Genomic DNA, 114,175 nt, shown 5'->3' with positions numbered 1-114,175 from the left:
CTCAAGAAAGAATCACAGTTTGCATAGTATGTGTAAATCTGAAAGCACGTCCTCATACTCTGAAGCAATGTTGGAGGCGCCTTCTGTTTCACTGAAGATGTTCTGATGAAAAGGGAGGATTAAATTGTTGTTCACTTTGATAAAACAATTCCAAAGACCGTGCAACATGGTAGTCAACATGGTGGCCAACAGGCTCCCTCATGGCTGAGACAGTGTCACTCTCATTAGCAACTGCAGAGCATCTGTTTTAGCATTTAAACATACACATGTAGTGAAAACCTGCTATATGTAGCCAGCTAAACACAGGACTTCATATCACATCTCTTGTAATGACCTCTTTAAGTAGCCAGTGTGTCGGGTCTTTAAAGAATGCAAAATTAATGCTGCTCTGGATAAGCTGCATCTCATTCATCACTACGATGCTCAAGATTACTTATAATTTCAAAGTTTCCACGAGGAAAAGTGCAAAACTTTTAGCTTATGTGTAAGATTCTTTCTTTTTCCCCAGAAAAACTGACATTTTACTTCCAAAACTTCAGTGATTCATGCTGACTTTGTGGGCTTTGAGTCAAGTACTTTAGCTGGAAGTGTATCAAAAGCCTGTTTTGAGCTTTTAGGTTTAAATACATGAGACATGAAGAAATGCAGTCTGATGCTGGCATTCTACACATCACCATATTTATAATTGAAGGATTTAAGTTTCAACTATTTTAAGTGTAATTTTTGGTGTTCAGTCCTATTCTTTGTTTCATATTAGGTCCCTTCCAACCCGCACGAGACTGTGATACTGTGATATACTTGGACCTGATCTTCATAGTCAAATATCAATTCACATTTCTGCAATCAACTTTCACCAGTGATGGTCTCAAATAAATAAACAAATAAATAAGGGAGTGAACAAATAATTCCTTCTAGAGTTGCTTTTCATGAAAGTAAATATAAAGTTTATGAAGAAGCTGAAATTCAACTAAAATCCATCTGGTGGAGTTGTGCTATAAGTTATAAACCTTCTGTGTTTCTTAAGGCTCTTCCTGTTGCTATTAACTACCTTCAGTCCCACACTGATCTTCTAAACAGGAGAAATCAGATTATTTAACTTTGTAGATTTAGTCTATTCAGTCCATATCATAGTATTACAGAGCAGTGTTTTTGAAAGTCTGTATTTGAAGCTACAGTTAGAAAGAGCACCTGAGCACAGACACAAAATAACTTTACCAGGACTGCCTTATGGGTCACATTCCTATTTTGATTTGTAGTCCCTTAAATTTATTTCAAGTGACGATTTCAAAATAATAATAACACTAATTATTATTCTTCTGGAATAACTGGGCACAGCTTTTTTTGGATCAAGTCAGAGAAAATCTAAAACTCAGTCATTTCTAAATGGATTCATCTTGCAACTTCAGGTAAGGTACATAGGACTTAGTTCCTCTTTGCAGAGGCAGAAGAAGCTGGCAGATGCATGGGGAAGTTAGGAGGTCTGTTCACATGAGTTCTGAGCACCTTATGGATTGATGCCTGCCCATTATTTGGGCCTCCCTAGTCAGCTCCCTGCATCATGTTTTTATCAGAGGGTGGTGAGGCACTGGCACAGGCTGCCAAGAGAGGTCATGGATGCCCCATCTCTGGAGGCATTCAATGCCATGTTGGATGGGGCCCTGAGCAGCCTGGTCTATGGCTGGCAAACCTGCTCATGATAGGGGGATTGCAACTAGATGATCTTTAAAGGTCCCCTCCAACATAAGCTATTCTATGACCATGTTCTCTGGCCACATTTTCAAGCCACTAATAAGGCTCAGCCCCTGAGACAGATGAACATTAAGTGCTTTGTGGGCCTCAGACTGGATTTGGCCAATTTTACTTCCAGCCAGCTTCCTGCATTCCCAAAGGAGATGAGTCACTGTGTGCAGCTGTTTGCCAGGACAGAGATGGGCTGCAGAGGAAAGCTGCCAAGGAGGGAAGGAGACCCTGCTTGAGGAGAGCCACCCTGCCCATCCTGCCTGGGTCTGTGGTGGATGTAGCACTGTGTGCCTATAGAACAGACTGATAAAACAACAGGGAGACACTGCCTTCTGTGAAGACGAGGTACAAAGCCAAACAGTTCAAGCTTTGCAGGGCTGGGAAGCAATGAGTTAATAGGTTGATGATAACGACACTGGAGTAAGGATCGTTTTGTTTTCTCTCACTTTGTTCATTTTCCACAAATGTTCATGTCATTCAAATCCCATTTTCATGAACAAAAAGCTAGTTTTAAAATCTCATATACCTATATTTGCAGGAAATGAACTTTAAATTTGTTCTGGAACAGCTTGGTCTCATGCTCAGGCAGGAAATGGAAATAATCCTTTTATTTACCTGACTGTGTACTACTAATACACTTTCAATAAAAGCAATGTTCAGGAGGATATCAGGTTAGTTATTAGTGAATTATTTGCTCTACTTCATCATACAGCAAGAACTTTGTTCTTCCTTCAGTGTTTTTGACTGCAGATTAATAGGCAGAGTGAAAGACGCCAATCAACCAGCTGTGAAGCAGGGTAGGTTACATCAGATCCTTTTTAAGATGGCCTGGAGTATTAGAGCTATTTAAATGCAAGCTAACTCCTAAACAGCATAATCCCCTTTGCTTGATGCACAAGGACTGGTTAAGTCTGCTCATTAGACCAACACAGGTGTTGTGCATCTTCAAGGAAGGCAGTGAGGAAAGACAGAAGTTATCCAGGGGGTACATGACTCCTGTGGTCTGTGTGCCAAAGCTGTTGTTCTGTGTCATAAAATGCTCATTTTGGCATTTCAACCTGTCATTCTGTAAAAATCTTGAGATCAAAGGCTCTATGACATATTAGATTTGCTGTCAAAATGCCCTTCAGGCTTCTCAGAACTCCAGGGTTACATTGTCATGTTAGATAACATTTTAGCATCCTTCATAAATTGGGATTACCTTGCTTAGCCGGAAGCCCTTGACTAAAAGCCTTGGGCTCAGCTGGGCACATGTGGAACTGAACTGAGAACTGCAGAGAGGGGTGCACACCAAAGTATCAGGATTTACCTGACAAAATGACAGATCGTTCACCTAAAAGAATGGTGCAAGGACAAGGTGATTAATTTGTGGTTACAGATGCCTTGAAGGAGAAATACTGGTGCTGTTATTGTCCCTGTTCACCCCAAATTCAATCAGAAATGTTTTTAAAAAGTCAGATTTTGGACTTGATGAGAGACCAGGTGAGTTTCAGATTTAATAAGAAAGTTTCAGTTCTCTAATCAACAGCCTACACATCTGAAAGTTGTGCAGGCTGATGCCAAAAAAGAAAAACATTTTGCAGTAATAAATGGAAGGAATTATCTTCAGTGCTTCCTGTGAATACAGCTGCTGGATAGTGTTTTATTTGTTCACTTTGTACGGATAAAGAAACAAAACAGAACTTGTCTTAAGCCATCCAGGTTTAAGATAGGCTTTATCTCCCTGGTTGGAGGAAAAGATTAGCACACTTACTAGAGTCTAATCTTAATCATATCCATTTATAAATAGGGCTTCAAATTGCTGGAAATATTTAAACATGATGAAATGGAAAGACTTAAGACAGCTGAGGTCTTAAGAGAAAAAAATCCACAAACCTGAAGATTTATCTACGAAGATTAAAGTGGCTTTCATGACAAGGCCCTAAGAAAATAAAGGAAAATAAAAGATCAGAAGAGAGAAAGCCGCAATCAGTTTCCTTACTAAACAAATTAAGTTATATATGTACTACAATGGGCTACAAAATTATTAAGGCTTAACCATTTAGTTGCTGTTTCATAGCCAAAGGCAACAAAATTGTTTTCTTTTGACTACTCAATTGTTTGTCTGGGTGTTTTGGCAGTCTTCCCTTTTCATGTAAGAGTATTAAAGTATTCAGACATATTCAATATTAAAAATAGAAGCATTTCTTCTTGTTTGCGTGCTGATATTACTGCATAAGAATCAAGAGTTATTCACTGTGCTCATAGTGAGGCCAATTCCGGCCCCATAGATCTTCCCCCTCTGCCCAGGATCACAGTCCTCCCATGATCACACACCATCAGGAGACAGCACAGCCAAGGTTTTTGTTAACAAAAGCATACACAAACTTCCTAGAAGGATTCTAACTAAGAAAACCTCAACTGAGCTTTATACGTTGACTTTCACTTGATAAAGTTACTGAATGTACCTCAGTTTCGCAATTTATTTCTCTAATAGCTTTTTAGAGCTTCTTCTAAGTCATGACAAGTTATTTATATGTCATCATCAATATTTTATTTGAAAATTGGGTATGAGAAACAGTAATTGAGCTGTTTATACATGAATAATGACCAGTTTTAACAGCAATACCACATTATTTCCCTTAGCCCTAGAAGAAAAATTGTTCAAATCTTTCATACATATAAAAAATGAAAGAATAAGAGACAAAGAGGAATGCAGATCACAATGAAGTTTACAGCCAGAATGCCAACTTGTCATTTTTATATAACTTTCACTGTCATTGGTTACAATTTAAAGGAAATATTGCTTATATCGCATGTCTGTAGAGAAAATGAGAGATACTTCTCTAGAAAAAAAAAAGGGTTTTTAATGTAATTGTTAAGATAATGCAATCTAGCAAATACTTGAAGTCTTGAAAATGTTCATAGGCCTTGAAAGACTGAAGTCTTGCAAACTTTTCTGAATTTTTACTGTTCACTTGCTCCAGCTCTGATGTACATGGTACAGTGTGTGCAAAATGCTGATAAGGAGAGTTTGGTCTGCCTGTATTAAAGTTCTTTCATTCCAGAGTCACTGCAATGGCACATTGAAATGGGCAAAAAAAAAGCTCAGGTCCTCAGGGCTCGAAGGGATACAAGTTCTTTGGAACAAATGTGTCTTAGGTCACATTACTATCTTTTCTAACTTTTAACAAGCTGTACAGAAAGCGTTATTATCAGTAGTAACATTTGACCAGAGCCATTGACGTTGTTTCTGGTGTTGGGAGGGTGAGAACAAGTGATGGAACAAAAACTCTGCATTGAGAAACTGATTTGTGCATTGTCAAAGTGTCATGTTAATGGAAGAACTGGCCTGGTTTCTATGTTTATGGTGCTGGGAAACTTTCTATCACACACAAAAAGAAAATCTTTGCTACTTTTCTGTGATCAACTCTCATATTCTTTTCAGACAGCCTTAAAGATCAGAAAACCCAGATAAATTACTTTCATTGGTTCTATACAAGTTTTCAAGATATAAACTCTGGAATGTTTTCTCTCCTCTAACCATTTTATAACAGACATGCTTAGATCCCTTTAGGCACCTGGCTCCCAAAGGGGTATCTGAATCTCTGGATAAGCTATCTAAACTCTGTGCACAATGCATGGGAGAGGGAAACATCTCAGGAATCTAAAGCAATGATTTTCTGAATTGTTTCATTCTAATCTATTCTCATTTTAAAAGCTGCAAGTGTAAATATATCCACTTCTAAAAACACTCTACCTCACATACCTCCAGACAAAAAAAAAGGGATATTTTTTCCCCCTTGATTGTTTCATTCAAACTGCTCTCAGATGAACATTTTTCACCTCCCAGGAGTGTTTAACGATTAACAATTTAGATAAAAGCATCCTGCGTTCTTCTATTGGTGAGTGGGATTTCCCACCTCCTTAAGGCTGTTTCTTGCTTCATTCTGAACTGTGATTGGTGACCTGTTTGTAAGCAACTGGCTTTATTTATTTATTTATTTTTGTAATTGAGCCCACTTTAACAAAGAAAAAGGGATTAAATCAAGAAGCTTCCAAAAGAGATCATTTTTTGATCCCAACTATATTAGACCATTAATGAACACAAGCTAATCAGACTGAGACACATCTGAGCAGGGGATGAACTCTGGTAGTTAGGAAACTTCATGTGAAATCAAAGTTAATCACTCATTTTCAGGGCCTGAAATTATTATTTTTAACCAAGGTATTTCAGATCTGCCTAAATACTGCTATAAATGCCAAATGCCTTTACCTGATAGATCTCTTAGATTCACTGCTCTTCTCAGAAAGCTATTTACTGATTACCATAAATGAACAAAATCATTGTAAACACTGCTGCTCTACAAATGGGTCCTCTCTCAAAGAAAAATCCCAGTAGAGCCCACAAAAAAATAAACAAACAAACAAACAAATAAATAAATAATGTATTTATAGCTACATACACTCAGCACAAGGTGTGGCTTCCATCCCCATCTATGTTAAAGTTACATTGGTCATGGCACTGCCAGAATAAACCATTTTAGATATTCAGCAACAAGCACTGATGTCTTTATAGTGCAGTTTTTGTAGTCTAACCATTGGATCACTGCAGAGAAAAGACAAGACAGAATATCTATCAGGAAATTGCTGACAGTGCCACAAATAAAAAAGAAAAAGATTCAAGTCGTGTCCAGAAAAAAAGAAAAGAGAAATAAAAAAAAAAATCAACAAGTAAAGAAGAAAGCCCAGAACAGCTGTTGTATTACAGACAAAAGAAAGAAAAAAAAAAGATGTAGAAAAGCTTTACTGCAGTCATCTTTTTTTTCCTCCCCAAAAGCAAAAGCAATAGGAATTAATCACTTCTGCTGGCACACCAGAGTTACAGACTAAAACATCAGAGCTGCAAGTACGTACAAGTGAAGATCTCATTGTTAGAAAATTCATACAAAACCATTACAGCAGAATAAGATCAGACTTTTTTTGCCAATTTCAGTAAGCTGTTGAAAGAAATAATTAGGTATCAAATCACAGTGTATATGAATTAATCAATACAGCATTGTCTTGGTAGTTGCATTAAGATGAACAAGAAGGCAGTTATTGTATGGACAGAGAATAAGCTGCTAGAGAAACAGCTTTTTTATTCTGAAACTCCAAATTTCTCTTCATTTTAACATGGTGAATGAAAACAGTACTTAAGTTGTAATTATCAGATTGTAATTTCAGAAAATTAAATATATTTAACTTCATGTGATTATTCCGTGTCTCTGCCACTCTGTGCTCTAAGAGGCTTTTCCAGCGCTCCCTGCAAAATAAGAAACCTAAATATTCCAAGGAAAGGAACTCTTACTTAAAGGTACACAGATCCACCAATGGACCATCTGCCTCTTATTTTCCACCCATAGCCATGGTGTGTCATCATCTTACGTCTGTCAGAACATTTCACTGCTTCTTTGGGATGGATGCAGAAATTCAGTGTTTTGGAGAAAGGTATAGCAGGAAGGAAATGACCAACATTGGTCCAGAACAACCACATTCTGTTAGAGACATCCACTTATGTGAATCTATCTGTAATGAGACGCATTAGGCTATGTAGTTCCCTAAATACCTGTCATCACGACAGATTCTCCATAATTCACTTCTGAGGACACGCCGACAAAAATACCGATAGCGCAATTATTAAAAATAACAGTAATTTCTCTGTTTTTTATGGCAGAGAAATGAACGATCTGTCCTTGATTCAAGCCCATCATTTAAGAAGCATCTCAGTTTTGACACTTTAAATCCAACACAGATCATAAAACTGCATAAATTTTCATTACAGCCATATTGTTAAAAATCGCAGAGTGTAAGGGTGTGGGGAATTTCCTGTTTCCCCCTCAACACCCATTTACTGATTGTCATCATATGGTGCTGTAATGAAGTGCCAGAATTGCTGCCTTCAAGCAGAGAAATAAAGAAATGAAGCACAATTACTGCTCCCCAGCTGAGTGGTGGCAAACACATTAAGATACTACAGCACTGGAGTTCTTCAGCTGTCTCTGGGTTAGAAACAAGAAAAGCTGGGATAAAGAATTAGGATTCTTTTTCTGACAAATATTCCGATATAAGTACTTGCTTGTTTTAATGATTAATTTTATTCAGTCCCAGTGAAAAATCTCAGCAACAGGGCAATTACAAAGGAGAACATCCACCTCAGTCTTTAAATGGATGCTGTGTAACACGCATTACGACCTAGCACAAATAGTCATTGATAGTAACTTGCTCGAAATTGCAAATGATGTTAACTTCTTCCTCTCAAGACACGGCATTTCATTTTAAAATGTGTCCACGGGGCATATTGTAACTATATTCTGTTTTAACTACAGTTATTACTTTCCCTGTAGGCATTTGGCAAATGGAAGGCTTAAAAAGGGCCATTTAAGTGATGAAGGATATGTTCAAGAACAGCGGTTTACAACTGAAAATGTGCTGGTTAAGAATTAAAATTTGATATTGGCAAACTCCATCGTTAAAATAAAGCCGTGTTATCCTCAGTTCCCTATTACCATCCTTCCTAGATGCAGTAAATCACTTTCTCTGCATTAAAACAAGTTCATGAGCAGCCCGAGGACCAGAAAAGTAGAGCAGAAATTAATTTAAAGGCAAAATGAACATTCCCAAGGTGCAATACAAAAGCACTGGCAGCCAACAGGGCTCAGCATCTTTGAGTTTACTGGTGCTGTGCCGTGCAGGAGTGTTCACTTCTTTGCAATGGCCAAAAGTAAGCAGAGTAACCTGGAATAGGTGTTCTTGTCCAACACTTCTTCTTTTGTGGCTGTTCCAAAACAAAACAGCTCTCACAGGTGTCAGAAAAGTAACTGGGCAAGAAACTGTCTGGCCACAGTCAGAGGATTAGGGCAATAGCTAATATCTGTAATGAGAAGGATTAAGCTTAAAAGAGCAGTTCTCATTTTCAGAGGTAAGTTCCTCATCAATGTCTCAGCTATGAGGAATTCTTTCCTAATGAATCTGTTCACAACCAGCTCCTGCTCCAATGCTTTCACTTTGGCAAAGTGCATTCACCAAAACAAGCCAAACCACACCAAATTCTTCACTGAGACTGAACAAAAAGTTCCAAAAGAAAGAAAATTTACTGTCATCTCCTATGGAAAGATCATAGCACTGTCAGTTTGTCAGTGTCATTATCTTTCAGGTAGAATTAAGAAAAGCCCACAGGTGTTACACAGAGTCTGAACAGAAGTCTGTCAACCCTGACAGAACAAGATCTTTCTTTACTTGTACAAGTGAGCAGAAGTGTTGATGTGTGTGAAAACTTATTTGTGCCTATGGCAAGAAGCTGTGATGCTCGGCAGCATGTACCCTTTTAGAGAAGATTATTATCCTTATGCTAGCGCTGCACTATCCTTTAGAGTTAAAACTCCTTGACCATGAAGAAAATTTGCCTGCTGAGAGTCCAGTTCTGGTATTGCAAACACAGGTTACAGTGCAAGGACTTTTCAGATGGTGAGAAGTAACTGTCCCAAGGATCACAACTCCGTAAGCTTTAGGATATAATGTTGTATAAAACAGTATTAAGAACACTTCTGATGGCTGAGAGTCAAAAGATCATCGCTGCTATTTTCAGAGCAAGCTGGTAGCATTCCTGTTCTTTCCAGATGAGCCATTCATAGGGCCACGCTGAGAAGGCCAAGGTGGGAAAAGAGGTGCTGACTTCCAATTCCACTGAGCAAAGGCTTGTATCTGTCACGGATCACAAATTCATTGTAAAACAAACATTCTGGACATATGAGGAAGTGGGGAATAACTGGCAAAATACGATTCTGCAAAAGCTGTGGAGAATTTACCATCTGTTTTGTTTTCTACCCAGGTACTTCTGGGCTCTGAGCAAGCCTTTGTGTCTTGGAAATTCACCAGATTTAGAGCAGTCTGAAGAGTCCTCGTTGCTATGGCAATACTGCCCTTCCACAATGAATCCGTCTTGAAAGAAAAGGACGTTGGCAAGATAAATTTTTAATATTTAAATATTTTATTTTTGCAGCACGACAGACAGAATTGGCTGGAGGGAGAGAACTTCTCACCCCCAAAACATAACAGTCAGCAGCAGCATCTTTGCTGGAACAACACAAAACAGCTGTGTAGCAGTATCAGCTGTGCACAAAAATCACCCCCTTAACATGCTGAGAATCACAGTTTGGCACAACAGGCACTGCTCTGTGAATGAGCAACAGCAGCCTGAGCATTGCCTTTCATAGCCCCTGCCTGTAGCAAGGGGTTGGAACTAGATGATCTTAAAGGTCCTTTCCAATCCAAATCATTCTATGATTCTATAGGGACTTTAAAGGTCACCTAGCACTTAGCGTCAGTAGGGCTGGTTTAATGAGGCAGACTTCACAGAACCATACAATCATTATGATTAGAAAAGACCTTTAAGATCCTCAAGTCCAACTCCAACCCAGCCCACCACACCTACTGACCATGTCACTCAGTGCCACATCTCCATAGTTCTGGAGCACCTCTGGGGACAATGAGTCCACAACTCCCTGTCCAGCCTGTACCAATGCATCACTGCTTTTTCCAAGAATAAACTTACCTAATATCCAACTTGAATCTCCCCTTGCACAAATGAAAACTGTCATCTCTCTTTCTATCACTGTTGCATGGGAGCACAGGCCAACCTCCACCTTTTGCTTCAACTTTCTTTCAGGGCATTGTAGAGAAAGCTATATGGCCTATTCCGAACCTCCTCTTCTCCAGACCAAACAAGAGTGATCAGTAATGATCTGCCCTTCAAGCAGGCCATTCTCATTGAGGTGCTAGTTAAGGAAATTAGGAGTCTGTGCAACCTGGCAACATCCTTGTCCAGCTCACACAGATAAGGGCACCTTGTCATGTCTGGCAAACCCCAGCAGGTGGAGGCTGCCTGCAGCTATAGGCAGAGTAGTGAAGGCTGAGAAGTGTGAGAAAACTGAGAACACAAATGCTCTTCTTGCTTGCACAGTTATGTTTTCTTCTGTGTTTCTTTTGTTTGTTTGTTTGTTTTGCATGCTTCTCTACCTGCACACCAACACTCCAGCATCTGAAAGCACCTCAGAGCTGACCCTCACAACGAGCAGCTGTGGTCTCAGCTTTGTGTTTCAGGCAGGGTGTGGGCAGGATACAATCTGATGGCTGCTGAAAGCATCATTGTCTCTGCTTGTGGAGAGTGGAAAGTGAGACAAAGCCACTCCTTCAGCATTAAGACCTGACCTATCCTTCTGCAACACTGATGTGTCAAGTGATTTAAGGCCAAATTCATTCCTGCCCAAAAACACACTTCACATCTCAAATAGGTGCAGGAGCTCTGAGAAAACTAAAACATGGCTCAGTACAGACGTGGCACAGTCTGTCATTAACCTGAGGAGTTTCTTCAAAGTATCATATTGAATTTCATTCACTTCAAAAGCAAAGTATGAAAGAAGGTAATTTAAAGGTAATGTATGAATAAGATCCTAATAAACTGATGCCACGAGCTGAAAATACTGAGTGTTTGACTGCCTCTGATTGCATTGCAGTGTGGGCAGCTTGTGAGAGACGCCGGTGATTTTTGCAGTCATTTATATGCTGTGGCTGTCATTACTGAAAACACTTGTGTTTTGGAATCTTCACCTTATTGATTACATATGTGATTCTAATTTCTCTTTTATAAGCCTGAATCAACTGCACTTCCAAAGCACCTCTACTGATTTCACTAGTATTACAGCTAAACTGCATGCTAGTGAATCGGTAGTTTAGTTTATTACAGTATTTTTCCCTCTCATCTTATTCTACTCTTCTTCTGCTGTCATTTTACCAACACAGAGAATACAGCATTCACTTATCACAGCTCGCCTTCAGTTCTTGTGCCACACTGCATGGAGGGAGCATGCAAGGAGAGCTGCCTGCCAGTGACAGACCGTGTGGCACTTGGCACCTGCAGCAGCTCTGTTCAAATATTCCTGATAGGAACGACTTATAATCATCTGCCTGAATGGGCAGACTTGCATGTTTACAAATGCCTGATAGAAGCCAGGTTATCCTTTGGCACATTTCTATGCATCTAGAAGGGACTATAGTAGGAAACAGTTTCAAAGCACCACTAAACATACTCAGAATTTTTATTCCAAGCGGCTGCACTTGTTAAGATTGTGTTCAAATGATAAAAAGTAATGAAAAGAGTCCCGCTGCCTTTATAAGTTTCAAGATTAAAATAGTCTGGCTTTCAAACACATGAACTCACCTTTTCCCATACAGATTGCACGCATTTAAAGTGTTAGCCAAAAAACTGTAGCTTGTAAAGACAAAACCGTGCCCTGTGAAGTCTTTCTTTCATCTTTCAGCACCTGTCTCTCCTTTCTGAAACAATACCACTGCAAATGCAAACTAAGGCAGGTAGACAGAAGAGAATGGAGCAAACGCCAATGATACGAATGGTAAATATACAAAATGTTCTATCTCTCTGACATGTGAAAACACCAAGCCTGTACATTATTTTAATTATTGTGAAATACTGTCTTGCAGCCAGAGTGGTTCTCCTGTTAAACACAAACCCGGGTTTTCAATAGTGTGATGCTTCCATCCAGGATTTTAAAGTCGAGGTATTAGTATAAATTTGACCTTAAGTGACACTTTGAGAATAGAGATTTTCTTTCACTGAGACTGGGAAGCCCAAGTTAAACTTATCTTTAGAAATGCTGCTACCAGAGATTGACTTAGAAGTGCACTTCAGAGGGATCACCTGCCCACCCTTTCCTCCTTTCAAAGAACTGCCACAGCGTATTTACTTTCTTTTATGGGAATCTTATTTTTCACTGGACAAGCACTATACAAAGAAATAGTGTCTCTCTCACGAGTTAACCTAGAGCATAAACTTCAATCATGTCAGGGAGCTGAAGTCAGGAGTTAGAAAATCATCTCACTTCTGCTTTTCCTTGCGCCAAGCCCATAATTCTGCTTATCACCTGCTTGGTCCTAAAGGCATCATCTGAAAAAGAGTGAAACCAATGGGACTTTTCCCATTTGTTTCAATGGTCTTTGGATCAGTGCCCAAACATGTTGGGTTTCAGAGTGAAATATTTATTTAATTCAGTTAAGTTTTCCAAAGCAGCTTCTGCTGAAATCAATAGGAAAGTTACTGGTCTTTGGGGAGAGCAGAGATTAAGGCTCTGCTAACCACTCTGCTGCTGAAAGCTTAAGCAAAAGGAACTTGGATTCGGGCAGCGGTTGTATTAAGCACCATGTAAAATATTGAGCTTTTCTTTGTTAATAGCAGTCGCTAACCACACTTGCTAACGCTTCAGTTGTTTCATGTGAATAAACATCATTAACCACTCCTGAAAGCCATTTAAAGGATTAATGCTTACATCTACCTGGAAAATTGTATCACACTTCCCTGACACACAGTGAGAAGTTAGGTATGAAAACAGATTTGAAAAAGAAAGACTCAAACAAGGACATAGCAATGCATGCCATGAAAGCCAATGGGATCAATGCACCAAGGCCACTTCCATCCCTTCCCATAGCAAAAGAAATCAGAAGCAAATTCAGTAACCACCCCTGCCCGCTCCCCCCGCCCCCCTTCAGTCAGTGCAGCAGCTGCAATTCTACTCAGGGCTTTTTTGAGCAGATGAGGTTATTTTTTTCCTACAGATGCGGAAACATTTCTTAATCTGCCACTAGCTGAACAGGCGTGAATGCACAAATGGCATTAGCCTATGAGCAATCTAATCTACAACAGATATTGAGGTGTTAAAAGCACTGGAAATATCTAATAGAACATCTCAAAAACTTTTGTTCTGCATGAGTTTGGGATAAGGCTGTTGTGACTTGTGCATATCATCACAAACACAATTCAACTCCACACTGTCACCCAGCCTATATGCTGTGTCTACACCCACAGTATTCTCTGCAGACACAGTGAAGCATACACTGTCACTCTGCCTTCATTAAATCCAAGATTGCTGAAGCTTTAAAGAAGGAAAAGGCCATAAATAATTTGTCAGATATTTCTGAAATCAACCAATAGGGCTTTTCTGTAAAGGTGATGCTGGCTTAAAGCCCAACCTGTTGTGATCTCCTAGGATGAGAAGCAAGCATTGTAGAAAGATACGCTCCTTGTTCAAGAGTATGAAAGTTTCATTTCAAGCCAGAAAGATAGAAATAATCAAACCTAAGCCATCAGAGCAGTAGAACCAAAGCCCATTTGTACTTCTGCTTGACTCTGCTCAGGGCAGACCTGCTGCAATCTCTTCCCAGTTCTGGCAGCAACAAAGGGCATTGCTACAGCACATCAGTTTTTAAAAATTGCCCTCTGCTTGAAATTCCTCAGGTTTGAAATTAAGTTTAAGCAATATAAAAAGACTCCATGTGCACACTGGGCAGTCAAAAGGGAAAGCATCTCTGCTCCCGCAGTGCTTACTGATGCATCTCTCTGCTGCCTGTCACCATAATCCTACTTGCACCTCTTCACACCCTTAATCCATGCAGAAGTCAGCCAAGGCCAGGCTGCTCCTACCCTGCATTTAGCATGCTGTTGATCTTTGCCATACGTTTACTAACCTGGCTAAGATGTATACAAACTGCTTGCTTCATTTCACTCTTCCATTTGATTACTCCATTTATCCACTTTAGAACTAGATTTCCCCATAGCAAGGATAATTTTTCACAGCTCTGAAAGCATCAAGTATCCAGGTATGTGTGTAATTGAGGTTCTAAAGCCATTAAGGCAATACTACAGGAGAGTGCTAATAAATAAATAAATAAATAAGAAATCCATAGGCTTGAGATGCAACACAGTCCTGGTAAAAACAAATCAACAATAATTTGTAATTCTTCAAGGAATTGGTTGAATTATTTAACTCCTCAGCATCATTTGCTTTGTGGAGTTGTCCACAGATTTCTATACCTATCATACCAGGTTATGCTTCAGTTAACAAGCACACATTGACCCTATTTCATGTTACAGGGAAACTGTGTTCTTGTAGGAGATTTTACTTGCTCTGAAGTTTACATGGCCCTAATGGCTGCTAATTGCTATCTGCAAATGCCTTTGTAGGTACAAAGGAAAGTCAGTTGAAATAGGAGGTAGAATTTGGGGTCTGTACATAACTTGGAATCACAGAATATCCTGAGTTGAAGTGGACCCATATGGGTCAAGTCCAATTCCTGGCAATTACTTAAACTCAGTTAATGATAATCAAACCTTGAAGACAGCAAATGCTTAGCAAGAATACCTTTGTAAATAACATTCATCTGCAGCATCACACATGCATTTCTGTTTTTAGGGTCAGAACAGGAACCTCTTACAGAAAACCTGCAGCTAAACAATGGGAAATAACTCACAAATAACAGCACCGATCTCAAACTAAATCAAATTTGGATTTGGTTGCTCTCAGTTTAAAAACACTCCAAGGACATCCAAATGCCTTCAGCTGTGCTTCAGTAAGAAAAATGATCCCAAACAGTCAAAAAAAAAAAAAAAAAGAAAAGAAAAAGAAAAAAAAAGAAAAAAGAAAAAAAAAAGAAAAGAAAAGAAAAGAAAGAAAGAAAAAAAAGAAAGAAAATAATAAACTCATTGATCTCAGTTACTTCAGTGGAGCAACCAGAATCCAAAGCTGGGCACCCAGCCCCAGGAGTTGCATGAGGATGAAGTTCCACCTAAAAGCTGAAAATGCTGCCCCTAAGGAAAAGGGTTTATGCTGTAAAAAGTAATAACAGAATGTAGAGAAGACAATTTCATTCTGGATATGGCATTTTTTATACACACCTCTCTTTGTAAGTAAAGGTTTATTTTTCTTCCAGCCCTACTTGCCTCTTATCTCTTTTTATCTTGCCATCAGCTGCACATGGCTCACGGAGTTGCATTGCCTTTTGTTCACAATCACGAATTTCTTCTGGGAACAGGCTCTTCTCATCAAATACAGATTTCGAGGCAACAAAACAAGCCTGAATCCCACATCAAAATCAGTTGTACATTTGGTGAGGTGCGCTGCAAAATCACACTGTGGGGAGAAAAAGGAATGAAAGCAGCAGACCTGAAGCACTAAAATTCACAGAACAGCACTGAATTTTCCTCTCCTAGTGCTGCTGGCAAGTTTAGCTTTCTGGTAGTTCTCTCCCAGTAAGGAAATAAGGCTTGGTCATATCTGGGGTCTGCACTGTGTTCATCCAGCATTGAGTTCAGGTCAAGTCTAATCCATAGACTCACAGAACCATAGAATGGCTTGGGTTGGAAAGAACCTCAGAGATTACCCACTTCCAACCCCTCTCCCATGGGCTGGTTGCTGACCAGTAGATCAAGCACTAATTAATCTTAAGAAAGATCTCAGGGAGAATTTAAGTTATATTTCTGGATCCGGTTAATTAAATTGTATGTTAAATACAAAGAAAAACTGTAAATGCATCTATGGATAAAAACTAGTTAATACATTACTGAACCAGGAGGATTTAATACTGAAGTGCTATATCTCAGATACAAGGAAGCAATTTAAACACACACTTAAATGCCAACTCTTCTGACCAGGAACTGTTGTTCAAGTTGACTACAAAAAGACTCTGATGTAAGTGCATTGATCCCCAACCCACAAGGCAGCAAGAGCTGCTCTTGGCTTAAATGGGAGATGGCTCAATGCCTCAAAACAGCAAATTAGTTTAGAGCCCCTATTTCTGCAGCACAGCCATCACAGGAAAAATCTCTCAATAAATAGTGAGCTGGAGGGTATTTTTTTATGAAAGCACAAGTACAGCTTGTTAGGCTCTAGTGGAGTCTGTGGTGTGGCTATGGCCACAGAACATTATGATTATACCATGACACAAGCTGGGTCAATAGGACAGAGATCTGCATCAAAAGTCCAGGTCTATATGCTAGCTGTGTCCCCTATGCAGTTGTCACTGAGAATCCACGTTGGCTTCAAATGAAGTGGAGATTGACTGGTATACGTGCTTTTTAAATTTGGTAATGCTGGTGATACTCACACATAGTAATTAGCAATTCATGCAAGTGTTGCTATTAAAGTTACACTGGCCACACTATCTCTCACCCTCTCATTTTGAGCACTTCACAGTCACGTAGAAGTGTACAACTTATTCTTTTTTTGCTTGTTAAAGATGAGCTTGGAATCCTTAGAGCTAAGATGATGGGGAAGTCACGAAATAAAATAAGCACAAGGCGTTACACCTTGCCTTTCACAGACAGGGCAAGGAGAGGTGGGGAAAGAGAGAGACTCCAAGCAAGGAGAGTGCTAATTAAACCTTTTCTGCGAAATAACCTCCCTTGCTCAGGTGAAAACCGGTAGCTGATTGAAAAATGAAAGCTCATTTGACAATTAATTGAGCTGCAAAGTTTTTAAAGATTGTACCTTTGGCCTTGCTGATTCAGCTGCAAAATGTCTAACACAATCAGGTTCTTTCACCTCATTTCTTTCCATGAACTTAGCTACTGACCTTTGATTTCCATCTCATGGAAAGCTGATGGTGCCTCACAGAAGAGCACCAAGTACTGCCCTTCAAATAGCTGAAATTTCTATCTATAAGTCATTATCCACTGAGCGTTCTAACACACACAGTTGTAAGTGTTGTATATTCTTTACTTGTCTTGATAGGATACTTTGTAAAGAGTATGGAAAGGCTGCAAAACAACTCACAAAGCCATCAGGAACGTCTCATTAAGGATACAAAACCACCAAACAAATGCACAAGCTTTACTGAATCAAAGTAAGCAGTTCTACAGACCTTGCTAAGAACCACTTTGACTTGAGCAGAAGAAAGGTTTCTTTGAACGAAGACAACATCTATACAACAAATATCTATTTTAAGATGGATATTGCTGACATTTCATCAGGACTTTGATTGTTTAACAGGAATAGATAAAGCAAGCTGTTATAACATTGTTGTTGGAAGGCACTTGGTAAAGACCAAGCACAGAAATAATTGGCTTCCTGCATCTCTTTTAGTACCATATTTACTTTCTAAATATTTCTACCTTTACTCATCAACATTTTCTCTTTAATGAGCCAATTGAGTCATCAGCAGACACTAACGCTTGCAGCACTGATGAGAGGAAAGAGAAATTTTGTGATGCCGTCTGGTTTGGACTATAAAGGCACTGCAGCAAGAATTATTTCTCAAGTTTACCAAGACAGCCTCTTGCCCACCTATCATTCTCCTATCTTCAGTCATTGACAGCTGAAGGAAGTTTATGTTTCCAAATAGATTGAGGGAAGAAATACATCATGTTACTACTAGACTTAGCTCTGCAGAAATTGCCTGGTACAATAAACTAATATCACTCTCCTCTCACACTCTTGGGTGCATTCATTTAAAATGTTTACAAATTAAAATCATTTTCTTCTTCTGTCATGTGTTTTGAAGTCAGGATTTCAGATTTATTTTGTTCTGTTAACCTATAAAGCCCAATCCAGTGTCTAGTGAGAGAAATTCTGATCTTTCAATCAAATTCAGTGGGTCACAGAACATGCCTGTACAAAGTTAGATGTTGTTGAGACAGGGTTATATCTCTTAAGACTTACTTGAAGCCTCAGATCAGCAGCTAAGCAATACATCTTGGAGTTCTCTATTACCTTCATCTCATTTTAGTGCAGATGGTAAAAGCTAGTGACCTTTCTTTCTTTCCTTTCTTTCTGTGCTGAGAGCTGGAGTAATGAGAATATAATGAAGGTCTACTTATTTTCCAACAGGCTGGGAAGATTCAGGTTTTCAGAGCACCTCTCTGTCTTATCCTTAAAGTGTTTCTTAGGGAGAAACAGAATCAGACTTGTTGTGCCATTAATCTCCTCACAGGCTCCAAAATTCAAAGACCTATACACACCTAAAAACTCCATGTTTACAGAAAAAAATAAATGCAATTGTTCTACGATAAGTTAGACTTTCTCAACTAATCTTCATAATACTGCTGGACTGGGCTGACAACGTAGTTAATGGTAAAAAGCAGATGTCTAGAATAAAACTGATTATTTTTTAGTCCCTGAGAAATAATCAATTCTTTAATATCTTTCTAGGGAAGGAAAAAATGCCTTTCTTTCCTAAAAATGGTTTTCACTTCAGTTAAAAAGCCAGAATTCTACCTACTTTAGATTAGACCCTTCCTAAACAAGATGAACCCAGGTACCACAGAACAAGTGGGAAATTGGGCAGCCTCCTGCAGATAGCTAATACTGTTAATTTACTACCAAGTCCTATGAAAACAAACCTGCATGGAGAAGCTTCAGGTGCTTGTTTCATTTGTTGACAAATTGAATTAAATATTTAGCTGCAGTTAGAAACAACAATTGTAAGAGATAGGTAGGGATCACTCTGAGCCCATACTGAAAGCCAAATTGCCTGAGGCACAAGTGCAGTAAGTTTGCACAGTGACAGACCACATCGCTCACGGAATCCCCAGTCAAGGCAAACACAACCATCTCCCCTAACGTCAGCCTCACTGGAAGAATCCAGAAGTATTGATGTGAGAAGCAACCATGCACCATCTCCTGTCAATCCCTCCATTTGGGTCTTGTTCACATCATCACATTCAATCTTCTCCTTAGCTAGAGGATAAGGGAGATGAATCTGTAAAACAAAAAAGTCTTTACAGGGGGAAATATTTTTATACATGTACGTACAACACGAAGCAGACCTTTGGAGAAGATTTCCAGGAAAATTAAAGACTCTTTGGCTAAAACATAAATACAAATCCAAAGAGTTGTTTGTGCTCTACCCTTCTCCCAAGTTGGCCACCTCTTTCAGAAATAGCTGCTGCCATATGATGCAGTGATATGACACACATATGTCTGCAAGTATCTGCAGTGTCTCTTTCAATGAGCGTAAGCAACAGACGGAGATGAAGCATTTTATGATCAGATTAAAAGCTCTTTAAATCCAGGAGAAAGGCTCATGGCAACTTTGGAGGGCTTCAGTTCAGGCCAACAGCCATTTGCAAATCATGTGTGAAACGACCACTCGTTGTGCAAATACGAGCTGGATGCTTAGCAAGTGAGCCAGAAATTCAACTTATATAAGGCTCCAAATCATCTTTTTTTAATGAACTGTTAATTATGTAAAAGTTAGAAAACCAGTCTAGAGGTTTACACGTTACCACAAGTGCCTCCAAAAGGAAAAGCATACCCTAAGAAATGCCTCCATCACTGCAGAAAGGAAACTAGGACATGTTGATGTGATCCCAAAGCAATTTTTACTGAAAGCACTATTTCTGAGGAGTCTGGCTCCAACAAAAGAAAGAATCCCTCACAAAGCCACTTTCTAGTAAAATATTTACAAGTACACCCAAAAGCCAACTTCTTTTTCACATTTTACTAAAAATGTACCAGAAGTGGAACAAGTCAGTCTACTTATCTTTAGGCACTTCTAAAACTTGCATCAAAAATCTCTGCCTCTCCCTCCCAGTGAGGTTTTCCAAGGCCCCTATGCTTTGCTGTGAGGCGGAAGGGGCCAACACTGCTCCATGTTAGAGACAACACTTGGGAATAGGCAACACTGCTTTGAAAACAGCAGTTCCTGAGAGCAGTGCAGATTCTGCCACCTGATGAGCACAAAGGTTTTGCTGGATGATACTGGCTGTGGCTGAGACCACATCTGCTCTTCTCCCAGAATGGCGATCATTTTGCGATTTATGATTTTTCTATTAGGATTTTGAAAGCTACGTGAATAACTGCCTTGTGGGCTGAAATCTAGAGTAATGCTCTGAAATTAGAGCCCAGGTTGAAAGTATGTTAAAAGCATTTCTTACAAGTTCATACAGCATATTGTCAGTGAGTTTAAACATTATCTTTCATAATAGCTTCTAACAAACCAAACTTCACTTTTGAGAGTCCATATATATACACTAACCAAGCAACATACTCCCTATTAGCCAGCTTCATCATCCCCTTCCTATTTGGAGGAGACACTGTCTAGTACACAGACAAGGAGCACTCTGCACCCAATGTGGAGGCAAAGCCAGGATCTTCCATTTGCTCTTGGAATTTGACATCAAGCCATGCTGCTAACTGGAGGATGGGGGAAGTTAAGGAGAAAAAAGTTTGAAAAAGAAAAGGAATTTACCCACAGTATAAGTTTTGGTAGGCTACCATTTAAATATTTTAAATGTTTTCCAATTTGAACACAAAAACAAGCACAAAATATCGAAGTCTTCCAACATCCTTCAGAAAACTGAGTCTGCAAGTCCAAATGTACCACTGCAATATCCCACACTTTGTGAGTTACAAGAAAAATCCTCCACACCAAGATTAGAAGATCCCTCTTCAAGAAAAGAACTATCTTTGCTCTGTATCTTCCCCCTCTTCTGCCATTGTACTTGTTCATTTTTCTGACAACACCCTTCCCTCAGAAGGCAGGAATATTTTCCATTTGCTGATTTTCCACTAAAAGCATTGTGCACGGAGTTGCTTGAAGCTTGAATAATTTCTTATAGTCCTCATACAAAATAGGCTGACTCTTCTATGTATGAAGATAAATACATCAGTTGTCACCATCTTCCTGAAAGCAAGTAAGCACATATCTCTCCTGAGACATCCACAGAGCTATGGTATTTATTTCTACCTCAGCAGCTCCTTAAAGTGTTGTTTTTAAAAGTCAAAATAACTACCACACCTCAGCTGCTTTATTGTTTTTTTCCTTTTACATTTCACATTTCTGCCCAAATACTGTCTGAAGACAGAAGTTATTCCTTATGTACTCCAGTAACATATTCCAGCCTTCCCAGCTAATAGAGTTAAACAGAGACTGTGAGCTATTCTACAACAATACAGAAAGGGATGTGAGGAAGGAGTAATAAGCATGTCCATTATTAGGAAATGGGAAGTAGCCAGGTATCTGGTGAAGGGCAGATTTGGGGACACAGACAAGCACTTTCTCACTGGGCAGCAGCCCTGGCAAGGAAAACCAGCCAGGTACTGAGGAGCCTGAAAGCTTCCAAAATGTCACTGCTTGGTTCCACAAGAAGCAAAGTTTGCTTCCCCTAAAACACAACATGGCCAAATGCTCATCTCTGCAGGGCACAACTCATTGTTCTTGTCAGTTTTTAAATCTTGATTGGCACAAATTGCAAATCAATCCTATCCACGTCAGTACATGTTGCGGGTTAGTTGCTAGAAGCATTCATTTCCCAAAGCAATGCAAAGTGAAGAACAGTTATACAACTAAAAATGTTCTATCAGGAATTTAACCTTTATTTTCTGTTCTTGAATATTGTGCTCTGAAGTAAATCTATGTGAACAGTTTTCCTTACAGGAGTGAAAACTACTGGTGAAACCGAATATACTTTAGAGATGCAGAAATAAAATCAATACACCTTTGAAGAGATTTCTTCAAGCATAATAAATAAATCCAAAGCTTTTCAATTCCGTCTGTAGACAAATAGTGCGGATCCAAAGGATACCCATTCAAACCAAACGAGAATGCATTTTGCATTCTCCACTCAGAAAACAGCTGAAGATCAACACACACAAAAAAACCCAACAAGATGCGTCATCATCCATCTCCTACACAACCTCATTGACTTCAGAGCATTTCATGGGCTGTAAATCAGTATTTATTATGATTCCATGTTTGCAGCCAGACTTTGTTTAGGCTGGTTATATTCCCTGTCAGTATCAGTTATGGTCAAATCATTTCTTGCAAAAGCAAAATGCATCTGTAACAAGAGTTAATGCTTTGTTGTTTGAAAAAATATTCCAACAAGCAATTACCAACACTAGGAATTCTAATTGAACCATTCTTTTTGAGAAGAGGAAATTAAAGAGTGCTGCACACTTAATAAGATTAGAACCATTAATAATCATCTTTTCCCCAAAATTCATCTCACTCTTTCCAGGCAAATTGAGCCAAGCCAGCATCCAGAAAATACCTGTCAATGAAATATTCCTTCTACTGTCCAGAAAGACAAGGCTCGTGATAACCTGTTGAGGTTGCTGTAAATCATTAAAGTCACCTCCAGGCATCGCACACCTTCCAGCATGAAATCTCTAAGCAGAACTACACTACTGGTTTAGAAATCATGTTTCTACCAGAGGCATTCCCTGTTATTATCAAGGAGCTCATAGTTTGTAAATAGGCATTACAGAAACCCACAGCTAATTTTCCCATTTCCATACCCGTTCAACAAATCCCAATCTCTTTTGAAGAGAATTTGCACATTCCTACTATTTTATAATAAGAACAGAACTCTGCAATCCTTTCTCATGATAAAGAGAATCACATGCTGGAGATTCATCACTGAGCTTCAGTAGAACCATTCATTGACTAACGATCAAACTCAACAAACAAGGTGGCAGATGGCAGCCATATGAGATTTTCTAGCACCTTTAATGAGCACAAAACACAGGCTCTATCTCATTTGCACATCCTAGCCGCTGCATCAGTTAATTGTCTGCACACAAGCAGCTGTCTGAAGGAGAAAATCATTCCCTAATTACGGAGTCAGATCCACAAAGTGGCCTCACTCCTTTTACACCAAAAAAGATGAGGACTTAATCACCAATGAGCCATATTAGTGGCTTGTGCAGGGTGGCTGTGGGACATTCTCCAAGGAGCCCAGTACTGCCCCAGTCCCACTCTCTACAGCAGGGATAATAGCAGATGAAGAATAGACCCCTAAGAACTCAATCTCATTGTTCCTTTTGCTTGTCAGTGACATTCACAGTACTATAAGTCTTCCTCATCTAAAATATTTAGCTCTGCAGATGCAGTCAAACAGAGACATACATCATAGCTGACACATGTATACAGCAGATCACTAATTTATCCTTTACAGCCCTCCTGGGTGCTGTATACACAGAGACAACCGCATTCCTGGAAATGGACATAAAGATCCATATTTATTTTCCCATCATATTCACCGGGGAGCCAGGGGAGAGGGAACTACAGAGAGAAAATGGCTCGACAAACACTCTCAATGTGCTTCCCTCACTGGACTACTCTGCATTATTTTCCCTCTGCTGTTGAGAGAGGGCTATAATTATGGATTTGCACCTAGCATGAGGATTAGTATGTATTAGGTGTTAGTCTGGAAAGACTGTCAAACCACCGAAATGTTCGGGTTTTGAGCAGTCTCCAGGGTAGTGCTCTGTAAGACTCGGCTCCGCGAACAGTTAGTGTTATTTATAGTCTAGGGCTAAACGAGGCAGAAATTAAGGGAGCACTCCTGGAGGTGATGATAGGAAAAAGCTGATGTAGGGCTGTGACAGGAAGCAGAAACAATAGCCTTGAGAATATATGGAAAGTAGGGAGATGAATAAAGTGATCAGCACCCCAAGGCTGCATTTTGTCACTGTGATGGGACAAAGAGGTAAATAATCCCCCAGTCTGCACTCAATTACTGGTAATTTAGTGGCACCCAGGATATTATATGCACCAGAGAATGCAGTATGTCACCTTCAATTCTCAGCAAAATTTCTCAGATAAGCTGTGTTTTTATTCGATTTGGGTAGCAGACATTTTGCAAAGTTTAAGGCAGGCTTTTTCTGTATTACTGTATCTGATTTTGTACCCATGGTTTACAAACCCATGGAGAGGCACTATATGCCTTTGATAGTAAAAGGCATTTCTCACCGCTTCCATCACACTGACTGCTTGAGTGTGACCTGAGTATTTTTCCCTCCAGCTCTTATATCTTAAAGGGCACAGAAAGACAGTGTTTGGTTTGAAGGGTCTCAAAACAAGAAGATACAAAAGTAATGCATTCCTTATCTCTCAGCAAGTTGTTGTGTAAGTCATCCCTTCTAGGTATAACATTTGTATTTCCTGAATTTCTAAGATTCCAAATGAAATGTTTGTAAATTGTGTTTATTTTTCATAATGGCATAAAAATAGCAGAAAAAAGGCTTTTATGTATATTTTTCTTTCCCATTCTTTGATAATCTTGAACAATTGAAACAAATGAGCTTTATCCCTTGTTATTAGACAGAGAGAACAAAGCCTCTGAAAGTCAATAGTGTGGCAATCCTAACCAGTAAAACACAAATCTTAGAGCAGCCTGTATTATGGACAGAACTATGGGTTGAACCAAGATTCAAGACCCATTGGTGCAGAACTGTTGCCTGGCTTTGTAAGAGTCATGCCCTCAACAGCGCAACAACTTGAACAGCAATGATTGCTTGAATGTATCCCAGTGATGTGCAGGCAAACACACATCTTCCTACACTGAGTTGCCATCCAGCCAGAGAATTACTAAGCTTTGAGAAAATTAGATTTTGACAGATTTTACTTTAAAACAAATGAAGCAGAGTATACATCTCAACAATGCCTTCTGCTTTTTTCTTATACACAGTGCCTTCCCATCTTGCAATCCATGTCACCCTCTTCCATAGCAGGGTATGGGAGATGCCAGCTGCTCTGCCCATCCATTCCAACACTAAGTTTATGACAACAGTGAACAGTGACTTCTAATTAAGAAAAAAATTATCTTCTCTTCCTAGTGTAGGCAAAGCAGAAAAACACTCCAGTAATTTCCAAATCAATAAGGCAATGAAGGAACACATTCCTTGTGTCCAATTTGTTACAAATTAAAAACAACTCATGTAAGCCAAAGGGGTTGTATGGGCAAAGAAAAAAACACCTGATACAAGAGACAATGTAACTCACAGGGATTACTAATCACATCCTACACCTATCTCATTTGATGGACTTTTAGCCATCAGGACACAGAAGCAAGCAGCAATGACAGCATGGGCAGACAAAACTTACATTATGTATCACGGATCATTAACTGAGACAATGACAGAGCTTCAGAGCAGGAGCAGGATAGGAGCCAACACTCTGCTAGTTAGGGGATGTAAAGTCTATCCAAATCCCCATGGATGTATTTGCACAATTTAGTGCTTTGAAGGAAACCCCTTCTCAAGGGCTTTGGATACCTCTCTGTCCCAACACTTCATGATTTTCTCAATCATTGTTCATAGGTCTCCTAGAGATGCAGGAGAAAATCAGGTCAGATCCATTACTTTCTTTTGTCCGATATTCATTAATTCACAGTCTGGTTTCTGCTAATCAGAACAGTTTTTCAAAAGATGACATTAGTGGAAGAATTGGTAGCACCTCTTACTTTAAATGCAAAATAATTCATGTGGCAATCATTTCTATCAACAACTTCAGATGAGTTGTGTTAGCCATTAAAGCTAGAAGGTACTTCACCTATTCACATGCCAACTACACATATTTAAATGCAGGAATCTAATGCAAAAGTGTCAAATACATTTATTTTATGTGGAATTCAGGGAGTCTTCATTTTCAAATTTATCTCCAAGATGGAAGAAATGAAACAAGGAATTCCCTTGCTGTATCATCCCTGCTGGAAATGCTCGGTGTCATCTTCAAGACACTAACTTAAATCTTGGCATGTTCTTTAAGTCTGAGCTTTCCTTAGGTGATCTTTTGAAGAACATCACCTTTGCACCTGTGCTTTGTTGTTTTAAATTATTATTACCTATTTAAAATGGAGCTCTGGTTTTGTAAAGCTATTTTTAATACATCAATATAGAAGACAGGAATATTACATAGAAGACTTAATATTGCTCCCATATTCATGGAAGTAGAGTTCATTCTCTTTCCATAACTGCACTGTATCTGGAGCTGGGTACATCATTTTGCTCTCATTAATCTCAGTAAATTGGCAGAACATCTGTAGTTAGATAAGTCCTAACGTAACACTTAGAGAAGAATCTTTTCCAGGAAACACATATTATTATTATTAGTTCTTCACACATCTTTAAAGTAGTGTTCCTCTGAGAGCATTTCTTCTTCAGCAAAGCCAAGAGCTGACTTCACATTAACCTCTGTGTCAGCACTTTGGAAGCAAGGGAAGGCTGAGGGCATGTGCTTGATTTGGTGTCACAACACTGAGGTCAAGGCAGCATGAACATCAAGTGCTTGTCATTATACAGAGAAGTTTTTGCCCATGAGATACCAGAAGTACTTTGAATGGGTCCATTTGACTCAGACTGACATTTTTCAGTGTGTTTGCAGTGGACTTTCAAGTCAGCCCCATTTCCTCCAAACCCCACAGTAAGTCAGATAGTCACCTGTTTAAAACTTATTACCCTTTTCAATTGGCACAGCCCTGTTTTGAAACTAGAAGTTTTCTAGCTCCTGTTTGGAAAAAAAATGAGATTTCTACCATATGTTGCACATTCTTTGGAGCAAGGAGTGTGTTGTGGTTTCCATGTTTATCACAGCTCATAGAATAACAATGACACCAAACTGCACTTTCCCAACCACTCTAACAAATTCAGCATCTTCCTTTGCCAGGCGGTGGAAAAATCTGCTGTTGTTTTGACATTTTGTATCAATATGGGTAAAATTGCAGGAGAAGCCAATTCCTTGAAATTGGAAGGGAGAAGGAGAAGGGAGAAGGAGAAGGGCTGTAAGTTTTGTCTACACCTTTATGGCTCCATTTGTGCTCCCAGTTAAAGCCTGGGCTTACTTGCATCCAGGGCCACAGCACTGGAACTCAGCATCGCCATGACAACCAGTCAATGTTTGGTTTTCTGCCCGCTGCCAGTCACCGGGGAGACAGCAGTGGATGCTGCGTTCAGCTAATTACGTAGGGGAAAACAGAAACTGAGATGAAATATTGTCTTGCTATGTGTGCCTTCATTACAGTCATCTCACGCATATGTGCTCTGAAATTGGAGAATTATTAACATCTCAAATGCAAACTGCAGAGCAGTAGGCACTGATATTTTATATGTATACACACACACACACATATATATCTTTTTCCTTTTTAATTCATAAAAAGTATGTCTGATCCTGCTGAAGCCCAATTCTAAACTGAGCTACCATCATATTAGATACCAGAAGAATAAATACCAAGTATCCTGTACCACAGACATCCATCTCAGAGCCAGCAGGCCTTGAAGGGAACGTTAATCAGGCCATGAAGGGAACGTTAATCAGGCCATTCCAAGGACACTGCCTTCTTGGCAGGTGAACTCAGTGTCCATGAGACCTGAAGCATCTTCACTATAGTACTAGCAATCACAGCCATAGGTCAAAAAGACGCCCATCCAGGTTAAGACCCTTCCCCTGTGCATGCATAGCCATGCAGGTACACAGTCAGCATTATTAGAATGCTATGAAAATTGCTACCAAATGCAGACTTGCTCAGAGACATCAAATTCCTTCGGATTGAACTACCATGGATATAGCCCCATTGTAAGTGCAAAAAAGAGAAAGACTATGACAGGCATTTGAAATTTATCCATTGCAACAGCTCGCTCAGCAGTTCCTCACAGCGCAAAACTCCTGTTTCTGCACAGCCTGCAATAACAACAAAAGCTATCTGGCAATTTCTGCTTTTGACATATTTCCTCTCCTTCTCAAAATCCAACATACAAAAACAACTTGTATATTTTTCCTAGAAGCAAATCTGTATTGTTTCCCAAGTTCCTCCAACAAAAGTTTCACATTATTTCTCTGAAGCCTTAAGAGCTAAGGTTGTGTATTCTTGTTCCAATGTAAGAAAATACTTGCAACCATAGCATATAACTAAACTGCAGAAAAACCATAGCATTAATGAGTGTTTGCTCTTCACACTGAAGTTCACAGTATCAATTGATTCTAGTAAACTCTGGCCAAAACTATAAGGAATGTATCCTTGCATACAATAAAATTTCATTGAAGTGATGCCGTGTTAAGCTACCCTTTCCAAGACCTTATTTAGTTACTTAAACCTAAGTGAAAAGCAACTTGCTTCATTCTACCTTCTCCAGTTCTCTAAAAGCTGTTGCACCAAAAGAAGGTAATAATCTTCTGTCCATGACCACAGCAGGAAAAGCAGGAGGGATCTCAAACTGCAGTAAGGAAAATGCTGTAACACTTTAGAAAAAGCTTTTTGACATTAAGGAGAAAGTAAGCTCAGCATAAATTGCTTGAGGAATTAATAGAGCCTCTGTTTCCAGAAGTTTTTAGTGTAAGAACAACTTGTAATGGCATGAGGTCACCTCCTGGGACCCTCCGCTCCTCTCTGGCTGCAGACCAGCAGGCTCAGCGTTAGGATGGACTCATAACCAGAGTTTAAACACAGGGCAAGAGACAACAGGTCATAACTACTGAGTAAAGCAAAGAGCAGATGCTAAGAAACATAAGCACTGAGGCTGGCTGTGTCAAGGCTGTCAGACATAGGGCACAACAGTTTGCCATGTGGGCCACCCACCGCAGCTCTCCACTACTCAGAGTGCAAGCAGTGCAGGACATGACCACTGTTCCAGGGCATGACCAAGACAGGCTGCTCTCTGCCACATCAGTATCACCTTCTGAACATCAGCCCTTATTGTAAATTGCTGTCTGCACTTTGGGTATTCATCTCTTGTTACATTAGAACAAATTAATTATCTAACTTCATTAATTATCTAACTATATCTAACGTATATCTAACTTCTGAATACCACTACCAAAAAAGGCTTTCAGATGGTTTTGTCCCTGCAGTAGAAGCACCCAGCGATGCTTCTCTCTTGTAGTAATTAGTCATCCTTTGTTTGATTCGCATTGTGGCTCACAGAGCATTTCAACAGCTAATCTGAAATCATATATACACCTGAAAACAATGTCAAGTCTAAGTAATGTTTTACTACTAATAAAGTTAATTTCATACTTAGTATTCCAAATCTTAATTTCTTTTGAACTCTTGAACAAAAAGCAATCAGGAATTGATCCATTATTTTCCAGGGAAATTCTGATATGTCCCAACAAACAGATATCGACATTTTATAGCATGGTGGTAGGGGAAGAAATCTTGGTCAGCTACAAACAGAAGGGGACTCAAAAAGGCAAAACAAATCAGGCAGGATCGCAGTGCTAAAGAGAGCACCAACTGATGTCCAAAATGTTTCTAATAGAATGACTGCTAATCATATAGGCTTCTAAGAAGAGACGATGTCCCCATTAATGAATCATCAATTATCATAAAGGCAATAAAGGGCCTGGATCATCTCCCTTATGAGGAAAGGCTGAGAAGCCTGGGGAAAAAGATGACCGAGGGTGGATATGATTAATGTCAATAAATACCTACAGGGAGGTGAGAGACAAACAGTTGAGGTCAGGCTCTTCTTAGTGGTGCACAGCAATAGGGCAAGGAGCAAAGGCCTCAAACTTGGACATAGAAAGTTCCAGATAGACATGTGGAAAAACAGTGAGAGTGACAGAGCATTGGAACAGGCTGCCCATGGAGGTTGTGGAGCCTCCTTCTATGGAGATATTCAAGACCCATCCAGACACCTACCTGTGCAACCTGCAGTAGGGAACCTGCTTCAGGAGATCACTTCCAGCCACTGCAGTTCTGCAATTCTGTGAAACAGACATGTAACTTTTGAGAAAGGGTTTAGAATACTCTTAAAGCTATAAGTGAAATGTTTAAGAATGACTAGTTTCTCTAACCCAGGATGAGCATTAGATCACTGGATGACCTGATTTTTATTCCTTCCTTTCTATTTTTCCTTTCTAATCAGATTGTCGCACTGTCACCCTGCTATAAACACCCCCTTACATCAAAGTGATGGCCAAAGTCATGATAGACCCTATCAGGGCACAGTATGCTTTACAGCTTGCATCTCAAGCAGTAGATAGAGGATGCTGTTTGGGCTGAGCTCAAGAAAACGTTATCAGAGGTGTTCCTCTGTATAGCAGCTACAGCTCTTCATTGAGATGCAGGTAGTGCCTCGATACCAAAGACTGCAGTGCATCATTAAAGTGCTGTGAAGACAAACAACACTCACACTGCATACCAAGTGGTATTACATTTAACTGAATCATTTTATTATGAATACATCCAGATCTGCCACCGGGAGCCACTTGTGTAAAACGTGCTGGCAGAAATGGATCTGCACTAATTACATTTCATGCATATTTCAGAATTAACCTCAGGGATATGGAAAGGTGGCAATAAAGAGAAATTTTATAACTAAGTTCATTTGCTATTGGCAGCCATATGAAGAGCAGCCTTCCTCAGAGATAACCCCAGAACATCTCACATTAGGGGGCTTATTGCTGTTATCAGTGCTTTGCTGAAGCACAGGACACATGAAGATTTGGTATCTCTTTGTAACACTGAACCTTTATCAGAAATGAAACCCTTTCAAATAGGGAGGAGTGAAGGATTTGAGCTAGTACACTCCTTCAGCTCAAAGGTGGAAGAAGCAAAACGCCCATATCTCCCTCCAGAGAGCATCAGAATGACACAATGAGGCTCCATCACTATGATATTTCCATTTCTTCTCACCCCTCTAAACTTCTAGAAACCATTTTTTAGGTATGCACTTTAATGCTTTTTGTTGGGGGGAAATGAAGAAAGGTTGGTTCACTCTTCTTCTTTACCCATTTCAGCAGCAAGTTGCCCAGCTCACAACTTTCCATTGCCTCTGACCCTTCCACTCATTTCCTGTTCCATTTCCAGGAACTTCAGCTGTTTACCAAACGAGAGAAGGAGGCATCTATGAGCTTCATTAAAACAGAGAGAAGAATGAGATTTCATCTCTTTGGGAAGAAGCCAGCAATCTTCTGGATGCACAGCTGATGCTGATGCCCCCGGATCCCCAACACCTGTGAACATAATAGAGAGATCACCAATTATCTCCAGTTTTTTCTTGAGAAGGGGACTCAGAGATGAACAGCTCACTCTGCAGAAGGTCTGCCTTGCTTATTATTTTCCTCATTTACCACTAAATACATTTGGGTTCATTTTATAATGAGTTGTCAACGACTATTTTCTGTTCCTCTTTGTTTTATATCAACAGCCAGAGTCTTGTTGTATTATTACTCATGCTATGAATACACAATATATTCTAGTGATATCCTGTTCCTACTCCAGCACATTATATTTTATGTTTTTCACATTCCTTTACACAACTGCAAGAGAATCAGCTCAAAGATCCCAGTCTGTCCTCCCAGTCCCCTGCTCTTCAGAGACTGTTTGTCAGACCAGCTCATACATAATGTGTTTAAAGGGTGCATCAACAGCAAACAGGTGTGGCATCCAAGGTCACGCAGCAGATAAAGGGCATGGCTTGCAGTCAGTCCTACACTTACTACCATGCCACGCTTCAGCTAATGAATCATGCTTTTCTTTCCACAGTTCATGCCTTTCTCATTTGATGCATCTGCACTGAGACATTGCTTTTACAATCAGGCAAATGAGAGGAAGCGGAATCAGAACAGCCACAAATCACTCGCACGCAGAAAGCAATTAGAGCTATCAGAGGAAACTTCAAATGACTTGAAATGGTATTGGCAGGCCTCTGTTTTGCAAGGGTCTCCAAAGATCTGGGAATATTAAATATGAGCTCTGCAGCCAACAATACAGGTTTAGGAAGCGATATGATAAATATCCCCTGTGGGGCTGAGGCAGAAGACCAACAGCTGAGATGGAAATATCATGGTCTGCTGTGCACATAAATGAACAGGTAATTTCTAAGCCACTATTTACCTGGTGCTTTGTGAAGGGTTTTTATTAAGCATATGGCTGTAAGTGCTCCTTATGACAGGAAACTGCCAATCCTGCAGGGCATGCGGGGACTGTCCTCTGTGTCATTCCTGAGAGCTCAGGAATGTTCAGCACGGAACAGAACAACAGCCCACGTACAGAGTTGATCTCCCTCCTGTCTATAAGCTCTACAATGTCAGAACTACTTTAAAAAGCAGAGCATCTGATTTTCAACTGTTCAGCAATGACTTCTTCCTTCAAAATCATTTTTCAGAAGTGCTGGATACTCAGAAGAACTTTCTCCAGGGAGCAGACTCCTCGCAGGCATAAACACACATTGCTCCAAGGGTCCATTTCACTGCATGGGAATCCATCCCTAAAGTCATATGTAAGAAAGAAGGAAAACCACCCTTGCATACTAAATTTGACCTGTCAGAAAATAAGAGTCTACCAGTTTTCAGCAACTCCATCTTGGCCTAATGAAATACATAAAGCTTCTTGTAATTCACATCAGTTTTCTCATTCTAATAAACAGCTATCCTTTATTTTTTTCCTTTCACATTCCCTGATACTGCAATATTTCTCATTAGAAAGTTTCTGCATTCTACTATTTGCTTAACCTATACCATAACTGCTTAATGCCAAATGCCTTTAGTTCTTTCAACATCAACAGCCTCCCACCATAAACCACTAAACAACCCTAAATCCTTCCTCCAATCATTTCCTTCTGACCAATAACCTTATTTATATGGTCCTCTATTGGATGCAAAGCAGCAAATTAGAATAAAATCCCCCCCCACCCCCCTTCATTCAGCGGCCCAGGATTTGTATGCAAACTCTTTGTCTACAACCAGACATAGGTAGTTGGTATAAACCTGGTGTACAGTCCAAGATCTACCAGCTTTTGGGGACCTTTCCTACTATATCTCAGGGGTTGGGCAAGATTTTCCAAGTAAAATCGATGACAACTGAGATAAACCTGCTTTGACAATGGTTCTCCTCATCATCGGTAGCGCATCTTTAGTGCAGCTCCAGCAGCTGCCCTATCCATCTCACAGGATGCAATATCATAGTGCTGGTAGGGCCCAGCACCAGCATACCCACACCACAGATCCCACACTGACACATCACTCTGGCACTGTTCTTTTCCAGGTTGTTTTGAATCAAATTGCATGTACTCAGGCACTCGTAACTGCTCATTTCAATAAGGTGATGATGTGGGTGCAAGGATGAGTCGATGGTTAAAGAAAGTAAGAAAATGCTGCAGCATTCCCCTTCAGGAAAATGAACTGATGTTTCAAACAGGGAAACTGGAGCAGCAGTGAAGAAAATAACTTGTACCTGCCAAAGAAAGACCAAACTGGGGTGCGGGGGGGAAGGGGAGAGTAAAAAGTTCTGTCAAGCTTCCCAATCAGCTGAAGGCGGTTTTTCCACATTGGCAGCACAGAGTTCTAGCCCTATTAACCATCCCCAGCTGGCAGGTCTGTACATTTTAATACCACTGCTATGGCTATGCTCCTTAATGAGACAGAAGATGTTTGCTTATGAGGAGAGACTGAAAGACCTCAACATATACAGCCCAGGAATGTGACAAACATGGGGGGAGACAGTGTGAGAGTCATTGATGGCAGCCAACATAAATAGAAAAAACTGCTTAGCATGGTACAATGATTATAAATGTGAGTAATGGTTTGCAGCTAGGATGAGGGTAATTTATCCTGAATATTAGAAAGTGCTCTAACTGAGCTGAATTCATATTCTGTGCTGTCAAGAAAATGGAGTGAGTGACATGAGAGGTCTTTTCTCCTGTAATTTCCATCCTCTTATGACACAGTAACATATCTCATGCCTACCTTTGCATCCCATTCAGGTCGTACATATATATGGCAACAGAACAAACCTCAGCCTGCAGGTCCAAACCTCTGGTGCTGTGAGTGACATATTAAGTCTTCCTGGAAATTTAATAATCCAACTTTAATGCAGTTTGGATATTTTCTTGCTGCTTGATCGTTTGTAATTTCTTTTTACAGTTCCCATTGGACAGCTGCCCTGAAGCTAGCTGCCCTAATGATAATTGCATACTTAAATCTTTCAGGACCAATTTATGCGTGTTCTTGTGCCAGTACTGTCCTTTCACCCAAATATTTTTCTAAAACTTTCTTTTTATTAGCTTAAAATATATATGAATGCAATCATAGCTTCCCCCAAGCTCACACTTACCGAGCAACTCCGGGCTTACAAAAGAAAACAAACCAAGACCACAAATATGCACAAGATTACAAAAGCAAGCCCAAGCAGTTTGCCTTCTTTTAGCCAATGATTTGGTTAAAACCCCCATTTAAGACTGAAAAATTAAATGCTACCACAGAATTGCTGCCAAAACACATAACATTATGAACTGTCAATGAGAGTCCAAGTGTTAGCATCTCCACAATCTACAATGGCTTCGTAACCATTGTAAGCTCTACATCTAGGGTTGGACACAGCAGTGACCCTGAGCAGCTGCTCTAGGCCAACCCTCAATACTTCCTGCTAGCAATCAGGCTGCAGAACCAAATCTTTTTGCTTGCAAGGAGAATAGCTATAGAAAAGCTGCTGCTGTCACTAACAAAATGCATTATAACTTATAGTTACTGAACTATATAGCAGTTGAAACTTGCATGTTTTCAACTGGTAATTGTTGCTATCAACTGGTTGTTGTATCTCTGGTGAATACACAACTCCTGACAGCCTTACCTGTAAAAAAAGAGAGTGTGCTCTCAAGTTGACACAGAAGCATTGAGACCCCACCCAGCCCCAATCTCACCATGAGTTACAGAAGGCTGAGCCAACAGATCAGAATGGTGCAGTCAGAACTTGAGACAGAGCTGATGCTTCTGGTGGCTTTCCTGACATTCATGGATGAAGTCCACCCCAATGATAAAGTACACACACCCAACAACTTGCTGAGATCTCCAACTGTGAGGGCAAGGGTGATTTTCATGCATTCTATTTAACTTTAGGAAAAAAACCCCAACTTCCTGCACTTTTCAGTTCCCTGGGAAACACAGTGCTATTGCCTTCTCTGCAGGCTGGTCAGTGCTGAAATGGCAAAAGGTGTAAATTAATTCCAATTCTAATGAGTTGGTTTTTTTTTCTCCCCAGTTTGGACACCTGAGACCATAAGCTTATTTCAGAAGATCTATTGAATAGCTGTCAGCTGGTAACGATTTGTGGTTCCTGGGCGCACCCTGATCTGGTGGTAAACTTGGCTGGAAGCTGCTGTATCTTATTAGTAATCTCCTGAGGAATTATCCAGAGTGCATTTTTCCTCAGCTTCTTCCATTGTCTTTCACTAACCAAAAGCAGTGGAGAATAGACTTAGGAATACAACCCAATGTCTTGATGACACATTTCCTCTACATTAGCAAGTAGTCTTTCCTTTTTGTGTCAAAATATGAGAAACAAGAGAAATTCAGCTTCATAACACATAAAAAAATCACAATTTAATCTCAGCAATTAAAAAAAAACTCTAACAGAAAAAATGTGTCCACAAGGCTATATTTTACATGGAAGCAAACTTCAGGAGCAAGCTTTTCAATCACTTCTACCACTCTGATCTCCTCACTACAGTTCCCTGGAAGTAGAGCAGTGACCAGAAGTTCTGCCTGCGAGGTTTGGAAGTGGCACAGGTTTAAAATCCAGCTTTCAAGAACTGGAGAACCCACAAAGCTGCCAACTCTGTAATTCCATGTACTTGAATCAGAATGACAGCCTCTCTCAAGATGAGCTGAAATGACAGCAGCGTGCAGCTGAACCATTCCCCTGGTAAAATCCATTTATTTCAGGCATTTTTAATGATGAACTTTTCCAGTTGTTTTAAAGTTATACCAGTGGCTAATAGCCTGGAGAACAGAAATTGGAGCTTGCAGACCAAGTACCCAAAGGGAAACTGAATGACTGCTGCAATGAAAACAAATGGCACCGTGTAGGAGCACCTCCAGCAAATGAGCTCCCATCCATTTTAACCAGCTCCAGGGCCACAGGGGCAGACTAGCTTGAAAATGAATAATGAGTGACAGCACGGTCGAGGGCAGGGGAATGCCCCTCTGCAGCAGACCCAAAGGCTACAAGGTTTGCCTTAAACCCATGAGCTGTACCGAGATCTGTAGAAATAAATAATGAGGTTCATGCTGAAATCATCACAGAAGTGACTGGAGAGTCAGCAGGGTTTGCACCTGTTCCTCCTCATTTTGGAGTTGCAAGATAGATGTTGTATTTATATGTAATTACACACATATATGAAACAGGCAAAAGAAGTGGTGGCTGCTCACTGAGCATCCCACATGTTGGGTGAACAAAACCCACATCAGCTCAGGTGCTGCTGGTTTCCTCCCCCATAAGGAGGGCACAAGAACAGTGCAGCTTGCTGTGCCCTTGTGGCTGAAGCACAGAGCAAGGTCCCACATCACCCCGACACCTCAGCAGATGAGAATTGGATGAATAGCAGTTTTGATCTCTGATTATTCTAGTGTGTCAGCCTTGCAGATTAATTTGTGTCTAGTAAAGACATGATTACAACAGGTGTTTGGGGTTTTTTGGCACCTCAGCTGTATTTGCCTTATGCATTACTTTGCTAATGCAAATTGCTTCTAAATATTGGCAGAGAATTACAGAAGCGTTATTGCCTGCTCATGAGAAACAGCTCCAGACTGTAAGAGGTCAACAGGTTGAACTTCCCTCAATCCAGCATCATCAGCAGCTGCTTCTGTGTGTAGTTCCTACAATACAATAAGGGCTTGCCTTACACTGGAATGAGAGAACGCACCTTTAATGCCTTGGTAATGTGGACATTTGTTTTGTCTTTGGAAACAATAGCTCAGCTCTCACCAAGATACTTCTATGACAGAACATCTGCTTGCACAAGTCTGCACTGTTTAATGTTGTCCATATTTAAAGCCATGTCAAAAATGCAAGTAAAGCTCAGCTCCAATTTAATTTCTCTTTGTGCCATTCTTATAAAGCAGATGGGATGTTTCCCCAGAGTCCCTACAGCTCCAACTTCAGCCCATCATGACCTTAGAGAAGATAACATCCCCACTGCATAACATCCCTCACCAGAATTTCTGATCTCCCACTACAAAGCACTGCAGGAGCAGTTTGTCACTCTCACTAAGCAGATGCAGGAAAGCACATAGAATTATTAATACCAGACAGTTATGCAAACAGCAGTGAAAAATGGTTGCCGCACTTTCTCGATAAGCGATGCAAAATCCTTCCAATTAACATTTTAATTAGAAAATTCACTTACCATGAAAGTATCCTGAATTTTCTTCAGGGTTCTACCCATTTCTCTGCAGCATTTTCCACCAGCTTCAAGATGAGGGACTCAGCAGCTGAAGGGGAGTTTCTATGTGAATTATACTCTTAGCTCATGCTTGATTCTCTTTGTTTTACAACTTCAGGCACTCAGGCTTCTATTTCACCATCACTTGCCCTTGAAGACTAATGCAGTTTTTGGGGGAAAAAAAAGCAATTACCAACTCTGAAAAGCCTCGTAGTTACAATTATGAAATAATAAGATGTCAAAAGCAAACGCCTAATTTAGATATAGTGGTTTAAACTTTGTTTAGTGAACTACTACAAACTATTCTCCCCAGTCATTGCACCTACACAGTACACAATGCCTTTGGCTGGCACAGAAAGCAAATTCACACAGCTTTCATAAAGTGTTGCTGAGAGTGCATTAGGAATTGATAACCTATTTTGCTCACCGTGTCACCAATAATGCATTGCTTAGCGCTCCAATTCCATTCCCTTTTTTGAATACACTTTGTAAGCAGGAAAACTTCTGTCTCTAGGGTGAAAAATAAGGGTAGCATTTGAGAGCAGTAACTTAGTGAGCACTGAGGCTGATGGATACAGGCTTCAGCTCCTGGTGGTCTCCACACCAGCAGCCTGACATCTCTTCATGCCCATCTTCCTCTATTGGGTGAAATAATCTTTAACTCAGTGAAAAAATCTACAAGAATACCAATGGCAATGTCTAAACAAAGACAAATATTCAACTGGGGTTTTTAGACCAACCTACTCATCACCACACAACATGCGTATTTGGGAATGGCAGACATTGCAGATTCTCACTGCGTGTGCTGCCAGGTCAGGTCTTACTCATCTTAACACCATCTGAGCTCAGATAAGAAGCGCTGCAAGGTGGCAGAAGGGAAGAGATTACACCCCTTATCCTGAAACTGTGTTCTCTGATAGTGTCCAGGTACCGCTATCACAGCCCGAGCCTTTTATGAGTGGAATGCAGACACACACAACTCCTGCGCACTGAATGCTGGCAAGCTGCGCTCCTCATCCTTGCAACAGGCATTAAGAACCATATGCTTGCACAGATTTTGCAAAACTATTGTGGAGACGTGCAACATGTGCTGAGAGAAACCAGTCACACGCAAGCATCCAGGAACCAGAGCTGGTGCAAGTGCTTTTAAAGCAGTCTCCCCCTTCACATTGCCCAAACCTTTGCTGGGACCTGGAGCCACTTGTAGGTCCTACAGCACACATGCTGTGCCTCAGCCATGGCTGGGTGAGCATTACAGCTCATGAGAACCATTTTGCACTAGCTCAGAAATGAAATACTATGTGTATAAAATCACATGCAAGCTGTAGGGCAGGGGAGCAGCACCTGGATGGAAACCCTCCAATAAGCCAAGCCTTCCTTCTCCACCTTGGAAGAAACAATTCCCCTGTTGTAAACTTCAAATCTGTGCAGCAGCATGAGACAAAGCTGTTTCATCTCAGCCTCAAAAGGATCAGTTTAGCATTCCCTGCACCTCTGCTCTCCCTAGATAAGGTCAAAACCTTGGGACTGGATTTTTTTTTAAGCAGTGAAGCCCAGGGTGAGATACAATTTGTCCCTCATCACACACTGAAAGGCCAAGCTAAGGGAAAAAGAAGAATTGGCTGTGAACGAGGTTAGTGAATTCATCATAAATTAAATTTATAATAGGTATTTAATTTCAATCTTTAAAGGCTCTCTGCCCTTTTCATACTGTTTTAAAATGATATCTAGCAAGAGGAATAAGGACAAGGAAGATGGCTTCAAAACAGAACTTGATAGATTTATGACCAACATCATATGGGAGCTACGTCTGAACTTCTGTAACAAGACACCAAGGTTATGACCCAGGAGCATCCTTTCAGCTGCAGCACCAAGGTTACAGCTCATTAGTGGCTCTTTTCCCCAAACATGTTTCCTACCAGTTTCTTTCGATAGCAAAATCTGCCCAGAAGACAGAAAATCAAAAGCCTGGAGTGAAAAAAAGACAGAGTGAATAAATGCAATGAATCATTACACATAGCTAGGAAAGTTCCCACAGCTCACAGACAGAAACTGCCTGCAGCACCTGTTTTCAGGAGGCACTGCTTAGTCCTGCAGGAAGACAGACAGACTGAGCATGGCAGAGCAGTATTCTCAAGTGGAACAGCCAGTGCCTAATCCCCAGCTAAGTGATAATCACCACTATGCCAAATCTGAGAGCTGCTATCTCACACACTCACATTTATCTCCCTCTCATTCTTTTAATAATGGAATCATCTGGAAAGAAATCTGTGACAAACTTGTCTAGACACCCTTTTCAACCCCCACCCAACTCACAGAGAATCATATGCAGCCTCTCTGTAAAATACAAAGATCAGATAACACCTGCAGAACAAACAAGACATGTTTTCCTTTGTCACACAGCAAGATAGATTTGAGAAGAACACGAAAACAAAACACTTCAGTGATAACCTAGGTAAGATTGGATGAAAAGATAATGGTTAATTTAGGCTGATCCTATCCCACCACCTTACTTACATCAGCTGATGATCTGACCATCAGGCCTCAACCAGTTCTTCCATGAATATCACACCCACATCCATCCTCTAGCTCAAAATGAAGCTCATATGGAAGCTGGGCACCTGACATGCCTTGCAGACTTTTAAACCAGACATAAATCAATCCAAGCTTTTCATTATTTCTGTATGGATTAAACAAGCACTTAAGACAATGCTTCTCCACATTAATACACAAAATTGTATCCTATGCTAACGTTACCATATCAATTATAACCCATGTTCACAGCATAAATTCTCTGACAGGAATCTGCAACACCAGATACTATATTAGAAATCCTTAGGAAAGGAACTTATCTTGCTGCTTGAGAAACTTGAAGATAAAGTGCAAAACCACAATGCAATCCAGACAGACATGCCCTGATTTGCACCCAGTGAAAGATAAAGCTGAGTTCTTAAGACTACCAGATATGGATTCATTGCACTTGACAGAAGAGTGACCTGATCTCCATTTCCAGCTTTCCCCACTACCAGGCATGTATGACAATGATTAATTTCACACTACTTTAAAGGTTAAAAAAAACCCCACCAAGTTCATAACTAAAACAAAAGCCTGAATACCTGAAGCTTAGCAGTACACCATGCACCTTTACCCAATAAAGATGAAGAGAAATGCTCATTTAACAGCTTCTTTGATTTTAATGTCAAGGAGTCAATTAGCAGCACACCTTTGGGATCAAAGTCATAATATATGCATATATTTTCACCTGTACCTGCAGAACAAGTACATAAACAGTGTCATTGTTCAACAGTGTCATTGTTCAGCTGATAATTCTGCCAGCTGCTTCTCACTCCAAATCAATAAAAACAGTTTTAGTTACTAAGTCCAGTTCACAGAAAGTAAACCAAGCTTATGTCTCTCTTTATAGCCACTGTAGAATTTCACCCACACTAAACACTAGTTGCAAACCAAGCACTAAAAGCTGTGTGTGACTTGCTGCTTCCTTTTACCTAATTAGTTTTCATTAAGCCCTTTGGAACAAGGGCTTAAGCTTACATCATCCATTTTACTTCCAAGATGCAAATCAAAACAGCACTCAGTGAGGTAGGCTCCCTCCTTCCTCACTGCTTCTCTTCTGCCATCCAGTTTAGCACACCATAGTTAAAAGCTCCTGTTACTAGTTAGATGAGTTATGAAGAATAGCTTTGTAATGTTTCTGAGCTCAGCTTGCTGGTAAACACATCAGTGTCTCAAACAAAACCATTCCGCACATTAAGGACTTCCTTCTGCTCACAGCTTTATGTAATCATGAAATTGGCAATGTACATTCCATAGAATTCATTTTTACTTAATGCTCTCCTTCACACTTTTGTATTATTTCATTATTATCAGTAATTCAGCTAAAGAAAACTTCCACATACAGGTATGCAGAACATCCAGGGTTATTTTAGAGGGCAGCAGGTATCCAATGTTTTCCTTTTCCAGATAATTTAAACATACAAACAATTTTAAGACCCATCTGATGTACTTTGGTTAAGGCAGTTGCCCCAGATGAACAATAATGCACCAAAGAAAGAAGAAAGCCAGACTACGTTTCTACATAGATGAAGAATTAATCCTGTAGTAATTGTGCTCCTTCAGTCTCCAGTGATCCTCTTGCAGCAGGCTTCTGCAATTTTATAAATTGCTTCATACAGGAATTCACTCCATAAAGATCTCACATACTCCAAAATAAAATCAAGATGCACTTCAAAGGGAAGCTCACAATACTGTTAGAAATTGCCCAGTACTGCCATGAAATCACACAGACAAGATTTCTCTCTGTCAATCAGCAGTTCTTAATCATCAATACAACAACATTTCTCAAATCAGGCCCCATATGATTTAAAACCCTGGCAAAAGCTGCCTTACAGCATACATAAACATCACTTCTGGAGGACTTTTACATTTTCTCCTGCTCCTCCCCAAAAAGGGTACCCAATATAAAAACTGACAATACTTGAATACCAATATATGCAGAGATGGGTGAACTTGAGTAATCACCTCAAAAAAACCATATAATAGTAGACTAGTAAGAACTGTTAACTTACCGTCAACAAAAGGATTAAGAAGTTGGATTTCATTTCTACAAAAAACAAAACACACCCCTCACTTCTGAGGTTCTTTATTACTTTGTCAAAGACATTTTAATAGAATTATTCTGGTATTCTGATCCAGTACCCGATCACAGCCAAAAACCTCCCTTTTAAGGAAAACCCCTCATTTCGTACCAATTTGGACTGCCAACTGGCTTCAATTTTTCCATTTAATGAATGCTCCGCAGTTCTAAGAAGATGAGTTATGCTTTTCTGCTCACATACAAAAAGACAGTCTAATAGATGTAAACTATTTATTGAATATTTGCCACCAATATTGTTAAATACATCATCTCGCAGTTCTCCGCTTTCAAGTTAAAATGTCAGAAACAGAACACCAAATATTTACAATTCTTATAAGGAATGTTACATAATGACACATTAAGGCGTAAATTCTTTTGGCTTATAATTCTGAAAAGAATGATAATAGCAAAAAGTGATGCAAAATCTTCATCGTGAGATTATGATTAAGCTACAATGTTTTACAAAAATATGGTGTAAGATGGCAATAATCCCATTCAAAATCCTGCATTAGGCCCCTCAAGAGAGGCTGATAATTTATACAGTCAAAACTTTAAAATTTACATATAAAGGTACCCTATCCACCATTGAAAAGTACAACTCTCAACATATACAGTTTTCAGGCCACAGTTTTGAAGGTCTGGAGTATCAAGTTGGTTTGATGAATTAGTCGGTTGGCACTAATGAACACATTTATTGCCCTGTTAGAAAAACAAAGATTATGTTTTAGACACTTTTCAAAGAACGCAGTTCAGTAAATATAGAATTAAAATCTAGATAAATGAATATATTAGCATCCAGGGAAACTAGAAGCATCTTTATGTATTGCATCCTATGATGTACCTGAAGCTTACAACTGGCACTTACGTGCTTCTTCTTAGAAGTCTATTGGCAGGAACTTGAACAACTTTGGCACTTGCTTACATTGTTTCAGGGTTTTAAACAACTAAGGAAGTATAGAGCAGATGACCATTAGATGTCTGTTCTTTCCCTAGCTGAACATTCCAACACCTGGTAATTTCAGAATTAGCAAATTCTTACTAAAACACTGAGCATGCAGGCACATGGAAGAAACTTCCTTCAGTTACCTCTGGTAACAAAGAAGCATGGGGTCACTGAGCTTTCCAACTCAATGATACCATTATGAGTGACCATGCTATTTAGTGCTCTTTCTTCCTCATGTCAACAGGTTATCTTATCTAGAGTGTTGTTCAAACAGATGTAAATTATTTTCTGTTCCACAAGGAACATAGATGTTACCTGGGATTTTCTGAAATACTGATAATACCCGAGGCACTGTAAAGCTTATATCCACAACACACAGCATTCACTTCACATAGGGCTGAAAAAAGCTGGTCTGTTTTTCAGCATGTATGGGGTAAGCACACAACACATACAATTCTTGGCCCCACTTTTTCAGTCAAATGGCTTTGTCTTTATTTTCCTCTAGTCACACCAATTAGGTAAACAAAACCTTTTCACTGTGTATAAGCTTAGTATAAAAAGACACTTACTTGCCATCTTTAAAATAGGTTTTCAGAGTATCGCTGAAACTTTTGGAGTATTTTACAAACTCTTTCTTTTGGTGCTCAAGTGCCTACGGAAAAGAAAAAGCCAAGAAGTCTAAGTTGAGATGCTATTGTGTACATCACAATTAAAAATAAAAGAAAGCACACAAGGATTATGTAGATAAAAGAATGGGTTTACTGTGGTAATGGGTTGTTCTTTCCCTGTATGTTTTTTTAAAACCAATCTTCCTACGGAACTGCTGAGAATTACCAAACAGCCATGTTAAAACACTGACATTGACCAGTTATGCTCTTCTGTTCATCCTACAAAGAAAACAATATGCTTCCTCTTCTACTAGAGAAATACTGTAATAGGTTATTTCACATACCCTCCGGTTCTGGTATTGGTATTTCTTGAAGACATTATTTACTGTGTCAAGAAGTTCCTTTATTGCACTGGCGATGTCCCTGTTTGAAAATGAAAAGAATTGTAATATGCATAAGCTATTCAACTCAAACATAGAAATTTAATCCTTTTTTAACAGTAGCACAGAAAGAATTTCAAAGAAGACACAGAAATCAAATGCTAGGAAAGTGACATGGAACTTCAGCTGCTAATTACTGATTCAAATTACTATCTACTAACACAAGGATCTCTTAAATGTTCAGCTCTGTTCTTATTTCTATGTGTATGAGAAACTCTCCAAATGAGAACAATTTTACTAGTGCCTCCCACAGCATTTGAACATTCAGCTCCAAACATAAAGTTAGGCCCCTAAAACTCCATAAAAATATTAAATACTGTACTTACTTGATTGTTTGAAGAAACCTCACTCTGTCATTGATCTCATCTGGAATCTTACTAAGAATCTGTTTAAGTGCTCGCGCCTTTTCATTCAGATCTTGGAATTCTGGCTCTGGTCTTTCAATCATATATTCTAATAAGTTGGATATGTGAAAAATGCCATTAGTTTTCCATCGAAAAGTTCCCAGTGACAGCTTAAATAAAACATTACTTCACAAAATGCACTAGCAACCATGATGGATCCCAAGATACTAACAGAAGCAGCCCAACAATAACTTTCCTTACTGAAAACTGAGGAAAGAATAGAGCCCAATTTTATTTCCAAAGAACACTGACAACATTACAATAACGAAATACAGTTTTAAAAGAACTTTAAGCTCTCCTGTCATCGTAACTGATGCTTTCAATTTGAAACAAACTGCAACAGGTGAACTTCCCACACAAACCATTCAAAGGATGCATTTTCTTCCTCTTACTCAAGAACATGTCTGGGGAGTTGCAATGGTAGGCTTTTTCTTTATTCTCTCCAAAATAGGTACTCAGAGAAAGAGCTATTTCTTCTATTGAATATGGTTGAAAAAGAATCTACTCAGTAAAAGTAAACCTCTTCTGAAAAAGAGGCAGAGCAATGCATGCTCTTGTTTAGAGTACGATGAAGAACGCCCTTACACAACATGAGGCAAGATATTACCTTCTACATCATCTGCTGCCATACGTAGGAGGGACTCTGTAAAATTCACATCCACACTTTTTTTCTCCAGAATTTTCATAATAATGTCCTGTGTGAGGCCTGGATTTTCTTTTTCAGCCTGCATTGTAGGATAAATTACTCTTAAAAATGCTCTAGAAATGCAATCATAATATTGCAAGCACAAAAGCAGATTTTAATGCAAGTTGTTTTGTACACCAGTGTTTGCTAGAAGAATTTCCATTCTAATGCCTTTAAAAAAGCACTTTACACTGACAGCTGTTCTTCCAGTATATTTTTCTTGGGTTATATCAGCAGTTTTATATGAATGACTTTATCAATATGCCCTTCCCCTCATTACAAAATATTTCTTACTCAAATTGACAGTACCATCTTTATGCTGTTGTACTCCTGCAATGTAACATTAGCAGTATTCACAGTACCCGTGTTGCTATCACAAAAATATGCTGTGCTGAACAAGAATGAGGGTGTGTGTGTTCTGAGCTAGGACTACCATTTCCAATAGGGTCAGTTTCCATGCTATTTGTATTCAGCTTAGCTCCTCAGGACTATCTATATAGAACATTTAACTTGGAAGAGTTCTAATTGAGAGTTGTGTCTGCTCAGGTACACTTTAAGAGGAGAAACAGGAAAGCACTGCTTGGTTGCTACGCTCGATGTACCTTGCATGTATACTTATTATTGTTTCTGCTAAAAGAAGTCTAAAAGATAGCTACTGAATGGTACATAGTAAGTTACAAGAAATATTTCTTCAGTTTCCTGCTAGATTTAAGTAAATACAAACACCAAATACCAAACTTATATTTCATCCACAAAAAAAATTTCCCTAACTATTAATCTTTCCAAGCCTGATACATTCCTAGTACTTCTGAACACCTATTCTACATAATCTGGTCCCATTAACACTGGATTTGTTACCTCTATTTCCTGTTCCATCCTCACTGATTTATGCCACCTTTAAGCTTTCATACCATGTACACAAGGTAGGATTGTTTAAAATTGTTCAATATACTTAAATCATTCAGATTTCTAACATGTGCACACCTTCCAAACTTACAGCCCATGCAATTGTACACTCAGTTTTATTGAAAACTATTGATCATAAAGGATGCATTCTTCAAATGCAATAATATAAAGAATTTAAGTTTCAACATATATTGTTTAACTGACCATCCTTCAATACAAATTACGTCTCACCTTAATAAAAGCTGCTCTCAGTGTCTGAGCTGCAGATAGATTTACTCTTTCTAGCTGCAAAAGAAGTTTAGAATTATTAGTAATTTCACTGTTAACAGAACAACTCAAGCACTCATGCACTGCCTTATGTGGCCCAGTGAAAAAGGGTATTGACAGAAGAACAAAGACTGATCTCATCTGAGGGACAGACAAGATGAAGTTTGATCCAAACAAACAGCACTCGATATGCCTTGCTTTTATTCAGCTTGCAGCAGAAATCTGACAGAAGACTTTTGAGAACATCTTGACCTCTGATACTCGCAGGGAGACAAATATTCTATTCAATTACAGCCATTAGCAGTAGAAATGGAAATGTATGAGGCTGTTCACAGGTATGTGTTACACCATGCATCACTTCTTGTCACATAATGTACAGGTTCCTAATGCTGTGTCAGATCTGGGAACATTAGAGCTGAAACAGCTCCAAAAGCAGCCTCCCAAAAATTGCTGTGTGCATTTACAGGCATGAAGGGGAAAAAGAACACTGAAGAGATCATCTGAAAAGGAACTGCATGGTCAAGAGAAGTATTATTTACCTAGCATTTCTGCTAATATCTTTCGCAAAACCTAATTAAAATAATGTCAGGGTCAAGATAATAACTTCTGAGAAGCTTGAAACTGCATTTATGGGAAAGAAGGGTGAAATAAGTGGTGCTAAGAAGTTCTCTATGTCAAGGTAAGCAATCTGTTACTGCAATCAGATTTTCTAATGTAAAAGGGATTACTAGATTCTAAAGCAAAAGCACACAGCTTACCTCATTAAAGACAGGGTACATAACAGCATAGAGTGGCATGGAAACCATTGAAGTGGTCTCTGCTTCATTCTTCATCTCTTCCATTGTCATCCTCATTCAAAGACCCACTTCTCAAGAAAAATGCTATAGAAGCAGAAGACTCCTCATTCACTGAAACGTTTCTTCTTTCTCCTCGTTGTGCAAAAATGATTGATGAACTTGAGAAATGTCCTTATGTCACAAGGAAAAGAAAAACAACCACAAACCAACAAATAATTATGAATGATAATAGCTGATAATTGCTAAAATAGAAAATAAAGCACAGAACAACATCAGTCCCTGCCCAGAATGGGGGAATTCTGAGTTTGTTAAGCAAGTATAGAATGACTGCTTCATGCAATTTTAAACTCCCAATTCTAATTTACTAAGCAAGCAGGTATTTTACAAGAACACGCTGCCACAAAAAATCTTCACTGCAAGTTCCTACATAATTCATTCCCCTAGAAGTGATTTCACTTGATACACAATACAAAAATTGTGAATACCCTATCTTTGTTTTTATGTAAGCAAAAGTCTTAAGTCATCTTTCCACTCAGGGTGTGTCAACTGCTACGTTAAGTGAATGGAAAATTATTGTTCCAGTAACTGAACCTTGGTTTTGGAAGTCCTCCACCCAGTCCAGCTCATCGTGCCCAAGATAGCACAATCATTGCTCTGACATAGAAATTAAGGGGGGGGGGGGGAGGGAGGGGAGATGAAAGGGAAGATGGCTGACCTGTGGTTCATATGAAATCTTTGTAGCAGACCACTAGACTTTGTTTTCAACAAGACCCCTAGAATATTTTACTTAACATAATTGAGGACCTAATGTCCAAATTAGGAACAAAGATGCAAATCTTTTATTTCTTCAGTTTTGTCCTTATTTAATGTGCTACAGGAGTTTTTTTCCCCCCCACACTCAGGAACCTTCACACATCCAGTATTTGTATGCCCAGGTAACAGATTTCACTGATATTTTAGTAAATAAGTGAATAGGGTGACATTTTTAAGCAACAGTAAAAACTACAGCAATAACCAGTATCACCTTGCAATGGTTTGAATGTGATAAAAAATGCTAAGACACTTCAAGCTCTATTCCCCACTCTGCTCTGGTTAGAAATCTCCTGCACACATCTATTTAAATGCAAAACACTTCATCCTTTTGCCCAGTGCAGGCACATATAAGTGAGATTTGTTATTGATTCAAGTAAGCACACAAGGAACGTGGATGGCTACAAATACCATGCATGCCTCATGTGTGCATGTGATTGGGCAACATGAAAACACCCCAATGTGATAAAACTCAGGAGCAGGTCACAGTACAGAAATAGCCAACAGTTGGGAAAGCACATTAAGAAGAAATTAAATGTAGATATAGTAAGAAGTGACAGTCCTTCACACAAATTGTGACATGGATTATCTACTGCAAAACCTTTTATTATTTCAAGCCTTCAGTGCAACACGTAAGCAGACCTCTGTAGCCACCAAGGCTACTTACTGGATCCTTATAGAGGTAGCTGTACAGCTACGTTGGCATGAATGGTATTACAGATCAAGACCAGATGAAAAGACCAGCAGCTCTTTTACAGTTATAAGTAACTAATATTCATCATTTCCCCCAAGCGGAATCATCTTCAAACAATTTATTTCCAAGTTACACAAATTGATGCCAGGTCTACTCCCATGAAGGGGGGGGGGGGGGGGGGGGGGGGGACCTCGTCTGAACAAGTTTCCTCACCAGTGCAAGTACAAGCTGTCCCATTTCTTACACATGCATAGTGCCAGCACCAACAGCCTTGGCATGTCATGGGCAAGGGGGAGGGAGAGCTGCTTGTTTTACTCTTTAACTCTGTGTTTCTGGAAGGTCAGTAAGATAAAGACTCAAGGAAGGCAGCACACAAAGGAGCATCACTGAAGCCAGCATTCATAGATTGCCTGCAAGTGTTTATCTAAAGTATTGTGCTGTCAGTACAAGCTTTTCAGAACAGGTAACTGAACATCACTGAACATTACCCAAAAGATTTTTGATCACAAGCAGAAGGGCAAAAGGGACAAAGCAACCATTAGATGTAGTTACTGTGATTTTATGGGTTGCAGTATCCAGGAAAAAAATAAAATATTAACTGAAATGATAGATTTTTATGACAATGAAAACCTATTGCACTGTAGACTACCATGAAAGACTCGCTTTCTGAGGAGCTATAAGCTACTGTTACTAACCTATTGTACCATTAAACACCCCATATTAAAACAATTATAGACCATCTATTACCCCTTTTGCAGGTAAAGACATTCCTCAGACAAAGTAAATCAACCCTGGACTCACATTATCACAGAGAACTCAAGGGATGGAAGACAAGAGGTAGTGAGGACAAGAGGGGCTTTTAAATACACATGCACACAAAAAACAGGCAAGAACATGAGCCACTTTTGTTGGCAACATCACAGAAGGGTCCAGGTTGGAAGGGGCCCCAAGGACCATGAATCTCTAACCCATCTTGCAGGCAGGGCCACCAACTTCCCCATTTAATACTAGACCAGGCTGCCCATAGCCCCATCCAAACTGGCCTTGAACACCTTCAGGGACAGGGCATCCACAACCTCTCTGGGCAGCTGTTCCAGCACCTCACTAATCTCATGGTCTCAAACATGATTTAGACCAAATCCCCATGCAAACCATAACCAGCTCCATCATTTTAGTGAATTGTTAGGTAGTCCAATAGCTTTCAGAAGTGTTGCTGTGTGTGGCTTTGCTGACAATCAAAAAAGCTGGAATAAGATCCTACAAATAGTTGATCCATTAGAATACCACAGTGTCATGTAATACAGAAAACCCTGGAAAATTGCTGTTAGATGCAAAAAGAACATTACTCAACTGGCCAGTCTGTTAATTGGTCTGAGGGAGAAGACTAGGAGAAATTAGGATATACCATATGAGTTATGGGAAAAGACAGACTACTCAATATCATCTGCATATAAGACTTGTTTCTTTACACAGCAGTCCCACAGATTCAAATGTAGCCTGTTCACCAGCATGTGTAATTACAAGTCATGCCTCACCCCTATCAGATGAAATCAATCATCAGAGGGAAGGAACAAGATGGATATAGCGAGTGTAAAGAGAATTTAAATTCGAAAACAGTGCTAAGATGCAAGCTAATATAATCCTGTCTGTTTAGCATTAAGCCAAATGCATCAAGCCCTATTCCCAGAGAATAACTAATACAGAATCTACTTTCACTGTCCATATAAATCTTATATGTTATAACCTTCAATGTTTCAGCACCAAAAGACTAGCCCAACTATTCAGTAATCACAGAACCAGCACACTTTAGATGAATTTCAATGTTATGTTATAGATCTATTCCTCCAAATCCACCCAATGAGGTTTTCAATCATTCAATGGAACTGCCTGAAAGGAAAAACAACACAACACCCTACATTCAGATAAACTTCCTGTAAAGCAGGAGGATGAAAAGCAAGAAACTCCACACTTTCCCAAAATGTACAGCTACTGTTACCAGTGCCCAAGACACAAACTTGCTTTTCTCATCTATGCTATTTTCTGACAGGCACTTAAAGTCAAGTGGCAGAAGAACCAGGAAGGGCAGAAACTTTCCCAAATCCACCTTTGCTCACTGGTCAGTGTGAAAACAATCTACTTGTCTATGAAAGAAAGTATTTTGCTTCATACTACCTTTTGAAAGCGTGTTTAAAGAGAAGACAGAAGTGTTATGCTTGGAACTTGAAAGAAGTTGGAAAACAATGGATTCATGAAGTTCCAGATGGCAGAATTTCACTCCTCAGCTACGTCACCTACCTACACCACTGGTGCTGTCTCCATTCCATTCTCCAGGCTCCATTTACCTCAGATGTAGATAATCTTAAAGCAGCCAAACGTTTGTGCTATTTCTTTTTAAGCCTGCTCCTTCTTTTTAAGCGAAGTACCAAGTGGAAGAAGGCCTGAGGCATTGATCTACCTGCATGATTAATTCAATGACTGGTTTTTAGGACAGAACCAGAAGTTACAGCTCTGCTCCTCCTAGAAAGATTATCCCCACTAACAAGAAGTTCCACTCCACTTCTTGTAGGGAGGATTCAAGAAGGTTGTGTTAAGAGAAAATCCACTAAGATCTTTGCCATCAGAAAAACTTAAGCTTAGTAAGAAAGAACGGGATAAAAACAAACACTTAACTTGAGGCCTGTCCCAAATTCAGAGGCAAAGACCTTGGCCTTTCTTTGTAAAGCCCAAGTGCATGGCTAATATGTTGTTCTAACAGTGTACCTACCCTGTGCACAGCTTGGTACCTTTAAGTTTCTCTTGTTAATTGTTGCTCATAATAAACTGGGAAAAAAAAGCACAAGTTCCCCCCTTCAGGAGAGAAGTTACCTACATGGTACTTCCATTTGTAGATCATAACCACTCCTCTTGTATAACTTTGACTGCATAGTACAAAGCTGAAAGCCTCTGTGCCTCAAATACTGAGCTACTTCTCTTATTAGAGCTGGGGACAGGATGGTTGAATTCACTGAAATTGGTGTCAAGTGCAGCTGTGATGATAACAACCTCTGTATTCTAAAACTAATAAAGACAACAAGAAACCTAAAGAAGCAGCCTACTGTACAGGTTCTGTATTAAGCTAATTCTTACATTCAGCACCTTCCCAAAAGAGATAACAAAAGGAATACTATCAGAAAACAGCACTCAAGTTTAATAGGCATCTTTAAATGCTTCTTAGTAGAGCAAACATGTACTCCTCAAATACCTGCATGCACATCTATCACAGCCACTTCCAGATGAGTTCACTCTGACAGAGTATAACTGCTTGTGCATTTTATTATTGTGAAGCCAATTTGGGTGACTAAGTTGCACAAACTTGCAGTAAATTCAAGATGCCTATTTTAAGACGGTTACTTCAAAATACTCTGAAATCTGGCTTTCAATAAATCTGTTGTCTGAAGCTCAGAATAGAAATTATTTAGTACACCCTAATACTTTGGTTTTGTGTCTGCCTATCACATGAAAAACAAAAGATGCCTGGACTAGGCCCTAATTTCATCTCTCTCTTGTACTATCACTACTGACACACAGACAAAGTTCATTTCTCTTTTGTTAACATGTCTCTTTTTAAGTACTAGAAGGCCACAAAGAAGCCTCTCCAATACAGAATAACACACCACATCCCTGTTTCTCTTTCAAGCTCTTTTCCTCTTCCAAGGGAATTTGAAAGTAAAACTACTCAGTTCTCATTGCCCTATCAACCACTAACAGATAAACCACAAACAGAAAACAGCTCCAAACACAATAACACATCCCAATGGGTAAACAACCAGCACTCAGCAATCAGTTCCTCTGATAACAAGAACACATCCACCTGCCTCAAGGCTTCAGCAGCAAACCTGTGCCCCCTATATAGACAAGCCCCATGAAGGCCACACACTCGCCACTCATTAATCATATAACAGCACACTAAGGTGTTTAACAACACCAGCCTAAAGCTCGGTTTAAAGAGGAAGCACGACGTGATCACTTTCTATCCTCCCCCAGACGAAAGGCCCCACCTGGAGCGAACCAGGCCCAGCCCTGACAACGCCGTTCAGCAGTACGAGGCCGGGCTAAAAATACACTGCAGGCCTAACGCTGCCAAGAACAGCCATAGGGCTGCGGACGGGGGTTGGTACCCGGCCCTACCAGGAGGGATCCGAGCGGGAAGGGCGGAAACAAGGACGAGCCCTTGGGCCAGGTCACCCCGCGGTAGGAAGAAAAAGGCCGAGGCCTCACACCTGCAGCAAACAACGTTTCTCCCCTCACTCAGCCTCAAACCTGAGACACTTTAACGCTTCTAACATAGCACAACCCCAAAAGGAAACCCAGGCCTTACACCGGTGACCCCCAACCTCTTCCTCTCTGTCTCTCCAGGCGCTTATCCCTTTAAAGACATAGGCCTAAAGAAGAAAACGAAGCCTCTCTCACCTCACCGCCTTACCTCGATACCTCTCCGCCCCGCAAAGCTCACCGAGCTCCGAGGGGGCTCCTCCACCTCGCCGGAAACCCAACAAGGAGGAAGCGTCCGCCGTGTTACCACACACCAGGCGTTGTCCGGAACTAACCGGCAGCCGCTCGGATACTTGGGATTCGTAGTCCTCTCTCCTCAACTACAACACCAACAATGCAACGAGGCGATAAAAGGGGCGGGTAGGAGGGAATGAGGAGGAGTATAGGAGTAGAGTCTATTCAATCAGAGCTCGAATCTGGAGGAGTGGGCGAGGCCTGGACGGGGCGCGGTGGCATATCCCGGCGCGGGGAGCAGCGGCTGCACTTCTCACAGTGGAGGGGGGTGGTGTTGAGCTGCTGCGCTGTGGTAAGTGCCTTTAGCCTGCTGTGTTCAGCCGGTGCTGTGTTTAGGGTTGTGGGAGCAGCCTGCGGTTTGATGTCGGTGTGAAGCTGCGTGGCTCCGTAGTGCGGGTTGTGTGTCAGTGCCTGAGGGGAGGTGGTGGGTGATGTGGGGAGAGAATGGGGAAGGAAGAGAGCAATAATAATGTGGCGTCCTGCTGTCCCGGCACCTGCAGCCTGTCCACCTGCATGTGTTTTATGCTATTCTGTGGTCTCCTGGAGCTCTGTCCCAGCCGTGGTTTGAGCGTGGCAGAAAGAAGCTGCCCCAGCCTTGTGCTGAGCTGCTGCCTCTCTCCTCTCTATCTCTTGGCTTGTGCTGCCCTGTAGGTGTCCCCTATATGGGCTGTTTGACAACGGTCGCGTTACTTTTGGTGTTCGCAATTATTCGAAAGCTTTAAGGTGAAGCTCTTAGTAACCAATATGAATTCCCATCAATACGCAGCTCAGTTCTGGGTTTGAGCCTTCGTTTCTAATGCGTAAGCTTGCAACTTTTCCTGGTTCTGTTATTACTTTGGTGAGGCGTATGCGGGTTTTGCTGTAAGCAGGTGATGAATCGGTGCATCGCGGTGCTCCTGAATGCCAGCTGCATCTCTTTGCAGCGCCGAGGTGGTGAAATGGGAAGATACTGATATATATGTGTGGGAACAGAGCCCTTGTGTGTGCTACCCATACATGCTACCAGTGCCCACCATCTGCATGTAGGTAAGGAAGGATGCTAGAAAACAACTACTAGATTTGTCATGCTTTACTGTGTATGCGGAGTATTTGTCTTTGATTCCTCAATTATTTTGATGCGATCAGTGCTTTAATCCAGCAGAAAGCCTTGCTATTTAGTTTGTGTGACAGACACAGAAGCGTTATAGCATGGGTTGAGGTACGTATGCATCTATGATATTGTCATTCCTTGGTGGTTGTAAAGTGATGTTAGGAAGCTGCAGTCCTACTGGTGCTAGTATTTTACTTTAAGTCACAGCATAAGTAATGCTTAATGATGCTTTCCTAGATTTACTCAATAAGCTCTTTGACCTGTGTTCAGGCAGTCCAGCAGAGCTCCAGGAGTGTCTGAGTGTTCCATCATTGTAATAACTCCCAACAGTTATTCTTTATAAGTCAATGTCATATGTTAATTCACCTCTTAATTCAACTTTTGTTTTGTTACTAAATGGAGCAGTGGAGAGGAGATGGTGCTGGTAGGATCCTTTGCACCAAGCTCTAGCTACTCCAAGGTCTTTAGTATGCTTTCTCACTTATGTATCTGCATGGTGACTGTTGAATCAAAGCCTGAACCACTGATTGTGCACCTGGGGAAAGGACCCAGTCAACTGGGAGCACTGGTGAAGGCTTCACCAGTTCAGAAGGAGCGGAGTCTGGCTGTGTCTCTCTTAGACCACACTGAAGAGCTGACTGCCACTGGGGAAGAATCTCTGTCTGGAGATCCCTCCCTTGTGGTGTTTTCCTTGTGAACCCAGATCTTCAGTGATGGGTGAGCCCTTTTCCTTTGTAACACCATCACATTCCCACTATTCCCTTTGCTTCTGTGCTCCTTTATCGCTCTTCCACTTTGTTGACCTTTCTGATTGCTCCAGTATCTTATTGCTTTCTCCAACTCAAGTTTTGTTGCTCTTTATCTATGTCTGTCACTCTTGAATGTTTAAAGTAACTTGTTAGCAGATATTCTGTGTAGGCAGTATATTATTCTGTCTGCCTGAACATGAATTAACATGTTAAGTGTCCTGTGATTCTCTGCTTAAAATTATTTAGGAGGTAACCATTAATATTCAAGGTAGTGGGCAGATAGTAGGGATAGACATCTATGAAGTAACATGTTTAGTGGTAACTTTGTACCTTTGAAGATCAGAGTAGTTGATTTAAATTTGGAAGCGTCTTCAAAACTGTTGGGTTAGTGGAGTTTGTTGGTGAGTATAAATGTAGGTAAGGTAACCTGTGCATTTTGTTAATAAAGCCATGCTGTATTAATAAGCTTTGGTTTTTTTTTCCTGTTGGTCTCATACATGCAATGTGCTTCATGTTGATCCTTCAGCCAAGCTGAAATTGGGTGTCTATAACACAGCCCTGCTGGTAGGGTGGTCACTGCCTGGCATTGCTTGGCAGAGTAGCAGCGATGTTCTTTTAGCTGTTTGTGTTTTGGGTGATTATGAGCAGCATCTCATTTGGTGGCCTGAAATGTCTGATAAGAATTTTTTCTTCTGTGGTGTGCTGAAAATATCAACTCTAAGGTCACTTTCTGCTTTGTTTAATATACTTCAAAGCTAATGATTATGAGAACAGCAGAGTGTGGCTAATGTGATAAAAGCTGCGTGAGTTATCCGCATCCTTCTTGGTCTTTTAGAGCCATTGCAAAGCAGCTGTAGCTATGAGATGAGAGAAAAGAATGTTTTGTTGATACAAGCTAATTAGTTAAATATGCACCTCACTTTTGGTTAATAAGATTTGACCTTATGTATTGTGAAGAATTTTTAGTTTTGTGGAGTGTTTAAATATGGTAATTCTTCAATAATAATTCAGATCTTGAGACAGTTGGTATTTTGGGAGGGGAAATTGATAGTGACAGGTAATATTCCTACTGGAAGAAAGTTGAGCCGTGTGCTTGTGCTCAATTTTAACCAAATAGCTGCCTATTAATCAGATGTCTTCCTGTTTATTCAGTTGTTCTTCAGCCTTGTGGTTTTTCATCATTACTGTTACATCTAAAGTAATAATTGCTTAATAATGTGAAGGATATTTAATCTGCTGTGCATGTCTCAGGGAAAGGCTGACCTCATGATGGCTTTTGAGTCTAGTGGGCTGCAGGCTTCTAGAAAGATCCCTTCCATCCACACTGAAGCTGTACGCAGTGAAGTTTCCTGCTTACACAAACAGAAATGCTTGTTAGCTAAGAGTGTTCCCCTGAGTCCTTCAGTTCTTGTACTCATTTGTTTTCACATATTTTGTCATTTGAGTTTCTGTCTGTGGAGTGGGCTTGGAGTTTCCCTGGTATGAGGAAGAAGAACTATTGTTTGCTTTCTGACTTGTTTTAACAACATATTTAAGACTTGTTTTATTTCTGAAACTGGCTGAATTTTGCTCAGATACCATAGCAAGCACTAATTAGCTTGACAATAAAATAACGTGCCCAAATGCTAGTACCAGATGTGAACTACCACTAGTCAGTTGCTTCAGCAGAGATACCATTCCAGTCCTTGGCTGTGACACATCGTCACAGAAAGTTAGAGAACTTGGACAGCCACTTCTTAATGTTATCTTTTAACCGACCTTGGCATGTCAGGGTAACGTTTGGAGCATGGTACTTTACTGAAGACAGCCTGTCTGAATTCCTCATGATCACTGAGCCACTGGAGACTGCCTCCTGCCTTGACAATAGAGCAAAATGCTGTTTTTCAGTAATGACCACTTCTGTCTGAGGTAATACTCGCTGCCCCAGTTTTCCCTGTGTGCTTCTTGGTTATATAAGTTACAGCTACAAAGAAAATAGGTTTAAAGATTTAAGATTTCTTTTTAATTGGTACACTAAAGCTGCCCGTTTGGAATGCTTTTCTTTCCAGTTCTAAATTAAAGCAGCTCTTTGAGCATTTAATAATTGGGTATTTCACATTACAACTTGAACTCACTGAAGCAACTCGTGTTTTCTTTCTTGCTTAACTTCTTTCCAAAATGCATTTGCTCTAGTTTCTAAACTATTTAAAGATACCAATCTAAACCTATACCCACACAAAGAGCTTACTGTAATACTTGGTTTTCAACTTGAGATTCTTTTGGTGTTAAGAGGGGTAGGTCTCAGCATTGTGAATAGAGATGAAGCTCAAAGGTGAATAATATCTGTGTCAGTGGGGAGGAGACAAGAGGAAAGCCAAGTTTTTACTTTTTGCTGTAGAAACATCAGCTTGTAGATTTGTTAATTTCAGATTTATTTGCAAAGCAGGAGGAAGAAATGCTAATGTCTGCCAAAATGAGTTAATAGAGGGAATCAAAAGATGTCTGATGATTCTTATGAGTACTCGAGAGGAATAAACTTCTCTTATTGAATTCTAAAACACTGTAGTGTAGTTTTTATTCCTTTTAAAAGCATGTGCACTTGCATATGGCAGCCATAAACCTCTTTATTAAGGAGCATTGTTTGTTCATAATAACTTTACAGGCAGCAGCTGTTTTTATTAAAGTAAAAAAACCAACAAAACAAAACTGACTCAATGCTTCTAAAATAGCCTCAGATAATATTTGACGAAAGTGACATTAGAATTGAAGATCACAGAATAGCCTTTAAGTTTAACACTTTATAAGCCTCTCATGCTTGTAGCTTAATATGGGAAAATAAGACCTTGTTTCAACACTATATATGCTTCCATATACTTTTTTTGTCCTGAGACTCTGGCAGTGGTTCTCCCAGCCACAGCACTATTGAACATGAGTTCTGTGTTCTCCCATTTCTATCTGTCCTTAGAGAAGTTATTCCTGAAGGCCATGTGATAAAGGATTTGAGTATAAGGGATTAGTAGTACATGAGAATTGGATAAGGCAGTGTTAAAAGAATATACATCTATCCATTGTAATACAATTGTAGGAGAGTCAGAGCTGAGGTTTTAAATGAACAGTTTTGGTCTTCTGTTGCTATGGTTTTGTTTTCATAGAGCACTAATGAAATTGGCTTTCCTGCTTTCCTTTAGAGTAAATAGGAATAATTTTGTTACGACTGATATGAACAGGAAATAGTTCTGAAATATACCACCTGATGAGCTTTCCCTGAAGAAGTGTTTTTTTAAGATGTCTGGGATGAGAGAATGGCTGATATGCAACTTCTTCCCCTGCTCTGCACCTCCTGGGGTATGGGACTGGTATGTGAAGAACATCCTTAAATGGCTGTTGGAAATTCAGCAGGACATGAGGTAACACTGCTAATAAAAGAATGTCTGAAGGAATAAGCAGCGTGGAGCCATTGTGATGTTTTGTGGCTGTGGGTGTTCCTGTTCATCCTGGGGACAGGCTCTGAAGTTGCATGTCACTTATGTCTAAAAGCAGCTCCTCACTTCACTGCATGCTACAACTATGCTTGTTCTCGCCCTCCTGTAGGACAGCCTTTCATTAGTCCTCCCCAGTATCTCTGAGAGATAGAAAGTGTCACAGTAGCACAAATAAGCATGTGGATTTGGAAGCTTCTGAGGTCTCTACTCACACAGAAGCTTCTTAGCATCATCTGTAGCTGGCAGCTTCCATCTGCACTCCCTATACTGCATACACTGGATTACTGAAGAATGCAGAATATTGGTTTTATGGGAAGATGCTAAGGGAAAACAAGCAAGCATGTGTTTTAACTATGGATGATATGAAGCAGCAGGACAAGTAGAAAGGTTATCAATGAAAGTAAGTACAGAACAAGGTGACTCTAAGTGTATTCAAGCACTTAATGCATGAGTCAAAATGTCATTACTTTTTTCCATGTGTGAAGGGCTTTCAGGCATCTGAGTATTAATTTATTAAAGGTATATTTGAATGGATTTAATACTCTGAACAACACTGTGTTGTCTATAAGCTGTGTAAGCAACTAGGTAGCCTTGATAATCATCAAGTATGATTATCTTTACCATTCTAAAGCATCTTGCTGTAGATCTTGAGATATTAGGTGATTTATACTACATACATACTACAGTGGTGTCATCAGTTTCCCTTTTTTAATTTGCAAGTCTTTCAGTGCAGAGGTTGAATAACACTGTCTGAAATTTACACATTACAAGTCCAAGATATTGCTTGACGTAGAGTTGTTCTGCAATGTCCTGATGAGTTAAGTCTTTTAACCATATTAGTTATGTTCAAAGAGGTAGTTGGATTATCAACTTAAATGAATGCTGTTTTGTCATTCACTTGTTGGGAAAAAAATCCAGTGTTGAGCACCATTTCAGTCAACAGAATGAAAACACTTTAACCTTTGGGAATCAACTGTTCCATCCTTGAAGTCTTGTGGGACTGTGCCTATGACAGGAGACATTAATATGTGATGTCCATCTTCTTTGTGCTTAAATAGAGTAGATCTGAAGCAAGTTCTTCCAACTAGACTGCACATTATAACTGCTTTAGAGCTCATCAGAGGCAACGTGCTCTGAATATTTTGCTTCACGTGTGAATTACTGAGACTACTGAAAACGTTCAGCTGCTGTGCTACTTTTATATTCTTACATTTTAGTTGGTTGACTACAGTCACAAAAAGTTTGACTGTTTTTTAACTTACACAAAATAAAGTTAATTAAGACATGCTATACCTTCTCCCTAGAGTCAAAGTATGATGTTCAGCTGGCTGACTTGCATGAATAATCCATCACTATGAATCATTAATTTAAAAGACAAGTTATGGTAATTGATGTCTTAATACAAGCTATGAAAATACTTAGGGAAATCACTTATTTTTAATCTTGGTACATTTTTTAGTTTGGTTTAGAATGCTTTCTGGCCTGAGTAGTGCTGTGCTGTAGCCCTTGAGTCAGATTGACCTGTGATTAACTGTTGCAGTGATAAGTGTGTCAGGTAGTGCATGTTTATTGTAATGGAAGGCTTGCATCTGAAGGTTTCATAAAGTTCTTGTAGTTAAATTATGCTGGGGGCTGCTCCAAAAGTAACGTCTCCTATTGAGTTATGGTGGCCTACAATTGTTGGAGGCAGGTTTTGGTGTTGTGGCAGTAGAGGCTGAAGATCCCCACCTGATATTCCATTCCATTTTGTTGTCATGAGGCAGATGGCAGCAGAGTGGTAGTCTGACCAGATGGTGTTTGACGTGGAAGTGCATACGAAGCAAAGGTATGTCACCGAATTCCTCCATGCAGGAGAAAATGGCATCCATTGACATTTACTGATCCCTGCTGAACACTTCTGGAGACCAAATGGTGGTTGTGAGTGCAGTGAGGTGGAGCACAGTGGTGATTCAGTGGTGGGTATAGCTGCTCTTTTTATTTGTTATTTCCATGAAATTAATAGGAGTCATTACTTTTGGAGCAACCTATGTATAGCAATTATACTTGTATGTCAAGGGAAGTGTTAGTAGTTTCTTTTGTGGAATTTCTTCCTATAAATGAAATAGGATTTAATCATCTCTGTGGTTTACTAGTCTATGACTTTGTCTCTATTTATGTTTTTTTACTTTCAGAACAAGGAAGATGTGACTCAGTATTTTAGCCAGAGAGTGAACTCTGTGATGTTTCAGTAGCAGTTCAGAAGCACAATATCAATAACACATAACAAAGGCATTGTTGCTGAGGTACAAACATCAAACTACAAGCAGGTTTTTATATTATTACAGATCAAGGCAGTTTGTTTCAGTATTTCTTTCAATTGCTGGTCTCATATCTGAGAATATCCTTTTTAGATCTAAGTTCTCTCCTGCTTTGGCAACCGAGGATGGTTACTCTGATTCTTTGAACTCTATTGTATTACTGTTGGTAGAAAAAACATGAATTTCACCTCAAATAGCTTGTTTTTGTGATGGAAGCAGTAATCTGAAGAACTTTAAGGTGTTTTTTTTTTTCTGTGTATGTGTACTTGAAATAATATATGTGCCTTAACTGTTGTAAATCTTGGTAAAGATTAGTGTCATAAACAGTGAGTTCATTGAAGCTGATGAAAGAAATTTCAGAGCAAAGCAGTGTTCAGTAAAAATAGTGGTCCAAAATTTAGCCGTCAAATGAAGTGTATATGCTGGGTTTCAGTGGTGTTGCTCCTAGAAACAAAACAAGTATTTTTCTTAATCCATTGTTTTACTAGGTCTTTCCTTGCCCCTCCTAGTACATAGTAATAATGGTAACAAATCCAAAACTCAGTGAATCATGGGAGACAAGTTTTAAGCTGTTAATTTCGGGATGGAGGTGCAAGTCTTACCTAGACAAGTGTGTGTTCATGCCTGACATCATTAATATTAGTAAGCACAGCAAGTGTGGAACTATTACAGCTCTATGTGCAATGATCTGTTTCATGAAGGGTTAACAGATTCATCATGAGTAGGGATGAGACCATTCACACTGTGGGATGTATTTGGAACCCACAGAATGACTGTTCTGCAGTGAGTAACTAAAATCTGTGTGCTTCCAGCAATGCTTTGCAACAGCTGCACTAGCTGCAGGAGGTCTGTATGAGGCTTTGCGTTCTAGTTGATTGTTGGTTAATGAGTTTGCTGAAAATATGTTGATTGAAAATTAATATCTTGTGTCTGTTTTAGTGGAACCGGATGGCACAAATTCGGTCAAAATCCCCTGCTTTGAGGTGCAGCTGCCCACCTCAACTGTTTAACATCCTAATTTAGACCTAACCTGTGGAGGGTTTGAAAACTGCCAGGCACAAAAACTTCGGCTAGCCTGTTAATTTTTCAAAGCCAAGCTAATTATGATTAACCTAATTTTTTCATCAGGGTGTGTGCTTTTTACCCACCAATGTAGAATAGTAGACGCGCATGAATCATAGCCCCGTGTTTTATATTATAGGCTACTATTAGACTTCATAATAAGCCAGAACTGAATATTAACTTGCCATAGGGAGTCTCAAATGGAGCACCTATGACTTGCTGGAAAATGAGCAGTTGTTCCTTGCAGAATAGACGGTAAGATTTCAACCCTCATTTTTTACTGTGTATTGGGAATGCACTGATTAATTTTTGCAAGGGACTGTAGTTGTCGAAGTGCAGAAATCTTTTTGTACTACTAGTTCATACTGCCCTGGGGAGATCATACTGATGTGAACCAGTGAATTCTTGGTTGCTTCTTGATTGCATTTGGTCATGTGAATTGGTTCAACATTTGCATTCAGATCTGATGTGATCCAGGCTTCTGAGTGGCAAACTGAATGAGGAATATTAAAACCAATTCAGATCTTTACAAGTGTTGTTTAAGTGGCACGTCATAGCGAGGATACTTGGAACACAGTCAGTCCTCATAAACACGAACCAGTGAGGCTTGAATGGTGATCTTCAGGGCCAAATTCCAATTCTAGAAACATGTAGCATGCTGAATTTTCTTTGTATCTTGCTCAACCACCCAGTTTGAACAGTATGAGGTTATTATGGGTCTTTCTTTAATATGGTACATACAGGGATGCAGAGAGGTGAGGACTGAATAATGTGGAGAAAAGTGAAGATTTCAGTGTCAATTCCATCCACTATCTCAATTTAGCTGTACTTTCCTCTTGGCCATGTGTGATCAGCTGAAAAGTTGTCTGTATTTGTGTTCTAGTTGCTCCCTTTCTACATGCTTGCAGAACTGGTCTTAAGTAGGGGGAATAGTAGCTTGGTGGTTTTGAGCTGAAGAAATCATGGAAATAAGACAGAAGAGAATATGTACAAGTAGATGAGCACTAGTATTGCAAGCAGCAATAATGCTGGAGCCTTAGAGTTAAGACTTGGAACTGACATTAGAACAGAAGAATAAGTTGAACTTCGGTTTGCAGGTGGTCTTCTCATGTTTCTTTCCTTTAGGATAATTGGCCATCAGTGTCTCTAGCTTGTAAAACAGGACTGTTGTGGTGTGCCTTGTTTGGAGCTTCCCCTCATGCCAGTAAACAGCCTTCCATTAGTAGTTCTTTTGGTCTCGAGTTTTTGCACAGGACCAGCTTTACAACTGCTTTTGCTTGAATTTTGTATTAATGGTGGCTCTGTCAGTCTCATCATTCTTGCCAGAACAGCTCTTTCAACTGGTTTCAAAAGCAGTCCTTCGTATGTTCTGTGTGGCTGCAGCAGCTCTGCCAGCACAGCTCTATTAGTGGGTGGCAATGGTTTGGCCAGCTCTGCCAGCCCAGCTCCCTGACTATGCACAGAGCAGCTGCTAGCACAGGAGGTGCCAGAGCTGCCGGTGGCCTGGGGAGCCTGGCTGGTGTGCTGCTGTGCTTGAGTTATCATGGCACAATGGTTAATCAAGTTGTGCTGCTGGCTGTCAGGTTTGTGGCTGTTCTGATGGGCTGTCATATGTATGCATTTTTGTATTGGAATAACTGTAGCTGACTGGAAACTCACCAGCAGCTGGGAGCTTGCCTTGGGTGTAGGAGCAGACCCTGAAGTGGCAAAGTGCTAAAGAAGCAATGCTTGTGCATCAATTAATGTTTCTAATGATAATTTCCATTTTGTAATTGGGGCATAATGTCTACCTCCAGTGCTAGTGTTAAATGTTATTCTTTCCTGAGGCCATTTGTGTATCGTATTTCTTTGCAATAAGAAACTAATTCTGATCTAAGTGCTGCTAATGTGTGAGTAACCACTCTTTGCAGTAGTGATGTTACACAAATGCCATCAACATTGGGTTGCATTTATAAGTTTGAAGCCAATACTGTAGTCTAGATTAGAAAGCTGTTTGGTATGTCACATTCTCATTCAGTTAATGAAATGAGACTCCTTTTCTGAAATTGTGATACATTTTAATGAACTTTGTTCTTGTTATCACTGTATCCATGGTCTGATCTTCTGAATTGCAGTTGAAGGAAGCTGAATGAAGCAGAAATTTATCCTTCAATACAATGAACTTTCAAAGCAGCCTCACAACTAGTATATGGCTTGTCGACTTATTGATTTTTAAGGTGATTTAAAGACTATTGTTCTTGGCTGTATTTTATTGGAGATGTTTAAGTATTATTCTGTGGTTACTACATTTTGGAGATGTTTCTGATACATTTCAAAGGAGAAGCAATTTCAAGGTAGTTTTAATGTGATATTTATCATTATAGGTAGTGAAGGTCTTCTGTTCTTTTACTCTTGTATTCTTCAGCCCTTCGTTCTCAGGGGTCTAGTACTGGCTACAAGAGCTCCCGTAATGCCAGACTCAGTATATTCTATGATGTAAAATCTCTCATTGTTTTATGTAAAAATACAGAGTTTCAAGAAAATGTATGGCACTTGAAACATCGTTTCCAAACTTGCAGGCTGTAAATGCTTTCACAAAGTGTATTTTTTTTTTTCATTCTGCTGAAACTGTAATATCATAATGCATTACAGAAATGTCTTTGACATAAGTGACAGCTTTCATCACACATAAGGCTATGCTCCACTACATGCAGTAATGTCGCCTTTAGACTTAAACTGCATAGATTGCATCTGGCAGTTGCATATGGGGGGACTTAGCTACTGCCCCTATAATTTAATTAAAGTTGGGAGTTTGCTTCTGGGAGCTTGCTGATCAACTGGATTTCATTGTGAAATAGCAGAGATGTGACTTACTGTAAAAGAATTTGCAGTACATGCAAAAGCAGACAAGAAGTCGTTCCTGTATCTAAAATACCTCATTAGTGTGCTGTCTCTGCTGTTCCTGATAGAAAGTTACTGTGGAATTAGGTCAGACTTTTCTTCCTTTCTTTCCCAAACCACACAAAGGAAAACTGAGGATGGAAAAGTTAATCTAATTTGGGCTGTCTTTCCTAGATGGTTGTGTTAGAATTAATGTAGTGCCCTGCTTCTATTACTTACATTCTATGCACAAAAAGTTATATTCAGAAAACTGCCTAAGGTATAAGTTGTAACTGATGCTTCAGAAATGAGGCACTGGTTATTTCTACTCCTCAGGGGGTTGAGACCAAAATCTTTACTGTGAGACCAATATGTTTGGGAGCAGTCTCATCCAGAGTAGTGAACAGTGCTGACTACCCTCACTGAGAGATGTATTATCGGTTAAAAATCTATGCACGATTAAGCTGTTTCTATGGGGCTTGACAAGGCCAAGTCAAGCCTCTAGCCTTGAAGCTTTCCACCTCAGTCTGTGTTCCTCAGACCTCCAGTCCTGAACCTTCAGAATCCCCCCAATTCTTTAGTATGCAGTTTTCTACTTGTGTCCTTATTTTTACTTCATTCTCTGTGGGTTATGTTGTATCTGTTGCAGATTAAAAACAAACATCACACTACCCAAGAATTTCTCAGATGTTTATGTCCTGGAGAGATGGAACAAATATACAAGTTGTAGATGGATCCTCACAATTGTAGCCTTGTAGCAGTTTCTGGAATAAAAGACCACCTTAATCATCTAGATGTGCATGTAGATATTTGCTTTAGGCTATTCAAATATAAGTATTTTGGACAGTTTCTCAGCGTATTCCACTATTTTTTTAATTGGAGCTGAGGGATTTCGCCTGAGGAAGCTCAATTAAGACAACTTTGGCTTGCATAATTGTCTCAGCAGGTTAATGACTCAGTGCCAAGCTCCGTGCAAGTTTAAAAACATTTGGGATTTAATGGTAGAAATTTTCAATATGAAAGTGTTCAGTGCGTGTTTTCAGACATTTTCCAGAAGCTGTTGGTGTTATGGGGCCTTACAAAGCAGGTTCAGAAGGGCTTGTCTAGCCGTGGTTTGCAGAAGTCTTAGTACTGCCCAGGCATTTCTTTATTAGCACCTGTATAATACTGGTTTAAATAGGAGGGGTTTTTGATACTGAGCTATTATGCTGCTTTCTAATGAAACTGATTTCCAGGTTCCTTTCTCCAGAAGGCAATGACTCCATAACTAACAGATGGTGATAAAATCCCACAACTTTATTACTAATGTTTGTGCAGTTTGAAATATGAATGTAATTGCACATCTCTGAAACAGAGTCAAACAAGCTTAATGATACCACATCTGTCTGTAGAATCTCCATTTGACAAAGTCGTATGCTCACATAAGTCTAAGATAAATGTTTTCTAAAAAAATCAGACTTTTTCAAGGCAGAAACATGTAAATATGTGCTCTAATATGAAGGAGTTAACATTATAGCTGCAGGTGAATCCTATTGTAGCTAGCACAGAGGTCAGTTTACCCATGTCTTCAGATACGGGGCACAAGATGATCACTAATTTTAATAACCAAACTGCTTGTAATATCAGAAGCGCTTTGTCAGGATCTGCTTGTGCTGGTCATGATGACTTTTTCTTAAAACATGCTGCAGACACAGACTTATTCTCCTGTTTCCTTGGGTTATATCATCCTGGTTCTAGGCAATAATCCCTCAGATTATACAACAGGTATATAATTGGTGAGACCTGTATATATATTATTTATTTTTACCCCCATGGCTTTCAGGGTGGCTCTTGTGTTTCAGTTCCATGTACAAACCTGACCCAGTAGACTGGATAAGCATTCTTTTAAGGCAGTTGGCTTGCTTGGTAAGCAGTCTCATCTCTTGCTCTATGGGACTGTTCTGCTAGACTCATCTGTTCCCTTGGCTGTTCCTCTTTACAGGAAAGCAAGAATGCTGGTGGGGCTGGCGGTGTTCTTTTGTCCCCAGGTTTTTCTTTATACACTGCTTGGAAGGAATCAGCAGTTATTTTCATTTCTGCTTCCCACACTTTTGGTGTTTAGCTTGCATATAGCCAAGAGAGATCTTCAAGGTAACTAATCTTAGTTCAGTCTCTGCTGAGGAACTAAGGCAATATATCACAGTTCTATTTTGTGGAGTTGCTAGGCTTCTAAAGCTGCAAAGGAGTTTCTTTATAAAACCCACAGTCTGGAGGTGTAAAAGACAAGCAAATGATAACCTTTTTTTCTTTCCAACCTGTCTGGCATGCACAAGGCACTAGAATTCAATCCTTAATTGAATTTTTTGGCACCTTCCTACTGTGAGTTCAATTCTTGCTGTTTCAGAATTCAAAGTACTTAATTTCTGTGAGCCGTTTGAGTTTGTTCGTATGCCTTAAAATATCTTGGCTTACAGAGGATGGTTGCCCCTCTTGCTTTTTTTTTTTTTTTTTCCCCTGAAAGCATATGCAGTGATCTGAATAGTTCACAGTTTGTGGGTGTGAGGGGGTGATGTTGTTCTACTTCCTCTTAGTCATTGCAGCCTTATGCTTGGTGGAAGGCAAGAGCTATAGTTAATCAGCACAGTATTCTAGCCTATGCATCTTTTCCTTCAAATGTTATGAAATTGTTTTTCTTTCTGCTGGTGTACAGGAATACATCTGTGCTGGCTAAAGCACAAAGGAATGGAAGTGCTGCCTGCAGTGACTGGCTGTGGGAAAGTGTCAAACAGAATAAGTGTTATTTTTCATGAAGACAATTCTAAGAAACTCTTAAACCTTCCACAGAGCAGTGTCCAAAACCTAAAGAAGCCCCTGTGTGTGAGAAAGGCATTTCTCTACTGAAATCAAGTGCCAGGAGGGAGAAGACATTAAATAGCTCCTTTTGCTGTTACAATATATTCTGTGGAGCTGCAAGTCTTTGTGTTTTCAAGTAATACTGCATTGTTTAGTTTGCTGCTGCTGCTTTTTTAATAAGAACCATTGGAAGCAAGGGTAAAACTGATGCTTACTTCTGCATCTGTAAATGATTTGTGATGCACGCTTGCTTCTTTTTTCAATAAGATGCTACTGCTGGAGGAGTTAGGGCTGCTTCTTTCTTTACCTGGAAGGAGAATGTGATTTGTGTATTGGTTAATGTAAGTTCTGCTGTTTTAGCTTCAGTCACTGATTGGAGCTCAAATGAAATTCACATCTCAGCCTTTAATATTTGTTTACTGAAGGGCTGGAAGCAACTTCAGCATTTTTTTTTAATGTATGTCAACCAATGCAAAATGTTTACTGTAACTGTGTAAGTGTGCCCCGGTGGCGCAGTGGTTAAAGATGCCGCCTTGCAACACTGGGGCCCGGAGTTCGAATCCCCCCTGTGGCGCAAGTGGTAGAAGTGCCGCTCTGCTACACAGAGGCTCGAATCCCGGGGGCTGGACTCGATGATCTCTAAGGTCCCTTCCAACCCGCATGAAACTATGAAACTATGAAACTATGAAACTTCTGAAATTAATGATTAAGTCTACACTGAACAGTAGTTAAAAGAACAACTAATTTAGCTGATGCAGTAACTAGATTTTACTGATACGGAACAGCTGATAGTGTTGTTCGTGAAAAGACTGCGTTAAAATTCTTATGGTGCTCAGATTGTTTAACTTCCCAAGCAGAAACTGCACAATGTTCAGCTTTGTTCCCTTCACTTAAAGTAGAGTACAGGTATTTTAGAAAATGCTCTGATTCTGTGTTGTTGTGGAAACGAGTGCCCTTGACTTACTAAAGAAAGATTCTGAGGATGTGCTGTACTTTAAGTGCTCGGCTGTTTGTTGGACCAAGACCTGCTGCTTGAAGGGGCATGTGGAAGTATGAAACCAAGTGTAATACTGCCTAAAGCAAGGTGGAATTGGAGGCAGTCACTGTTATGACTAGAATGATAATTGAGCTAGATTTCCATTGTTAGTTGAAGTGCATACATGTGCTGTCAGTACAAGGAAAAAGAAACTGAAGAATTTACCCCTGATGTCTTGGGTTAGACTGAGAATAAAACTTTACTAGGAAATGATTTTCTTATGGACAAACAGCTTGACCAAGTGTCTGTTCTATTCTATTGGCTTATCCCACAGATCTTTGCATTGAAACACCGTCCTTTGTTTTATACTGTATGTTGGGAGAGCCCTATCCTTACAGATAGCCTGAGAGTGCTGCCACTTCAGGACTGCGCTGCATACTCATACCCACCTCTTGCAATTATTTAAGAGTTTCTGACAGTCACATTCATGGCAGAGATCATTGATGAAGTGCTGAATGGTGCCCTCTGCAATGAGGAAGCTGGGGAATTTTCCTCTTTTAAAACTGAGAATTCATTTGTGTGTTTGAATAGTTCAGTACCACTGTCTTGATACAATGGAAGAGAAACTTAGTTGTCTGCATAATTAAAATCATGTTGAACTATGCGAACTTGCTCATAGGCCTATTGAAAAGCCATAATACTGCCTTGTGCTTGGTGTGCTTTTTGCTACTGCTATGGGTATCCTCTATGGCAAGTTTACTAGCATTTCTTGTATGGCTTTCAGGATGAGATCAGTACACACCACCTTCTTTTCCCCCCAAAAAACATCTATTTGTCTCACTATAATAGGAATTGTAATATCTTTGTTAAACAGGTTTAAAACACTTAATAAAAGGGCTGGAGAAACTTGTGTTACCTATTTGGTTCATGAAATGATGGTTATGCCTCAGACTGAAATGTCTTTCACTGAAAAGGCGGTGCAGTGTTAAGTGCTGTGTGCACAGTATGAAGCTGCTTATGTGGGCCTTGTGCTTTCTTCTGTGCTGTTCTTAAATAGAATAGGAACTTCTGGTGGTATTTTCTGCTGTCTTGCAAAGAAACAGAAACATCAGTTCGTGCAGAAAGATGAACTGTTAACATGGGAAGGGATCATTAGAAATGGAAAAAATAGAGTATATTTCATACATTCACATAAACAGACCTCATAACGGAGGTGAGATGAGGGAGTAGCAGGGCTCTGGCTCATCTTTCTCTAAGAACTTACCATTTTTCCCTGAAGCACATTTGTTTTGTTAATTCATCTGTTGCATTTCCTCAATGAAAATTAAACAGAAGGCTGAGCAATGGCTGAGAAACAGGAAGGATCTTAAACAGTGGCCATATTGCTTGCTGCCAAGGCATGTACCTTGTTGCTTTTTGTGTTTTTCTCATCTATGAAATGTGAGTGGTGTTTATATTATGTATCATGCAGTGTTATGCAAGTTAATTGTGTAACGTACATAGTCCTTTGAAGATGAAATGAATGATACAAATGTAGTACAAAGCTTACTGATGGTCTCTGTCAGGTGTAGGGCGATGTGCAGTAACTGCAGGCACACAGCTGGGAAGCATAAGGCAGAGGCACTTTAGCTAGCAGCATGTAAATTGACTTCAGTTGAGCAGCAGGGTAGCACATTCACATGAATTTATCCCATGCTGACAAGCCCTGCAACCTGGCACAGAAACATACAAATGCTGCTTCTGAACTAAATCTGTTTGCCTCGTGGTATTTGAGGCTGTGTGTGTCCAGGAGAAGAAGCTGAAGTACAAGCTGTGCTGGCTCCCATTGCTGACCTGTTGGTCAAGTGCCAATGTAGTGTGAAGGGAAAGGGAGGAATGAAATAATGGAGATGTGTATGCAGCTTCAGAATGTGAAGTTTTAATTAAGCTAGTAGTTGTGTGACAGACCAAACTGGGCTAGAGTGACAACTGTTGCTTGCTGACACCTTTTAGCAAAGCCTGGGGGTAAGTTGGGTTAGTATTAATCCTCTTGATTTCTTTCTAGTCTTGTGTTTCCACAGTTGAATCTTTCTTGCCGTTAAAGTAATTTGACCTGCTCAAGGGACCTACATGGGAAAGTTATTGCCTGTTAGCAAATGTAATGAGTCAACTTATCGTTGTTTACTAGCAGACATCTTGGCTGCTTGCTGTGAGTTCTGCAACCAAGCAACATCATGGTGTCAGCAAGATTTTACTGCATCTGAAGTAGTCTTACCAGCTCCCGGAGTAGTGTGACTTAGATGAATAAGTGGTGTATCTTACTTGGAAGGTCAAATGAAAGAAAAATGTTTTTAAGTCTCCTTGGTGGATAAGGCACAGAAATGTGTATCACTTCCATACCAGCACTGCTTAACAATATCAAATTTGACAAGAAGGAAAGGTAGGGCTGTGTTTGAGGTTTTGTGGTAGAAGCTGAATTGTATCAATCTGTTCTTGAGAGACTACAGAAGCATCAAGTCAGGTGTTACCTAATTTTTCAGGGGGAAATAGTTGATTGCTTCATTTTGAAGGGTATATGTCTCTCCTCCAGAAAACTCAACTATTTCCTTTACTCCTTAACTAGTTTTTTCCCACAGAAATCAGAAATTACAAAGTTTACCATGGTGCTCAATTTTAATCTGTTGCTATATGGAGTTAACTTATTTCCTCTAAAATTATCTTGCAGGTCTTAATATCTCACGACATGTATTTCCTTGGACTGTTGTCTTTGCTTGTTCTGCCAAGCAAAGCCTTCAAGACAAATTTTCCTGATGAAACTATTGCCGAGCTTTCTGTGAATGTTTACAATCAGCTGCGAGCTGCAAGAGAAGATGAGAATATTCTTTTCTGTCCTCTGAGCATTGCAATAGCCATGGGAATGATAGAGCTTGGAGCCCACGGAACTACTTTGAAAGAAATTCGACATTCATTGGGTTTTGACAGCTTAAAAAATGGTAAGGACTTTTATAATCATGCTTTACAACAGGTTTTTAGACTTAAAGAAACAGCTGGCAATGCTTCAGCAACTGTGGAAATGACCTGATGATGTCCATTAATCAGTAGGCTTCTTGATGTTCTGTGTGATGGCCTGAGCGTGCTGAAGCATGCTTGAGTGGATTCTGTGTGAGCAGCAATGCTAATGGATGATCCTGGCTTGGGCACCTGAATCTCAAGTGATTGCAGTATACTGTTGATCATAGTTTATCTGTAAAGTTAAGGATGCTCTTGCCTCTAGAGTTTTAAGACTTGTGGAAGTATCATTTTTTTTGAAGGCTTATGATAAAACCTGAAAAAGAAAAGATTGCTTTAAGCAGCACTGCTTAGACGTAGAACTTGGTAATAAAACTAGAAAGTCCATCTCTTACTTTGAAACTTGTTCTTGTAGGTAGAATGTGTAGATTTTAGCCTAATGTGTCTGTAATGTTCTGTTTGCAATGTAATATGGCATACAGGCTAATATAGGAAATATCAATGTCTTGGTTGTTTCTGCATGATACTTCATGTACTTTGGGAGCTGGAACTAGGTGATCTTCAAGGTCCGTTTCAACCCAAGCCTTTCTGTGATTCATATGCACCTGTCATCCTTGCTGAGAAACTAGAAGCATTTATTTAACAGAACTATGGTACTGCAATATTGTGGGATGAGCAAAAAGTCATGCATCTGGATGTAGTGTTGCAGAGTGCACACTCAATGCCAACTGTTCTGATTTGCCTTCAAATGGAGATAAATGAATGGGGGAAAATATTTTAAAGACAATCTTTACTAATTTTGATTTTGGAATAATGAAAATCTGAATGAAATTGCTTGTTTTTAGGACTCATTGGTTACTAAGTCCCCTGTGAATGGGTGTTGAGGAAGGAATTCTGAATACAGTTCAGAAAAGAACAAACTTTGTGTGCTGTACCTGTATGCAGTTGATAGCTTTCTGTAGAGATTACAGTGCACGTTGAACTCTCAGATTTCTCTAACAGTAGATAAATTAACTCCTTATCTGTAACTTAAGAAGCTATGTAGTGTATTTGAGCTACATTCATTCATTCTTCTTGACACAGTGCTCATGATAGCATTCTGTCAACTTGAGCTTGAAATATTTGCATTGCATATGCTTGCAATTGCATTCAGTTTTTAAGTTACCTTGTGAAGAAAATTAGAATGTTCAGCTTCAGGTAGGCACTGCAGCAGTGTGAGCTTTCTATCTTCAGGCAAGCTTTTTAGAATCCTTTTGGCTGTGAGGACAGTTAGGTTTCTGTGGCATTTAATCTGATGCTGTCACTGCCAAAACTCCTTATTACCGAAGCAAATGATCCATGCTATATCCTGGGAAATTCTAGACATGTCTTGGAGTGGGCATTTTTGCAGGGGCCCTAAGCGTTAGAACTGAGCACTTATTTTTCTTTACCAAGCTCCTGAATAATTGGGTTTTTTTAGAACATAAGGTAAATCTGTTGGTTTGTGGTGACAAAACATAGAAGTATAACTCACAAGAAGAATTTAGTTGCTTGATGTTGAGAGGTTTATCACTGATTATCACTAGGTCTGGTGGGGTTCAAATGGCTTATTAACATTGATAACTATAAGTTGTTGAAAGAATAAGCTCTAAATGTGTTCTGCTTTGCAGATTGTCTTCTCAGATCTGAAGGTGTTCAGATTTCAGTCAGACTTCATGTGTTTAACTGTTGGAATTGGACTTCCTTCTTAAAATGACTGAATTTCCAGTGCAGAGCTACAGAGTTGTTTTCTGAAGTGCTCTCACTGAGTTTGTATTTCTTTCCTCAGGTGAAGAGTTTACCTTTTTGAAGGACCTTTCTGATATGGCAACTTCTGAAGAAAGTCATTATGTTTTGAATATGGCTAACTCTCTCTATGTTCAGAATGGATTTCATGTCAGTGAAAAATTCTTGCAGTTGGTGAAAAAATACTTTAAAGCTGAAGTAGAAAACATAGATTTCAGCCAAAGCGCAGCTGTAGCTACCCACATCAATAAGTGGGTAGAGAATCATACAAACAGTAAGTTTATGTGGTTTCTATTTCCTGCAGTAAGTATTTTTATTTCTGGAGTTATGACACTGAGGTTTTTACCTTTTCATCTTTTTTGTTTCTCTACTCATAAAGGGAATTGTAGCATTAATCCTGCCATGGCAAAAATATATTGCCATCTGAAAAGAAGTAGTGTTCTAAGTAACATTAGCCATTTAATCATATGGTAGGATCTATCTGAATAAATTTTCAAGTGTTACTACTGTGCAGTACCTATAACATCTATTGGAGGAACACATTTTAATGGTAGTCATTTAAAATTTTTAATACTGATTTCTCTATTAAGTTACAAAAAGGTATAGGTAAGTGCCATTGTTAAATGCTAAGCACTTATCTACAGAGGGCTTATTGGCCTGTGCTTTGGCCCTCTTGAGGACTGAAGAACTGAGAGGTATGAGTTATGGAGAAATGGAATGCTAATGAATACTAAAGGTTACTTCAAGCACAGAACGAGACCCTGTGATCTAATCTTTCCAATGTGCGGTTATGAGATAACATGTTTAGAGAGTATTTGGTTGTAGAAATACTGTCAGAGTTCTGTAACAAAAGAAAAAAAAAAAAAGAAAAAAAAAATTGCAGTGGAAGGGGAGAAGCAAGCGCCGAATTACTGATATAAATGTACCTATTTAGATCCGGTTGGTGCAGCACTTCAGGATTCTTTTAAGGAATTAGCACCTCAATGTTTTATGTGCGTTTAAGGATCCATAATGCTTTACAGGAAATCTGCAGCACTAAAGTTGAAAGACATCTTGCATAATATGTTCAGTGCATTTAAAAAGCATCTAGATTTTTTTTCTATGGGAAAGCCACTTATTGTGGTAAATTCTACCCTTTATCTCAAGCTACAAAAATAGAGTGAATGGAAGTAATGCAGCTGCTTCTGCAGAGCTTTAGGAAAGCGTGTCTGAGAGAAAAGCAGAATTCTCTTTGAAAAGAGCACCCAGATCTCATGCTTAATGCCTGCCACATCTGCTGACCAAGCTCGTAGCCATCACCTTGGAAAGAACTGTTGAGCTAACAAAGGCAGCTGTTGGTCTCTTAGCATTAGGTTGCGATAGTAACAGTCCCTCAGTCTAATCTGTGAGCACTAGATCTCATTCCCTCCTGCCTGCCAGTTCTGACAGAGAGGGCTCATTTTCTCATTAGTTAAGGACTACAAGACAGTCAGCGTTCCAGTGTGTTTAAAATGATGGGAAGCTCAGAGTAGAAAACATAACTGTCAAGGTTTCTCTGGACAGAGAAAATTCTTAATGTACATCAGTGTATTAACAAGATGTGACTGAAAAGCTCAAGAGAAAATGTACTAAATAATAAAGCTCGAGCATATTGCTTAATTTTTTTTTTTCCCAACTGTAGAGTAAGTATGGGTCACATCTCATTTCTAATGATGTTCTAGTTGGGATGAAGTATAAACAGTGACCTGTAACAAATATTGCCATATGATACACAAATTTCTCATCAGTTGGTAGGTGTCGTGGTCCAAAAAGCAGAATTTGTAGTTTAAACAATGCATTAAGGGATTAATAACCAGGCTGAGGAATGCTTATTTTTAACACTTTGTACTGCAGTGTCAGTTAAAAATAGATGAATGAGAGGCATCTGAACTGGGCTATAATTTGTTGAGAACACCAACAAATGTGGTTTTGTTGAAAAGGAAGCTGTTTAAGATGAGCTTAAGCAGGTAAGACTGTATTCTCATATAAATGACTTCTATAGGAATAGGAGTGAAGCAGCTGCCATGCTTAGCTGACATACTTCCCTTGTGTGGAACAGATGCTGGATGTCTCTCTTGTGCTTTTCAAGTGCTAATATCAGTGGAACAAATGCTGAGAATCAATACAGATTAGCCTTTACTAATCAGTGAGATACTACTTGATTAGAAACCAAGAGCTTAAAAATTAGCCTAGGTGAAGTTCCAACGGGTATACATGTCAAACATCCACTTTTAATTCTTCTTTGGATCAGAACCAGAATGTAAAGATGATCTGGTGTGAAGAGGAATATGCTGAAATGTTTTACAACACCAGTGTAAATAGTGTGACTTCCTTTTCCCCATGATTTAGTTATGGAATATATTTAAGTAGTGATACAGTAACAGTTAGCTAACATGTCCTTGATGGAAAGATTTGTGTGCCTACACTGTGTCTTTAGGTTCTCAAAATGCTGGTGGTTTAATCAGAGATTTAATGGAACATCTGAATTGGAAATTACATGATAGCATAGCTTTTTATTTTGTTGCTTTTTTTTTTTTTTTGAGCTGTCTTGATTTGATTTAATGCTCTGTTTGACATAAAGACTGACAGTTGTGTTTTTCTTCTTAGATATGATCAAAGATTTTGTGTCATCAAGAGACTTTAGTGCTCTAACTCATTTGGTTCTCGTCAATGCAATCTACTTTAAAGGCAATTGGAAATCACAGTTCAGACCTGAGAATACAAGAACTTTTTCTTTCACTAAGGATGATGAAACTGAAGTGCAGATTCCAATGATGTACCAGCAGGGAGAGTTTTATTATGGTGAGTTGGAGATGTAGCAATTTAAATCCAGTATGTCTTTCCTTAATATCTTTGTTGCAGTAGTACTCGTTTGTGTTCTTCCACATAGAGCTTTGAGTATGTTTGCCTAGTGTTTTTACAGTATGTGTTTATACATTGTACCAGGCAGCAGTGTATTCAGTGGTTTCGTGATTGCTGCTTAGGTATGTTGTAGTGCCATATGATGAATTTCAGAACATTTGTTTTTCATTCTATTTACAATTATAGAGCTATATCTGCCTTTCAGTAAAATATTATTCTTGTCTTAAGTATTAAAAGTAATAGGATGGATTTTAGGGTAGGCTTCTTTATTGTGGGGGTGGCTATATGCTGGAGCAGACTTGCTAGAGAGGTGGTTGATGTTCCCATGCCCCTCAGTGTTGAGGAGGTGTTTGTATAATGTCCTTAGTGATATTTTCCAATTGGTAGTTCAGTAGTTGTGTTCTGATTTAATTTTTCTAGATCCCTTATATTATATTCTAAATAAATACAAAGTCTTAATATAAGGATGCTTATCCATTACTGCCCTAATGTCCTTAGATGAAATGAATTCTTCATACAGCAGAGCTAATGGTTGTTTTTATCTTGAGCCTGAACTCCAAATGGATTCTACAGTGTCTGCTGTTGGCAATATTTTACTGTCTCATTGTTAATAAACTGTCTCTTTCTGGAAGAAAAACTCTGCCCATTTCCATGAAGGTCTTAGCTTTAACAGCTTCTAGACTTTGCTTGCTAAATGGAAGTTAGGTGGAAGTTAAGTAGCAATTTCAGAGGCACGATTACCTGCAGAATGTGATTGTACGAGCTTACCTTGTTTAGGAAAGGAAATATGAGACTTAAATCCTATGATGAAGGAACTGACTTGTTTTTCTTTACAGAATAGAGGGTCCCTTTTAACTTCTGTATTTAGTCATCATTACCTACCTCTTATCTTTCCTATATCTCCAGTAAAAATGAAAGAGCGTACTTCTAATAGCCTTTCCCTGTTTTTCTTGTAGGAGAGTTCAGTGATGGCTCTAATGAAGCAGGTGGCATCTACCAAGTTCTAGAAATACCATATGAAGGAGATGAAATTAGTATGATGATTGTTCTTTCCAGACAAGAAGTTCCACTGGTCACATTGGAGCCACTTGTCAAAGCCTCATTGATTAATGAGTGGGCTAACTCGGTCAAAAAGCAAAAAGTCGAAGTATATTTACCAAGGTGAGAATATACTGCCATGTCATTAAAAGGGGAAAGGCTGTGTTCAGTTGGGATGGAATAAGCAGTATCAGTAAAAACTGGATTCTTGACCAAGTCTGTAGTTATTTAGCACCTACATGAAGGTTGCTGTGACAAGATCTGGTGGTATACAGTGCATAATAGTAGTTGTTTGAGCAACAACTTAAAGCTGCTTTCACATCCCTTCCAGGTATAAGCTCTAGGAAGGAGAATTTCATCAGAAATATATCTACTGAGTGATGGCTCCCTTTTTATTGCTGAACTCATTATGGTTATTTCTGTTTAGATAGGAGCCATACAAATATTTCAAGCTTGAATCAACTAAGCTAAAATGTTTCATTTGGGTTCTAATTAGATTACTGTTTGCTGCTAATTCAGAAAGTTTTAATCGTATATGTAGATGCAAACAGTTGAGTATTGAGAGGTAATTTCAATCAATGTCTTTCTTAGATGTTACCAGGGTTGAGCTCATTTTCTTTAGTGGACCAACGAAATTGGCTTATTTGTAGACATAAGCTGCATAAACTCAAATGCACTGTTACCTTTCCTGGAATTTTCATCTGCCTCTAAATGTGTACCTCATTTGTGTACTCCTAAAGGTCTGTAATGTGTGGCTTCATCCTAATAGTCTTCAAAGGATTCATAATGATTTCACTGATTTTTATTAAACTGCTTATATAACATAGTAACATACTTCTGTAGTTACTGTGTTTTTTGTTGTGCTGTGCTACAGCACAAAGCAGCAGAAAAAATGAACCATGGTGAACCCTTCTAGTCACAGAAACTATTCTTGTTTTCATTTGGAAGTGTGGGTTATGTTGCACTTGTAAGGAACAGAGCAAAATCCTTTGAAGGGATGAGAGGCTGCGGCTAAGCTATTTCTCCTTCTTTCACAGTGTGTGTTACTAACAAATTAAATGAGACTTCCATCCCTTAAGCTTCTCTTTTATAACTGAAGTATTTCACTGCCTCTGTATCAGGTGCTGGTGCTTGATATGTTTCTCCTGTGTATGAGATGCCCAGAATCCAGAGGTCTATGAAAAATAAGCTTCTGAATGTAGGAAGTTAAAGTATCTCAAGTTAAATAAGTACTGTTGGAATGGTTCTGACATTAAGTTTTAGTAGGCAGTTTTAGATTTTAGTTTTGTTCTTCTTAACCTAAGGCAGAGAGTTCAGGGTTATATGTAGCCAGAATTTCAGACATGAGTTTGTGGCTGAGTTGAGGCTGTTTTTGTGTGGTCATATAACTTATTTATTCTGTACCGAACAATTCCTACCTTAGGCTAGTTTTCATGCCTGTCACATTCATCTAAGAACCTCCAGAAAAATTGCTAAATGCTTTTTGAATTAAGGTTAAGCAAAGGCAAAACAGGTACAATTAGGTTCTGATTACTTTCAGCAATTTCCAGTTACGAGAGCTCTCATGAACTTGAAATACCACACAGTAACAGTGCAATTTCCTTATAAAAATTAGAAAGATTAATTGCATGCTCCCAAGGTGTTGGATTTCCATTAGAGATTCAGAGTGGATCTGCAGGATTTTATCAATGCTCTAAATAAAAACTTCATAAATATTTTATGCTCTGACTCAGGAAAGCATGTTATGAAATGTGGCCTGCAGGCTCTGTCCACTGAGAAACTGAAAACAGCAGAGGAATAAAATTAATTTTTTATATCCTGAAAGATGCTATCAAATTATAAAGTGAACATTTTCTAAACTGTAATAGGGCCTGAACACAGCTGAAAGCACAGTTAATCACAACACTGTAATTTCTGTTTGCATTATCTATGTGCAAATTACTCTTTTTAATAGCAAAGGAGAAATTTGAACAGAATTGTTAAATTCTTTTTCATTTGCAAATGTTTGCAGTTTAACCCAGTCTAAAATGATCAACGTTCTAATCCAGTTTCTTCGTGGAATTGAAACAGACCATGAATCTAATATGCAAAACTAACAGTTTATTTGAAGAACACGAGGAGCTACTCTCTAATATTGTAACAGACTGCAGAGCACCCATTGAAGACTATCCCAGTATGCTTGGTTTTCTACATTGGCTGTCCTGCTTTACATGACGATCCTTCTTTATCTGAAAGTTTTGTTTCTCTCAAGGAAACAAACCATGTCCCTTTATGTTCTTTTGAGTCCTGTTTGATGTGGTCATATCTTGTGGTTCTTGAGATAACAGCCACAGAAGAGGAACAAAGCTGTGTGCTGTTGCAATACATACGTAGCCAACATCTTCAGCCTGTATTTAGCCCTCACAGAAGCACCTTGCCAGAGAGAACCGTAACATGCCTTGATCTGCCTGGTCAGAACAGCAGTACTGTGGGATTTTTTTCTTGTTTTATTTTCTAGCTATTGAATTATGCAAGCTAGTTCTAGCACCTCGGGACAGCCTTGCTGAAATTCTGTCTGAAAAGTTGAAATTGATGTTAGCTGGCAGCTCTGTATTATAGGTTGCTTATTGGGCTGAAATCGCAATTCAGATCCTTAAGGCCTGTCTTCTGAGCAAGAAATTGTTGATTTCTCAAATGCAGCCATTGCCTGGCTTTTTGTTCTGCAGAATGTAATATATTAGAACCAAACTGAGAATCGGGCATTTTTTGCTTTTTCTCACTCAGGACTTTTAGTAAGCCTTGAAATTATAGCCTTTGGGATGAGTCACACTAGGCTGTAGTTATGCTTTTATAACTGGGAAGCATACTCAGATCCCCTTGATTCTGTAGATCTTGAGCACCTAGGGACTCTACTGGAAACTCAGCATTTCAGCAGAGTTGTGTGGCCTCATGCAAGATGAAACCATCTTTTCTCTTGTCTTAAAGTCTATTAACTAGATTACTTGATACATTTTAAGCTTTATAGAAAACCTGAAGTGTTGGGTTGCTGTAGCTGTGAACAGTTGTTCATTAAGGTAAAGGATGACAGGATAGATTTAGGTTGAATGTGGGGAAAAATTCTTACGCAGTAACAGCTATGCTATACAACAGTTACTGAAGCTCCTATTTCACATTGTCTCTGAATTTCAGTTGTTTCCTAGAAATTTTAGTCCTCTAGTAAGTACTGCTTACCTTGGTTAACTTTCTTTTTTTCTTTCATTTTTCAGGTTCACAGTAGAGCAAGAAATTGATCTGAAGGATGTATTGAAAGGTCTTGGAATTACAGAAGTGTTCAGCCGTAGTGCTGACCTCACTGCCATGTCTGGTAAGAGGAGATATATAAGTACTAAAATCATCCACTTGAGGATAACCAATGTCTTTTCAATTAAAAGATACCTGCTAGCAAACTTCTGATCTTCCGAGATGTTTTGTGTGGTGCAGGGTTGTTGTCTATAGGAGCAGCTGAGGTGGGTGAGCAATCCATTGGATTGGTAGGGAGTATTTTTGAACTGGGAGAGGTCACTTTAAGATATCATACTGGATCTTATGAATGTGCGGGAGGCAGATCTGTGTTAGAGCAATGTGTGGCTTCAGTGCCATAATATCAAGTGAGGCTTATTAGGTAGTTGTCCTCTTTCTTCTCCAGAGGGCATTTCTTCATGGCATTAAATGCATTAAATACTTATATGATTGGTTATCCCCCAAATACCCTCTGTATGTAGGTGTAACAGGAAAGAGTTGTGAAATGGAAACATGCATGCTGTTTGTCTAGTCCAGTAAACTGTGAACAGTTTCAATTTGAAGTTGAGATATCTAATACTTCAGGTGGAAAACAGATGTTTAAGCTCTTAATACCTCCTGAAATGTATGAAAGTGTTACAGAAGGTAGCTGTGTTGCTGTTGCTCAAATTCTTGTATGTAAAAAATAGTAGCCATATGAGCAGTATATTTAGCACAGTCTGTCTAGACTTGTGATGTGACAGACCAGAATATTCTCTATCTAGAAACATGTTACCAGTGTGGGTTGACTGATGTTCTTGTAATTTATGCTTATATACTTATGCTCTGTATATGTTTCTGCTCTGTGGGTTACTGTCTAATCAGCCAGAGACTTGCACAGCTGATGGGAAGTAGTTCCGAATTGTCTGTTCCTGGAAGCAATCATGCTGGTGGATCTTGTTCAGGGTAGTAGTAATGAAGTATAAAATTTGCAGCTGAAGCATTTAGAATTACATCCTTTTCATTTCTGCTAAGTTAGAAACATTGTTCACGGGCTATATGTAGCCTACTCTGCTATTTTGCTGCATTTCCTTTTCCTGTGAAATTATAAGAGAAGCTGAAATTAGGTAATGTGAAGAGGATTTGTGTAAACGAATGATGCTTCCTTAATAAATTTTTCTGACAAATATTAGAAACTTGTTTTTACAAATAGCTGGATAGCATGTTGGGTAACAAGGAAGCTGAGGCCATTAGTTTATATGCAGCTCAGTGTTAGCACTTTGGGAAACTTGCTGTTGTATGAAAACTGAAATCCAGATATTTGATTCAGAACACCACTAATTTAGGGAGAAAATAAGGAGACTGAAGAATCTGAGAAATTCTGCTGTATAAAAGAATTCTCTTCCCCTTCTCCTGTTGCTGTTGGCTTTGAATTGATGTCAAGGGAAGTCTGTGATTTCAGCCGCCCTAATTCTGTAATCAGATCCAGGTACAGACTGTTGTCTTCGGTGAAATTATGTGAGTTCAGTGGCTATAAATGAAATTGGAAGATTACAGAATTTTCCATCTTTAGTATCTTTTACTTTTTACACTCAAATGGAAAAATGGATCCGGATGAGTCAGGTTTACCTCTCAGGATGTCTGCGTTGTGGCAACCACAGAGTATTAATCTAGATGCTTGCTTTAGATTTAACTTTCCTGCAGAAACTGACAGTTTGTGCAGGTGAGGAGGAGGATGTTCCTGTTTGACTACCTGGTCCGGAGTATTTGACTCACAGATGTTGTTTCCATCTCTGATTTGATCTTGTGTTCATAGTAATCAAACTTGAAACTTAGCAAAAAACAAATTTTGAAAGAACTTCCAGTGTTTGGGATTTTATAACTTACCCAGACTTACAGTTTGATTATCTTGACACTGAGAATTTCAGCAAGTTTCAGACTGTTGTGCTAAAGGTCAATTTCTCTTCCAAACGATTGTAATATTTTTTGCCTTAACTGGCAACTGCTCTTAAGATCAAGGTGACCTGTGTCTCAGTGAGCTGTTAAGTGTTTTTAATGACTGATTTCACAATATTAAATAATTGGAAGAGCACCATCTCAGTAAATAGTTCTTCACAGTCTTGTCTGAGGTAAGTGTAATTTTTCTGGGGCATCCTGAGCTAGGAAAGCCAATAAATAAACCTACATGCTTTTCTTTAAAATGAGACTTGCAGAGCAACCGTTTGGCAGCTCTGAGTAGGAGTTTGCAAGCATATGGAGTGTAGTGACAAATGAAATGTGATGCTAACAGAGTCACGGACATTAGAAATAAGCCTCAGATCACACCTACACATTAATGGCTATCTAGACAAGGGTCTTGCAGAAAGCCTAAACTCTGTGATGCCGAATGTTCTTGGGGCTTTTCTGAGTAATAGTTAACAGAACACATTGGCCCCTTAGAAAATCTTGTTTCAGAAAAGCTACTGGGGGGAGATGGGGAAAAAGATAGGAAATACTCAGGTAAGCTTCATCTCTTCCTCTTTTTAAGGGAAAGACATAAGTGTTGTGTATGTGATACTGAGTTCATTCAGTCACTTGGCAATTACAAAACACAGTAAAGAGAAAGATATTGTCACCTAGTGCTGTCCCTGCTCTCCATATGGAAACTCACTTCAAGGAGGGGTGTAATAGCAGCAGTATAAAACAAATTGTCTAGAAAAAGGAAACCGGTATGTGAAATTGCTATTTTCACCATTCAAGGACAAAGATATCCATCAGGGTGAGAGGCAAGAAATTGGAACCAAATAAAGGTATGCACTTATGGAAACCTTAACCACAGACATTTGGGTATGGTTTGAGGTTACGAGATTGGGATTAAAAAAAAAAGTTGCTTCAGCACAATTAAAACTGTTCACACTACATTGACTAAAGACTTCTTACACCTTCTGTAGATTAGAAACTTGGTTTAGGACATAAGTTGTGTGCTGCATGACAGGATGTTTTGCTCTTGAGAGTAAGTTAAGCTGTAGTTTTTAACTGAGATGTGTTATTAGTGTTTATTTAGTACAAAATAAATACAGCTTATTTAGTACAAAATAAATCTGGAGATATTTCATCTGTTCTTTAGTGGTGCACTTTGTATTCCTGTTAACTGTATATTATTTTCTATACTTAGAACCAGAACACATTTACAACTTGTCTCATTTAAATAGCTGATGGTAAATATTAGTAATATTTGTGTTGGTTGAGTTAGGGCCCAATTTCATAATAGTCAATAAGCTCATTAGATGGAGACTGATCTTTTAAGGTGCTGAGTGTTCAGGCTAGAAATATACTTCAGAGTAACATAATGCCGTGCTATGCAGCATCAAACATACAGGGTTAAAATAGGGAGCATTGCTGTATCACAGGTCACAGGAGCAGGCTGAAGTACTGTGATAAAAGTCATGATAGAAGGGCCGGGATTAGGGTAAGTGGAGTATTTTATTATTAAATATCTATGCTTAAGAAAAGAAGCTCTGAAGCAGCATTTTTCTACGAAGGCTGCAGAGTTCATGTTTTCTTCTGTTATGTCATATTTAACTCAAATGCTCAATAGAGCTTTAAAATGTTCTCAAAGCAAAAATAGCAAAACATAACTATCCTGGAATGAAGAAATGTGCTGAGGTGACCAATAAACTTACCAGGAACCCTGATAACCTGACATGTTTACAAAGTCAGCACATATGATGCTAGACATGCAATTGGGGTAAGGTTTGTATGGGTCTGTCACCCTTTCTGGCCACTGGTATCTTCCGTACACCATCACTTCTGTATATGATCATGCATGTCCTAGGTTTATTGCAAAATACTTCTTGGAAACATGAACCTTAATGATTTGTAAGAATGAGAGCTTTGGAGGATGACCATTTAACACTCTATTATACTATTTATTCAGTTATTTTTAATAGACAACGCTGAAGGTTTAGAAGAGCTGTTAATGTTGTCTTTTCTGGTGGTGTTTTTGTTAATAGCAAGGGATACAAAAGCTGTGGGAATCGTTTTGTTTTCAAGATAGATTCTGCATGCCCCACATTCAAAGGCAACAGTGGGAAGGAATTTCATCCTAGCTCTCTAAGTAACATTGCTGAAAGCTTGGCTCTTATGCCTAGGATTTCTAGTATTTAGAAGTCTGTTATGGTCTGTTCCAAAGGGAATCATTTAAGGCTTCTGCTGGTGGTATTTAAGGTCAGCAGAGGAACTGTGAGATCTAGTTTGATTTTGAGTGCATATAGCAGTAGTGAGATCTGAGGAGAGGCATCTTAAACTGGTGTCTCTTGTGGCTTAGGTTTGTTAGTGTTAGAGCTGCTGGCTGCAGTTGTGGATAGCAATTAAAAAAATAAGTCCTAATTTTTCCTTCCATACTCAGCCTTCAGCTGCTGTTTTGGCATTGAATGTTTTGTTAAGGATCAGAAATGCAAAAAAGTATAGCTGTCTCAGTGGGGTGGTTAGATTAGATTTTCATGGTTGGGTGACTTCCTGTTGAGTGCTTTTATTCCTTTCCAACTCTTAACTGTGTTCTGTCATTACTGTGGATTTTATGCAGGTACAATAAATGTATATCTAATCCTCATTATGTCTTACTGATGAAACTTAGTCAGACTGATTAAATGATGTTATGTATGGCTTCCTGCAAGCTGCTGACTACTCCAGTAGGTCTGATCAAGATCTGATCATTTAGATGATGAAGAATAGTGGAGCATCCACTCACTTAAGCAAATGTAGGCTTGCACCAAAACTAGAAAATGGGGGAAGAAAAATGGAAAACAAGACTGATGCAAGTCTTCTGCACAAAGCTCTTATCTGTTCTGGCTTGGTGTAGAAGGTGGATAATAGCGCTAAGGTAAATTTTTCACTCTCACTGTAGAACTGCTTGAAATAGATATCTTTTTTTCTTCTCCAGATAACAAAGAACTCTACCTTGCAAAGGCATTTCATAAGGCTTTCCTAGAAGTTAATGAGGAAGGATCAGAAGCTGCTGCCGCCTCAGGTACCTAATTGAAAAACAGAATGAAATGTTGTTCTAAGTTAACATTTTAACTGTTTTGCTGAAATTCCAGGAAGCTAAAAAGTATGTAGTGTGAAGGGAGCACAACAACTAAACTGGTTTTCAGAACAGAATTAGAGAAAACTTCTGTAGTGCTTACACATGGTTTGTTTCACAGTCGTGAGGCTCCTGTGGAAAATCTGTTTTGCTTCTAAGTGTCAGGCCGGTATGAACTGTTTGTTCTTCACACAACTTAAGCACTCCTCAGTTTTGGTGTACTAATTAAGGATGGTCAAAAGTGTTTGATCCAGAACACTTGGGACAGAGTTGCTGCACTTGTATTTTAATAAGCTCATTTAGAGAGGCAAGATTGGAAGTGATAAATGGAAAAACTTAAGTTGTCGGTATTGATGTTACGAGACCAGATAGCTGATTTACATGGTTATCATATGCTTTTCCTGAAATTAAGTTAGGTTTTGTATCATCAGCTGATTTTCTACTTGTACTGGAGGAAAAGATAAATGACTTCCTTGCTCATAAATACCAGTAACTAGCTTGGGTTGTAACATTAAGATGGACAGGGATTGCTGGCATGCACGAGTCTTTACTGTCAGTACAGTGGAACTGTAAAACTAAATGAAACACTGGGAAATAATGCCCTCGAGAAATTCATGTCTTACCAAATAAAAATAATGAAGAGCCAAATCCTACCTGATTCCTATTTAATTTTACCCTTTCCCTCTGCTTTTTTTGAAGACTGAAGTGAAGCTAAAAGCTGCAACATCAGCCCAGTTAATTGTTGCATTCCCTTTATGTGTTAAGAGTTATCTTTTCCTATCAAATATCAGCTTAAAGCCAGCAGTACTGTCCAGCATAATACATTTCATTTCTACAGGGATGCATGATTCCTTTTAAGTTTCTTCATCTTAGAAGCTGCTTCCTCAGCCTGGGAAATTGTATCACTCCATTTTTAATTACTTTAATTTAACATAATTGTGCCATTACTCTGTAGGTCTCAATTTTGGTTAGGTTGTTCATGCTATTTCTTGGTTACATTAAGTGCTGGAGTGTAGGACTTCACTGTTCATGAGCTTCAAGTATGTTTCATTAAGAGCAGGGGAGAATATGTAGTAATATTCAAGTTTCCTGTTCTTTGTCCTTCAGGAATGATTGCCATAAGCAGAATGGCAGTACTGTATCCCCAAGTTATAGTAGATCATCCATTTTTCTTCCTGGTCAGAAACAGAAGAACAGGTGAGACTTTCATTCCTCCATACTTTGCACAATGCGTTGTCGGGTATGAAAGAAAATTGCATATTTAGAACAAATTCTCTTCATGTTCTAAGCTTTCTTTCATTTGTCTTGGAGTAAACATTGGAAGACTGGCCCTTTCTATGTCCCCCTAGTGTTTCTTTGAGCAAGACACCAAAATCTGGTATAATTCTGAATAGTACTTATTCTGTGATTAAGGAACATGAAGGAAAACCCTACACTTTGCATCAAAATGTACTATTACTCCCCTGAATGGTCATAATTATTGTACTCCATAAGCACTTGGCACTTGTACTGAGACCAATAAGCTGTGTTCCCAGTACCAAGTGATTTGCATAATGGACAGAGATTACAGCAATGAATAATTCTGTTGTACTCTTGAAGTGTTCTATGGCAGGCAAGAGATGAGAACAGCACTTGCAAAATGGGCAATGATGAAGTAATTCCTTAGTTTCATATTTATCTTAATGATGTGGATGTGGCTGGTATGCAAAACATTATTATACGGCCACAGACTATCAGATGGTTCTGTGTTCTGGCATCTTAACTGTTCTACAGACAGGTGAAAAAATTGTAATGGTTATCCTTATTCACCATAATATTCTAAATGCTTGTGATTGGTTACTACTTATAAGCAGGCATAGAAATATAACAGCATGGAGGCTATAAATGGTGGTTAAATAGCTGGGGAGTAGTATTTGTATAGAGAACTCTTGTTTATTCCAGATTGTGCAATCCACAATAATGAACAAGTATCTAGTAATAGTTCTGGTAATAATCAGATTAGTATGGTGGGTTTTTTTCATGCTCACTTAATTCCTTGATGAATGTTATTCACCAGTTCAGAGTGGAGAGGGTGTGAAGTGGTTAAGGAAGTCTGGTTCAGCTCAGGTCTGGCTTCAGTTAGGCTATCTGCATCCTTAGAAACCCTCCCAGTCTAGAGAGCTCTGACTCCACATCAGTGGCAGTATTTCCATGAGGCTTTACCAGAACTATTGGAATTGAAGTGAATATCTGTTTTGATCTGTGGTGGGTTTTGAATCAAGCCTTTAGAATAACCTGAAGGGTGCTGAAATGCAGGCAGTGTCCACTGTTCTTGTCTGTGCACTATATAACTTCTGAATACAAAGAAGTCCTTTTTCTTTAGTGTTATTGATCCATACAGTTTCACAGGCACCAAATTCTAACACAGATTCCTATAGAAATTCTTTACCACATGGTCAAGTATTCAGTATTCATCAGCTTTTAACTTCAGCATTTCCTTTTAGTTCTAATGACATTTTCCCCTTCTCCCTTTTGCCACAGGTACTGTGTTATTCATGGGGCGGGTAATGCACCCTGAAGCAATGAATACAAGTGGCCATGACTTTGAGGAGCTTTAACTACTGCCAGCTACCAAAATGAAGGAAAAAGCACATCAAGTTTGAAGTTTATGTATTTAAGGTTTGCTGTGTTCTCCCCCCCACCCCCTAAGATATTGTTTAAAATGCTTTCAGATCTATGTGCAAGTGAGTTTCCAGAGGAGAAGTTCACAGTATTAAAATAATGGTTTTGTTTTTGTTACTGTGATTGCCGTGTCCTTAAAATAAAATTGTGTACATGTCGACAACTGTTTCTTGTTCTAGTGAATTGTAAAGTAAAAAAAGTCTTGCAAATCCATAATTCCTGAATTGTTTACAGTGCAGAGACTTACTGGATCGATGAGACAGGAGTACAATGTGCTCAGCTCTGAGTAATCAAATGACAAACCTTCATGATTTATAGTTGAGCTACATCTGGAAAATGTAATCTTGTAATAGTAAACAGACTGCAGTGTGCTGTCTCAAAGTTAATGGGAGAATCTAAACCTAATGGATTCTGTCTGAGAACTGTGGTAGACTGTGTAAACTCCAACATCTGGTTCTAAAATGCTGCTTTTATGAATGCTCCTGCATGCAACTCCGTGATTCACCTTCCGTAAGTGTTGATACCAATAAAGTTTGATCGCATGAGTATTTCAAGCCAGTCAGTGTAGAATAGCTCTGTATGTCCAAATTAAAATAGTTGAACAGTCACACTGTGTGAACATTTTTCTCCCCAAAAGTAATTGTTCTGCTTTTAACCCGAGCTTTACAGCATCTCACTTTGGTGGTTAAGAATGATCTTAAACATTTTCTGTATTTTACTTTATTTTCTTAATTTGTGTCTGAAGATGTTTAATTCATACAGAACAGCATAATACTATTTGTTCCCTAAGTTTTTGTGTGTTGACAAACAAAGGAGAATGACATTACAAGTAAATGTTACCTTGTGAACTAATTGTAATTTCCATTTTCAAGTGATCAGCAGGCAGGCATATAATTCCATTCCTCACAGTGCTAAACATGAGATGAATAGAAGTTATCAACAAGGTAAGAGAATAGGAAAAAAGGGTGAAGGCTTTTGAAACAGCATAAATATGGACTTCTAGATAAGTGGGACTTCAGTCAATAGAAGCTTTGTCTTTTACATTCCATGGGAACATATATTGGCTAATTGTAACTTTTACTAAGGGGCTTCTCTGGTTTGTATTCAGTTCAAAACAGACTAGATACTGCTAACAAAGCTATTCATGCAAGGAGAACTTGCCAGGTTTGACACATTGTTCGTTCTTTTATCCTGCTGGTACAAATCTTCCAGGACAGGGCTACAAAGTGATGAATGATCTCTGTGGAGGCTGGTTAAACTGCCTCAGACAAAGGGCATTTGAGCACATATCAAGCCTCACCTCCTTGAACTGTTTAGAGCTATAGCACGGATGAAAAATGAAGCTCCATAGTAGTACTTCAGGTACTTTGTTGTTTCATATTACCTATAGTGTATATTAGTCTTAATTCTGAATTTTTTTTTTTAATTGAATTTAAATTATAATCTTAATACTGTACAGGTGAGAGATACATTTTACACTTGACATTCTCTTTGCCTCCAAAGTAGAAGCGGAACTACTTAAACCAAAATAGAGGCCTAGTCTCAGAGTAAGTCCAGCTCCTTTCATGCAGTTACAGAAGGGCTGGTTCTAAATGTTCAGGTGATATACAGAGAACCATTTAACGCATCTAAAAGTAACCAGTATGCCAAGGATCTCCTACATTTTTGACCTTGTCATGAGTCTGAGTTTCATGCTGTTATATACATCTTAGGCAATTTTTGCGGTGCTTTTTGAAGCACCTCATTGTAGAGGAATTTATTGTAGAAAGATAAGAAAAAAGCAGGTAACTCTCAGTTGAACTTATTCCTAGTTCACTGAAAGGTCTTCCTGGCTGATTTTGTCATCTTTACACTAGGTTCTCACAGTGTAGGTGCTCCTTACCAAGGGAAGACTTTGAAGATAGACTTGACCTAAAGGAAGGACAACTGCCAGTCAGAAGGATATCAGGCAAGTGCATGTAGAGCCCTAGCAGTTAGTCTGAATGTAGGTACTAATTGGAATAAGGCAGTCTCCTGTGCCAAGTCTGAATCTGCTAATTGCCTCAATGGGCATATTAGAAAGCAAGCAGTAACAAGAGTGCAAACACTAGCTATCTCCTTTCATATTTGCCTAGTTCTAGCAAAACAGTTATTTCCTGGTTTTTTGGAAATAAACAAATGTTTTCCAGTAATCTGAATGGGTTTATTACCAAATTATGATGTTTGCAAAGAGAGCAGTTCTCAAACTATACTTTTTTTTCATTGATATCTTAAGTATTGTTGCCAGTCTATTGAGATACATAATGTTCCATTGTGTTTTTAATCTAGATTTTGTATATTCTTTTCAGTGGTACTATTGCTTCTGAGCCAAGACTAGCAATGATTCTTTTTGTCCTATTGGTTTTGTGGTAAGGGGGGGTTTGTTAGTGTCCCATATGCGAGTTTAGGTGTGTAGTTCTTTAAAGTTTTGTATTTTGTGTTGGGGGTTACATCAAAAAATAAATTCTGAAACTCTATGTGCTGTGTGAGTGACCCATGATACCAGTGTCTGTCTGCATCACAGGGCTGCAGCAGTTTAAGCACAAGATGCAGTTCCCTAATGCTGTCATCTCTCTGCCTCACATTTCTCTCCTGGAGTGCTGCTGGAAATGCTGTTGCTTATTTTTAGTATTGATGCTATGACTTGAAGCTGGTTAACGATAGTGATAAGGTCATTTAAAGCTTGGGATTTTCAGCAGCAAACATTCTTTTTTTCTGAATTAGTACTTCATTCAAACAAAGCCTTGACATGTTCTACACAATAGAATGTTAATGTTCTTCCAAGCAGTAATTTTTCACTGTCTTCCCTGAATCTTGATTGAAGTTTTTGTTCATTTTTTAAGTATTTAACCAAAACACAACCACCCACTAAGGTTCACAGGAAAAAAAAACTGGGATATTATTGAAAATAGTTAACTTGTTAAATAGGGTGTATACATGTGTACTTCTTAATGGAAGCAAGGCTGACTTCAAGCCCAGTTTCTGGCTGTGATCATATGTTACATGCAAGTGTGTTTCATTTAATGTAATTCAGCTGCAGACTTTGATATTGCAGTAAGAACCATGTTTTGCATTTAGAATGTGATTCACCCTACTGCAGTGTTACAGAATTGCACAAGCATGAAACTGGACTTTTATGGGACTGAATGAAGCATGATATTCCTCAAGATCATAGGGTTATACCAGAAATAGAAGTTAGTCAACATTCCGGTGGCTAATTCCTCAATGATGGACAGAAGAAACCACAAGATGTCACTCTATCCTAAGAAGCAAAGAAGTACTTCCTTGTAGGGCAGTAATCCTAGGGGAATATTGAGAAGCTGAGCGTCCTGATAAGAGCTGCTTGTAAGTTTTGGCAAATAAACATGATTTCCTTGTATGTTTGAGGATGTAATTAGATACAGGTGTCTGACATTAATAATTGGAAGTGTAATAACTATTCTGAACTTCTCCTTGTGTCTTGATAATTGATTGCTGGATTAAGTCCATTGTTTTAAGGCTTGGGGTTCTTGGCATTATATTTTTATTCCTAGAGTCATTGCACAGATTGATAATTTAGATTTAAGTAGACAGATGAAAGCAGAGAGTCCTGGGAAAACAAAGGGGTACTGGTGTTCATAATTTCAGGCATTAGCTACCTAGCCCTGTCCAGTACAGGAAGCTCCTTCATACGCTGCTTCTGTATTACTTTACATGCGTTTTCTAGATACACCAATTTGTAAGTGGATTTTATTTGTAGTACCATGAGAAGCAGCTTTAGGACAAGTTAATTTGAGCTCTCTTAGCCTTGATAACACCTGATTAAAATATGCTTCTTTCCATGAATGAGAAGAATAGAGATTACATTATGACAGTTCTCCAACAAGTGACTTCAAAAAGCAGCAGAGAAGGCTATTCTTCGGAAAGACCATTAACCGTCTGGCAGCTCATTTTCCACCCTCCTTCACTGCAAGCATAATAATCTGAAAAGCATTTGAGAAAAAGACAGATCAAAGTCTGCTACTTCCAGGTAGTATGTGTCCTGATGACTCAAACAAGGGTTTTCAAGTGGGGAGACTTGTTTTACCTTTACATTTCCTTCAGTGCTGTAATGCTGAGCTTATTTAAATTAACTTTTCTAAACTTTTTTTAAAGTGAGATTTTGAGGTTATGCATTGTGTGTGTGTTCACAGTTGGCAGAAATGTATGGAAGACAGTATATGCTAATAGACAGAGGGGAAGAGTCAATGACTGTTAGGTTTTTGTATGTGATGCTGGTGAGTTATCCTGCTGTTACCCAAATTGTGCACATTTGTGAATTCAGTTTTCCCTAACACTGGTGGTAGAGGAGCATAAGATCACAATATTTGCTCATTTTCCCCCCCATCTCAGAATATACTTTGAACCTTACAGGTTACAGATTTGCTTCCCCTGGCTGTTATGTAGGAAAGCAAATGGGACCTGGGCCTAGGCACACTAGAGGGGACCTGAATGAACATGATGAAGGCATACAAAGAACTAATCCTTATTTCCTTCTCTTGGAGGACAGGGAAAAAGGCATGGTGATTTGCACCGCTTAATTTTGCTCCAGTGCATGATTGGATGCTCCAGTCCTCTGCCAGGGAGCACATCAGACACAGAGCAGTTCTCTGGTCCTTCTGCTTGACTGTAGCCCAAGTGACCTATTCCACAGAAAATAATGGTGCCAGAGTACAGTATAAACCCCATGCTAAATGACCAGCAAGTGAAGTTGGTCCAATGCCCTAGGGCCTGGAAAGGAAGAATCTGTTAGTTTGGCTTGTGGGTTAGGATCCCTGCCTTTTTTTAACTCACTGTGTTTTTCTGAGGCTGAAAATGGGAGTGGTATGATGCTGTGAATTGCAGGTAATCAAGCAAGAAGGAGACCAATATGCAGCTATCTATTGTGCCCCAGGCTGCCATCCAACTCCCTGAATCACCTCTCTGGGCCAAAGTGACAGTGGGTGTGTGGGTAGGAAAATACAGCAAACAATCAAAGCATTTAAAAACAAGTCAACAAATATGAAGCATTTGAGAGCAGCAGCTGATTTTCCATGAATGATCCAACATAATTTCCATAATCATAAAGAAATATTTAATCTTGTTTGCTTAAGCCAACCAGTGTTTCACTGGGAGTATTAATCAACTGGTGTCACACAATAGCACACTAAATGTCGCACATTGAATCACATCTTTTGTAGCATCATTATGGATATTCTGGATGTATTCCACAGCTGTAGAAAGAAGTGCTTCATGCTTTGCTAGCTGTAGAGCAAGCACAGTCTTACTGCTTTGTTTTGCATTCAGTAGATCTACAAAACAGGAAGGACAGCATTTAAAGTAAGGAGGAATACTGTTGAAGCTCAGCTGCTGATCTTCCGCAATGTGACTGCAAGTACTCAGGGATCTGAAAAAAATAAACAAGCGCAGTAAGATGTTTGCCTGGAGCCGCAACAGCACCATGTAATGTTTCCTGCTGAAGATAGAACTTCCTCCCAGTGCAAGCCAAGGAGAAATTTCATATTACTCATCTTCTGGAGTATAGCATAGAGTTAGCAGAGCAAGATGAAGTGGAGCAGCTGAAAGGTGAGTTTAGTTTATGTTTGAGACCAGTTCAGTGGCCAGGCAGGCCTGTGGATGGAAAGTTTACTGATGTACTTTACTGGTATCACCATAATTCTTAAAGTCAGCAACAAACTTTGCTAAAGTCTAAAGAGCTGGATGGTGTGTGTATGTAAACACACAGTAGGAAGAGAGGGGAAGTGAACCTAAACAAAAGTATAAATTTATCTTCTGAGGTGATTCTGAATGAGAACAGCTAATACAGTGAGAGGCAGCAGATGAAGTTATTTGGTTCCAAAGCCTTTACTGGACCCTGCTCAAAGCTAACCTGTTGGCCAGAAAGACTAATTCATATAGTTGATGTGCTGCCCTTATCAGTGATTGCAAGCACGTGCTCTGTGATGTGCTGCCAACAGATTTGGTGTCCTAAAGTCCTAGAACTAGAGTGGAAAGACAGCATTAGGTGAAATGAGGTCGTCTTGTCTTTTGAATGTGAGAGCTGAGAACTCTACTGAAGTCAGTAGGTCTGATTTGAATTTGATAATTATATGTGTGATAATTATATGTATGGATTTAAAATACTTATTACCATTTGGTGAGGCCTGTGCTCACATTTAAATAGCAGCAGGTACAAATGCATACCCGAAGGACAAAGCATTGTAAAAATGGTCCAAAGAATGCTTAGATGCCTCTAGTGCTGCTGAAATGTAGCATAGCCCTCGGGGCATGTAAATTTTCCTTCCTTTTCAAATTTATTGCGTCTTTGTGAGATCTTTATGGCAATGTGATACAAGTGTGTTCCATGACCTTCACCAGAACCACACGTTCATTGAATTCCATTTCTTTTGGTGGTACGTGTCAGTTCCTAGCTACAGTGTCTCCCCATTCTTCCTATAGAAGAAGCACTGAGGGGAATAACGCTTATTCTCCTTGCTTGTATCACAGGGCTACCATTTTTATTTATTTATTTATTTATTTTCATGCTGAAAGCAGTTGGGAACAAATTATTTACATTTCTGGAGAAGAGTTGCACAATTGATGTATCTTGAACAGAAATGGAAGGTTCTCATAGCGCTTTGCTCTTCTGTGATTGTAGGAGGCTCTGTTTTCAGCTAGAAAACATCTTTATTATACTTTCAGGCAGTGGATAACAAGACTGTCAATTGAAGCACTTTTATGACAATAAGTTGGGGTAAGAATACAGATGAATAAAATTGGGGATATCAGGAATGAGTTCTGCCTGTACCCATTCATAGGACTTGGTTCTGCCTCTGGTGCCTGTGAAGGCAGGTGTCTCTGAGTTCTAAACAGCCAAATTATAGGTGTCACTTAACTTCATTGCTTTGTGTGCTTTCCCATTCTTTCAGTCTGCTCTTCACTTACATAAGGCCAGTTGGTTGCTGGCATCTTGTCCCACTTACAGTAACATCAATGTGAATTATAGAACAGAGGAATACACAGTTACCACTGGAACCAAAGAAGGATGTTAAGGTGTGTTAAGTACATTCACACTGGAGCTCAGTGATGTCTGTATAAGAATAGTCATACTGTGTTCTCCTGTTTGGCTTTGCACATTACTTACATGCACACGTACACACTCAGCTGAGTGTATACATATGCAGAACCACACATCTGTAAATACACATACAGAATGGATTGGCTGTGCAGGTGGAGGTCTGTAGTTTGTACATGCAACAGATGTTCATGAGAGGCAGGAATGTACCGGGAGGAAAAGATGCAAAGTATTTCAGATAGAAGTCAGGCTGCGTAGTATGAGCAGTTTGAGAGCTGCTGGCATTGATGATGTAAGACTGAAGAAATCAGATGTGTTACAAGTAATATATTCCCATTCCATACTTAAACAGATTGTCTGTTTATCCTAAATATCTAACATATGATAACTTCATAAAGCCTATTTGTTAAGGGAGTGCTATAGTGACTCCTGAGTATTTCTGTATTACCTGATCTGTGTTTTGGGAAGTTTTTGATGCATGAGGTGAAATGATTTTTTCATCTTAATTTGAGTAATGAATTCTCCACAAAAAGCAAACAACAATAAAAACAAAAACTCTTCAGCGATTGGCAGCAGTAACAATTTGTGGAGATTTTGTAGCACCTGCAGCGAAGGAAGTTAGGCAGGAGAACAACCAGAGGCACTGCTTAAAAATGACAGAGTGCAAAAGGAAGCTTATGAGACGGCAACAAGAAATCGCTTATCAAAATAAATTTAGAATGATTTTCTTATGATTAAAATTATCTGATGAAACTCATGTTCAATAAAGCAGGAAGCTTTTAATGAATGTTGTCTTCCATTGGGATTTATTAACAATTAATGTGTGTAATGGTGGAACGTGATGTTCACATCAAAATGTGGATGGAAGCAAAGGGAACTGTCCGTCTCAGAGTTTCCATCTCTGGGTGGTTTCATCACATGGCTGATATTATTTTGGCAGCTTTGGGTCTGATGTTTCAGTCTGTGAGAATTAGACAGAAATGGCATTTGGACAAGTCAAGGCTGACGGAAAGCTCATTAAAGTGGGTGGCATTTGACGACCAATTTCAGCAAGCTTAAAACTGTGGCCTCCATAACAGAATTCTTGGTTCAGTCTCTTAAAAAAATCTGGCAGGTACTATTTTTTTTTTCCTTGTATGCACATACAGGTTTTGACTCTGCCCTTGCTGAAGTCAATGGCAATACTCTTAGGGGCTAAAAGGTTAATCATAAGCTTATGTGTGCCTGTGGGCTGGGGGTGCAGTAACTGTTCATTATAAAAAGCTGTGTTTTTGAGGTGAAAGTGTAAATGTACCTTGTCTCAGTGAGAAGTGCAATGAGAGAAATTGTTTCACTTAAATGAATAGGAGCACTGCATGCCACTGGGATCTGATTTTTCTCTTTCATACAGCCATGGATAAGTTGCCAAATGCAAGAGAAGGCAAGAAACTTCAGAGGCAAAAAAAAAGAAATCCCAACATATTACTTATACATGATCTTTTGTATCAGAAAAAGTCAACTTCATCTGTAAATTCTTGACTGACATTCCGTGAGAAAAGCCCAATTCAAGTCTCCCCTGAAACCAAATAAAAATGCCATTCTTCATTCCATAAGCATCTCTTCCTATGATCCAAAACCCATAAAATCAATGGAAAAACTCAATCTTTTGGCCAGATGCTGTTGCTGTGGCTTACAAGCTCTTTGCTTTTCCAGAAGAGAAGAACCAAGTTTCAGTGGTGTTGCTTGGTTACAGCCTCTCCAACCCTCTTGGAATTCATGGCTTTAACACCTTAGAAAAACAGGCATGTATTATTTTCAATTATTTACGCAGGCAGTTGTTGATTCCTTGTTGTCTGGTAACCCTGATGAACCATTTCACCAACTCTGCTTCTCCTATTCAAGGCTTTATTTTGCTTTTCTTGGCTTTTTTTTTTTCCCCCTGTAAATGCTCTCCAAGTCCTATCACTGGAAGTGAAAGAGTTTGCTGGAATCCCAAGTGGGCAGGACAAAAAGAAACTTGTTGCCTAGGTAACGTGACAAAATAACCCGATAGTTTATTCCAGTATGTCTGCTTATGTGCAGGAGCGCAGAAGGGCAAGTATATCCACTTAATATTATTTTCCCTTTCTAGTGCTTCCTGCGAGTATCCATTCGGATTATACTAATTAAATGTTCAAAGAAATACTCTCAAGCTGACTCACCCAGCATGAGTAGCGTGGATTCCTGGGTGTAGTCAAGCCAGGTAAGGTCAATATAGAAATTTAACTTAATTTTGCTGTTGACTACCACAGTGCCAGGATTTCATGGTCTGAGCATTCCAGTTCTGTATGAAAGGGAGTCTTATTGCCTTTCCCTGACACTTTGTTTGTCTGCTCTGTTCAATTAGACTGTAAACTCTCTGGAGCAAACTCTGTTTAATGCCTTTGTCGAGCTCAGCACAAGGTGGCTTCTCATGGCCTACAGCAGCCATGATATTTTGAGTTGTTTCTGCCATTAATCAGGTCTCAGGAGGGGACAGGTTCTGCACAGTGCATGCATATCTCAGCAGGATACCAGCTGGATCTGTAGGACACACAGATAAGAGGTGTGATCAGCCACTTGCAGGTGGGAAAGACATGGCTGAGGAGGATGCACGCTGTGTTTGCCCCACTCAGCCACTTCAAAAACAAAGCTACTGTCAAAATTGGACAAAATGGGAAGAGCTACATCTTTCTTGCAGGGATGTGTTTGTGCTGCTGCACTTCTAGGTAGAAGCAAGTGGTTATCCGCAGGTAGTAGGGATCTGTAAAGCAGTGTTGATACCATCTCACATGCCTCATTTCAATGAGATAGCACAGATTTTTCCTGTACTTTATGAGGAATGTATTTACCATCTTGTTTAATTTAAAAAGATAAATTAATTTCTGTGCTGAGCAGGTAGAGAAAAGATGCGCTTCAGTGACCTGAGGAAACTCTTAACATCCTGTCCTATGCCCACACTATAGTAGACTCTGATCTAAATTATTAGTGAATGCTGTGCGGGATTGGTGCTTCAGTTAAATTTCAGATAATGAATTTGCAGGTCATATGAGAACTTGTTAATGAAAAAAGAGGAAAGAGGATTCTGAAGGAAAAGGAGGACAGGAGATGCATTTTCTGTGAAGAAATTGCAAGGTGGGAAGGCAACCATAGAAGTCTGTGACTATATAGTATTGTCCACTGAATATCCCTGGGCAAAGAAGTTTACTGTGAAGTAAACTTTTATTACACATTGATCCTAGTCTATTTATCCCCTCACCTTGCATTAGGATGGCTAGGAGCTTAGGTGAGGGAAAAGCTATGTCTGCAGTGTGGAAAATGCACTTGCAGATCGATAGGACATGATAGACTGCTCTGTTATAACCTCATAGAGCACTGAAAAAGAGTTAAAGCAGGAATGCAGGACCACCACTTACACAGATCAGAGTGAGTTACACAGGCATCAGCAGATTTTCCTCTTATGGAGTTTGGAAAACCACCAGTCTGACCTTCTTTTTCCCAATGCAGACTTAAGTTATTTGTATTTTATAGACAGCATCCTTGCAAACAGTGTGCATCAGAACGCCGATGTGTTCGTACCCAATTCAAGGAAGCCTGCATTCTGCACCAGCATGCCTTCTGCTGGCTTACAAATATGTTTGCAAGGCTGGAAAAGTCAGTCAGTGGGAGCAAAGCAATGGCTCGAGCAGCAGTTGTTACACATAAGTCCATGTGTGTATGTATGATAGCCATTATGATCTTTTCCCCTTTATTTTCTCTATGTTAATAAAATGTTTTTAAACTCCCATCCACTAGTTCTACTTGATCCCCTATGCCCCAGTCTATCCTCCTTGTCCTGGGAACTGCGGGCCAAGCCATCAACTGCGCAGGGCTAAACTGTCTCCTAGGTTAAACCACATCAGAACAGAGAAGCAAAATCACCAACCCCAATGATTACAGCCACATTACCACAGAAGAAACAATAAATTGTTTCATCCCTTAAATCCAAAGAAAGACACTACTGACATACCAGACTCGCATGCTTAACAATATCAATGACTAAAGACAATTAACATTAAAACAAAAGAACAGAAATAACTTTATTCTTACTGGGGAGCAGAGGGAAGGGGGAGCAATCAGTCATAAACACATTTTAAAATAGTAGAAAGGAAAAGGTTTATCGCTCATTGCCCCCTTAGTGTCATGTACTGCATTATTTTGAATTATAAGTGGGGAAAAAGATGAAATTGAATGAAGTAGGTTCTGTTTGTGTAGTCTTAAAAAGCAGTTTTGCCTTTGTTATGGACAGCTGCCCACAGAAGTTATGGAGTTTCATTCTCTAGGGATATTCAGAACCTACCCAGATATCTGCCTGTGTGACCTGCTGTAGGGAACCTGCTTTGGCAGGGAGCTTTGGACATGATGACCCACAGAGGCCCCTTCCAACCCCTATGATTCTGTGATTCATTAATCTTTCTGAGATCCTCAGTTCTGGGAAAGAAACTAACCTTGCAATGGAGGCTTAGTATACGTTTCCAGTAAGCAGCCAAGTCCAATGAAGTTTATTTTGTTTGTACTATGATGAGATTTTCCACTCCTTCTAATATATTCCCAAAGTAACTGCAAAGCTAACCTATGAAATCATACTAGCTGCTTTCAGGTCAATGAATGATGTGCACACGTGTATATGAGCATGGTGCTGAAGTGATACTGTACAGAACAGAAGCAATTCTCAAATGAACCCAGGAAACTCAAGCTCTTATATTTATAAGCTTACCTTTTCAGTATAATTATTCCTGTGTCTTATGAAATTTAATATCAGTACCAGCTCAGTTCCCGTAACCACTGTTAAAGTCAAAAAGTCATCAGTAAAGTTCAGCAGGGGATAGTCAACATCCAGAACAATTCTGAGCTGCTGTAGTTCCATCAGTGACATGCTGCCAGCATCTCCTCTTGGTCTGAGGGTGTCAAAGGAATATTATATCCAACACATTTTTAAGTATGTAGCTTCATTCAACTTATCCAAAGGGCCTGAGCTTTCAAGTTTTAATGAAACTTTGATACAGAAATAAACCCCAAACTGATCTGCAAGTTTCCACAAGGAGAAGTGTTTGGTTTTCATTCTCAGATGCAAACTCAAAGAAGATAGCATGGCAGATTGTGCGTAAAAAGACTGAAAGTGTTCAGGTGGTGTGAGGATGTTCACCAGAGAGTTGACGTTCATAAAGAACTCTAATGAGTGTCACTTTAAATATGAGATTCTCTGAGTATCTATTTTGTTTTCATCTGAAGTTCTGCCATTGTTTAACAAACTGCTCAGCAGCCATTAGTGAAGGAGGGGACCATTTACACAAAGGCAAGCTAATGGGCAAAAATATGCAAGTAATTTGGAAGAGTGAAGTTGTGGAGTGAGCATCCCTGAGATTCATCTGGATGATGTTGTGACAGGGATCCCCTGCCTGCCTTCAGCCGCCTTCTGGAAGGGCAGACAGCTCAGTGACAGCTATGAGATCAGCACAGGAATTTGTTTGGTGTGCTTAAGAGATCGGTAACAACCTCTCCTAACGTGACTGCGTTGCGAGGTGACAGTGTCTCCCTGGAGACACTGAATCCATAGAGCACCAGCCTGGACCCTGGCAGGTCACCTCTCCTCAGAGGGTTCCGAACTGCCTCCCTGTGCAAGGGAAAAGATGGGAAGAGAAGCGCTGTCTGTGCACGAATAGCCTTATGCGAGATGCGAGGACTTTATGCAACAGCAAGACATGTCGGAAAGGTAGGAGGGTGAAAGAAGAGATGTGAGTGCAGCCATTGCACAGCTGCCTTGACATGCTTTGACAAGAAAGATAGTGTTACAGGATTGAGTGTCTTGTTTTAATGTACCAGCCTGCGTTGCTGGTGGAGATTGTTGTGCAGTGAAAACAGGGGGAAAAATAAATGTGTTGGTTTTTTTTTCTTGGTTCCATTGGATGATTAAGGTGTCTCACCAAAAAGGTGTAATTTGTTATGAAAATGTGCAAAAGGCACGTTGGGATGTGGCATGTGTATGGCAGAAAGTTAGATCCGTGATGAGCTGTTTGGAATGTCAGTTAATTTACTAGGTATGTACAATTATGTGCATAAGAACTAATTATGTTAATTGCATCTTTTTAGGAGGTGGTTTTATGATGTGTAAAGCAAGATAATTGATGGTACAGTAGGCAGTGTTGTAACTGTAACTCACAGGTGTTTTTGTCACTAAATTATGCTCAAACGAACTGCTTCAGAGTGTTGGATAATGTCTTATAATACCTATAAAAATAATTGAAGGGCAATAGAGCATGAAAACACAATGTCCAAGTCATATACAATTCTAAATTCAAACGTTTTTTTTTTAATAAATATTGCATACAAGCAACACCTGCTACATAGTAGTAAATTGTCTGCATTTTGACCAAGGCACAGCCTGAATTTTGAGTTTCTTGGCCTTTGAATGCCTATACAAATTGCATTTGTAAGTTAACCCTGCAATTCATTTCTGTTGATCAGCTTTGGCATGTGCAATTGACCGAGACAATGTAAATAACCGGGTGTTTGTATTGTGCAGGCAATGGGATACGTGTGCCAGTGATTGGGCAGATCCATCACCAACTCTCTCAGAGCCTCTGCAAAATCAGTGGCTCTAACCCAAATACAACAGTTCTTCTCTTACATAGAAAGTAGTCATTGTTTGATGAAAAACTAAGCCTCCTTGTGGCTCCTGAGTCTTGAAAAGTGACTGGGGGTAGCACTATTGTAAGCTAGACCAGATCCCAAAACTTCTCCAATCACCAGGACAGAAGCCTTCCAAATCCCAGGTACAAGAGCTTCCTCATAGCTTACCCCATCCACTGCTCTTTCATCTCGTCCATACTCATCCATCTACTTCTCACCCACTGAGCTTTCCAATTGCTGTTTTCCATGAGGCAAAGCTGAACATGTGCTGGAATGTCTAGAATGTTTCTATATCAAGCTGCCAGTTATATCAGGAGAAAAGACTTCTGACTGTCAGTCCTTTCTTAAAGACTGAATACCTAAAATATTATGCAGGAGGGTTCATTTTTACTCAGAATATCTTTCACCAAGTGTATCTTCAGAAGTAGCACAGCTATGTCTTCTTGGAGTATTAAGAAGGTTTTAATATATTCTGCACTTAAAGTCAACTGTATTAGGAAATTCTCTAAAACTTCAGTGGGGCTGAAACAAACCCATTCCACTGACATGACTGACATTGATATCTTGATGCCTGGGACTTTCATTAGTTAAGATTTTTTTCCCACTAGTTTCTTAAGTTTAGTTTTTAAGTTTCATCTCCAATTGCCTTTTATGGGATTTTTAAAATATAGCTAAGTATCTCTGCTTAAAAGACATCACTGGTGCCTTCCCATAGACCCGAGGAAGAGAGAGAATGGAGGAAGGTTATTGCCACTGAGGGTTTCCATTACTGAAATTAATTCCTCTCTCATAAGAATTTAGATCTATGATTTATGATAACCACCAATTTCTCACTGCAGGCAAAGTGAGAGGAAATGACTCAGCCTGGACAGACATCATGAATCTCCTTTTTTTTCTTTTCCCTAATGCTTGACATAATCTGGTGTGCTGCTCCCAGAGGTGTCATTGGAGATTCATATCCAGCCAGAGGGCCTCACAATCAAGGCAGAAAATTTAGTTACTTTCATGTATTGTGTGATTTGTAATTGTTTGGAATTGCATCCTGCCTCATTCACTGCAGTTTCTTTTACATCAATTGTACAGCAAAATGGTCAAGAAAACAAAGCAAGAGGGCAGAAAGCAGTGTCGCATTTGCTCCTTCCAAAAGATCCTCTGACATAATTTGAGGTTCCAGCTGGTGCTTATTAAACTCAGACAGTTTTGAGATGAAAACTGCTTCCTTCTGCCACTCATTCCAATAAAAATCTCACTGCCCACCTGACTTGAGAAGTGTTATCTATCACATATTGATTCTGCAGTGTTATGTTGTATTTTCTATCACTGACACAGAGTTTGGTGAGTGGGCATCTGCCAAAATATCAGAATAGAAATCATCCAGCTAATATATGTTCACCCACACTCCAAGGGACCAGCAGTGTGTACTCATGTCTCAGCAGGGGAGGCAGTGTCTGGGTGAGAGGAAGGTTTGGGGAAGTCTTATGATTCTCAACAGTTACTTGAGTGCATCCTAACACACAGGAGAATGGAAGCAAAACAAATACCAAGAGAATACTATGTAAGACCTCCCCATGCGTTTTTTAATGTCTTTTCTTCTTACAAACTGGAATTTTGTACATTGTAAATCAATCCTCTTTTCACAGGGTTGCTGTGTGTGTGGATGCCTGCTGACTTGCGGCAGCACACCCATATGAAAATGGTCTGTCTGAGGATGATCTCTAAAAATGTCCTTTCCCTATGGCACAGCGCTATGGGGCAGTGCTATGGGTCTCTATATAGGTCATACATAGCTATTTTGTGGATCTCTATATGGGGGAGGGGGAGCAGTGGGTCATACATAGCAGTTCTTATCAGAAATGCTGAGCATGAACTGCTTCTTCTCAGTCCCCTGTGGTTTATTGTGGCTGCCTGGATTGTATTAAACAAACAACAACAACACAACAAAACCATAAAACAAGAAGGGAGGAATAATTCTGTATGTCAGTAATGTGCTCTGCAGTCAGCATGCACTTCCAGGCAAGAAGTAACACTTGGTTTTGATAATGTTGCAAAAAGGCAAAAGTCTGAGGAGCTCAGCACAGTGAGTAGCTGCAAGATTATTTTCCAATGAGTCTGTAATCCTAAGTTTTAACCAGCATGCTGTTTAGCCTGTCTTTTACACTCAATGTGAAACTGTCATTGCCACCCTCACTAGACCATTTTAAAAGCTTCTTTTTTACTCTCCATTTCTGCTCCTGACTATAATTGTTTTAATGATTCTTTCTGACGGCTGATGCTTTCAGACAAGCTCTCGCTGAGCTGATACAGTAAAAGGCAGATTGTAGTGCTGTATGCACACACTTACTAAGACAAAGATATTTTTCTCAAGCATTCGATGTTAAATTTCTAAACTGCAGCCACCAGACTGCAAATTATTAAATATCTCTGAAGCACAATTACAGAAACTGCACCATTTGGAGTATGTAAAATACACTTTTGGAAGTGTTCTTGGGCATAAACTGGCAAAGCCTACACAAACACAACCTCAAGATATTAAGCAAAGCTTTGCTCTTCTTTGGACCTTTGATGTTCTACTGAAACTTACTTAAAAGATTAAAATAAGCATGCAACAGAGGAGTTTTGTCCTTCAACCCAGATCCAAAAATGCAGGGTGATACAGGAGAAAAAAGGACATATTGTGATCTTGAAGGTTAATGTTCTTTAACAAACTGCTTCTTTTATGTAAATAAATGGTATCTAGGTGAGAGGTTCCCTCCAGGTACCAGACGGGAGTGCTGTACCTGTGGTTTGACCAGGATCATGAGGCTCTCATCTGGTGCCACGTCCTGCCCCTCACTGCTCTGTACTTTGTTATTTATCAAATAGTTTGCATTTTTTGGAACAGAACCTGTTACTGGTTTAACGCCTCCTCTTCAGTTCTTCAGGTCTGACTACGAGCAATCAAAACTTCTGTACATCCTATTCAACCTGCTGCTCCATCCTCAGTGACGTACACGCTGTTCCACCAGTTTTATCACTGAACAGAGGATTCATCAGGCAGAGCTGTGACTCAGAGCTATCTTCTCCAGTAAGTGTTTGCCTTACCAGTCTGATTGCAAGACTATAGATGAGATGCTGACACAGAGTAACTAAGGCTGAAATCTCTTCTTCACCTTTGAACCTGTTATGTTTTGCTTGCCTTTATCTCCCAGAGCTGGATCAGGTCACAGGACTATGTGTTAGCAGTGTCAAGGACTTGATGGCCTAGGAAGCATTGTAGCACTGTGCACAGAACTTGGTGCAATGGACACACATGATAAGTCTTGAGGAAGCTGTATGCATTTGCTATAAAATGTCACATCCAGTACTGCTCTGAAAGGTAACAGATACTGTGTGTGCAATATTAGAGGCAATGCATACAAGTAATTGTGAATCTAGAAAGGGTGGTGGTAAACTACACCTAAAACGTGAATCCCTGCAGCACTGCCAGCTGCTGGATGTGTGCGTAGCTCAGCTGTAACTGGAGGGGAAAAAGCCCTGAAATATTTTAGTGGAAAGGCAAAACAGGCAGAAACCTCATGTTCTCAAATGCTGCGGCAGGTATCCTGTGTTTAGATTGAATGCGTCATTTGCTTTCAGGCTATTTTGTATGTAAGATGGTCTATAAATGTGATTTCTCACTTATGTATACAGAAATTCATGCCACTGTATCCTCACCACCATGTGTCCTTTTGCTGTTAACTAGATGGTATTAAGGCAGATGACAGTGAAACCACATATGAATGTTTTTGCTTCTACAGTAAGGCCAGAAATATAAGACAATGCAGTGCCAAGAACTGGAATGTGTTACTGATTCTTTTACTTCTTTGTTTTGCTTTTTTTAAGCTTCCTTCTGATCCCTTCAAGTATCTCAGCTGGTATGACATAGAGGAACATGATGTTCGAGGAAGTCAGCTTCATTGTCCCCGAGTGAGAGAAGGTAAAGAGCAGAGACATGCTTGGGTTGAAGCCTCATCTCTATTCTATCAGCGTGTTGTTAAATGTTAGAGATGAAATTGTGAGGTTTACCACCCTCTTGAAAAGAGACAGAATCTCAGCCCATGTTGTACATCTTTGCTGTTTTTAATTGCTAGGAAAATGACCTTTGTACCTTTGAAAACAGGAAAGCAAAGTCACAACTCTTAAATTTTTTTACTATTGTAGTGTTTATTATTACCTCATAAAACCTTGTTAACATTTAAATACTGTTCAGGACAATAAAATCATGTGCCAGACAAGAAACCAAGAGTGAAATCCAGTACTGCAAACAGTGATGCACCTTTTATTCTAAGGCTGAATCAGCCCAATTACAATCTAAAGGTGTAATCAAGAACGAGGATTGAAAGGTGAATTTTAAACCCCACTATTTGCATGTTCAGAGCTAAACAGTGGGAAAACATTCCACACTGTCCTTTGGATGGAATTTTAAAGGTGTGCATAAGTTGTAAGCATTTTAATAGACTCACTGAATTTTTGCATCAATAATACAAATAAGTTTTCAGTAAGGTTATAAAGCTTATTTGTAGATGATGTCAATGGCTGACAAGCTGGAAACATAATCTTTTCTCGAAACAATTAAAGTACAAGTACAGCTCTGTTATGTAACCTCACTTGAAACATGCAAATGAATACACGGAGTATTTTAGAACTCAGATGCCTGCCCTGTGCACAACCATTTAGAAAAAGCTTTTATTCTGAGCTCCAGAATGAATGTCAGTTACTAACCACATAGTAGATCACCACTACCTTACGTTGCTTGCTGAGTAATGGGCCAAGAAATGGCAGAACATCTTCACATTCATTCACTTCACGAGAGCCTGGAAACCTACGCACCTGTAACACTAGATATATTCCTACATTTCAGGTATAATTCCCAGACATATATGTAATCTTTCAACAAGGAATTAAATGCTGGTTCCATACCACATCTACTGTTGTAAATCTTTTCTTTCTGAGCAGGGCCTTCCGAAGAAGAGCTATTTTTCAGAGGAGAAGAACATACCTTGAGAAAAAGAAAACAAGTAACTGACACAGAGAAGTGGCAAAAGAAACTGCAAGAGAACTGGGAAAACTGTGCTGTAAAACTTTCTCATTAATTCTATGCACTGTGGTAGTAAATAAGCCAAAGAAGTGATGCACTGGCTACTCCTTGCAGTTAGTCATTTTAAAGCTCAGGTTGGCACCACAGCACTTTAAACCAGAATGTTTTCACAGACTGGAAGAAACACTGGAGTACACTGTAGTTTGGGTTTTTGAAGCAGGTCAAAGAGTAAATTCTGCTCTGGTGATAAAGCTCGGTGCTCAGGCATATAACAGCTAGTTAAATCCTTTGCCTTCATAGGACCTTTGCCAAAAAATTGATGAGTGAACAGCTAAAGAATGGAGTGGTTCCATTTCAGCTTATCCTCTCTCTTCTCACAGCAGCCGGAGCAGTTATTTTGTCTGGATGTACTACGTTATTGCTGCCTCTCATCAGCAATATGTTATAGCTTCTCTGAGTTCAAGACAGAAGTCATGTAGAAACTTACTTACCTTACATAGTGTTCTGGTTCTCGCCTCTCCCTGTGCACAAACACAGGATAGAGAATGCCATTGTTTGGCTGATGCAGGGCATTGTTTTCTAGATGAGATTATATGTTGAATGTATAAGCCGTGATCATAGTTGTGCACACACATCCCCAGTCAGAGAGAAAAGAGGCACCTGGGAAGAAAGATTCACATGACTAAGGGGTGGTGGTCAGGTTGGAGAAAATGCAAAGGTAAAGATAGTAAAAGATTATGGGAAAGACTATTGGAGAGTGGGTGGAGGAAGTGGATCAGTGGAGAACATGGCTATAGAGAGAGATGGAGGCTGCTGTCTGATTTATCTGATAAAGCTCCAGCCTTTTCCACTGTACCACTTCAGGTGACTCTTACTTTTATAACATTGTGCAGTTCTGTGATTCTAAAGGAAATTTGGCACCACTGTTTGTTTTTAATGGAGGAAAGAGCAGCATGATAAAATAGATTGACCTTTTAAGTTATTCTGACATTTAAAAGATTTAATATAGCTACTAGAATGCAAAGAAAATGTTATTTCTATTATTTTTCCCTCACTAGGAGCTGAACCTCTCATTTCAGGACTTGGGTAATCTTTACCAGGTGGAAAACTTCAGAAGGATTCTCCATAGATTGATACGGGTGGAAAGACTTTGGTTGGTGGACAATTCTTTGACAGACCTAAGTGCCATACGGTTGCCAAGGTAGACAAGCTGTCCTGCTCATGTTTTATTATCATAGGAATTAAAACTATTATTTACTTAAGTAATATCTGGAGCAAAACCTTTAAAACTGGTAAAATATGATTTTTGGAGCATTATTGTATGGGGAAACCATCACTGTATTTCTATTCTGAGTTCATGCTATATTGAAACTGAAAATACTGGGTAAAAGGTGACGTCTGCTTTATTCCTGTTGTATAATGAAGTCACGAGTCTTACCAAGTGCAGTGATATTTTTGCTAAAAGAGTACTTATTGAACAGTGAAAGAATTTATGTGAAGATATTGTGAGAATCCAGGTGTTACCGTTACAACTATTTTAATATGGATCCATTGCTACTGTGATGTCTTGTGCAAAAGAATTCTGAGAGTTACAATACAGAGAACAGGAATAATGATGTATCTTTTGTAAAATATAACAAAAGCTGAGAGTGTAAAGTATGGGGATCTGATCTTGCAGGCCTTGGTTAGCAAAAATAACGCAAGTGTGAAAACAGGTCCTTCAGTATAAAATTCTTGTACCTCTTATTGGAAACTCTAAGATGCCGTGACTTCAGATAGGTGAAGAACCGACCCTTTGTTGACTTAGAGTTATGCACTGTTATGGATATGATCAGTGACATCATATGCTTTGTACTTCACAGATGCAGAGAACTAAATGTCAATAAAAACTACTTTACATCCTTCAGACAGCTGCCAAAGTTACCTCAGATTCAGCACCTGTCACTGGCTGAAAATAACATTATGACACTGAGTGGAATATCAGACTTGAGACATACTCCACTTGAATCCCTTGTACTCAAGAGGAATCCCTGTGAGTTTCAAGAAAGCTACAGGCAACAGTAAGTCTTACCATGTAATGAACTCTTGGACATTCACACCCTTGTTTCATTCTTCCCAACTGATTTTGACTCCAAAACCCTGTTGCTAGAAAGAAAGGGTAATGAAACGTGTTCCTTATAAACTCCAGAAATATAGAGACTTGGGCTTTTTTTCCCAGCTACACACACTGAATCCCATCTACAGCAGACATGGGTGGTATTTTTGAGATAAACATGTAAACATGTTCAAGAAGTCTTCACTTTCTAGGAAGGTAAAAAAAAAAAAAAAGTAGGAACATCTTTAATGAAAGCTTTTCTGAATTTCCAGTAGGCTTGTAGACAGTCCTTTACTAATGTGATGGAAATGCTTGTGCTTTTAAGGATAGATAGGCAGATATCAAAGTGCAGGTTAAAAGTTGCATTTAAAATAATGAATTTCACATTTTATTTACACATCAAAAGATGTAGGGGGAGAAAAGCTGAAGAGCACTTCTTAACAATTACTCTCTCCATGCCCCCAGTCCGACCAGCGTTAAAGTCAATCATTTAATTGACTGCTTTGACATAATTCTTGCACTGCTTTCACTGACAGTGTTGGAGGACAGAGAATCATTTTCAAGCACTGATAAAGCCCTGACATGTGTATCGAGATTGAGTCCTGAAATCCATGCTCATCTCAGAAGGTGCAGAGCAAATGGTGCCGCGTGTGGGTTAAGGCCCTGTGTGGCACTTTCAGGTGGATATGACTCTTCTTCTAAGGAAAAAAATAGAGTGATCTTAATGACCAAGATCAGAGATACTGATACGCTGCTTGAAAGGAACAGTATAATGGGAGGTACAGCCATTCATTTCTCTTTGGTATTGTGCCTACAGAAGAGCAGAAATCTTTGCAGAGAGCTCAGGTTCTCTATCGCAGGAGGATGAAAGTTGGGCTGTGCATCTTGTAGTATGAATCCTTGATTTTCAGCAGTCCAGGTATTTCAGTCTAGGTTAGCACCATGTGCTCACTTTTACATTAGACAGCTGGTTTGATTCTACTCCATTCAAAATGTAGATTCCTGGAGTGATTTCCAGAGTTTGATGATAGAAAAATTGGACGGCAGAATGGAAACTGAAATTTTTAAATTAGTTCTTTACCAGCAACAAATGCCAAATCAAGGTTTCCATCAACACAAACATCTGAATATCACTGAATCCCCTGATAGTTTCTCATTGGTGCCTGCTTTATTCTCAAGATCTCAAGGAATATTTATCTCAATTTCTATTATTCTTTCATCTCCTTTTTCAGTGTATTCTCCAGTTTGCCAAATCTGAAAATACTGGATGGTGTCCCAAAACTGCCAGAGGACTGTTCACCCCCAGATACCAGTTTTCTCCCCAGAATGTGCACTGTACTCTAGCACTGCATTTGTGTGGGATCACAGCTGTGCTAGAATCATCTTACTTAAAAGAATCAATAAATTCTGTACATGGAAATTACTATTTAGGTTTTTTTTTTGGCATTGAACCAGAAATACAATTTTTTTGGAGCGTGTTCTTGATACCACAGTCATCAAGTGAGTATTGATAACCGGAATATAAATAAGGCATGATACGTATGCTGAATGTCATGGGTTTCACTCCAGACCACATGTTCATTCTGGGAAATGCTGCAGGGATCAGCGTCCAGGTTGCTAAGGGAAAAAACTGAGTGGTAGAATCAGTGGCAAAGTAGAGCACAGAAGAGGATAGAAGTCTGTCAGCTGGCTGCTTGTACTGTGTAGGAATGTCTTGCCGTTTAGTAAAGGTTTGCCTGCCCAAAGCTGCAATGAGGGAAAAGAGGTGTAGGAGCACAAAAGGGATTTTTCAGGACTCCCCAGGATATCTGAATGCAATTATCTGTGAGAAGTGCCTGTCTTTGTCTTTGATTCATTTCCTGCTCAATTTTAGCTCTTCTTCCAGTCAGCTCACACTGGCACATAAATAGCTATGCCTTTAATGGCTCAGGAAGAGAATGACAGAGTCCTGGAAAATGAAAACAATTAACAGAATTGCCTAATTCCAGAGACATTCAATAAATTCTCTTCTGTGTATTGGCTGTGGGCACGGTTTGGTTCAATTACAGAGAGAGGAATAATGAGTTCTCAGCCTTGTATGTTCTGAGTGCACAGAAAGGCTGCAGCTCAGTCTGTGTTGGACTGGGGCAAGAGGAACAGCCTGACTCTCCCACAGCTGAGTGATCCATCCAGTCAATCCCAACACTGCATGACCTAAGATCACACGATTCTGCTTGTATAATTGTGTCTAGCTCAATGTATGTCCTAATGCTGTGCAGGAAAAAAGGCTGCTGCAAAGAGATGTCAGAATGAGGGCTCACCTTGATAGAATTCGACAAGCTTTCACAGATCCAGAGAAGACACACAGTTTCCACAGAAACAAGAAGGCATCCAGAGCTTTCAGACAGGCAAAGTAAAGCAGTGTGTGCTGTGCAAATGGGTCCAGAAAAGTGTCTTTCCCACAGAGAAGAAAAGAGTAGAGAAGTCAAAAACTTTCTGAGGAGTTAGGCTGGTGTGCTGTCTCAAGTCTAGAGATTAACCCAAAAATAGGATACTGTGACAATCAACATAATACCCAACTGATGTATTTGGAAGGAGACAAAACAGGATCTTCTCAGCTGAGGAGGAATGAAAGGAGGAATTTGAAAGCACCACTTCCAAAAGTATGTAGGACTGGGGGAGCCACTGCTCACACTTGCAGTGAGGAGTGGGTTTGTTTTCTCTGTGGAGCTCCCTCAGAGCTTTGCTGTTGTGACCTGAGCCCTGGGTTGGTCACAGGCAGAGGAATAGACGCTGATCTGTGATTTCCCAGTAGGGAGATGGCTCTTCTCTCACCATTTTTACTGTCATTATTTGGGTTGTTCGGGTTTTGCAGTCCCTGAGGATCACAAGGTGATATCTACACAGTCCTGCTGATCTTATTTAAAGTGCATCCGGGAACAAGAAAGCTCTGGTAATGTTTGAGTCACTTTGCTGCAATGAGATTTAAATGAGACGTTTACTATCAGCCATATCACATGGGAAACTGGGGAGAAAGAGCAATTACTTTCCAGCTGTTTGGCTGGACGAAAGCCACGAGGCAGAGGAAGCTCACTGGACACATTTCAACATCTCCAGTCAGCTGGAAACCCCAGCAGCAGGAACCTTTAGAAACTGGCCAAACCATGGATAAATTAATACACATTTTAGGCTCTAAATTAGATTATTACTACCTACCTTTCTTTTTCTGCCAAACTTACACTCAGCTCAGCTTTGACATTTCTTAAGAGGAAGTTCTAAGCCTGTCCCAGGCCCAGCACCACTGAGGACATCAGCTTGGAAGGATTTGCTGCATCTGCCGTGAGGAGGGGAGATTGTTTAGTTATTGTCTTATCTCCGAAGATGGGCTTAGAGCACATGAGAAATACCTGACCAAGCCCAAGAAAAGATGGGCCAGCTGCAAATTGTGTTCTCCTCCTTTGTTTTCTACAGTTATGTGTGGAGTGGTCTAATCTAAACCTAACCTATGATTCTGACAGAACCTGTCTGTAATGGTACAAAAGTAGAGCTCTTATTCTGTTTGAGCTTTTCAGATCTCATTTACTGTGATTATACTCTGAAATCTAGAATAATAGCTACTACCTGGGAGCCTGGTATTGAAGTACCACAAAATCAGCTGTGATCAGCTATTTCTGATTATCCCCAAATCTTCAAACCTGACTTTTCATGAACATTTAGCAGTGTTGCCTAACATTTAGCAGGAATGCTGCCTATGACTTCAGAGCTGCAGTAACACAGCTTTATTTGGTGTGGAAGGAAGGAAGGGGGGAGGGTAGTGCTCACAAACCAGGGAGCAGGTTACCAGAAAGGGCATGGTGAGGCTGCTCTCTTCTGGGAAGCAGAACAGCCCGCCCCTGTTTCCCTTGAGGACCTCTCACTGAAGATCAGTCTGTGTTCATTTGTGTCACCATTTACTTCCTGATGGATTAAAATCAAATGCCTTCTCCTCTGTGTGATGCAGCGTTCAATCGCTGCCATTTAAATTTTACTTCTCTGTAAAAAACCTTCATCATTTTTGATGGTTTCCTGGCTATCAGCATTCCAACAGAAAATGAATTTAGTGAATATACAGACTGATGTTTTAATCTGTCTGGGTACATGTGTGAGACACACAGAGGCACATTGGCAGAAAGCATGGGTGGGAAAAAAAAGCTATTAAGAGATCTCTAAGCATTCATTTTTCATATGTAATCTATCATCCAAGATAAACTTGCTTTGGAATGGCCAGGTACCATGTTGCGTTATGTGACAGGGCGCACTGAAGATAAGGAAGGAAAGCCATTGACAGCATATGCTTTGGATAAAAGCAGCTATAAAAGTAAATGTAACAGCCATAGCAGGGACGAGACAAGCAGGGATAGTAACATATCAAGAATGACCTGAAAGTTCATGAATAGGCAAACTACAGGAAACTGTGCAGCCGGCACTGGGGAGTGAAATCCAAGCCTTTATTATATATATATATATTTATATACATATATATATATATTTATTTTTTTTTTTCCAGAGATCATTTTACTTTTATTATCTGTTAATGTATTTCTCACTTCTACTCCATGTACAGTCTGTTTCATATCTGATGCATTGCTTCGCTTATTCTTCTCAACCTGAGCACTGAACCAGTTCAAGGATGTTTCTGAGGAGATAAACCGACGATGAAGTCAGACGTTCCTCTGATGCAACTTTAATTTTCTGTGTTAAACGTACAAAGCTCCGTCTTTCTGAACACAAGGGAAGCCAAACAGGAGACTGCATCTGCCCTTGAGGCTCAGAGACCTTTTTCACCTCATACTCAGCTCTCAGCATTACACATCTTTGAGCTTCTTTCCCTGGGGACTTATCCTTCATCTTTTTCTGTGTTAGCTCAGTGTGGCAGCAAAAACTTTCATCATGTTGGTCTGATGCTTCCCTTAAGCATGATACGACAGCCCAGGATGCCTCCAGTTGCTCAGGATGCTGTGAGCATTTTGTTACACCTCAACCCCAACTGTTTGCCTCCTCCACCTTATCCCCAGTTCTATCTCAGCTACACCACCATGCTAGGTTTGTTT

The 114,175-nt window shown here is 39.5% G+C and overlaps 3 protein-coding genes and 1 long non-coding RNA gene across 10 annotated transcripts; 2 read left to right on the top strand and 2 right to left on the bottom strand.

The window, feature by feature from the left end:
* Positions 1–29,864: 29,864 nt before the first annotated feature.
* On the bottom strand, positions 29,865–38,308 carry LOC116653853 (uncharacterized). Its single transcript, XR_004308417.2, has 3 exons — positions 37,455–38,308; positions 31,060–31,284; positions 29,865–30,033 (listed from the first exon to the last, which is right to left on the bottom strand). It is a non-coding gene; the product is annotated as an uncharacterized LOC116653853 (long non-coding RNA).
* Positions 38,309–42,361: 4,053 nt separating this feature from the next.
* PDCD10 (programmed cell death 10) lies at positions 42,362–53,275 on the bottom strand. 3 transcript variants are annotated; one of them, XM_015872013.2, is made up of 8 exons: positions 53,148–53,275; positions 47,156–47,365; positions 46,362–46,415; positions 45,147–45,264; positions 44,462–44,588; positions 44,040–44,118; positions 43,657–43,739; positions 42,362–42,843 (listed from the first exon to the last, which is right to left on the bottom strand). In XM_015872013.2, the coding sequence occupies exons 2-8, from the start codon at positions 47,249–47,251 to the stop codon at positions 42,762–42,764; spliced, it is 639 nt and encodes a 212-aa protein (XP_015727499.1). In that variant the 5' UTR covers positions 47,252–47,365; positions 53,148–53,275; the 3' UTR covers positions 42,362–42,761. The 3 variants fall into 3 exon arrangements, with proteins under 3 accessions (XP_015727499.1, XP_015727498.1, XP_015727500.1); XM_015872012.2 differs by having other exon boundaries at positions 53,161–53,275; XM_015872014.2 differs by having other exon boundaries at positions 53,191–53,275.
* A 214-nt stretch (positions 53,276–53,489) lies between these two features.
* SERPINI1 (serpin family I member 1) lies at positions 53,490–88,807 on the top strand. Of its 2 annotated transcripts, none has more exons than XM_015872005.3 (9): positions 53,490–53,535; positions 71,274–71,541; positions 73,365–73,595; positions 75,947–76,141; positions 77,158–77,362; positions 80,485–80,582; positions 85,398–85,484; positions 86,646–86,735; positions 88,059–88,807. In XM_015872005.3, the coding sequence occupies exons 2-9, from the start codon at positions 71,292–71,294 to the stop codon at positions 88,133–88,135; spliced, it is 1,233 nt and encodes a 410-aa protein (XP_015727491.1). In that variant the 5' UTR covers positions 53,490–53,535; positions 71,274–71,291; the 3' UTR covers positions 88,136–88,807. The 2 variants fall into 2 exon arrangements, with proteins under 2 accessions (XP_015727491.1, XP_015727492.1); XM_015872006.3 differs by having other exon boundaries at positions 53,490–54,269.
* Positions 88,808–92,998: 4,191 nt separating this feature from the next.
* LOC107318336 (acidic leucine-rich nuclear phosphoprotein 32 family member B-like) lies at positions 92,999–110,529 on the top strand. Of its 4 annotated transcripts, none has more exons than XM_015872010.3 (7): positions 92,999–101,038; positions 104,869–105,019; positions 105,817–105,910; positions 106,930–106,991; positions 108,070–108,212; positions 108,874–109,071; positions 110,339–110,529. In XM_015872010.3, the coding sequence occupies exons 1-7, from the start codon at positions 101,013–101,015 to the stop codon at positions 110,448–110,450; spliced, it is 786 nt and encodes a 261-aa protein (XP_015727496.1). In that variant the 5' UTR covers positions 92,999–101,012; the 3' UTR covers positions 110,451–110,529. The 4 variants fall into 4 exon arrangements, with proteins under 4 accessions (XP_015727496.1, XP_015727495.1, XP_015727493.1 ...); XM_015872009.3 differs by having other exon boundaries at positions 106,930–107,048; positions 108,919–109,071; XM_015872007.3 differs by having other exon boundaries at positions 106,930–107,048.
* Positions 110,530–114,175: the final 3,646 nt, after the last annotated feature.

This window comes from Coturnix japonica, chromosome 12 (assembly GCF_054131305.1).
Source record: "Coturnix japonica strain WE chromosome 12, WE-NBRP24, whole genome shotgun sequence".
Classification (NCBI taxonomy): domain Eukaryota; kingdom Metazoa; phylum Chordata; class Aves; order Galliformes; family Phasianidae; genus Coturnix; species Coturnix japonica.
The sequence above is the reverse complement of the archived record's forward strand: the minus strand, read 5'-3'. Positions and strand labels throughout refer to the sequence as shown.

Coding starts and splice junctions, on each gene's coding strand:
- SERPINI1 (XM_015872005.3), top strand. CDS start 71,292: ATGTATTTCCTTGGACTGTTGTCTTTGCTTGTTCTGCCAAGCAAAGCC. Junction 73,596..75,946: donor GGTAGAGAATCATACAAACA/GTAAGTTTATGT, acceptor TTTTCTTCTTAG/ATATGATCAAAGATTTTGTG. Junction 86,736..88,058: donor GGTCAGAAACAGAAGAACAG/GTGAGACTTTCA, acceptor CTTTTGCCACAG/GTACTGTGTTATTCATGGGG.
- PDCD10 (XM_015872013.2), bottom strand. CDS start 47,251: ATGAGGATGACAATGGAAGAGATGAAGAATGAAGCAGAGACCACTTCA. Junction 44,589..45,146: donor GGCAGCAGATGATGTAGAAG/GTAATATCTTGC, acceptor CCAACTTATTAG/AATATATGATTGAAAGACCA. Junction 43,740..44,039: donor ACCAATACCAGAACCGGAGG/GTATGTGAAATA, acceptor TCTTTTCCGTAG/GCACTTGAGCACCAAAAGAA.
- LOC107318336 (XM_015872007.3), top strand. CDS start 101,013: ATGCAACAGCAAGACATGTCGGAAAG. Junction 101,039..104,868: donor CAGCAAGACATGTCGGAAAG/GTAGGAGGGTGA, acceptor CCTCCTCTTCAG/TTCTTCAGGTCTGACTACGA. Junction 107,049..108,069: donor AGAACTGGGAAAACTGTGCT/GTAAAACTTTCT, acceptor TTCCCTCACTAG/GAGCTGAACCTCTCATTTCA.